The sequence below is a fragment of the Mauremys reevesii genome, linkage group 8, assembly GCF_016161935.1.
Source record: "Mauremys reevesii isolate NIE-2019 linkage group 8, ASM1616193v1, whole genome shotgun sequence".
NCBI classification, from domain to species: Eukaryota; Metazoa; Chordata; order Testudines; family Geoemydidae; genus Mauremys; species Mauremys reevesii.
Window position 1 is genome coordinate 80,806,598 of NC_052630.1, and position 144,179 is coordinate 80,950,776.

At 43.2% G+C, this 144,179-nt stretch overlaps 3 protein-coding genes across 6 annotated transcripts in view; all 3 read left to right on the forward strand.

The window, feature by feature from the left end:
• MCOLN3 (mucolipin TRP cation channel 3) overlaps positions 1-6,218 on the forward strand; it is a 26,212-nt gene extending 19,994 nt beyond the window's left edge. Inside the window, exons 10-14 of one of the 3 annotated variants that reach the window (XM_039486319.1) lie at positions 1,969-2,097; positions 2,182-2,304; positions 3,205-3,411; positions 4,072-4,202; positions 4,897-6,218. In XM_039486319.1, the coding sequence (XP_039342253.1) occupies positions 1,969-2,097; positions 2,182-2,304; positions 3,205-3,411; positions 4,072-4,202; positions 4,897-4,903 (597 nt within the window). In that variant the 3' untranslated portion in view covers positions 4,904-6,218. Of the gene's footprint in view, positions 1-1,968; positions 2,102-2,181; positions 2,305-3,204; positions 3,412-4,071; positions 4,203-4,896 lie in introns of those variants that run through there. The other 2 variants (XM_039486320.1, XR_005584081.1) reach the window with 2 other exon arrangements.
• Positions 6,219-13,644: 7,426 nt separating this feature from the next.
• On the forward strand, positions 13,645-54,521 carry MCOLN2 (mucolipin TRP cation channel 2). Its single transcript, XM_039485798.1, has 14 exons — positions 13,645-13,960; positions 19,194-19,353; positions 25,742-25,915; positions 35,580-35,733; positions 36,297-36,390; positions 36,479-36,575; positions 36,983-37,082; positions 41,350-41,465; positions 42,799-42,948; positions 46,110-46,211; positions 46,330-46,452; positions 49,873-50,079; positions 51,709-51,827; positions 53,897-54,521. Exons 1-14 carry the CDS (start codon positions 13,833-13,835, stop codon positions 53,931-53,933), a joined length of 1,761 nt encoding a protein of 586 aa, XP_039341732.1. The 5' UTR covers positions 13,645-13,832; the 3' UTR covers positions 53,934-54,521.
• A 14,563-nt stretch (positions 54,522-69,084) lies between these two features.
• On the forward strand, positions 69,085-113,837 carry LPAR3 (lysophosphatidic acid receptor 3). 2 transcript variants are annotated; one of them, XM_039486668.1, is made up of 4 exons: positions 69,085-69,321; positions 75,630-75,748; positions 85,522-86,278; positions 112,005-113,837. In XM_039486668.1, the coding sequence occupies exons 3-4, from the start codon at positions 85,543-85,545 to the stop codon at positions 112,334-112,336; spliced, it is 1,068 nt and encodes a 355-aa protein (XP_039342602.1). In that variant the 5' UTR covers positions 69,085-69,321; positions 75,630-75,748; positions 85,522-85,542; the 3' UTR covers positions 112,337-113,837. The 2 variants fall into 2 exon arrangements, with proteins under 2 accessions (XP_039342602.1, XP_039342599.1); XM_039486665.1 differs by lacking the exon at positions 75,630-75,748.
• Positions 113,838-144,179: the final 30,342 nt, after the last annotated feature.

Here is a 144,179-nt window from a genome sequence, read left to right on the forward strand (position 1 = left end):
CCAGCTCCCAATCTCCAGCAACTGCCAGGCCGATGCCTGCTTAACTTTCAGTCTGCAAGAGTTCTGAATATTTCCAGTAATGGGAACATCTCTGCTACAGTACATGACAAAATAGACTTGCACCCTCTCACATTCGGAGTTAGATGTGTACAGTCTCTGCTACCTTGATACCTTCTCTAACCAGTTCTGGTGCTACCACTTAAGCTTTTGGACCATGGTATTGCTATTTATATCTGAAACTACTTGCTTCCATATTAAAAATAATTGTAACAGAAGTTAGAGAGACCAGGTGGGTGAGGTTAATCTTAATGGACTAGTCAAAGTTGATATTTACTTGTTAATATTTCTTTTGCTCTTATAGAAGTGCCTATCCCAGAGTCTAGGTGCTCAATTTCTAAAATAATTATACAAAAATGCAGTGATTTTTTTAATAACCCATGTCCAATAAGAATCAACCAAGAACTGCAAAAATATTCCCTCCTGAAATACCCTAACCTTAACCTAATGCTACTTGCCCCCAAAACTCTAGCAGATTAGCTTTGCAGCATGCCTGTAAGCTTTAATCCAAGTTGACCAAAGAATAATTCTGAAGAACCAGTTGGTGGTGCTGATTACTGTTTTTAAATTATCCTTGCAAAGTACCCAACTACCAATTATAGGAGCTATATGCTCCATTATTAGAAATAAAAGGAAGGTAAGAAGTAAATACAAAAATGAATAATTCATTTATGGTCTGGGGAAATCCAGGTATATGAGCAAGAAGGAATATATCTGATTGCAAGATTTCATCCACTGTGCTGTTTTCTTATTAAACAGTTTTGGTAAAAACTGGGATTGTGGGGTTCATCTTTCTAAGACTCGATATCCTATGTAATCGGCTCAGAAGTAAAGCAGAGGTATCTCATTGCAAGTCCTGCAAATTTAACCTGGGATCTGAATAAACATCTCTTCCTTCTTGTAAACTGTCTGAAAGTTCTGCCAGCCAAATTACACCTTGTGCAACCCTTAGCTACATTTATGCAAACTTGCTGAAGATGAGTGCAGCTTAACAAATGACGTAGCTGATAGATAACACAAGAAGGAATGGAGTCCACCCAACTGTTTGCTCTACTGGTTCTGCAGGTTTAACAGGAATTAAAAAAAAAATACTGAAAACCTTCTGTCACTAAAGTGAGCTGTTGTGTTCTTACTCAGATCTGATGCTTAAATATAGAATCATAGAATATCAGGGTTGGAAGGGACCTTAGGAGGTCATCTAGTCCAACCCCCTGCTCAATGCAGGACCAATTCACAGACAGATTTTTGCCCCAGATCCCTAAATGGCCCCCTCAAGGATTGAACTCACAACCCTGGGTTTAGCAGGCCAATGCTCAAACCACTGAACTATCTGTCCCCCATATTTTTTTGCATTGTTGCCTTTCAAAGTAGAACTGCAGTTAAAAACAGGCTGATGGATGAAAGTAGACCAAAGTGCGTAGGTAGTGCTGACAGAATGGAAAAACTGGTGGAACACAAACGAAATCTAGTTCTGTGATCATTTAGCTTCTAAAAACTGAAGTATCTTTCTCCTTGGTAACTTCCTAGAACTGTGGCACTTGTCTGAGCTACTTGTTGGTTAGACCTGATTCTTCCTCTTACATAAAGATCTATATTGCTTACGCAGGAAAATACGTTTCTCGGACATGATGGCTATATTGTCTATTAATCACATGTGAGATGCACTACATTATTTAAATACTTTCTCATTTCTTGCTTTCATCTATATAATCTAGTAGGGTTTTGCCCACTAAACAGAATTGGTTTTGGTCAGTATTGGAATGGGAGATGGAGGCTTTCAAGGAAAATTAAGTGTTTCTTGGCAAATTGTTGTAGCAATGACTAAATCATAGGCTAGCACAAAAAGGGAGACTTCTAGTCCACTGTATGGTTTTAACACTTTGTTCTTTCCTGTTCGTTTTATATATACAGAGTCTGACAAGTTATGATGTCTGTAGTATCCTCCTAGGAACTTCCACCATGCTTGTGTGGCTTGGAGTTATTCGATACCTAGGTTTCTTTCAGAAGTATAATGTAAGGATCTCCTGGGATCTCCATGCTGTTGGTATTTATTTTATTTGTTGTTACCACACAACTGTAACAAATATCTGGCAGGATTCTAACTGTTAATATTGGTTTCTGCAGCTGCTTATTCTGACACTACGGTCAGCATTGCCCAATGTCATTAGATTCTGCTGTTGTGCTGTTATGATCTATCTGGGCTATTGTTTCTGTGGATGGATTGTACTGGGGCCATATCATGTTAAGGTAATATAATATTTGAGGTTTTTAAACCAGGGTTGTAATGTGGTTACATGGGGGTTGCAAGCTGGCAGCTCTGTGGGGCTGACAACCCAAGCCCCCAACAAATTACCCCCCCTTTTAATTTATTGGGGGGGGTCATACTCAGTGTGTGAGAAAGGGATCATGAATACAAAAAATTTGAAAGCCACTTATTAAACTGAATGAATAGAATTAATTCCAAATATTTTTCTAAATTATAAATTACCGCTAAGCATCACAATTTCAAGGCTTTCTCCAAGATGAAAGTCTTTAATAATGTAAAGCCTTACTTATCATAGTTTTGAAGGTTGACCAAGTACAATGTTGTCTTGATCACTTTTCTCTTCACTATTATGAGAGTCCTGAGTCAGAAGTATGGCCAGATTGATTCCTAATCACAAGCTGGGGCTGTCTATGCAATGTTTTGAGAAATAACTTAGTCTTGTGCAAGACTAACTTCCATTTTCAAATTTTTCAGATTTTTTTTCTTAAAGGGATAAGAACTAAGGCACCAAAGTCAGCATGTCTTGCTATTAGTTCACAGCTGAACCAATCTGAATCTGTGAAGACAACTAAACATCTATCTAGAGAGATTCTACCAGTGCATGTTGTCGTATCTGTTTGCAATGCTATATCCTGTATTCTCTCCCTGCTATGCCAGGACCTGCCTGTAGCTACCTTTTGGTCTACAGGTCTCTACACAAGGAAGGGTTGATTGGGTTACAGGATTGGTTGGGTACAGTGCCTCATGCTTCTTGTAAAGAGTCTAGGACAGCTGAGGCATCAACATTCAACAGCTCTTCACTTATTTTAAAATCAAGACTGAAGCAAACAGTAACTCGGTACTAAATGTTTGGTTTGGTTTGGTTTCCCCTTCTCTTCTAGTTCCGGTCTCTGAACATGGTTTCAGAATGCCTTTTCTCACTGATAAATGGAGACGACATGTTTGCCACATTTGCAAAAATGCAGCAGAAAAGTTACTTGGTTTGGTTATTTAGTCGGCTTTACCTCTACTCCTTCATCAGCCTGTTCATCTATATGGTGCTAAGTCTCTTCATTGCACTGATCACAGATACATATGAAACAATTAAGGTAGGCATGGTCTCTTTTTTCTTCTCTATTTCAGAAGAAAAATGCAAGAATGGTTTGCATGTTCAATTGTGATATTAATACAAAACCCATAGAATTCAGTGCTGTTGCCAGTACATGTACCTATCTGGTAATTAAAGTTGAAATATGAATAAAAATTTACAGAAACTTTTCTACTGGAAGCGCTAACTTTCAGCAGCTACAGTATTGCTAGTTGATCTCACTGGCTAGGGAACAAGCATAATGGTTTGGTCGTGCATCCAGACTTTACAATGTATTGCAAAGCACTGAGGTAGATGAGGTAATATGCTCTAAATTCATGTACAAATTTAGAACTTTCTCTCCTAAAATGTTAGTTTCCAGACATCTTTGATCACTAACTTAAGGAAGAGTGACTAAAATATTAATGAGAATTGTTTAACAGATTCTCTTCCCACCTTGCCCTAGTTTTGACAAAACCAATCTGCCTTCCTATCCCCAACTTTCACTTTAAAGGATTAAAATCTATCAGAATATTTCTGTACAGTGTCTACTGCACTTCAGAATGTCCAGTCTTCTAAATCCCGTTTTTACACAATTGTGTGTTTAGTGTTGAGGGGAAGGATTTAAATCTTAGCAAGACTATATACAACAATTCAGCTTTGTATTGTGACTAATCTTCAGCATTACCAGCAAGACGGCTTTCCAGAGACGGAACTCCATGACTTTATATCGCAATGTAAAGACCTACCAAACTCAGGCAGATACAAATTAGAAGAGGAGAGTCCTGTGTCTATCTTCTGTTGCTGTAAACGGTAGGCATCTGGCTTAATTTGCCTGCCTCTTACTAAGGAGCTATATAACATGAAATCTTGGTGAGCTATGGTATATCAGAAATAGTTCTTAACTGAGAGGCTGTGGATTTCTAATGCTTTAGGAGTCCTGCACTATCATACAAATCAGCTATCCTCTTCAACTGGATTATGTTATGAAATACTGCCAAAGATATGTCTAACTTAAATTATTCCAGGCCTCAAATATTGGAATCAAAGCAGCTATTCAAGCTTCTGCAATAGATTACTGTCCTGCACTAGTGGCCAGACCAGACTTTCGAGTCTGCTATTGCCTCTAACTAATGGCCCTGGCTCTTTAGTTTTAATAGGGGTTCTTGCAGTTTGGATCCAGAGATTACATGTTCCCCACAGATGCCCTATCCAATGGAGGTGTTAAAGTTAGGGGCCCATCTGAGGATTTGGACTGTAAAATCTGTAGCTTCAACTCAGGAATATTCATAGACTCTTACCTGTTTTGTGCCAAGGACTTCATATTTGTCTGTACCACCTTACTGAGTAGTTTAGTCACCTTGTACTGTGTGATCTTTCTGTTCCCAGTAGTAGTATCATCGGCCATTAAGGACTGGGTCTGAGTTATTTTGAAGACTCCAAATTAACTACATCAAGTTAAAATTGTTACTTTCCTGCAACTAGCTCACAACTTTCTTTCTTGAAGGTCCTAATGAAGATATTTACAAGAATGTGGGAATGAATTCTGGAGACTTTTTTTTAAAAAACAGCACACTAATCACAAGAACCGGATAGAAAAAGTGCTTGGAAAATTCCTGAACTTAAAGCTCAAACTTTCTTTTCTTTTAAAATAGTACAAACTTGTTACAAAAGTTTGTGAAACTTGAACCTCTAACTTATCTCTAGTTTAGGTTGTATTTTTCTAAGCATATGGCTCTAATTGTCTCCTAGTTAGAATTGATGCAAAGGGCATTATGAAACTGGCTATGCATAGTGATCTGGCTAGACTATCCAACAATATTTCTCCAATAGATCCAAAAGTTAAACAGTTGAACAATGGTAACATCAAACAAACTGGTCCTCAACACTACAGGCATAATGAATGCTAATCCATACATATACTGAGTTACAGTACTACTTACCAAAGGCCTTTGGTTTCTTCAGATTTTCTATTTACCTGCAGTAATATTAAAATCAACCCAAACTGAGTTTCAGTAAAACACATTAGATAAACTGCCCCTGGAGATAGTGTAGTGGATTAACATAAATGTTCAAATCTGGCTCAGGGCATAAACTAGCAGGCATTTGTGTGAATAAGCCATACCACCTGACATGACTGGTAGTCTCTTCTCTGAGAGGCCAGAGTACATGGACAGGGCAGATTGGGCTGAGGTGTGGTGGCAGAGCTGAATGGGGGAACTTTACATAGCTTATTAAACACACCACTGGGTAGGACCAGGCATGTAGCCTTTCACTTCTCTTAACAGAATGCTGACTTACCTCACCTTTATTCTTTAAAAATGTAAGGGAGAAAATAAACATAAGAGCAACAACAGTACTTCCAAAATATCCATTTTTATTTAAATGTTCCCCTAGTACACAAGACCTTAGACTATTTTTGGAATCTGGAGTCTAAATTAGATGTATGGAGGCTTTGATGCCCAAATATTGGAAAGTGGGTATTTGATGGAGCTATTATCTGCTGCAGTCAGAAAGGTGGTCTGTGGAATTTTATGATACAGTACTTCAAATATTATAATTCTGAGCTCTTAAGCAGTCAGTCCTCTTGCTTTGGAACCATATTTTTATGGAAGCTTTTTTCTCCATAATCTGTTCACTTGGGAAGCAGAATAAAAACGGAGGAGCATATTTTAGATTGCACACGTAAGAGCAAAAATCCTATAGGTGTAGTAAAATGTACAGTGAAATGTTTATGTACTATGTACAAACTTGGAAGACATTAAACATGTTCTGTCTGTTTATATTTTGTAGGAAAGTGCTGAAATAAACATTTGCAATTGAAGTAAATCTTGAGTGAACTAGGAGTAACTTTTAGATCAGCTTTTTCCATGACCAGTACCCTTATACTTTGGGCAAGGATTAAATATTGGACTGATTTGAGATGAATACCTAAACTTTAGCTTGATGCTAGCTCTAGATCTGTACTAAATTAGCTCTTGCATTTATTGGTTTTTTATTGAATTATTGCATCTTAATCTTTCGTTGGTTTTCTTGTGTAAAACAGTCATGCAGAAGTGGTAGGCCTATCATAATAGGATCTAACTCTGCATTTGGTTGGCCTCTGTGCTATAAGTAGTAGAGCTGGGACAGACTGAACAAATTCCCCCTAAAAAACTAAATTTCTAGCAAGTCATTTCAATAAGGCTTATTTCACCAGCATTTTGGTTATCTTGAAAATGCCATTCAGGGAGAAAAGTTCATTAGCATCTAAGCACTGATTGCAATTCTTTGCCTACCAAAAGGGGCTAAGCATAACGTACACACCACTTAAAAAGTACTATCGCAGCTGCAAGGAAATCTGAAAGAAAGGGCATCTGCCATTATAAACCATTGAAAGGGCATCACCTCTCCCACCTGATTATCTCCTAACTATTTCATCATAAACCTAGATAACATTATAAACTTTCTCTTGATTTTTAAACTAGTCTGACTTACACAATTCAGCAAAAAACAAATCTGATTACAATGCAGAGTAGTGTTACTACCCTAATACAGATGGAACACCTGTAAATAATTAGGAATACATAAAGACTAAAGGAGAGCTAGTGCCCATTACACAACTTAGCCCCTCCCATGCAATCGTCTCACAATTTCTAATACCTTCATATTGCCATATGAGGCAGAACAGGCTTATCTCAGCCACAAGCCAGTGGCACGATACTCTCCACCTTAGACTTGTTTTTATAGCCATACTTCTCAGTTCTTGGAGCCAGTGATCCCATATTTGATGTGCTGTTGGAAATAACCTGTATTGACAATCCTGAATTTTAATCAATACATTTTCTCCTTGTCCTTGTCTAATGCTGAAGCCAAACTTCCTCAAACACTATTCTGGCTAGTTAGAGAATGAAGGTTGAAGATGACTTATTTTGAGCAACAACCATGTAGGTTAAGTACAAGTAACACTGGGCTCCAAAGCTAGCATTGGATGATATGCATACTAAGAGACCAAATGTAGAAACAACTCAAACACCTTCCTGTGCCTTACATAAAACTTAATTCTAGTTAGAAAATATTAACTATAATGTTTGTCAGGTCTAAACCAGGAAAGAATATAGACATTGCCATATGCATCACTGCTTTGATGCTATCTATGACAACTTCCTGTCTCAGGCAGTGGTCAATACCATATGCTTCACTGGAAGGCTTGAACCTTTTGTTGTGGCAGAGCTGGCCCCTCGCTGAGGCTTCTTCCTAACTCCTGTTAGTTAGTGGTTGGCCTATGCCCTGATGCATAAAGATTTGTACCTTGTCTATTTTGTTAATGAAGTTATGGGTGTCTATACATATATACATTTTATTTTCTGGGATCTTATTAGGCTGTTTGGTCTCGATGGTGTCCTGCAATAACAAATTCACCAGGTTCACTACCCACTGTGAGGAAATGTTTCCTTCAATCAGTAGTAACTGCCTTTTACTTTCACTACTGAATTCTCCTTTTATTAGGAGAACCCGATTGCTATACCTTTGCTATACCACTATTTGTATAACTATCACTTCCCTTATTCATCTCTCCTCCAAATAGTCCCAATCTTTTCTTCAGTCACATACACACACCCCTTTTATGTTGAAGCCTTTTTATGTCTTATCAGTTTAGGCCCTTGTCTCTGGACACTTTTTTTTAAATGTCATCCCTTCTGAGAGAGGGTGAATTGAAAACCCTCAGGTGAGGGCATATCAAATTACACAATGGCATAACTCAATATTCTCTATCCTGTTCTTTCTACATGTTAACATTGTTGCCTTGCTCCCCTTACACCTAGGACAGAACTTCTAACATCTCGACTCTGTAAGAAGAGGCTTAATCAAACTCTGTAAAGCTATTCAGAATGAGCTAGTTGAATCCTATTCTCTTCCACCCTCCAGCTTGCTGGAGTAATCAGACACTATCTCACAGCTCCTAGCTCCCATATGAAAATTGGGGAACAGCTCTGTGGGATAAACTGCAAAGGGGAGCCCTCTAGGTTGTGGTATGGAGGTGCTCTGTAGGTGTCTTTAAAATTCTGTAGCAGCTGCCTCAACCTCTTCTGTAAAATACTCCACTTAAAAGTTATGAACACTTTATTCTAAAATAAAATAAATCCTGATGATCAATGTTGCCTTTAAAGGAGGCACGGTTTATTAATCCTTACCCAAAGCCTTTAATGAAGCAGAGGTTGTAGGAGGAGTGAGATGGATGTTTTGGTTTACTTTGTAACCTTTTTAAGAGTTTTACCTATCACGCTCTTTGCCTTTATTCACCACTCAACTCTGTTTAAAATATGGAGGAGATAATAACCATAATCCCATGCCTCTGGAAGAAATGTGAAAATATTAAAAATTGAAGGGTTAGAGGCCAGAACCTTAGACGTATTTAAGTGTCAAATCTTGTTGATTTTTTTCAGTGCAAGTTAGGGACCTAAGTAGGTTTGAAGATCTGGGCCTGTATGTGCACTTTAAAATGTTCCCCTTTAAAAAGCTGAGGTGTAAGCTCATAGCCCTGCTGAAGTGGTTTAAAAACTGAATTGAAAAGGAATGGGGGGCAGTAGGGCTGCTCCTGGCCCCATCAGAAAGGCCCATCTAGCCCCAAATTTCTGTTTTCTACTCCTTCCCCGACCCTCGGCCTAAGTTTGTGTAATCAATATTTACTTATTTCTTGGTGGCTGGTCAACTTCAACCTGGACAAACTGAACTGGACACTTTTTTTCCTTTTGAGTTATTTGTATAAGTTGTTGTGTTTAATTTTCTATTACAGTACTCTAATCAAATAAAAATGAATGGAGCTTGTACTTTTCCAGCTGCTGGAATCATTAAATATATTGTGAAATACTGTCTGCACTTTTTTCCTTTAAATTTTTTCCCCAGATTTATCAAAAAACAACTTTAGGGTAAGTAGTGTTTAGATGTTCAAAAAGCTTGTGCCTGAACTTTGCCCACTGCAAGCATTTGGGACTTTGATGTCCAGGGAGGAACATGGTCAGAACAATATCCAGAGTATTTTAATTGTACTCATCTCAACCAGAAAAAGTTTTTGCAGGCAGAAGAGCTAAGCTTGATTAAAACCCCCATTGTTTTGTGGACACAACATGTAGCATCTGCCTAAATCCAGCTTTAATCTGATAAACCATTTTATGATTTAAATTTACCTCTGAATTTTCTCTTTGCTATAATAAAGAGTTGGCCTTGGAATTCACAACTGTCCCTAAGAAAAATGTCAAACCACGTTCCAGAAATTGTGGTCCTGTTTTTTTATTAGTTAAAGAATGAGCCGTTATACATTCAGTCTAATAGAGGAAAGAGTTTTTAATATGGAAGCTAATTTTTGAGCTATCATACTTTGAGCTTGCCAAGCCTAAACATTTAGATGATGGCAGAAAAGAGATTAGACCTGAACTACAATCCTGCTACTAACTATATTAAATAAGCACAATGATTGGCTGTAACATATCAACAAAATGATGATGGCACCACAGAGTTATCCACAACTACCTGACAAAATTAACTAAGACATATCACCACCTCCATTGACTGCAAAACTGTTAACAGGACTCCTCAAAGTCATGTTTTAATGCACACTTTATTCAGCCGTTGTAGTAGAGTTTGGGACCCCCATTCAGGGATGAGCACCCCCTAGTGCTAGGCACTACACGACTCATGGGCTGCATTCAGCCTGCCTGCCATTTTAATCCAGCCCTTGAACTCCCGTTGGAGAGTGAGGTCTGGAGCTTGCCCCGCTCCAGCTGGGGCATAGGGGTGGGAGCTGCTTTATGTGGCTCCCAGAAGCAGTGGCGTGGCATGTCCTGGCTCCGGTTCCTAGGCATAGGGGAAGCCAGGGCCTCCACTCACTGCTGCCACCCTCATAGCTCCCATCAGCCATGAATCATGGCCAGTGGGAACTGCAGGGCCTCTGCCTGTGGACTGGGCAGCATACAGCAGCGCCAGCTGGCCACGCCTCTGCATAGGAGCCATAGAGTGGACATGTCCCTGCTTCTGGGAGCTGCTTGATGTAAGCGCTGGCCAGAGCCTGCACCCCTGAGACACCCCACCCTTGCCCCAGCTCTGATGCCCCTCCCACTTTCCAAACTTCTCAGTCCCAGCCTGGAGCACTAATCTGAACCCCAAACTCCTCATCCCCAGAGCCTGCACCCTCAGCTGGAGCTCAACCCCAATTTCATGAGCATGCATGGCCCGCCATACAATTTCCATACCCAGATGTAGCCCTCAGGCCAAAATGTTTGCCCACCCCTTCACTACACCAAGACAGAACAAAACACCACCCCTGCCCCAAAGAGATCGCAGTCCAGCTATTTGTCTTTGTTGAAGTATTAGCTCGTGGTTTTCCCAGAAACCTGACTCCTATCCACACACAAATTTCTAGCTCAAAGTAAGTTAGTCTTTAAACTGGAGCTAGTTAGCTCAGCTTGACACTAAAAAATTAGGTTGACCTCGGGTTGCCAACTTTCTAATCACACAAAACCGAACACCCTTACCCTGCCCCTTCTCTGAGGCCCCACCCCCACCCTATCCATCGCTTGCTCTCCCCCACACTCACTTTCACCAGGCTGGGGCAAGGTATTGGGGCATGGCAGGGGGTGAGGGCTCCAGGGTGGGGCAAGAAATGAAGAGTTTGGCATGCAGGAGGGGGTTCAGGGTACCGGCTCTGGGAGAGAATTTGGGTGCAGGAGGGGGCTCAGGGCTGGGGTATAGGAGGGGTGAGGGATGTGGGTTCCAAGAGGGGGCTGAGGAGCAGAAGGCACTTACCTTGGGTGGCTCCCAGAAGCAACCAGCATGTCCCTCTGGCTCCTAGGCTCAGGGGCAGCTAAGTGGCTTCATGTGCTGCCCCTGTAACTTTGACAGACCTCAGTCATCAGCGGGCGGGATCAAACCTGGGGCCGCTGGAGCTTAGTGCATGAGCTAAAAGCCAGGTGGCCCTTAACTAAGGCTGTAGAGCAGTAGTTCTCAAACTGTGGGTCAGGACCCCATTTTAATGGTGTCGCCAGGGCTGAAGATAAAGACTGAGCACCACTGTCTGGGGCCAAAGCCCAAGGGCTTCAGCCCTGGGTGGCAGGGCTCAGGCCTTGGCTTCAGCCCTGGGGAGCAGGGCTCAGGTTAGTCCCACTTCCCCAGGGCTGAAGCCCTTGGGTTTGTCTTTGGCCCCCTGGCCCGGGGCGGTGGGGCTCAGGCAAACTCAGGCTTCGGTCCCCCCTCCTGGGGTCTTGTAGTAATTTTTGTTGTCAGAAGGGGGTCGCGGTGCAATTAAGTTTGAGAACCCCTGCTGTAGCGCAAACTCATTAATCTCTTTCTCTAATTCAGGCGTGGGCAAACTTTTTGGCCCGAGGGCCACATCTGGGTGGGGAAATTGTATGCAGGGCCATGAATATAGGGCTGGGGCAGAGGGTTAGGGTGAAGTAGGGGTGCAGGGTGTGGCAAGGGGCTCAGGGCAGGGGGTTGGGGTGCAGGGTACCTCGAGCAGCTCCGGAGTGGCAGCCGTGCACAGCGGGGCAAGGCAGGCTCCCTGCCTGCCCTGGCCCCGCTCTGCTCCCAGAAGTGGCCAGCGTGTCCAGCTGTGGCTCCTGGGTACCCCCCTGGAAGCTCCCATTGGCCGCGGTTCCCTTTTCCTGGCCAATGGGATCTGTGGGGGGGTGCAGGGCCAGAGTAGGCAGGGAGCCTGCCTTAGCCCCACTGTGCCGCGGAGCTGGCAATCCCGCAGGCCAGATTGAAAGCCCTGACAGGCTGGATCTGGCCCATGGACTGTAGTTTGCCCTCCCTTGCTCTAACTGGTCATGGTGCCACTAGATGGGATAGAACACCACCCCTAGGTGTGTGGGTTAACCCCTGCTTGCAGGCACCGCCCCTGCTGCTCCGGTTCCTGGCCAATGGGAGCTGCAGAGTCAGTGCTTGTGGCAGGGGGAATGTGCGGAGTCCCCCTAGCCGCCCCTGCACCTAGGAGCTGCATATGCCGGCTGCTTCCGGGAGCCAAGTGGAGACAGGGCAGGTAGGAAGCCTGCCTTATCCCTGCTGTACCACTGACTGGACTTTTAGTGACCTATTAAAATCTCCTGGATTGCTTTCAATAGTCATCAGGAGATCAATGCCAATTCCGGTAGACTCCTGGTCAATCCGGAAGAGTTGGCAACCCTAGGCTGACCCAGCTACAGGGCCGGCGCTTCTATTAGGCGACCCTAGGCAGTCACCTGGGGTGCCAGGATTCGGGGGGCGGAATTTTGTGCGCTCCCCACGGGGCGCACGGGAGCTTCCGGTTCTGCTCCCATCGCGCCGCTGAAGAAGGACCTTCTGCTGACGTGCCGCGGAAAACAGCGGCAGGCAATTGAGCAGCTCAATGACTGCCGCTGTCGCCTGTGGCATTTCGGCGGAGGGTCCTTCTTCAGCGGTGCGATGGGAGTGGAACTGGAAGCTCCCGCGCACCCCATGGGGAGCGCACAAAATGCCGCCCCCGAATTCTGCCTAGGGCGCCAGAAACTCTGGCGCTGCTCCTGCCCAGCTATGTCGCTCAGGAGGGTGAAAAATCCACACCCCTGAGAGAGGTATTTAAGACCACCTACGCCTGGTCATCACAATGCTAGGACAACAGAAAAAAGCTTCCCTCAATGTAGCTACCGCTTCTTGGGGAGGTGCTATAGCAGAACAGCTGCAACATTTGCTAGTGAAGACATAATCTTAGCCAGCTAGTGCTGCCCGGGGGGACAGAGCCAGTCTCCAGCTGCAGCCTGAGTTACCAATTGCTAATCCAATCGCTCTGCGTAGGCTGTAGCGGGAGTGTTGGTTGGAGGTGTGGTTACTCCCTGTGCTCTCCCAGGGCACCTACTGAGCTTGGCTGCTGGGCCCAGGTTTGCCACGTGCCAATGTTGTGACTGGAAGTTGGCGGCCCCAGGCTAGCGGGACAGGAACACTCTGGGTCCCGCCTGCTGCAGGGGAGCCAAGCCCCAGTAGCTCTGACTGACTGATGTGCTAGCGCAGACCAGCCCCTAGCACTGCTAACAACGCGGATTTGCGCCTGTTGAAGGTGCAGCGCGGGGGGGCTGGGGATCGGAAATGAACCCCCAGGCCTGGGCGCTGAGCGAGGCTGCCGCTCGCGGCGCAGGCAGCAGGTCTGCGGGGCCAGCAGCACGTGGGAAACAAGGGCCCCCGGCAGCCGCACACCGCGTCCCAGCGCTGCGAGCCCCAGCTCAAGGCTCCTGCTTTAAAACCCAGCGCGGGGGGTGGGGCCTGGGGGATTCTCCGGCTCCGCGGAGGCCCCGAGCGCCGCCGGCCGCCCCGCCAATGCCCAGGGCTGCAGGCGCCAGGCGCCTCCGCCCCGTCACTCTCCGTTCCGGACTCGCCCGGGGCGCCACGTGACCGCGGATCCGGCAGCGGTGGCTTAGCTCGGCTGCTTCCCTCCCGCCCGCCCGGCCCGGGAGGTGCATGGGTCCCGCGCCCCGCTGCGAGCGCGCCGCTCCGGGCGGCAGTGGCCACGGCGGGGCCCCGCGGCCGGCGTGCGCCATGGACCTGTCGGTGGGGTACGTGGCCAGGGGCCGGACGCTGCTGACCAGGTGAGCGGGCGGCTGGGGGCTGCCTGGGAGCGTGGCGCTTCGGTGGCCACGGGTGGGCGGGGATCAGGGTACCTGGCGCGAGCGAGGGAGGGAGCACCCCAGTTCTTCGGAGGGCTGGGGACCCGTCACCCCCATGGCTGTCACTGAGGGGCCCTCGCGGAGCCTCCCCGTCGCGCTTCCCACTGAAGCTGCCTGACCTGACTCTTACATCAGGGAGAGTTCAGAGGTTTGGGTTTTAAAATCCCGCCTGCCCCCCACCAGTGCCTGGGACTTGGGGAGCAAACCTGAGCAGCTGATGCTATTTATCATAACGCTGCTCTCCAGTGCATGGGCAGGAGGGTCCCCTGCAGTGTCCTAAGCTCTGCTGTCCCCAGCTGAGCATGATGCACCTAGTAAATGAAACCCAAAAGGAGGAGAAACAAGACTTTTAAATGCGCCTTAAAACTTGTGCGGCTTTTAGAACGGAAAGTATTGCTAGTAATAGGGGTAAGGACATTTTTTTAAGTGGATTTTTTCGGGGGGTGGCGGTGGTGGTAGATATATTTTAATTGGCACTTTGAAGGACTCAGCACTTGACTTTTCTCTCACTTGCGCTGATACAAGGCAGGAGTAATTCCACTGAAGTCCATGGAGTTGGAACCAGCATAAGAACTGTGTAAGAGAGATCAGAATCAAGCCCTCACTGTGCAGATGCCAAGGTTGCCCTGCAACTGGTTAGATGCTCTGACATTTCTCTGGGCAGCCCAAGGCATTTGAAATTTGCCGAAGTGACAGAAAGTTAGAGGCAATGCAAAGGGCTTTTAATCGTCTCTAGGAATTGCATCTGAACAGCGGCAGCAACCACAACAACAAAAGCTTTCAGCCAATGTATTTTTAACCTTCCTGAAACAATTTATTGTTTCTACTAGAGCAGCTCTGCCCATTGGGTCTGTTTCCTTCCACATACTGCATCCATCCAGGCTCATCCCCGTGCCCCTCACCCATGGCTGTATTGCTGCAGGCTTCAGTTCAAAGCAGCTTCTTGTGTGGGGCTGAGGAGACGAGCCAGTGCTGTGTTAACACTTATTTGAGGGTTGGCGGAAACCACTGTTTTCTCTAACACCAGAGAACAGAGTTGTCTCTTTCAGTGTAATATTTTCAGTCATGAGATAGGTGGCCACCTCTGTTTGTGTTGCTAATACACACCCCTGGAGACCTTTGGATCCAGTAATTTCTCTTCCAGGAGGATGTTCATAGTAGTTCAGTTTATTGACTATTTATAGTCAAATGTACTGTGAGAGAGGATTAAAGCAAACTAATTAAAGAGTGACAATAATATCTCGAAGCATTTCTGTTTTGTACTGCAGACATTAAGATTGCAGTAAGCTTAGGCCCCATCCCCTTTAGGATTTGTCGGACTGTGTTTAAAACTTACGGTTAACATAAAAAAAAATTAGAACATTCCTTATGTTCATGCAACACCATTACAAACCCTATTACAATTGTGTCTGAAAACCAGGCTTGAATCCTGCCAAAGGTGGTCTCGGACTGCCACGGTTGATGCTGAAACAGCTCTATCCACACTGACCTCGTCTGCCCTGTAAAAGTTGAATTATTTGATACAACAGTGACTATGACTGAGTGGCTTTCATAGATCAGGGCAAATAGTGACTAGCTGCATTTAATCACAATTAGCTGACATTGAATGTGATATACCTTGGGCTATGCTAACCTGTCAGTCATGGACACTTCACCTCTGTGTGTGTCAATTTTTCTGTATAGCGCTTTGAGATCTTGGGATGAAAAGTGCAGTATAAGAGTTAGGTGTCATCACTATTATTATGGTTAGGATTCTGTAAGCTTGTCTAAATTCTTCATAATTGTGTTTGAACATGATAAAATTTTGTAATGTAAACAAATCCATTTGTGCTAGGTTGGTGTGTGTGGGGGGGAGGGAGTATATGTTATTTAAAATCATTAAGCACAGAACTTCTTATCATGGCAGTATTTATTAATGAGGACAGTCATGTTGATGCATAAGACTAGAAAAGAGCAGACATGCATTTTATTCCTGACTGACACAGCATTACCTGTGAGACTTTGGGCAAAATCTCTTTGTATCTAGATATAGTATAAGACCTTGATTTCTGGTTGTATTAAAATGCATGTTGCTCAAATGAGACCATCTTAGCAAGCGATTGAGGCCAGTCTATATATCTGAGCAGTCCCCATCATTATTTACTACTCTGTCAAGTTTTGTGTCATATACAGACTTCACCAGCAATGATTTAATGTTCTCTCCAAAATAATTGATAAAGATATTGGATAACATTGGGCCAAGAATAGGGATCCCTCTGGAACCCCACTAGAAGCACCCTCTTCACTGATTTTTCAGTGCTAATTTTTTTTAATCAGTCATCATGCAGGACTAAGTCAGATGCCTTACAGAAATCTGTTATGTCAACATGGCTACCTGTGTCAACCAAATTTGTGATCTTAAAAAAATTATGTAATTCTTTATTAATTGTGTTCTGTATCTGTCTTTCCAATATTTTGCCTTTGTAATGTTCCCTTTTTAAATATTGGTATGAGATTAGTTTTTTTCAGTTCTCTGGAATTTCCTTACTCCTTCAATACGTATTTAAAAAAATAATGGTTCAGCGAGCTCCTTGACCAATTCTTATAATTCTCTTGGATGCTAGTTATCCAGTAGTGAAAATTTAAAATATGCAATTATAACAGCTGCTGCGTAACATCCTCCCTAGTAAGTATTTCACTAATACTGTAAAATATGAATACTGCATCCTGCTTCTTTCAAAATATAGAATAGAAATGTGTATTGAATAGGTCTGCCTTTTCTTCATCATGATAGACAATTTTACCGTCTTTATCTAGTATTGGACCAGTGCCATTGGTAGGATTTCATATGTTCCATAGGTTTCATATGTTTCAAAGACTTCCTTGTTATTTTCCTTAACCTTACAAACCAGCAGTTAGAAAATGCAGACAATTGATAAGGGAAGCTGATGGTATCAGTAAAACATCTGTGGTGGTTAGGGCTAAGGATTATTGGATGGAAAGAGCTACAAAAGAATGAAAGTGCTGCTGCTGCTATTTATTTATTTATTAATCAACTTGATTTCTTTTTTTTAGATAGGTGAACATAAAACAAAACAAAAAGAACCTCTCTCCAAATAGTATGTCTTGAGGTTTTAAAGAAATATTCATTTTAAAAGACCTTGTTGATGTTTATAAAGCTCTTTTCAGTTTCTTACTAGACACCAGGGGTGAAAGTAACTTGCAGGACTTAGCGGTACTGCCGGAATCCTGGGAGCGGGGGGGCGGCGCCCAACCGGAGGAGGGGTGGCCTCTCAAGATTTAAAGGCCCTGGGGCATCGGCTGTGGCTGCGAGCCCCAGGGCCTTTAAATCAACGCAGGGCTCAGGGGCAAATTAAAGGGCCTGGGGCTCCAGCCGCTGCAGAGCCCGAGCCCTTTAAATCCTGGCTCCAGCCCAGCTGCTGGAACTGGGGGGGTGGGGGTTAAAGGGCTCTGGGCTCCCTGCAGCCGTGGAAGCTCTGAGCCCTTTAAAGCCCAGCCGAGGAAGCCGGTGCGGCCCGGCACGGCGTGCTGGCTCTTGCCGGTACATTGTACCGGACTGTACTGGCTTACTTTCACCTCTGCTAGACACAGAGTGCTGTCAAATGCTGAAAGGATGCAAACTGAAAAAACAATTTTTTGTTTTGCTATTTATGATGTCTAAAAGCAATCTTTTTAAGTGTTTCTGGTAACTACACTAAGTATTCATTTTCCAGGCACAAATGTGTGTTTTCATGTTGATATCCCTTCAACCACTTTCCTAACATGGTTAAAACTAGCCCAGCTTGGTGCCTTGTTTTTCTTAGTGAAACTTTAAAAATATTTTTTCTGATTTCGCTGCCCCCCCCCCCGCCCCCCGATGTTTCTGAAGCTCTCTTAGCATCTTTGTAATTCTGGACTGAACTCCTCCCCCCTCCTTTTTTTAATTGAACCATAAAATCAGTCACTATGTAATAAACCTAACCTTTGGGCTTCAGTGCGTAAAATCTGTTTTTACTTGCTTACCTGGGAGTGGTACTGTACTGCTCTTCTAGACTTGAAAATTACTTCTGCACTCTTGCTGTTTGAGAAGAGGGTTGGTTCTGCAAATCACATGAGTTTTGTGGGGGTATACTTCATGCAACATACAGTACGTTATAGAATTCAGAACTGTAAGTACACTATACATTGCATATAGACCAGATCAAAGAAGATCAGATATGAATGAATGCATGTTTGAAAACTTTAAATATGTATTTTCAAGTGTCAACCAAGACTGGGAAATTGCTATCCTAATATATAACTTTGGATATTGAAAATACTTTTCTGAAAGTCTAATGGGAGCAAGAGAACATGTTACTTTTTTTGTACTTACAAATGAAATTGTCTTTAATTAGAAAAAAAATGTACAAGTTAAGTCCAGATCTTTAAGACTTGAACAGGAAGTCAGCACTTGCTGCATTTGAAATAAAGGTGAGGAAGTGTGAGAAGAGAAGGGGAAAGAAAAGTTCCTCATTTTTTTTCACTCTCCATCAGTTTCTACAAGTGAATTGAATGTGCTACTATATATGACACCAAATAATGTGTACATCTCGTTTATACTTAAAACATGATGTTTTGGTGTGTTTGGAGATGTTTGGTTTTACAGTGAATTTAGTGCTTGTAAAAAGTGCCCAACTGATGGGCCCATAAACTAAAAATATACTTATGCACAGGAAGTGAAAGTGCAGGTTTTCTCACGCTGCTTTGTCATTATGCTTCAAAGCATAGACCTTTGGTCTTTGAGTATTTTTCTATAGGGGTTTAAAGGTTAAAGGAAGATTGTGGTTTATATAAACAAAATGGTTCAATATGTTTAGATTTAATAAATAGATATTTAAAAAAAATTGCTAATCTCTATAATGAATACAAAATCACTTTATTGGGCGGAGGTATTTTGGAGAATAGTCGTTTAAATGCTGTGTTGAGATGTGCAGTTGGGATAGCATAGTGTGATGAAATAGGTTTGGAAACTACACTGTAATAGGAGAATGTCTCTTCAATTTTACTATTAAAAACTTCATTCCAGTTTGTATAGACCTCTAAGTCAAACAGAGATCTGTGAGATGAATCTGTAATATATGTAAAGTGTCTGCCAAGACATTCTGTGGGTTTCTAATTAACATATTATTTATGGCAGACGTATGATGGCTCAACCAGATTCAGATCTAGAAGAGGATGCTCTAAAGGAGGATTTGAAGTTTTACTTCATGAACCCATGTGAAAAATACAGAGCCAGACGCCAAATCCCATGGAAACTGGGTTTGCAGATTCTAAAGATAGTTATGGTTACCACACAGGTATGTTCTTACAAAAAATAACACATGTAGGCGGAGCAGCAAATCAATGATCTTGGAGTGTTGCTTCCCTTGGTTACTCTTTAACGATCTAAACTTCCTTCCTGGAAAAAAAATCCAAGATCAGAGGTGAGGAAAGAACATTCTTAAAGGAGTAGGAGTGCATGTGGTGGGAGGAAACAATAATATAAACTAAACAGGGTGACCAGACAGCAAGAGTGAAAAATTGGGACATGGGGTGGGGGGTAATAGGAGCCTATATAAGAAAAAGCCCCAAATATCGGGACTGTCCCTATAAAATTGGGTCATCTGGTCACCCTAACTAAACTCCTAAATGTTCTTTGGTCACCACCTTGGTGCTAACTGGAGCGATTTCAGTGAGGGATTAAGAGTGAAATAGTAGGTCACATACTGCCAAAGACATTTGTTTCAAAACAATTTTTTCCCCCTAAATCAAGCACCTCATTGTGGATCACATGGTTCTGAATTGTTTGGCTTCATTGGCAGTGCTGTGGCATGCTCTTTGCGCCTTCTGCTCTTCACTGCACATAACCCCCACATCCCCTGAGGCCAATGTATTGGTATTGTCACCAGAGTGCCAATCCAGCAACTGCAAAGCCTGCATTATGAATGTAGCCAGCAACTCTGAATGTTTGGTTTGTATTTGCAAATGCTCTTCTGATTGGCAAGAGCGGATTGTTGACTAGGCAGTTAAAATCCTGAGCCACTCTCTCTCCCCAAGTGATTGATTACAGACAGTGCATTATTTTGGATACATAGTCAAATCAGCAATTTGTTTTGATCTCTAAAATGCAGGAATCTCAAGTGTGAGATTTAACAAAGTGGCATTAAATATATAGCTCTGAAATACAGTAACTCCTCACTTAACTGTCCTCCCGCGTAATCTTGTTTCAAACTTACGTTGCTGCTCAATTAGGGAACATGCTCATTTAAAGTTGTGCAATGCTCCCTTTATAATGTTGTTTGGCTGCCTGCTCTGTCCACTGCTTGTAAGATTCTTTGGAAGATCAGTGACTTTACAAGGGAGCATTGCACAAGTTCCTCCTCTCCCTCCCTCCCAGCGCTTCCCAGGTGCTTAAGACTTTCTGGAAGGGAAGGAGAGGAGCTCGGAAGCGCTGCGTCTCCACTCCCCCCTTGCCCGCCAGAGAAAGTCCTAAGCACGAAGTGCTGGGAGGGAGGAGGAGGAGCGGGGAAGCATGGCATCTCTGCTCCTGCCCCTCCCTCCCAGAAAGTCCTAAGCGCCGCCAAACAGCTGTTTGGCAACACTTAGAACTTTCTGGGGCGGGGGGGTGGGGGAGGAAGGACCAGGGATGCGGCATACTCCGGAGAGGAGGTGAAGTGGGGGTGGGAAGAGGTGGGCCTGGAGTGGAGCGGAGATGGGAAGAGGCGGGCCTGGAGCATCCCCCGATGCCTGTTCTTCTCTGGGGAAGCTGCTGCTGCAACAGGGCTTTCTAGCGTCCTTGCCTACAGTGGGCTGTGCCTGTGTGGGGTAAGCCAGGGGACTTCCCAACCTCAGTACAGTATGTAATGCCTTTTGTCTGTCCCCCAAACATTTCCTTGGCACCTAACCCCCAGCAAATACATTAAATCTTAGGGGAAAATTGGATTCACTTAAAGTTGCATTTTTCAGGAACATAACTACAATGTTAAGCAAGGAGTTACCGTATACACTGAGCTGCAGGGGTCAATGTCTGAAATTAACAGACTTGCCGGAATCAAGCAATTACCTATGGATAATATCCTCCAGAGCCCTTCTAGCCAGAGAGGGTGATCTCAGCCTTTCTTTAAAAAAAAAAAAAAAAAAATTCTCCATCAATGCAAACATCAGTGCAGGAGTAGCAGTGGAGGAAGTACTACTGTAGACAGAGCTCCAGGCAATGGTTGGTATTCTAACTATGCTGTCTAGACAAGACAGGCTAAAATGACACCAGTAACTGAAGTCCTGTATACACTAGTGCTCCTGCAATTGCTAGTGGAGCTTTGCTGCTGTTGAGAACGGTGGGTGAGGTGGCACGGGGGAGACTAGTATGGGCACAGCCATGATGCACCAATTCCACCAAGGTTTTTTCAGAATATTATCACAAGCTAAGAGGTAATATTGTCTTGATTCTACTGAGCTGTTAGTCAAAGCCTTTTCCCATCGTCCAGGTCAGGGAGACACCGGTTATTACACTACCTTCTAGCTCTTATACACAGGGGCTTAATCATGAGTGGGATGAGGCAACGCACAGCTTCAAAGCCCATCCCCTAATCCATCCTATACCCTTCACCACCACTCAAAGTCCATCCTAACCCACAAGCATTAGTGCCTGTGCTGGTGATTAAACTTCTGGATTGCCATGTTTACTGTCCCAGTCTCTCCTCTGCTTGGTCTCTGTGTTGGACCTGACTCTCCTGGGGCAGAAGAGATGCAGTGCTGATTTGCTTTCTGAGGCCACCGCCAGTTCAGGTACTGGGGCTTTTTTGGCACCTTTCAGCAGTGAAGTGGCTGTCACTTCTGGTCCATGTTCAGCAGCTGATTGGGTAGCCAGGGTGAGGAAGCAAAAGAATCACTGAAGGGAAGTACATTGCTACTTAAAGGGGGCAGTCTTGCACACTTGTAGCAGGCATATGGGCAGGCCCTAATGAGCATCCTTGAGTTTTGGAATGAGGCCAAGCTCCTTAGGGGTGACGTTGGTGTACTTTATGCTTATTCTTACAAGAGTGTCCCTGTCACTAGCTGTCTGACACTGAGCATCCACTGAATTTCAGTATGTTAAGCCTGTTAATTGGAGTGGCTCCTTCCATATGGTAAGGTGAAGGCAATTTGTCCTTTCTCTGCTGGATTGCAGAAGTGACTTCTGTCCAAGTATCAGTATATTTTAGTGCAAAGTTGTTTTAGAGCCCCCTAAGGATTTCACATGCCCCCCAAATCAAGACTGACAGCCTTTTTTTTTCTTCTTTCTTTTTCCCTTACAGTTCTCAGGGGAAAGGCTTTAATTTACTGATATTAGAATCATAGCTAGAAATTGCCATGAATTCATTCATAGGACTTATGTTAACAGCTTTGCAATCCAAAGAGCATCTAAGTAGAACTCCTGCTAAATCCCCTGAAGAATCTTGCAAACTTTTTGGCCAGAATTCAACACTAGTTCTAAAGGCTGTGTGGATATAATCAGACACTGATGACCTGGAAACCCCTGTTCTGGTCATCCTGGCTGCAACCTGCCACATTACATAAATAGTTCACTGTGAATAGCATTGCTTTGTGTACTTGTTTAGCCCAGAGATAACTAGTTACCATCTAGGAGAGACAAGAAAGTACTCATTGGAGGAAAAAAAATAGATTTTATTTTTATATTTAAAGAGAGCCTGTCAGACAGTAAATTCAGATTTCATATACTGTTAATGCTGGGAACAAGAGTAGGGGCTTGCTTACCTTTTAGTGGGGATTTCTTTGTACTCTCCCTCTCCTCCCTCGTTCGGTTGGTTTCTTGCAGATCTTGAAAAGTTATACATGGCCTAGCCTAAGAACTAAACCTTCATCACCTTGAAATGAAAACTAGGGAGGAAGAGACAATGCTCTGGTGGGACCCTGGGTCCCTTACACCCTTGCTGTGGGGTTTAGGGAGAGTGCTAGGATTCCTATCACTGGGGATCTCTGTTCAGAGGGTCCATTTCTGTATTGGCCTTTGACTTACAGAAGGGATATGGGGAATCTCTGCTAGTTTACATAAATCTCCATGAACAACTTCAGCCCCTGCCTCTGCTGCTAATTATAGCTTCCCCAAGCAGCACCTTTATGCAATTAACTTCATTTTTGTCACTTTCAGTGGTGCCCATGGGCTTCTGAATAGTTTTTGTTTCATTCTGGTGCAGTGCTTAGCAGCAGACAAATGAGAGAAGTCTGCAGGCTCAGGAAGACAGCCTCCTTAATGCAGTTCTGTCTTGAGGCTAGTACTCTTTTTCTTCAGTGAAAGGTTAGATTATGCAGAAACAGATGGGCCCAAACACTTCATATTTGTCACTAACAAGTAAGAGAGTTTATTTTTCAAGCTCTGGGTTTCTTCCTTTGCTCTCTCCTTTTTCTGCTCCTCCACTGTGAGATTCCAATTACCGTACTTCTTTCATGCCAAAATATATGTGGAGTAAACACTTACATTTTTCTTATGAAAATTGTTTTTAAAAGGGGTGTTAGTGTGATGATAGGAAACTGGCTCAGTAAAAATAGCAAGTTTTTGATCAATAGCTCTGTCCCTATGTGTATTCAGATTCTTATCTTCTTGCATTACAGACAAAAAACATTTTTTAAATATTGTTATCTATAAAGGCTCTGCATTGCTATGGATTAGCTGACTGGATTCTGTTCTGTCTCCTGCATCATCAACAAAATTGTCAGCTAAATTCTAATTATAGAAACCTTATTACTGGTGATGTAAGTGACAAAACACAGCTTGACATTCAGATCTCAGGGTGAGTTAGAAAAAACCAAGCAGATTTCATAAGGAAGTGTTTGTGTGATAAACTTGAAACGACATTATGTTGTTTATCAACTTGATTTACTATAATTGTACTTTTAATCATCAAAGCTCTTCAAATTCAAAGTGATTTTTTTAGATTTGAATGACATCTCCTACTCAGGGAAGGCATGAGGTGAATGAATTGCTTTTGCATTTTCCACACAAAACTCTTAGCTTTGCCGATTTAAAATAGTTTCAAGCGCTTGCACTATGAATACAGTTACTGTGCATGTAGTTAAAATAAGTGAAAATGCATCTCCTGGGCTGTACTCAATAATGATTATGCGCTAAGAGGCTAAGCTCCAAAATAAAGTAGTAGGAGTTTCAGTATTTCATGGCATGCATGTCAGTGAAGTAAACGGTATTTTTCATTTCCTTGTTTTCAGCTTGCATCAGCTTATGCAAAGTGGGATTTTGTTTTCCAGGCTTTGGCAAAAGAGACCCTTTACTATTCTTTTGTGATCTTATATTGTAATTAGGGCTGTCAATTAATCACAGTTAACTCATTAGCAGTATTTTATGTTGTAATTGAACTCAAAGTATATATAATTTTTTTTATTACAAATTATAATTGCACTGTAAAAATGATAAAAGAAATAGTATTTTTCAGTTCACCTCATACAAGTACTGTAGTGCAGTCTCTTTGTCATGAAAGTGCAACTTACAAATGTAGTTTTTTTTGTTTGTTTGTTTTTTTACATAACTGCACTCAAAAACAAAACAATGTAAAACTTCAGAGCCTGCAAGTCCACTCAGTCCTACTTCTTGTTCTGCCAATCCATAAGGCAAACAAGTCTGTTTACATTTACAGGAGATAATTCCACCCTCTTCTTATTTACAATGTCAACAGAAAGTGAGAACAGGTATTTGCATGGCACTTTTGTAGCCGGCATTGCAAGGTATTTATGTGCCAGATACACTAAACATTCATATGCCCCTTCGTGTGTCAGCCACTATTCCAGCAGACATGCTTCCATGCTGCTGATGCTTGTTAAAAATTAGTGCGTTAATTAAATTTGTGACTGAACTTCTTGGGGGAGAATTGTATGTCCCCTGCTCTGTTTTACCTGCATTCTGCCATATATTTCATGTTATAGTAGTCTTGGATGATGACCCAGCACATGTTCATTTTAAGAACACTTTCACTCAGATTTCACAAAACGCAAAGAAGGTACCAATGTGAGATTTCTAAAGATAGCTACAGCACTTGACCCAAGGTTTAAGAATCTGAAGTGCCTTCCAAAATCTAAGAGGGATGAGGTGTGGAGCATGCCTTCAGAAGTCTTAAAAGAACAACACTCCAATGCAGAAACTACAGAACCCGAACCACCAAAAAAGAAAATCAACATTCTGCTGGTGGCTTTTGACTCAAATGATTAAAATGAACATGCGTTGGTCTTCACTGCTTTGGATTGTTATCGAGCAGAACCCGTCATCAGCATGGACACGTTCTATGGAATTTTGGTTGAAGCATGAAGGGACATATGAATCTTTAGTGCATCCGGCAGATAAATATCTTGCAACACCCGCTACAATAGTGCCACGAGAATGCCTGCCTGTTCTCACTTTCATGTGACATTTGTAAACCAGAAGTGAGCAGCATTATCTCCTGCAAATGTAAATAAACTTGTTTGAGCGATTGGCAGAACAAGAAGTAGGAATGAGTGGATTTGCAGGCTCTAAAATTGTAATTATTTTATTTTTGAATGAATGCAGGCTTCTTTTTGGTCTGGTACTGACACAATACAGAAACTTTTTACTTTGCAATTTGTGCTAATTATAACTTGAAGATGTTAATTGCTGTGTTTACTATCATTAGTATGTTAATGATGGAATTGTATTCTAACTTGAATTTTTAAAATTTTTTTTAGCTTATTCTTTTTGGTTTGAGTAACCAGTTGGTGGTTTCCTTCAAAGAGGAGAACACTGTTGCCTTTAAGCATCTGTTTCTGAAAGGCTACTCAGGGGTTGATGAAGATGATTACAGTTGCAGTGTATACACACAGCAGGATGTTTATGACAGCATTTTTTTTGCAATTAATCAGGTAAGTGTTTTGTGTGTTTCTATATATAATAAACAGCATGAGTACTGCTTAAAAGTCACAGCCAATAAGATGTTGTTCAGTTTCCATTTTCTGTTCTGGTTAGTTTCATTCAGATTGCAAATGTCCTAACTGGTCATCTGATTAAAGTAAACAGTCAAAGTTAATGTTTCTCTTCTTAGCCAGAAGGCCTGGTGTTGATTTTCATGTATATGCTTAATCTTCATTTTTTGACTTAGTCACAACACAAACAAGAAAGTTGTTCTTATAAGATTATTAATTTCCAAACTTGCTGTGACAGATGAATTGAGTTTTACTCTACGTAGAAATGAACCTGAATATAGATACATTCCAAAAATTCATGCTTACAGCTATAGTGAATCACAGCTTTGTAGCATCATTACCAGAAGTCTCAACATGGGAATGTAGTACTTCCAGGAATAAAAGGACAGAGCCTTAAGTTTAGTATGGTATTTTAAAAGGAATTTGGATGATATGATAAACAACTCCCTTAAATAATTGTTTAAAAATATAAAATTCCAGCAAACAGTTTGTGTTAACATGCACATAAAATAGAAAATGATGGGAAAACAAAAGGTTATGCTTCTGTAGAAAATAAAAACATGGAAGTCCTTTCTTGTTTTAAAAAAATAAATAAATAAAAATCACATGAGGGCCAGGTCTTTTCTGTGGTCCACTACAGTTCAGAAGTGTGGAGCTTTAAGTCACCCTTACTTGAGCCTGCCCAGTTTGAAGACCTATGGGCACTTGTCCAATTGAGGCTCAATTTAGAGCAGCTTTAGGGCTGCTCAGCATTTTGCAGAGGGTATGTCTACACTACGGGATTAGTCCGATTTTACAGAAACCGCTTAGTCCCCAATGCAGCCAATATAGCAGTCAGGAATTGGTGGAAAGCGAAGGCCATACCCCTTCTCCTTTGGCCATGCCCCCACTTCAGGGCTCTTTGCCTCCTGGCAACCCCCAAAACAATGGGAAATCTTCAGCAGAGCAAATCCACTGTTTCTGTTCAAATAGGCAGAATAAGCAGTGGGTCTGGCCTGTGTTGTGTAAAATAGTGACTGAATTTTCTTCTATTGTGTTGCTTTTAATCTGTTGTTTCTTTGCTTTTTATCTCTCCTTCTTGGTTTACTACTTCCTTCCTTTCTTCCTTCTTTTGTAGACACTAAGGCTGATTTGAAGCCCCAGCTAGAAGACTAGTGAAAGGATAGATTTATTTCATCGAGCAGGAGTCAAGTATGCGATACAGGCATCAGATATAAAGGTCTCTTTGTATGACGTCTATATTCTATAAATGTAGACATTTGTAGAGGAGTTTTTTTTTCCAGTCACTGTGGCTTAGGTTTGTTAGGGCTTTGCAGGTTTTCGGGCTTTAACCCCTTTGGTTGAGTGACTTCAACTTGTTGTTTGGCACATATATGTGGCTGAGATTATCCAAAAAGAGGCCAGTTATTGTGGGTACCCAAACTGAGACTTTGAAAGGGCTTGGCTTGGCTTTTTTTTTTTAAATTCCCAGAGGTTGTGTTCTGCACTTCCTGAAAATCAGGCCCCTTGTAGATGTCTCAATTTGGGCACCCAAAATCACTAGCTTCTTCTTAAAAACCTTGGCCATGTGTATCCAGTAACTCCAAGGCAACAGCATGCAGCCTTCCTATAGTTGAAAAGTAATAATTAAGTCTTGCATAACTGTGGAGGACTAAATGCGTAACGGACAGTCCCCATGATATCTGAATGTTTTTTGCAATGAAAAAAATGAAAACGCCTGCGGGAGGTCCACCGAAGCTGCGGGACCAGCGGACCCTCCACAGGCATGCCGCCAAAGGTTGCTGGCCTGCCGCCCTCCCGGCGACTGGCAGAGTGCCCCCCGCGGCATGCCGCCCCAAGCACGCGCTTGGCGTGCTGGGGCCTGGAGCCGCCCCTGACTAGATCATTGGTTCTCTCCACATTTCTGAGAATAAGTATTAGACAGAACATACCCTCTCTGCTGATTTTTCTTACATTTTCTGTCTAATATGGGTATTTTTATTATAGGGAAATTATGTCAAAAAGATGTTCTGTTATCAGATGTAACAAGTGTAGTTTCGTGGAGCACCAAGATGATATGTTTGCCTTCAAAGCAACACAGGGTTCTGCAGACTGCTCATTCTCAACATGCTGGCATTTTTTTTTATTATTTTTTTTTAGGGACCTTCCTTTAATTTCCTGTTCTAGTGATCCAGTCTGTAGGTGATGAATTCATGGATCACCATGGCTGGGTAATTCATTCATAAGGAGGATAGCTAACTGTAGGTGTGTGTGCCGGGGGAGGGGGGGGAACCACTGCTAGAGATGGTATCTAGGTACAGTGAGGAGTTCAGAGGACCCCTAATTTGCATACCATCTTAACAATTGGAGGACTGATTCCTTCGATAGATGGAGACGTAATGGTGTTGATTGATTTCTCATATTTTTCTCTTCCACTAACTTGGTTTTGTTACCTAGACTTACCTTCATTCATCATCTTTTAATCCAGGCATTGTTCTCACATGGGTACTGAGACGGCTGCAAATGGTACTGTCTGCATTTGACCTAAAGAAGATGTGGCGCTGAGTAGTGTTGGCATGTTACTGGGTTTGAGTCCATGACCTCTTCTGGTGGCTTTAGTGGGCATTGAATAGCAGGATGGAAAGAGCCTTGTGGAGCACATTTAAAGGAGAGCCCTGCATGTAAATATGCAGTTTCCATAACCATTTGAGGACTGATTTATGCTGCAGCTGACACTTACCAGACCTTCCAAGTGTGCCAGCAGTGTTCCATGATGACCTGTGTGGAATGTTGTCCATGGGAAGTAGGAGAATTGTTCTAACACCAGGTTGGGATGTGTCTGGGGTGTTGTCAAAAGTAAGCTGATATCTAAGGGTATGTCTATACTGGCAGAGTTGCAGCACTGCTCAGAGAGTGCTGAAGGGAAACCGCTGTTGTGTGTTCACACTGTCAGGTGCCTGTGCAATAGTGTGTTCACACTTGCGGCATTTGCAGCGGTATTCAGAGTGGTGCATTCTGGGAAGCTATCCCACAGAGCATCTCTTTCTCTTCTGCCGCTAAGAGTTGTGGGAAGACAGAGGAGGTCGGGGGTATCTTGGGTCTGTCCCAATGCCTTGTGATGCATTGCTTCGCATCCCAGCAATCCCTGTGCTTCTGTCCACATTTGGTGTCATCTTTCAACAGTTTGCGTACTGCGCGCTCTGCCTCTTCGGTCTGCAGGAATGGATCCCAAACTGTTGACCAGTATGCTGCTTGCTCTGACCAACACGTCACAAGTGGCAGTGGAGTTGTACCTTAAACTACAAAGGCAAGAGGAGTGCAGCATTGATCTCAGCTGGCTACTCCAGACTGCTACCGATTGGTCGCTAACCAGTTCAGAGTGGGAAAGTCTACCGTTGGACTCCTGTTGATTGGAAGTATACAGGGCCATTAATCGCATCCTGCTCTGAAAGACCGTGACTCTGGCCAACGTGCATGACATTGTGGATGGCTTTGCACAAATGGGCTTCTCTAACTACAGAGGGGCGATAGATGGCATGGATATAACCACTGAGTACATTAATTGGAAGGGGTATTTCTCAATGGTTCTCCAGGTGCTTGTGGATCACCGTGGGTGTTTCACGGACATTAACGCAAGCTGATCTGGAAAGGTGCATGATGCACGCATCTTTCGGAACACTGGCCTGTTCAGGAAGCTGCAAACAGGGACTTTCTTCCTGGACCAGAAGATTGTAGGGGAAGTCAAAATGCCCATTGTGATCCTGGGAGACCCCACCTACCCTTAATTACATGGCTTATGAAGCCATACACAGGGCAACTTGACAGCAGCAAGGAGCGGTTCAACAGGCTAAGTAAGTGCAGAATGACTGTGTGCACCTTTGGCCGTTTAAAGGCCCACTGGTGCTGCCTCTATGGGAAGTTGGACTTGGCCGATGACAGTATTCCAATGCTTATAGCCACACGTTGTATGCTGTAATATTTGTGAAGGGAAGGGTGAAAGCTTCACTCAGGGCTGGACTGCTGAAACTCAGCGCCTGGAGGCTGAGTTTGAACAGCCAGAGACCAGGGCTATTAGAGGGGTGCAGCGTGGGGCATAAGGATCAGGGATGCCCTGAGGCAGCAATTTGAAGTTGAAGGCCACTAATATTTGTTGCTATGCTTGAGAGTGCAGTGCTTGTAATGCTAGGAGGTGATTGTGATTGGGGCAGACGATGCAATATAAAGGTTTAACATAACTGTCTGTTGCTTTGCAGGACTCTGTTTGCTTTCAGTTAATAGAATAAAGATGGCTTTCAAACTAACACAACACTTTTATTAAAAAAAACAACAACCGGAGGAGAGAGTCAAACAAACACATCAGCATTGAGGGAGATGGCGGCGGGGGAGGAAAGGGAAGGAAAGGTCCCAGGAGGAGGTGGTGTCCCAGGACGGCTAAAGATTTGTGTATATCCAGGGATCATATCCAGCCTTCTCTTTTGGAGTACAATGCAGCGGGTACTGTACTTCAGCAGGGCCAAACTGCAGAGGGATGGGTGTTGAGTGCAGTGGGTACTGGGAGTCTGCAGTGCTAGACTGTGACAGGGGAGGAGTGGAATGCTGTGGTTATAGACTGGAGCCAGGAGGTTGATAAGGTGGAGGGGGGTGTCTGGGGGGAGCATGGGAAAGAGCGGCTTCTTCTTGCTGTCCCGCCACTCCTTCAGTTCTTCTTTTTCAGCTGCAGAGTGCATCATAACGTCACACAGAAAGTCCTCCTTAGTTCGTCGTGGACGCTTTCTAATTCTGCGCAGCCGTTCAGCTGGCGATAACAAAGAGGGAGGCTATGCTCCCAAAGTCATCTCCGTGAAGTTTAAAGGCAACATTTTACAGAAGCAATATTGTTTGCAACATACAGAACAGTGATTTAAAACATAGCCAGTACTCTCATACCTGTCACTAACTGGCTGACCCCAGGCAAGCACACATGAGCCACAAGACCCCCAGAATGGTGAGTAACTGCAGGGGCAGGGGAAATCAGTGTTCTAGGACACATGGCTCTTGGGGAGAGCCAGCACTGCCAGGGGGGCCTGATAATCATTCCTGTCCCCATGTTTTGAAAAGAATGTGTTCATTATGGAAGATATCTCACTGCTGAGGGTGAGCAGAGAATCAAGGGAGGGTCTTCTCCAAGACTGCGGCTTCCACCCTGGCCCTTATGTGGCTCACCTGTGTGCAGCAATGGTTCTTCTCCGCCCTCCCCCTTCCCCTCCCCATGACGGCACAGTGGCACGGGAAAGTTACCGTTAATGGGGCAAGAAACAAAGCAGCTCTGATGAAGAACCTGCAGCAGCGGATTGCCCAGTATCTCTGAGAGTTTCCTGGAGATCGGAGGCAGATTCCCGTGAAGTGAGGGAGTCAATCAACACCCTGTTCCGCCACTCAGACTAGGCATGTGGTGGTATGCGCAACATACAGACACAAGCCTGCTTTCTGCAACCCTCCTGCCCCCAACAACTCGCTTCAGCGATTCCCCAAATCAAATCCACGTACCAGGGGCCTCCTCTCCTGTTTGCGCTTTACCAACATCCGACAGCTGTGACTGGCTAGCCTCCTCCAGGGTAGAGAAGAGCTCCTGGCTGCATGCATCTCTGACCTCAGAGTCATCCTCTGCCTCTGGGTCCCTCTCCCGCTCCAGATCTTCATCCAAGACTTCCTCCGCCTGGCGGGTCCACTCTCGACTGGCACATGAGCCACCGAAGTATCACAGTGGCCTTCGCAGTGGAGGTGGGGTCGCCACCCAGTATCATGCCCAGCTCTTTATAGAACCAGCAGCTCATGGGCACAGCACCAGAGCGGCGTTTTGCCTCCTGCATCTTGTGGTAGGCGTTCCGCAGCTCCTTCAGTTTGACCCTGCACTGCAGTGTGTCCCGGTCATGTCCGCTTTCTGTCATGCATCGTAAAATCTGTCCATAGGTATCATAATTCCTATTGCTGGAGTGCAGCTGGGACTGGACAGCCTCCTCTTCCCAAATGCTGATGAGGTCCAGCAGCTCGGCATTGCTCCAAGTGGGGGATCGCCTGGTGCATGGAGCAGGCATGGCCACCTGGAAAGATGCCCTGAGACCACTGCACGCATCACCAAGCAAACAGGAAGGGGACTTTCAAAATTCCAAAGAAATTTATGGGGTAGGGATGACGGTTGGTCATCTGAGGGCAGGACAGTAGAGTTCAAACCGATGACCAGAGAGGCAGGAACAGGCATTGTGGGACACCTCCCGGAGGCCAATCGCAGCGCTGTAATTGACCATGGTGTCTGCACTAGCACCACGGTGCTGTACTACTGGCACAGAAAGTTGTACACCTCTTGTCGGGGTGGTTTTTTTACAGCGCTACAACTGCACGGTTTCTGCACACTAAGTGACTCAGCAGTGTGTACACCTCCAGAGTTACAATGCAGAAAGCTGCTTTACTGTGCAGAAACTTGCCAGTGTAGACAGGGCTTAAGTTGGTTATTTAGCTTCTCAATTATCTTGTTCAGGAAGGGGAGGTTAGATAGTGATGAAAATTATTAGATAGGGAGGGGTTGTTTGTTTTATTTTAGCTTTGGTTTGACCACTGCGTGTTTACAGGAAGAAAGACTTTTCAAAGGATGTTGGCTATTGTATTGGCTTATTGGCCAGGGGCTCAGGAGTTCTTCATTGTGTTTTGCCATCCCTGATGGACATGAGTCAGTGTTCTTTGGGGGCTTGGGTTTCCTCTGCCATTTAAGGGACTTCTTGTCCATTGGGAGTCTCTCAAGCAATGACTATTGACATTTTAGTTGAGTTGGCAAACAGCTGCTTTCATAGGTTCAATAGTCAGTTCAGCTGTATGGATATTAAAGAAATGTATGAAGTGCTGTGTCCCCAGTTACTCATCTCACCAATGTTCTAGCTCCCTTACCAGCCTAGAAAGCATGACTCCAGACTTCATTATTGTTGAACTCAACAACAGCAATACTTAGCTCTTCCATAGCACTTTTTATCAGTAGGTCTCAAAGGAGCTCAGTATTGTTACCCCCATTTTACAGATAGGGGAGATTGAGGCACAGAGAGGTGAAGTGACTTGCGCAAGGTTACTCAGCAAGCCAACGGTACAGCCAGAAATAGAACCCAGATCTTCTGAGTCTCAGTCCCATGGTCCATTAGGCTGTACTCCTCTGTATTTCATCTCCTCTACCAGTATAGGTCTCTTTGTGTTAGTATTGAAAATTAAGGTGAACATAAAGACAAGGAAACTAAGGACCTTGATATTGCAATGAAGGATATCTTAAAGGGACTAAATTCTACTTGAACTTACTTCCTATGCAACTCTCTTGATGGTAATGGGTGTATGTGAGGTAAGTCAGAACAAAATGCGATCCCGAGAGTGGGGTTTTCAATCATGCTCTGTCGTGGCCTAAAAGTTTATTAGGGAGAGCTTGTCTTTTATCGTAGCCTAGTAAACGAATCTTAAATTCTAAATGAGAGATTTTTAGTTTTAAAAAATAGTATTGGAACTCACCAGTGGCTGAATACAAGTCAAAAGCTGTTTTCCCTCTTAATGTACAATTTTCCAATTCCATCTCTGAGTGCCTGAAGAGATCAGCTCCCCTGCACTTGGTTTCTTTGTGACGGGAATCTTCCGAAGCTTTGTGTGTGCTCCTGGATGCATATGGTCTAGTATATATGTGGTTTTGTTAACTTACAGTCAAAGCAGCAACTCCTCTCCACCTTGTCCAGCGAATGGGCAGTAAAGCTATTTGCCCTAGGTCTTGTGGGGGCATGGGAAAAATCTTAAAAGTTGCTAAAATTTCTATTTTTTTTCAGGATTTAAAATCTTATTAAAATAAAAATGTAAAGGCCTTACAAATTCTGTTTAGTATCCTGCCTTTTTTTTTTTAAACTGGTCACCCTATGAAAGTTCTTAAAAGTATGGGATGGTAAGAGTGGTTGTACTATCTTTCTTTTAAGTTTATGTTTATAATCTTTTAAATTCCCCTTTTTTTCTGTAGTTGCATCTTTCCATCAAAGTATCTTGAAGCTCTTCTCTGAATACTCCTTTAAGGCAGGCACATAATATGCACCTGGGGAGAGTGTTGTTTAAGTAGCTGGAGCACAGGGAACTGTGAGCCTGGGCTCCTGGAATATGTTCCAGGCCCTGTTACTGACTACCTGTGTGACCTTTGACATGTCTGTGACATTGCACTTCATATGATTTTTATGAAAATGTGCTAATGAGTGTGAGTATAATGTCACTGGAATATGCTTCATGCAAAAGGTCTCTTGTAAGGTATCATTACAAAGCTTATAATCTACTGAGTGTGTTAATTCTATATGTATGCATGTATCATTCTTGTATATGAAACTAGAAATATGAAATATAACTCTGAGGTCCTATTGTAATTATGCAAAGTGTGGGCCATCAATGGTGGTTTGGAATCTTGATGGCCCCCATCAACTAGGACAGTTGGTTGTAAATGGCTCTATTTACTTGCAAGCTTTCCTGTGAGTCAGGCCAGGAAGAATGAAGACTTGGGGTCTCCCAGGACATATGACAATGTCACCTGGTACTGGAATCCATCTTAAACCTGGTGATTTTCCATTTAGAAGGAGGGGTGGGGACCCAAAGAGACAAAAGATTCCTGCCTTGTGACAAAGCTGTGTAAGGGGGTGGAACAGAACAAAAGGGCTGCAGTCATGAGAAATCCCCTAGCTACCACCTGAGCTGGAACAAGGACTGTGCCAGGGGAAAGGATTGGGCCCAGATTAGAAAGGAGTCTAGTCTGTGAAAGAAGCTTATTGGAACATCTCTGAGGATGAGATTTATTTGTATTCAGTTTCTTAATGTATTAGGCTTAGATTTGCGTGTTTTTGTTTTATTTTGCTTGGTAACTTACTTTGTTCTGTCTGTTATTACTTGGAACCACTTAAATCCTACTTTTTATTTTTAATAAAATCACTTTTGCTTATTAATTAACCAGAGTAAGTAATTAACACCTGGGAGAGCAAACAACTGTGCATATCTCTCTATCAGTGTTATAGAGGGCAGACAATTTAAGTTTTACCTTGTATAAGCTTTATGCAGAGTAAAACAGATTTATTTGGGGTTTGGATCCCATTGGGAACTGTGTATTTGGGTGCTGGAGATAGGAGCACTTCTTAAGCCATTTTCAGTTAAGTCTGCAGCTTTGAGGGACATGGTTCAGACCTGGGTCTTTGTTTGCAGCAGACTGGCGTGTCTAGCTCAACAAGACAGGGTTCTGAAATCCCAAGCTGGCAGGGAAAACGGGCTCAGAGGTAGTCTCAGCACATCAGGTGGCAGTCCCAAAGGGGTGTCTGTGACCAAACCTGTCACAATGTCCTTGTAGAGTATAATTATATTCACCTGCCTTGTTGAGGCTTGACTAATTTTGAGATCCTCGAATCAAACTTGTCATGCAAATACAAAGTGTGTATGAAAAGCTGATACTGTGGACCATGAAATTTGTTAATGGGGGGGGGGAAAGCAAATTTGAATGAGTGTGGGCAAAGAAAACATATTTATGGGCATCAGTAATTTTTTGTGAATAGGCTGATGTGAGGATAATTCAGTTAACTGAAAAAGTGTGTGTTTTTATTTTTAAATTTAGTACTGCCAATTAAAGAATGTATCCCTGGGCACACTTGGTTATGAACAAGATGAAGACGATGTGACAGGCTTACAGATCTGTAAACAACAGTACAAGAAAGACACAATGCTTCCTTCCAATGATACGCTGAACATAGATGTTACCATTGAAACAGGTACAGTACTGCTGTAAATTTAAAAAAAAAAAAGTGTTGCCATGGACATTTTATGTATTGTAATGGCAAATCATCAACAGTAAGTTAGTATTCTATTTGTGTGGCAATCATACTTTAACCCACGTCTCCCTTATTTTATTCTTTAATGTCCACCTAGAAATTACTACTTTACAGCATAAGCATTGTAGGTCACCATAGTAAGACTTTTTTTTTCTCTGAAGACTTTTTTCAGCTGTTGACCTTCTGTATGAGAGAAGCTGCTGATCAGAGGCCAGATATTGAGTGTTATTGAATGCTGTCAACCACCATTAACTTCAGCGGGAACATTTAGCACCTTTCAGTATTGGGGGCCCTACGGAAGATGCCTGCACTTTCTCATGGCCCCATTAACTTGAGTGGGGCTCCACACAGATACAGGGAGTTGCCCACAATGAGCAGCTTGCAAGATCAGGACCTATGTCAGTGTCCACCAGTATCCAGTTTCCTCAGTTTTCTCCCTTACTTTATTTGTAAAATAATCATTTCGAATGAAACTTGTAAAAATCTTTTTCCCCCCATCATAGACTGTATTCAGCTAGAGCCACAGATGCTAGCCACTAAGAGGTCTGGTGATTTGAAGATGATAAATTCATCATTTTTCAACTTCGAATTTTATAGGTAAAGTGAGTTTTGAAGACCCATCCATTCATATGAAAATAATGGAATCTATTGTATGCAATTCACTGCATTTATTTTTACTCTTCAGGCTTATACAGGTTGAAATCTCCTTTCAACTTAAAGGCATTGATCTACAAACTGTTCATGCCAGAGAATTGCCTGACTGCTACGCCTTTCAGAATACTGTAAGTGCATTTCAGATGTATACACGTGGAAACAAGTGTTCCAGAGTCCAGCACATTTCCTTCTGGTGTCCTGACTGCAAAATGGAAAAAATTCAGTGGGCACTCTCCATTGACACCCGTGCAAAATGATGTGATTGCTTGGGTGTCAATGGGACAGACCTCTTATAACAACAAGTAACTATTTTCCTCAAACATGGTTCTCCTCTTCAAATTTTTTAAATGTTTTGTTCTTCATGAGAAGTAAAATCATTGATTGCTTTTGCTCTTGCATATTGTTTCAGATGTATATTAATCTATGATGATCGCTTTGGGTATCGGTCTAGTCTTTGCCTCTGCATTTTTGGACAATGTTAATTCTGCTAGTTTTGCTTTCATCAAATGATAAATCTTTACACTTGTGTTTGCAGATTACTTTCAACAACAGAGCCCACAGTGGTAAAGTAAAAATTTATTTTGATAGTGATGCTGATATTCAAGAATGCAAAGACTGGCATATATCTGGATCTAGTAAGTATGGTGCATGTGTGTTCTGCATGGTGAAAATCTGATGGTTTCCAGTAAATCTATATCATTGTTCCACTTCTGAATATATGTGATAACTACAGACAAATATAAATGTAAACTGTGGCTATATTCAGAAATAAATGGCTAACATGTCAACATTTTTAGAAACGTTACTGAAATGCATGGACGCTAGGGCAGCTTTAACCAGTGGATAATACGAGCTACAGCTGGAAATGATGCATAGGAGTACTCCTTGCAGCACACTGTCTAGTGTGTTATCTAATGTGCTTTTTAAATGGTTCAGGCTTGGGGCCTGCCTGTGTATTACCGCCTTTTGCATTACTTTTTCTGACCCCGCTAGTGTTCGCACCATGTCCCAATTCACTCTCTGGTTTCTACTTGTGATATTGGTGTTTGCTCTTTTTGCCCTCTCCAATGTCAGTAACAAAATGTTAGACCCACTTTTATTTAACATCAGTATAGGGAGAAGTAGAAGCCTAATAACCACAGACCAGATCCTCCCATCTAGCTGAGCTTTAAGTCATTTTTATGGGCCATTTATCCTAAGGGTGATCTGAACAAGTCCACAGCTCTAGGAAATAGAGCACCTGGCCTATGACCCAAGATGCTGTTCCTGCATGTGGGCATCACGGGTGTAGGAACACCGAGGCCACCCCCCTGCACTCCGAGGACATTAGTCTGACAGTATAGTGAAAATCCTTAAGGGACGGGTTTATGCTATTTTAGAGATGGATTGCACCATCAGAGTGAGCCTGAGGAACTGTTTCAGAACAGAAGTAAAGAATCATAGGACTGGAAGGGATCTTGAGAGGTCATCTAGTCTAGTCCCCCTGCACTCACGGCAGGACTAAGTATTATCTAGACCATCCCTGACAGCTGTTTGTCTAACCTGCACTTAAAAATCTCCAGTGATGGAGATTCTACAACCTCTCTAGGCAATTTATTCCAGTGCTTAATCACCCTGACAATTAGGAAGTTTTTCCTAATGTACAGCCTAAACCATCCTTGATGCAATTTAAGCCCATTGCTTCTTGTCCTGTCATCAGAGGTTAAGGAGAACAGTTTTTCTCCCTCCGCCTTGGAATGACCTTTTGCATACTTGAACACTGTTATCATGTTCCCTCTGTCTTCTCTTCTCCAGACTAAACAAATCCAGTTTTTTTTCATTCTTCCTTCATAGGTCATGTTTTCTAGACCTTTTAATAATTTTTGTTGCTCTTCTCTGGACTTTTTCCAATTCGGCCATTTCTTTCCTGAAATGTGGTGTCCAGAACTGGACACAGTACTCCATGGAGGCCTAATCAGTGTAGAGTAGAGCGTAAGAATTACTTCGTGTGTCTTGCTTACAACTGTCCTGCTAATACATCCCAGAATGATGTGGGTTTTTTTGTTTTGTTTTGGTTTTTTTTGCAACAGTGTTGCATTGTTGACTCACATTTAGCTTGCAGTCCACTACGAACTCAGTCCCTTTTTGCAGTACTCCTTCCTAGGCAGTCATTTGCCACTTCATACGGGTGCAACTGATTGTTCCTTCATAAGTGGAGTACTGTGCATTTGTGTACTTTAGAACATTTCTCTAGTTTGTCCAAATCATTTTGAACTTTAATCCTATCCTCCAAAGCACTTGTAATCCTTCCCAGCCTGGTATTGTCTGCAAACTTTATAAGTGTACTCTCTCTATGCCATTGTCTAAATTGTTGATGAAGATACTGAAAAGAACTGGACCCAGAACTGATCCGTGCAGGACCCCACTCGATATGCTCTTCTAACTTGATTGTGAACCACTGATGACTACTCTCTGGGAACGGTTTTCCAACCAGTTATGCACCCACCTTTATAGTAGCTCCATTTATGTTGTATTTCCCTAGGTTGTTTATGAGTGGGTCATGCGAGACAGTATCAGAAACCTTACTAAAGTCAAGATATACCACATCTACCAGTTCCCTCCTATCCACAGGGCTTGTTACCCTGTCAAAGAAAGCTATTAGATTTGTTTGACATGATTTGTTTTTTGATACATCCATGCTGACTGTTACTTATCAGAACTATATTTAGAAATATATCAAGTCAAGTAAAGACATTTAAATAAGTATGTGATTCTGTCTTAGATATTTCTAAGGTCTAGGTTGATGGACTTGGGATCTTGTATAAGATTTTTATTCCATCAGTTATTTTTGTCATTTCACTACCTCAGACGAGTAGTTGGGACATGTAGGTTAACCGTTATTAATCTACCCTGTTTGTCCTGCTGTGTCCACATGATGCAATAAGCAATTGGCCCTGCTTGCTGATGTAGTGATCTTGAGACACATGCAGACGCATTGCATAAAAGGGGTTATGCCACCGTCTGTTGCTTCTCTGACAATAACAGACATGTTGGTGACTGCTTACTCATTTTAACCAGTGTGTCGTGTCATGTCACTGGGTTCAGGAAATCTTCTACATAGCAACGTACATATTTTTCAAACAGTCAGTAAACATTACTGTCTTGAGATCCTAAGATCTTGAGAATCTGTTTTTGTTCATATTTTTCTGAAGCTCATCAACTTCCTATCTGGAGAGGTGAAAAGAGTTTAGAGGAGGAAGGCACAGATGTTTGCTAATATCTAGTGGATACCAAGACTTGCAACTTGTGTGCTTTTATTATTAATGTCTAAGCAAATCATTGCTGCCTTCTAATGAAGAAACAGATCTGCTTAACTCCCTTCTGTAAAAGTATCAAGATGATATAAATATCCCTTGCTATAACCTACCTAGTGATGGATTTACCAAGACTCTGTCTGCAAGGGAAATTCAGATTTTTTAAATAGGTTTTGACCATTCTGTTGCTCTGAATGAGCTTAATACATTAAATTTCAAATTCTAGCCTGGTCTTTTAACCAATAATAAATACCCAAACTCAAACACCTATGACACCTTTATTCCTATACTTCAGAATAATTCCTCTTTGACTAGTTGAAGCCTGTTATGTCTTTAAAGACTTTATTAGAACCAGTGAGTGGTCCCTGCTTGTTCTTTTGATGATCCTTACAAATAAAGAATGGCATCCACATTATATTTCTATCATTAAGCTTTTGTCTGATCACTTCATAAAGTGACAATAGTACTGAAGGTTCCACTTCAGAGCGAGATTCAGTATGACAAAATAACATAAACACCTTAATTAATGGTTAAGAAACAGGGCCATCACAATTACTATATAGGGCTCTGGTATAGTTGGTAAAACTTTGTGGGGATCCTGGTTAAGGAACAATGTGTTCTCCTCCTAGCCAAATCTTTGCTATATTTGTGTACCATTATATTGGAACCCAGATGTATGTGTGTGAGTGTGATCACTTCTTACAATGGTGTCTCAATTGGCCACTTTTTGTACTCTACCTGCATATTAAGTAGTTGATCAAAGAACACCGAGTTAAAATATTCCTGCATTATAAATAACTGTCTTGTTTTGCTCTGAACTAATATCTATCTATCTTATTATTTTTATTTTTTTTAACAAAAGCTGTTTAAGATCCTGGATCTACCAGAATACATAGATTTTTTTTTTTTTACAAAATCTATTTTAAATTCTATATATGTGTACAGAAATTGAAAAATCCATCCCTCCTTTGCTTACCTGTAAAGAACTAAGTTCAAAGAGCTGCATATCCCCTTGGATAAGATATAGTTTGTCACTTACTTTTATAAGTGCTGTGTGTGGAATACTGTTTGCTTACCACTAACTGCTACAGCAGCTCTCAGTGGCAACTGGTGAAATGGAGGCTTCTAATTGCAGGTCTTCATTGGTGAAAAGCCTTTTGGTAAACAGTGTCAACGGACCAAATTCTGCCCTTGCTTATGCAACTTCAGTGAAGTCAATAAGATAGCGAGATTTCTCTTGGTCTGTTAGCAGAATTTGGCCTGTACACGAATTATTAATTTCAAATAGTTTAAAAAGAACAAAAAATCATCTCACTTTTGGGGCACAGTCCCACAAACCCTCTGCATGTAATACCCCAGTGATTTGAATTACAGACCTACATGCAGGAGGCGTCTAATGTACTCAGTTTATATTGACTGTATTTTATATACCTTATTTCTATAGTGATATGACAGTATACCAAGTGTTACCAAATTTGTCATCATAAATTTGCAGAGAGCTTTTATTATATAGTTAGTTCTCAAATGCTTATGAAAAGGATTCTGTGCCAGAAGAAATATGTAAAGATCTAACTGTTTCCTATTGTTCTTTCTCCCCCCCCCCCAATAGCAGTTCAGAAAAACACTCAATATATTTTGGTTTTTGATGGATTTGTCATTGTAAGCTGTTTTGCTTCCCTTATACTCTGCACACGATCCATTATTCTTGCTCTGAAATTGCAAAAAGTAAGTATAACCTCATCTGCCTTTTCTCTCTGCTTATGTTTCCATTTGCTTTCCATATTTTAGTTGCACTAAGCAGTGCTATGTTTTGGATTATTAAGGTATATCAAGTGACTCTGTTCTTGGAGAGAGATTTTCCTAGAGTATATTGCATCTGTATTATATCCAACCTGACGTTTAGGAAAGAGCTTAAGTTTACTGTATGCTTGTACAGTACACAATGAAGTCTCAGTCCTGATTGGAGTATCTGCATGATACTGTAATACAGATATGTTCATTTCAGATCCATAGGTTAAAATTCTGGCCCCACTGAAGTCAATGTAGTTTTGCCATTGATTTCACCCCAAATCTTCAAGTCCTTGTTTGTTTGAAGTTGGCAAATCATACACCCTCAAAATCCAAATATGACTAACTTTTTTTCTATAAGGCTAAAAAAGCCAGATACCTAAATGTTCACTGGGTAAATTCCTGAGCGCAAAGGGCCTCATGCTTTTTGTGTCATGTTGTTGCCCCACCCTCCCCGACACACATGTGAGGCACTGATATGTTCCGTACATCAGGGAATCTCTTCCTAAGTGTGTACACGGGAGGGGAGAAGAGAGCACAGGATACATGATATCCAGTTATCTTAATCAACCGTCAAAAGGGTAATGGGACCTAGTTCAGCAAAGGGTTTGTCACACCTTGAGGGATTGAGAGAGCAGTGCTGACCCATCAGTAGGGGGACAGGAGAGAGTCTGCGGATTGGCACGCAGGATGCAGAAAGTGAAGTTAGTAATAATGCAGTAATGATAGCAGTCACCCTTTACAGCAGGGGTAGGCAACCTATAGCACGTGTGCCGAAGACGGCACAAGAGCTGATTTTCAGTGGCACTCACGCTGTCTGGGTCCTGGCCACCGGTCCGGGGGTCTCTGCATTTTAATTTAATTTTAAATGAAGCTTCTTAAACATTTTTAAAACCTTATTTAATTTACATACACCAATAGTTTAGTTATATATAATAGACTTATAGAAAGAGACCTTCTAAAAACATTAAAATGTATTACTGGCACATGAAACCTTAAATCAGAGTGAATAAATGAAGACTCGGCACAGCACTTCCGAAAGGTTGCCGACCCCTGCTTTACAGAGTTGTATATGATTGTTCCATAATTCTTTTCTGTTGATATTGCTAATACTGCTCACACATTATTTCTACAGTATTTGCTAGGGCATATTCTTCCAACAGACCCAACTTAAGTACTCTACTTGAGCAGTACTCAAGCACCTGTATGAGCTTCCTTTTTTCTGGAGAAAAGTAGGTTCTGTAACCAAATCTCTAAATGTTTACTACAGAGATTTGTGAATTTCTTCCTGGAAAAGTACAAACGTCATGTCTGTCATGCTGATCGTCTGGAGTTTATAAATGGATGGTATGTCCTGGTGATTATCAGTGATGTGATGACAATCATTGGATCTATAATGAAAATGGAAATAAAAGCCAAGGTGAGAGTTAACACATCTTAATATTTTCTTCACTCTGTTTAAGCATGCTTTTAATTAGACTAATGCAAGGAAAACCAAAGTTGCGACCAATTAACTCTTTTTGCCACCGATTTGGTTTGGTCTCTCTTCTTCTCTTACCGGTCTTTTGTTGTCTGTTATCACTGGAATATGAGTTTTCTCTCTGTCAGTGGCACCAACTCAGTTCAGTCAAACGCTGGAGGGTCTTCTTACAGCAACAGTTTCAGGAACAGAAGCCAAATGAATGGAATGAACTTCCTGATTCTACTGTAGCAAGAATTTTATGGAGAGGCAAACTGAGACCGGAGAGAGTCTGGGATCAGTTCTTCTCAAGAGATCCTGGGATCTTTTGGGTGAATGCTATTGGAGCCAAACTGGCAGGAAGGCACCTACTGTACGTTATGTTTAAGGCCCTACGAAATTCACAGTTGATTTTTGGTCTTTTTCATGGTCATAGGATTTTTAAAATAGTCAATTTCACAGTGTTAGATATTTGCATCTGAAATTTCACACTGTTGTAATGGTGAGGGTCCCGACCTAAAAGGGAGTCATAGGGGGTTGTGGGATTGTCACCTGTACTTCTGCGATGCCTTCAGAGCTGGACTCCTAGCCAACAGGCACAGAGCTTCCTGCAGCTGGAGGAGGTTCCTGGAGGTGGTCTGCCGCTACAGGGGAAGAGGAAGTCCTGTCCCTCCCCAACCCGACTAGGGCTAGCAGCTGCAGCCAGGCTCACGGTAGAAGCCCCCTTTCCCCTACAATAGCTAGATTTCACTGGGGAGATCAGATTTCATGGTCTGTGACCCAATTTTCATAGCCATCAATTTGGTAGGGTGCTAGTTATGTTGAGTGGCCATCATAGACATACCCCCCCCCCCCCCAAGTGCACAGTACTGACACTGAGCACTTCTTTCAAAAAGTTTTTCTTCTGTAATTCCTATTTCTGTAAAACAGTTTTCAAATTAAAACAAAAACCCATAGTATTTTTCTTACATTATTTACATCCTCAGCGTTAACAGGAAACAAAATGTCTTTTATAATGAATACAAATAGGTCATACTCTTCTAAAAGGACATCCCTATGTAATTTTAAAGAAAGCGAATTTACAAAACGCATATGTATATATTGCATCTGTAAAACTACATTAAAAAATGCAGAAGCTATAATATTTATAAATGGTTTGGGGGGGGGCAAGCTATGCTATCTATAATATAAGTACACAAAAAAGAATCTGTCATTAAATTGTAGAGTCATGGACAAACAAAACTTGCCATATAACATAGGATGGCAATGCAGAACACCCCTAAGTGCAAGACGCAGCAACTTAGGCCATGTAATGGTAAGTACCAAACGGACACAACAGACCTTGATACCAAAGCTGAAGGAAAGAGCTATATGAATGCAGGAGTGGGAGGAAACAGCAGTCACTTGTGTTCTTTAAAAAGTGCTTAATCCAACCACGATGCTATAGTAGCCATAGAATAGAGTCTAGTCAGTAATCTTACACACATGGAATTAAGGCATGTGGAATTTGTTCACGTAGATAAGAGAGACACTTTAAAGCTGCAGTTCAGCAGCCGCCTTCAGATAGGGAGGAAGAAGAAATGGAGAGACCTGGCTCTGCTCCAGGAGAGTCCTAAGCTGAGGCTTGAGGGAAACAGGAAGGGTAAATGTGAGTGGAGGAGATTCTCAAAAGGGTCGCGCTGCTTTTTCAGGGAGAAGGATGGTTCAGCATCTCTCGTTTGGGGTGAGAGAAGTGTTGCTCTTTGAGCAGAGAGTGGGGCTCCAATAGCATTCACCCAAAAGATCCCGGGATCTCTTGAGAAGAACTGATCCCAGTTTGCCTCTCCATAAAATTCTTGCTACAGTAGAATCTGGAAGCTCATTCCATTCCATCTCATTTATTTGGCTTCTGTTCCTGAAACTGTTGCTGTAAATGGCATTTTTTTTTTTTTGCAGTCACATCTACAGGTCCGGATCATGGCCTGCATGTGATAGGAACTGTACGTGCACCACGCGCATAATAAAAAGGTGGCTCCTGCCCGAGAGGGCTTAGCTAATGAATGCTGCCCATAATTCTTTCCTTTAAAAACTAATGGTAACACACTGCCCAGATTGTGCCCTGAAGAAGAAAATCAAGAAACATTCAACAAACAGGAGTCTCCTCTAAACTGTCCCCAAGCAGCAGCTTGTGGGAATGGGAACTTCACTTTCTTAATGGACTGTTAAATCTACAAGTATAGCAGTGTCTGTCGCCACACACTGGTCAATCTGACTTGGTTACAATAAATATGGTTTTATGTTCCCAGCAGTTTTTTTTTTCCCCAGAGCCCAACCATATTTCGACAAAATTTGTGTAATCGTGTGTGTGTGTGTGTGTGTGTGTGTCAGGGCATTCTGGAAAAACGTGGGCCAATAGATCATGCCTCCCACACTCTAGAATGTCCTATTGCACAAGTAGCTGGGAGGAGTAAGCATTGGCCAGATCAGTTACTCAGGCACAGTAAGGCAAATACAGCAGAATAAGTTTCACAAACTTGCTACCAACATGTGTCAGCCTCAGCTTGAAGAAAGGGCAATGAGCTACTAGCTGTTGTGATTATGAACAGTATTAACCAAGTGTGTGGCCAGAAAGCCCATGAGAGTTGACCATGCCAGCAGCTGGTTACACATTCTGTTTAAGGTTGTAGTATAAACAGGGCCTTAGTCATGAAGTCTCCCTGTTATTAGTTGTGAACCAATGCTTAAGTAGTGAATGAAAATTAGTTTGCCATATTATTAAAAATGGGAAACAATGAACTTCCTTGAGAACTTAATTTTGAAACTGTCTATTGTAACCAAAGTGAAATCCACACAGCGCTTACAGGCTTCATGCAAATTTCTTTATATCATTGTGCACCTTTGCCTATCTCCACAATACCACTGCCTCTCTGTATAAGGCACCTCTCCCGAGCAACCATATTGGCTTGGTGTTATGTGGCGATGTCCGTTTGGCACTAGAATTCAGTTGAAGCCACTGAAATTTTAAAATCTGACCTAAAAAATTTCCATGTACCATCCTTTTACCTGCATAGTCTTAAACTGCGATACCTATCAACAGGTGTTACTTCACTCACTGCTTTTTTTTTTTTTTTTGCATTCCTCAGAACCTCACAAGTTATGATGTTTGCAGCATCTTACTTGGAACATCGACTTTGTTTGTTTGGGTTGGAGTCATCAGATACTTAGGATATTTCCAGACATACAATGTAAGCCTACAATCAAATATTCAGTAGTTGAAACTTATTTTAGTTCTGTTGTTTTTATTCTAATTTCTTTAATGTGTATATTGTCCTCTTTCTCCTCCTCTCCCCTGATCTTTTGCAGGTGCTCATTTTAACAATGCAAGCATCATTGCCCAAAGTTCTAAGATTTTGTTGTTGTGCTGGGATGATATATCTTGGCTATACATTCTGTGGCTGGATTGTATTAGGGCCTTATCATGAAAAGGTATGTAAGGTCTTCTAAATGTGCATATATAATCATTCCATACTCAGAGTAAGTGCTATCATTTAGGGGAGGAAATTCCTGCTTCTTAAGTTTAAAACATAACTCAGCCTTCGTTATGAAGCCATAACAACAGCTTTAAGTTTTATATGTTAAACTCTCACTGCCTTTCCAAACGCTACACTGAGGATTTTCAGAAATTCCCCTACTATTGTTCTAGTGCTGGTGTCGCTCCAGCTCTGCTGTCAATGGTGGGTGCTCTAACACTGATACTTTTCACCTCTATGTTGCCTCAGCAGGGTTTTGTATTACTCATAGCTTTCTCCAAACCTTCCCCTCTGGGTGAAACTTGGCACAGTTGATCTTGACCCAAATGTAGGGTGATTTGGAAAGTTTTTAATCCAAATCATTTGTATTTTTTTTTCTTATTCAATGTAGATGCAAAATATTACATATACAGTAAAAAAGTATTCCAAACCAAATTTTTGTGCCTGCATAACTCAAAAATATGGGAAGCTAAAGGCTTTAGCATGTTTTAGAAAGCCCTCTCAAAGGAAAGAACAACAGTTCAAGTTTAGAGAAGAGAGACTGCTGTTATGAACATTTAGAATTTGCATAGTTACTAATGCTCATTAGTAATAAGATACATTTATTTATCCTTTGCCCTTAATGCATTTTAATTGATGACCAAATACTTCCTAAAAATTTCCAGAATTTTCTGCAGAAATCCCGTAATACCCTACACATCCCTCAGATTATACCCTGGGGACCTGTCCCTTTTAGCTGACACGTTGTAAATATCACTTTTACCCGAACTGTCAAGTAGCAGGCATCTAATGAGCTGAGTGAGTGAAAGAATAGTCAATGAGATGGTTGACTGTGTTGTCAAAACTTGGTCTTGTATGATTTTCTTGTCATTAAATGTTATGGCTCAGCTCATTTTGTTTAAGGCTAGCAACTTGCCCCATATCTCACTAGATGGCAGTATTGTACTGCATAGAACAGCCTATTCTAGGCACTTGCTTTACCATGTGTTTTTTGTGGCAGCTGACTGGCTGCACGCTCAGTCTGCTGTACAGAATTGAAAGGAGGATATTCTCATTCTGTTCTGAATGCTCCAAACTGCAGCCTAAAGTAGGAGTGACTTGATTCTTGTACATACTAACTAACCAAGAGGGCCACTGCAAGCTTTGTGCACAAAATCCCTTAATGCTATCTAGTGGTTGTACTAGTTTGATGTCCCACCAACTTGACACTCCCAGAAGCAGCACTCCCTGCTTGTCAGTGAAATTTGCTGTCTCCTCAAGTGTAGTGCAAAGGTAGGACATGAAGGCAAGCAACTTCATGTGAAGCAGTGAGTAGTAGAAGATTATTTTTAAAATAAGGGAGGATTGATAAGTGGTAAAGAAGTAAGAGAAACAGGACAGTCCTCCCACATGTCATCTTGAATCAGCTACAGACCTTGCCACTTGGAATCGGGTGGGGAAAAGTACTCTAGATTCCCTCTTAATTTTTTTCATGACGAGTTTCAAAATCCCAAGGGTTACGCTTATATTTCCACCCAGCCTCTCTCAGGCCTCATGTAGTAGAGAATCTCTGCTAATCAGAGAAGAGCTGGATTCTGCTCTTTCCATGTGACAAGTACAAGGAGTGACAGTGAGCAAGGTGAAGCCTTCCTAGCTGTTTCTTTTGCTAGATGGCTCACTGAGCGGCCCTGTCAGCTCAGAATCAAGAGACCTGAATTTGGATCTCTAGATGGCACTTGTGGACCACTCCATGTTCTAAAATCACCCTTTCCTAATGGCCCTTAGAGCACATTTGTATTACTCCTTCCCCACACTTCATAGAATACATAATCATAGATATGTAGGACTGGAAGAGACCTCAAGAGGTTATCTAGTCTTCCTCCTGCCCCCACTGCGCAGAGGCAGGACCAGATATACTTAGATCATTCCTGGCACATGTTTGTCTAACTTGTTCTTAAAAACCTCCAGTGACCAGGATTTCACAATCTCCCTAGATAACTTGTTCAAGTGATTAACTATCCTTCATAGTTAGAAAGATTTTTCCTAATATCCAACCTAAATATCCCCTGCTGCAAACTAACCAGATTATTTCTTGTCTTACCTTCGGTGGACCTGGAGAACAATTGCTCACTGTATAACAACATTTTATATATTTGAAGACAGTTACGTCCCTTCAGCCTTCTTTTTTCTATACTAAACACGCTCAATTCTTTCAACCATTGCTCAGAGGTCATTTAATTGGGAATTGCCCATATATAGCATTTGATCTTCTTTGAAGACATGTTTGACATGGCATCAGCCAGCTACTCTGAATGCCTGACATAAATGCTATTTACTTTGGGTTTCTGGACTATCCAGCATTCTTTTTGGACCCAGAAAATGTAAAACTGTGGGGAGGTTTTGAGAGTAAGTAGAGTTGGTTAAGGCAAAGTGAAAAGGCAAAATAGGAGATTGCCTAGTGGTGCTTGATATAAGGCCTGAACCTGCTCGTACTGTCCCTTGGTCTTTAGCTATTGCTGTGGAGGGCTGTTGGCACCCAACCTTCTGAATAAAATCTTTAAAATTTGCCATACCTATTTTTCTTGCTGCTATATTGGGATTTAGAAAACCTTTTATTGTTCAAATGTACCTGATCATTTGCAAGATAACCTCCAACCCCTTCACCAAATAACGGAATGAGAAAATATAGCTGGAAAATATTATTTCAAATCTCAGTATTTTTGTTAAAGAAAAGTATAGTCTATAATTTCGCCACAGAAAGGCTTTCGCCACAGAACTGTAGTGGCTTTACTTGTGTCCTATTTCCCCCAAGTGCAGAAAAAATTAAACAGATGCTTACCAATGTGCTGCTGGAAGGGGATTTTAAATTTTTTTATTGAAAGAATAATAAGAGACTGGGGGATCAGAAGATCTGGATTCTGTTCCCAGCTCTGTCACCTACTCATTGTGTGACCTTGGTCACTTAATCTCTCTGTGCCTTAATTTTCTTATCTCTAAATTGGGGATACTTTCCTACATGCATAAAGCAATTTGAGACCCTCTAATGAAAGTGTTAAACATTAGTGGTGGTTGTTTGTTAGATGCTTTAACCCCTTGGCACCTTTCCTACAACTGATGCCAATACAAAACACTCAGGTACATAGGGAAAAGGAATTATCTCTGCCTCCCAAGCCAAATGATCATGCCAGTCTTAAATGTATGAAATACGCAAAAGAGAGAGATTGTGGTTGTGAGAGGTTTTTATGGGGGGTAGAGGGGCGCAGGAGAGTAGTGGCTCTGTGTTTTTTTAAAAAAAATGGTGGGAAAACTGTTAGTGAAAACATCTGTCTTTATCTCCTTTAACCTGATTGTATGTGGTGTTCAGATTCTAATGTTAGTCTCTTTCAATATTGTCTAGTTTGAAGATCTGAACACAGTTGCTGAATGTCTGTTTTCTTTGGTCAATGGTGATGACATGTTTGCAACATTTGCTCAAATCCAGCAGAAGAGCACCTTGGTGTGGCTGTTCAGTCGATTATATCTGTATTCCTTCATTAGTCTATTTATATACATGATCCTCAGCCTTTTTATTGCACTCATTACAGACTCTTACGACACCATAAAGGTAAATCATTTTGTCTTTAGCAGAATTTTTTCTTCTAATCAATTATTTAGCATTCTTTCATGTTAGTTAAACCATAAAGGTGGACAAATGGAAGTTCTCTTGAGATGTTGACTGATTATGATGTATGGTAAAGATATTCAAAGCTTTTAGCTTAAGATCTGGTAAAAAATGGAAGAGAGGATTTCCCTTAAGTGATTTCCACCCAGGCATTAGTTTGGAAAACTTATGTAAGGTATCACACCTCCCTCCCCCTGACCCCCAATTTCCCCCAATTTATTCTACTGGCTGTATTACATTTGGGTCAGAATAGTGACTTGAGTGGGAAGTGGGGAGATATATTAAGCTTAAAATCACTGAATGCAGTTGCTTACAGCTAGAGAATTCTTTCATGGAGTGCAAGAGTGTAACTGCAGTATCAAAAAATCTTTCTGAGGCTGGGGGAGAGTGATGTTTGAAAGATGTCTGTTAACACTGCTGGGGGAGAAGGAGCCAAGGGGGTAACCCATTCAGTTAAAATTGCTTAGCAGTACAGATTTGAATACCTCTGCTCCCTGTGCTTCACAGAAATTACTGGCTCAATAATTAGTAGGGTGCGTGGTATGAAAGAGACCCACTGAGTCTAGTACTAATGAACTGCTAGCTAGAATCATTTCATCCAGTTCTGGTGAAAAATGGAGTGGAATTAAAAACATCCCCTTCTCTAGATCTCTTCCCTGCATTCTTGCCCCCCATCAGTATTTTCTTTACATTTCTAGTCACTTATATTTCTCCATACTTAAGTCCTGGTGGTTAGAGTGACCAGTGAGAAGGCTGCATCCAGTAACTGGCCTTTGGCTGTTGTCTTTGTTTTAGTTCTTGTAAATACGTGTGCAGCATACTGGCAGTATGTGGACCACAACTTCCTAGGACTCTGCAAATGTCTCTGTATAGGTTTGCAGTAATTTTGTTGATATTCAAAGTGAGATGGGAGCACTTCTGTTTTTCTCTCTCTCCTCTGGCCTCTAATCATCTCATGTGGATCCAATGTTTTAAAGGAGAAGCCGCTCTGTATTCAAAGATTCCAAGGCCAGAAGGGACCATTGTGATCATCTAGTCTGACTGCTTATCTAACACAGGCCATGGAACTTCCCCAAAATTCCCAGAGAAGAATCGGTTGATTTTTCTGTTTTATATAGCACTTCCTCTGAATGAAGAGGTTGACTAAACTTCTAAGTGGCTGCCGTCTATCTCTGCTTCAAAGCTGTTGGTCTTTAGAGCTTGGGATTTTTAATTTATGGAGAACTCACTTATTTATGGTGAATGTGTAGGAGAAAAAAATCAACATAAAAACAGTGAAATAGAACCGCACAGGTATGAACTGGATGGTTATGCAAGTAACATGCGAAAAGGAATAACTGAATAGTGTCTTTTTTCAATATATGTTTCTTTTAGCTCATTCTTCTGTTCCCACGGCCACACTCTCCTGGCCTTGCTTTGTTTGCTGTAGTAGTGACAGTTTGATTCATCTATTAATCTAGATGTTAGAGCTGATAAAAGTGTGGGAGAGCAGTGTAGAATGGAGACAGGTTTAGAGCAATGACACAAGGAATGATTTCTCATGCACTGTAAATGAGGTGTCCTGTTTTTCAGAAATACCAGCAAAACGGCTTTCCAGTAACAGATCTTCATGAATTCCTTAAAGAATGCAGTAGCACAGACTATAGCAAAGAACCACAGGCTTCCATGCCTTTCATCTGCTGTTGTAGGAGGTCAGTATGGCAGTGCGATTCCATGAGCTATGTAATTCTCATAAGTACCCATGAGGTTAGCTGTCTGTTGGAAAGTATGGGTTTCACTATGGTAGGCACGCCCAGAAATCTAACTATAGCATATTCAGACTCTTAAATATATTTATCCCTTTCTGTTGTATTTAGCATTAGAAAATAGCTAATTTGTTAAAGGGAGAGGGCAGGGAAAGATACCTTTTTGAGTTTGGCTGTCATATTTGTAAAGCCCTCGGAGACCTACAGTTGAAAAAAAAGATTTTATATATGTGTGTGTGTATATATATGTGTGTGTGTGTGTGTGTATATATATATATGTGTGTGTGTGTGTATAAAGAGAGAGCATCATTAATATTTCTAAAGGAATGAGTTGTGCTGATCAGATCACGGAAGCACAGAGCACTGAAAACTGTTAGGAGCAAAGCTAGGCTCCAAGACCATCTTGACTTCCAGGTAGGAGATCTGTTGGCAGGTAGCAGTAGAAGGGAGCAAGAGAGAACTTGTTCTTTCATTTTAAGTAACCCATCCCTCATCCCAAACCTTGAGATTTGTCTGATTAAACTATTCCCAGCAATCTCCCCTCTAGTTGTAATGGGAGCATTTCCCTGAGAACCTTGGTCATTTCCACTGAGCTGCCTGGAAGTGCCCATCATTATGAGCAGGGCCTGTATTTGGACCATGTGGATGGGACTGGAAGGCATTTCATCTGGTTCAGACCCCTGTAGGGGTTAAGGGGCCAGTAGCAGGCTGTCATGTTCTTTCTACTGGTGGGAAGAAGAGGAGTAGGGACCATTCGTCCTATAGTACCAAGATCACTCCCACCTCTTAATCCCTGCTAAAGTGGTAGGTAGATGGCTGTGGATTGCTGCCTGCTGGCATTGACAACTGTAGCAAGGCCCTGGTGGCAATGGAATTGAGGTTTATGCATAGCAGGGTTGGAGGCAGATGGAGCCTGAGGGAGTGATGTCATGTGAGGAGTGTAGCAGAACTGGGTAATCAACTGACCCGAACTAGTGTGGCAAATCTTGTGTTCCTAAATGATCTATAACAATGGATCTTACACAGTAAGGTTCTTGTGAACCACAGCTTTCTGCTTTTGATGTGCCCCGGCTGAGGCTGAAGTGTCTTTTAGACACTTGAGAGAAACTGCTGGCTTGAGGGGGGAGAATAGCTGCTGTGGACACTTCAAAGGTAGGAGGTACAGTGAACTTAATTGCAGCTATTTTCTAAGGCTGCAAGCAGACTTATAGATCTTTTTCTCCTTAACTGACTTCACTGAAAGAAGGAAACAAGTTCAGCTTCCACAGCAGGGGACCTGCATCTGGCTTGAAACCTGGAACTTCTTTTGGGCTCAGGGACTTGGGTTCCTTGGCTTCCCAGCATTTCCAGTGCACTTGTTTGCTATTGGTTAACAGAAACTAGTCAGAGCTTGACGTTGAGGCACTGAAGTAGGAAATTACAAAACACAGCAGGGAACGAGGGGGATTATCTCCTGCCCCGGAGGTAGGGAGCAAGGCATGTTGCTGCATTTACCAGGATAGGCAGGCTTGAGTACTGCTGCCCAGTGAAAAGCATATTTTCTTAAACTACATGCCGCCACATGTCTTTAGTTGAGCATGTCAGTCAGGGGAGCCCTAAATGGTATAACAAGTTCTGGCTGGTGGATCTGTTGTCTCAGTTGTGTGGCTTAGTCATTTTTACCTCTTTCTGTCTTCCTGAACATCCATCTGGCTGATAGATGAAAAAATAAGTTGCTTTGACTTCAGTCTAATCAGAGATTGCTAGTGACCATGGTAAATTACAGGAACCTAATTGATTTAATGATTACTTAGCATATTAGGTTTTCTTGCAAAAGGTCAATCCATAAAAAACCCGTTTGCTTTTTCTGAGAGCATAATTAAAGGCAAGGGGTATAGGTAGATCCTTCTTAATTATCTGAGATATATAGGAAATTCAGCATAGTTAACTTTAAATATACCAAGGATTTTATGTTGTCCTTATTAAGTACAAAATTTAAAAATACCAACTTTTTTTTCTCTGACCTCTTTTTACAGACGAGGAAGTGATGACAACTTGATACTTATTAACTGACAACCTACTGCTGAAAGTCACTGCTCAAGAATGTTCAGAAAGAACAAACTGTTGTGGAAAAACAACCCCCCAAATTTCAAGAAGATCTGTCATTTGGGGCTATTTCCTTGTAAACATTATGACCCTATTTAATTAGGTAGTTTGGGGAGGCGAGCAGGGCAAAAAGCTGCTAATGGCTGGTGTCCACTGACTGACCATGTTGGAAACTCAAGAGCTACCTTTATTTGGACTAGAATTATGAAGAACTGATGACGATTCCCACTCTGTGTTCTACTGTCTTAGTCCTGAACCTGAGAGACGCTGTCTGTGGGAGCTCAGCACCTTCTTCAGATCAGGCCCCAAACTAACCATCTGATTCTTAAATATTTATATTAAGGAACATATTTAAAAAGAATTAAACACACTTGTTTTTAAGTAGAATGTTGAATATTGCAATTATTGGTAAGGAGTGTTTCAGGTCATTCATTTAAAGTGATGTATTGGAAATGGAGATTGTAATTCCTATTTGCTATAAAACATGATTCAGTTGCTTGAAATAAATTTTGTGTAATGCAGAGCTGCACAAAAATACAAAATAATTGATGTCTTCGTGTGCATTAAATTGATTTAAAACTGTTAAGCCATTTATATATCACTAAGCTTACTTACCAGATCTTGTACGAAACAAAAGCAATTTGTAGTTGCTCACTTCCTTTTGTCTTCTGTCTTACTCCATTATATCAAAAATCTTCAGTGTGTATGATAGGCACATAGTATATTCTTTTGGGCACTTCATCACATTATTTATTGGTAAAAAAGTCACATATGGTGTGAATGGAAGCTTTAACCACAGATATCACACAAGAGAGAACTTTTTAATGAAAACCCAGCTAAGTTCTGCCTGGTTTACCCTTCAGGTTTGACATGGTAGTTCCATACTGAATAAATCCCTTTTAAAAGTACATTACTTGGGGCACTGACTTACTGATGTTTCTGTTCCAATCACATGTTGAAAGAAGGAGAATATATAGTGGCAGATTCAAAGATGGTTTATACAGGCCAAGATTTTTCAAGTGGTTAGTGATTTTGTGTTTATATGAGTGCCCAACCTGAGACACCTTAAAGCAGCCTGATTTTTCTGAGGGGAGTGTTCTCAGCACTTTCTGCAAATCAGGTTTCTTAAGGTGTTTCAAGTTTGGTACCCAAAAATTGAGGCATTCAGAATCACTACTTACTTCTGAAAATCTTGGCTGTAACAGCTGTCCCTGGATGAGATGGATTACTGCTTCAAGCATCTTGATTAATCTGAGCAAGCATACACTGCCTAATGGCAAAGGTGGTTAGTCACCAGTTAGGAAGACAGTATGTTCTGATGATCAGAGCAACAAACTGGGACTTGGGTTTTCTGCATTCTGTTCTTGGCTCTGCTATTGAGCTTAGGTCCTCTTTCCCAGTGGGAAGGAAAGTGCTTACATCTGATGTAATGGGAGTATTGAGACCTGCAAAAGCATTTGTAAAACATTCTTTGACCGCCTTGGATAAAAGCTGCTATAAAAAATGAAATGTTTTATAGGCAATGGGCACTTTACTATGAAGCTGTCTCCCCCCAGTTAGACATACCATCCTCTTTGCATTAAAAAGGTTTGTTACTAAAATAGCTTCATAAAGAAGTGCTAAAATCAGTATTCAGTGTATGGAACTTCTAGTTACTGTTAAAGTTCTCAAAAACAATGTTTATCCATATTTTGTTTGATTATAACTCAGGTCTTGGTGAGAGCCTTTAAATATGGTCTAGTGAGTTAAGAGGAAATTTTGGCTGTGATTTATTTACAAATAGTTGTCAGACGATGGGTGAAACTCTGCTGAGACTGTTAAATGATGAATACATTAATTCTGGAGCTGGGCAGCCTAGACACCATATTTTCCAACAGAAGCACCTTGATTAAATAATCCCTGAAAATATGTGTTCCTTTGTACAAAGATGTTGTTACTGCAGGATGTGTTGCCAAAAAATCAAACCAAACCTGGTTATTTTTTTTGGTGTGTGTTTGAATTACTGGTAACTTGCACAGCACTTTATGAACATACCACGTGAGGTGGTACAGGAAAAATTCTGTGCTCAGTTATGCAGTGTAACTGGAGTGAACTCCCTTGATGTCAGTGGAGTTGCACTGGATTTACTCCTGTAAACTGGATTTGAGCTACTGCCCCTCCTAGAAATAGCTTACAATCTAATGTTGGTAGAAAGTGAATGGTAGCCGTGATGGTCTGAACCCAGGTCCTAACCGACGGATGCTCTCACGGCAAACCCACTACGGGAGTTCGGAAAATAGATTGATTTATTAACTTTACTCCTCACTCTGCAAAGCACCTTATGGAAATGGTGACTATGGAATAAGCTACATAAAGCTAAGTTCTGTTCCTCCTAAACTGTAGGCTGGCACTCTGATCACAGCCCCGAAAGAATTCCTCTCACGCTGTGGGAGCTGACCCTGTTGCTACAGCATTTGCAGCTGGACCTGCCACTGAGCTATATTATCCATAAGTGCTGTGGATGCTGAGCATCCCTGGGCTCTTGGTTGTGGGGAGGAAGGAGAGAGAGAGAGAGGCAAGGAAGGTTTGAAAATGAGCATAACCAAAATCCTGAATGCTTTGCTGGCCTCTTCCCTATAGGCTCTTATACCATGCTCATCACCATAGAACAGAGAACTCCATTGCACCCGGCCCCTTTTCGATGATAAAAAATTACTACGTGGCCCCAGGAAGGGGGGCCTAAGCCTGCCTCCACCCTGCCGTTCTGGGCAGGGGGGCCAAAGCCCAAGCCCAAGGGCTTCAGCCCCAAGTGGGAGGCCTGTAACCTGAGCCCCACCACCCCGGGCCGAAGCCCTGCTGCCCGGGGCTGAAGCCCTTGGGCTTCAGCAAGTCTAACACCAGCCCTGGCGACCCCATTAGAACTGGGTTGCAACCCACTTTGGAGTCCTGACCCACAGTTTGAGAACCACTGCCATAGAATGAGGGCATTGCAGTAGAGCAGTAAGTAACATGCCAAATGTCTGTCATGTGATGGTGGTGGTGGTTGGTGGTTTTCTCATCCTTTCCCAATGGGGAGCAGAATGTGTGGTGGAGTTTTTTGTTTTGGTAGGTTTTTAAATATATATGTTGCTATGAATTTGTTAGAGAAGGCAAGGTCAAATTATATACAACTTTCTAATATGTCTTCGGCATTTAAAGACTGAATTTAAAAAAAAATGATCCATTTGTTGTGCTACTGATGACAGTTGTTGCCATATAAAGTGGGTGAAATGATCCTAATATGTGATAGTTCTGGCCTCCAAGCCCCATCTTATCACGCCTGCTACTTATCTGCCTGTGATCCTCAACTCATCTGCCACAACAGACCCTTCTCATACTCCTGACTCTAGACCTTTTCCCACCATGCTCCTGATACTTGGATTGCCCTGGATGATTGACTGCCTTCTGTGCAGCTCTTGTAAGTACAGAAATATACAAACAAAGGTGGGTTTTTTGGCTCTGTCATGCTGGACTAGGGAGACACGTAGGTTGGTTCTGGACATATTCTTGCCTTTGAGAGATAAATTATCCAAATTAATAGTATTTCATACCTTACTTTTAAAGTGTCCTGAAAAGGAACAAAAAAACCTGGGCTTGTGCCTGATTGCTAACAGTCTTAAGGCATCAAGAAGTAGCAAAAGGGTGAGTTTCTAAAAAATAAATACCTTTTTTCTGCTTGCTTTTTATATTAGAAATTCAGATCCTGTCTTTGGCAGACTCTGATGGCTACAACAGTAGTGCAAGAGTTGCAGCACAAGAGCCACGAGAGTGTAAACTAAACTATTTGGTGGGGGAAGGGATTATTAGCCATACCGTGTCAAACTTCATTTTAACACCTATTTGCCATGAGTAGCACATTAAATATAGGAAGCGTTACACTTGCAGCCCTTCAATGACAGTGTTCAGAGCCCTCAATAAACATTGTTTCCACCTTCCAGTGATCTGCCAGCAAAGACCAGACTTCACATTCCTGAGTTTAAGGTAAGAGAGCCACACAGAATCATAATTTTGTTGTTTCGTTACTGGGCCTTCTTTATACATCAGAAAGAACCAACCGCCACAAGACCAATATTTAAAGCAGTCCTTTACTCTGTGTGTGTGTGTGTGTGTGTGTGTGTGTTACACCACCACCATTAATTGCAGGACAGTAGCCCTCACGATAATCTTACCAAGGCCAGCCCTATGCTTAGAAGGCTTTGCCTGGATACGAATATTGATGTACTATGCCAGCAAAGTGCTTCCAGTATAGACCTGGCCTAAAGGTGTCAACAGAGGGTTATACCAGAATAACTGTCCATTTAAATTCAAACCTTTAGATTATACTGAAAAATTTTCCTTTGCAGACAAGGTCTTATTCTCCAGCAATGGTGGGGTAAATATTGAAGAGGTGTTAATAGTAACTTCTGCAGTCTCCAGTGGCCTTGGCTGGCAGGTGAGTACAATGATGGTTGCGAAGCAGGATGAAGTGATGGGTTTCTCTAGATGTCTGTGGGTGGGGTGACAAGGTGTAGGTATCAATATTTAATTGTTCCAGGTTCGGGGAGGGGAGTGCAGGGCAGCGTGTAGCTAAGAAGAATGGCAACTTTCTAAATTCCTGGTTTAGTAAGAGTCTGCATTTAACATTTGATGATGTGGTTTATCATTATTGGTATTTTTTTAAGTGTACTTATAGGAATAAAATATAATGGATGAAGTCATCCTAATGTAGAAGTAAAATGCTGCTGATCCTGAAACAGCAAGAAAGTTACTCTCATCCATTACCACACAAGGTAACATTATCCCAAAGCTACTTGGGATATTACTTAGAAAAACAATAAATAATTAAAGAAATATATAGGGTTTGACACACACTCCAAAGCAAGGAAGGGCAGTGGTAGGACTGAAAGCTAGCACTTAGATACCACGGTGATTGGTGATCTACAAATATCAGCAAGAGAGAATAAACTTTTTAGCTCACTGCATCATGCCCAGGTATTACACTATCTACAATGAAATGTTATATTGACCTGATGGACAAGGAATCTACGTGCCCAGATTTAAAGTCTTTGTGGTGTTTGCTGTATTACTTCATGTTCTATGCTGATGGCACAGGTGTAAATGGGACCTTTTATTTTGAATTAACCTATATTCATGCCTCAGTGGTGGTTGGTCATGAATCATGACATTTTTGGAAGCAGAGCACAATTTACATGGTCTGTAAACAATCTTTTTTCATGAAAATCTCCCTATTCCTCACCTTTCTGGGAAGGAAGATGCCTTCATGCTGCAAATGAATGCTCTGCTCTTTTGTTTTGGCTTCAGCAGGGTGGACTATTGAACTGGCAGCTTTTGTGTAAACTTCCCCATTCATCTTATGTCTTGCATTAGCAAACTCCCAGATTTCTTTGGCCCCCAAGCCCTGCTTTTTAAATTTTAATTTAGACTCCTTACTTTGCTGATTCTGGAAAGAGAGACAGATGCATTGGCGTAACACAGTTGGGATGGGGTGGTGGGAACTTATTTGGATTGTAAAGTCTCTGGAGTAGGGACCATCTCTTCATTCTGTTGTACAGCCCTTAGCACAATGGGGTCCTGCTCCATGGTTGGGGCTCTTAGGTGCTACCACAATACAAACAATAGATCATAATAAAGCCCCAAACTACTGAGAGAACTAATAACCAGGGCTTTGTGTTTTCAGAAATTATATTCTTTAAAAAAAAAAAAGTGTGTGTGTGTGTGTGGCATTTTTCATCAAACACATATTAAAAGCCCAGTTTTCTACATATTGCTTAATCTGGGTGAGTGATTATTGCTCGTGCTGCCCTTCAAAAAAATTCTATCAAATTTTACAGATGTAATTTCTCATAATATTGAAGTAAACTTTACCACATGGAAATTGCCAGGATCACCCTTCTTCTCTCTTCTTGCACATCTGTATTGTATTTGCCCAGTCTTCCGAAAGGCTTCAGAAATAATTAATATTAATAACAGTACTTGGTGGTTTTGTTAGAGCCCTTTAGCCTATGCTGCATGAAATCTTGACCTATTTCTTAATATATTCAATTTTTTCATGTTCCCTTAACTACTTTTTATCAATAGCTAGTTTTACAGGGTCTTTGCCCTTCTTAATTGCCCAAACTTGTCTCTACTAACAAAAATCATCCTCCTCTGTCTCTCTCACTGCATCCCTACTAATTTCTTTACTTTCTTTCTCTATTTGGATTTATTTATTTTCTTTTATATTCTTAATATCATCTGAAAAGTCTAATTTAAATCTTAATTTGTTATTAATTAATTGGTATTATATGTTTATACAGTTAATAATTCATCAAATATTATATCAAATCCAAATCACCATTTCACAACACAATCCAACTGTCCCAAACAACTCACAATCCAACCACCCTGACTGTCATTTTAAAGTCAGTGAGGCCCCATATGGACTCAGCAATCCTCATCAGCAATCCTCTGATTCAGAATGTAGCAGAAAAAAGACACAAAAAAATAGAGAAAATGTGATGTCAGATGCAGTGGGAGATGTGGGGAGTGTGTTTGAGCATGACCTCTTAACCCCAGGTTTGGAGTTCAGTCCCTGAACCAGGGATGGGAGGGGGGGGGGGGGGGGGGGGGTTCTGGGTCTGGGGATTGGTGGATTGGGGTTGGGGGTTGAGGTCCTGACCCCCCTGGACCCTTCACCAACTGATTCTTCCTTCCTACTCTAAAGAGACTCTTAACATACATATTGTTGATTTAATTGTTGTTCAAACATTAAACAAAAAAAGTCATCAACAAACTAATAACAAACATTACTTGGCAGCCTTGTTTTTTATACTTGTCTAGAGCAGAGCAAGCCCAGCTAGCATAGAAGGAGGTGAGCATTGAAGCCAGCTAGTGAGGAGGGCTCCTGTAGCAGAGTGTCAGCCAGCAGGCAGCAGGCTGTCAGGTGTCAGCTGTCCCTCCCCCCACTGCCTGCTGCCTGCCCTGCCCTGGCTGCTGCTCTGGGAGCTGCCTGCTTACTGTGGGGGGGGGGGGGTGCTAATGTCAGGTGCCCCCTCCCCCCCTCCCCTACCACTTACCCCATCGCCACAGAGGGGACACATACAACACAACACAACAGGAAGGGCGCGCTGGCAGGCAGGCTGCTGCTGCTGTCTCAACTTGCTGATGTACTTAAAAAGTCAGTGTACTTAGGCTATGTCTACACTACCCGCCGGATCGGTGGGTAGTAATTGATCTATCGGGGATCAATTTATCACGTCTCGTCTAGACGCGATAAATCGATCCCCAAATCGATGCCCGTACTCCACCTTAGCAGGAGGAGTAAGCGAAGTCGACGGGGGAACCGCGGCTGTTGACTTGCTGCCCTGAGGACAGCCAGGTAAGTTGAAATAAGATACTTCGACTTCAGCTATGCTATTCGCATAGCTGAAGTTGTGTATCTTAGATCAATCCCCCACCCAGTGTAGACCAGCCCTTAGAGTGGGGTCAGCATACTTAAAGGAGCAATGCACATCTCTCTCTCACACACACAGGGTGTGTGTGTGTGTTGCACGCGCGCACACACACACACACACACACACACACAAACATGGTTTGTATGTCTGTCACACACACGCACCACTCCCCCGGACACTTTGGAAAGTGGAGAGATTGGTGTGTGCCAGTGGGGTGGCATGGATACATCATCCTGTTCAGTTTCCACAGGGAATGTTTGCAGCCACTGCCTTGCTGTGCAGGGCCGGCTCCAGACCCCAGCACGCCAAGCGCGCGCTTGGGGCGGCCGGCAGGGCAGCAGTCGGCTCCGGTGGACCTTCCACAGTCATGCCTGCGGGAGGTCCACCGGAGCCGCGGCTTCAGGGGACTTCCCGCAGGCATGACTGCGGAGGGTTCGCTGGTCCCGCGGCTCGGGTGGACCTCCCGCAGACGTGCCTGTGGAAGCTCCACCAGAGCCGCGGGACCAGCGGAACCTCCGCAGGCACGTCTGCCAGAGGTCCCCTGGAGCCGCGGGACCAGCACCGCCAGAGCGCACCCCGCGGCGCACCGCCCTACTTGGGGTGGCGGGATTCTTAGAGCCGCCCCTGATGCTGTGTCTCCTCCCGAATTTGTCTGGCCTCAGCTTCCACCCGTTGGTATTTGTTAGCCTTTAACTGATAGTACTAAAGGCTTGGTATTTTCTTCCCCTGAAGGCACTTGTACATGATGATCTAGTCACCTCTCAATTTTCTGTTTGATAAACTAAGCAGACCGAGCTCTTTATGTCTATTACTGTAAGACATTTTTCTCCAGCCCTTGAAATGTTTTTGTGGCTTCCTACCGCACCCTCTCCAATTTTTTCAACATCCTTTTTAGTGTGTGGACATGAGCACTGTGTGTAGTACTCTGGCATCAGTCTCACCAGTGCCCATATATGGAGGGCAGTTCTACACTTAAAATCCTGTAGCTGCGCCAATGCTCTTCTTGCCCATTTTATTGCCAAAAGCCAACAGCTAGTGTCTGGCATCAGATCTGCTGCCAGGATGATAATTTATCAGTTATGCCGGACTATGGTGTGACTAAATGAATTGGGCAGAAAGAGGGAGGATAACTCTGAGAGAAAGCAGTTTGTTGCTGCGAGTGGGGTCAGGAATTAGATTTTCCCAATTTTCTATCTTGTGTGTGGATTTGAAAACTTATTCTTTGTCAAGTCTCTTTTTAATATATTCTTTTGCTCATTAAAAATAAAACTCTGGAGAAACAATGGCAAAAATGGGGATGAGAAACAAAGTTTGTGGTTCCCAGTGTAAATTTAGTCAGTGAGAAAAGAGAGACTAGGAACTTATAAAACAAATACCCTTCCCAGTGTCAACCAACATGCTTATTATTTTATGGCATTTGATCTGCCAGCTGTGTACCAGGGAGGAGGTTTTATACCCGTGGCATGAGCATACAAAACCCTTTGCAAACAGATAATTGGCCAAGGTGGTTCAAGGTGGACTGAAATAGTCATGCTCACGGTTCTATGAAAATGTGAAGATGTGGTTTTCAAAGCTAACAACTAATGGAGGTTTTGGTTTCTCATAACTGTAGCTGATAGCCTTGTGAAAAATGTCTGCATCATGGAGTTTTTTGGGAACCAGAGTGATGCTTCTGTGTATTTCATATTGCCACCGCTTCCTGTATGGGTTTCTGCTGCTTCCTCTTCTGTGTTGTGCAGATATCTTTCTCTTGCTGGAGTTATTTTCTTCTGCATCCTTCCTGTGTACTGCTTTGGCGAACCCCTCTGCTTATTACTGGTAAGTTTAACATTCACCATCTTTAGTGTTCCTGATAAGTTTGGCTTGATGCATTGTCACTAACTGCCATATGGAATCAGACCAGTGGTTTGGTAACTTGTCGTTGACAAAGATCAGTACCAGATGGCCTCAGTAGTGTATTGTGGCAATGAGTTCCACAGGTTAATTATAAGCCAGGTCTAAGTAATAATGACTTCTTAATCTTGAAGTACCCACATCCAAAGTGTCTCAGGGCTCAAAACTTAAAGAAGGCAGCATTTTTTAAAGTATTCCTGCAATTCAGCCGCTACCCCACACTTAACAATTCATAAACCAAGCTGCCTCCTCTGAGCAGGCAGAGCTGCCTCCTGTTTTGAATCAAATACGTTCTGATCATTACCTGCTGCTGTAAACTGGCTCAGAGTGCACACCTAAGTGTCAGTTTCACCGAACAATTCAGATCACTTTAGCCTCCACTGCACATACACAATAGCAAATGGAATAGAAAAGAAACTCAGTAAAATAGAAACCTACCTCCTCATGCCCCAATGTGCCTCCATTTGGGGAATTACACAACATTTTAGGGAAAAAAGCCATGTACTTCGTTGCCAGAGTGAAGCCAATGTTTATCAGATGTTTGAGAAATTGGGCAGGGAGAGGGACAATCAAGCTTTTCACATTTTTTTTTTATTCTGTATTATTTTGAAATTACAAGTATAGGCAGAAAGGGTTGAAGTTCTAACAAAGAGCTCCCCTGCGCATACTCCACCAGGATGTACTATTACATTGGGTGATGCACAGGGAATTCATTCAGACAGGAGCCCTTTAATAACAATATTTTGAAAAAAAATATAAGATGCCCTTATGTCCACATTCAGAATGGTCATCTGATGTCACTAGAAAGTCACTTACACTTCTAAATGCAAACACTTAACAACAGTTAGGTGCATCACAGATCCTTTGGCTGGATTAATTTTTGTCTTGTCTTCTGAAAGCATGAAAACAGCACAGTTTTAAACATACCATTTAGCTGCTGCCTTCCTTAGTCAAGTCAGTTTATGCCTGAAGTGTTTGTTTAAGTCAAGGAGAAATGATTAGAGAACAATGCATTACCTAATATTGTGGGTAAAGTTAAGTAGATAACATGATAAATGTGATTCAACAACTACAATAAGTGGCTACTTAAAGGTTTACTTTCCCACTTACACATATTGCCACTGTGTTCTGGGAGATAGGCAATGGCACCACCATTTATCAGCAGTCCCTTAATTTGGGCTCGGTGATTCTGACCTCTCTTGTACTCAATCCCATTGATATTAATGGCTGTTCCAAGCAAATGTCCAAAAGCAGAATGCGGCCCTCAGTGTTGTTTTCCATAGGCCAAATCCTGGAGTCTTTACTGAGGCAAATGCCAATTGACTTCAGTGGGATTTTGCTTGAGAAAAGTCCTGGGACATTGACTCCTTTTGCATTCTGGCCAGAGTTAGTAGCTGTAGAATCAATTGCTGTTTTTGCGGAGAGTCTATTTAAAGGGACACGTTGAGGTCAATTTCAGGTTTGTACACACATGTGCATTCTTTTTTGCAAAACCTAGGGACAAGTGAAATGTTTCCATTAAATTGTATGTACGTATTTTCGTTAGAGACGCTGCCAGCTCCATCTGGTTTTAAACAGACTGATGATCTGAGGCCACTTGGAAAACCAGCCTATCGTGCTCGTACACATGGAACATGGTCCACTGGAATGCTCCAGACTTGGACTGTTGCTCCTGCTGGATTTCCCACTGTGAACAAGAGAAGCAGCTCCGGCAGAAGCCAAGGAGGATTAGGACACCTTCTGATCTGAAGTAACCCCAAGGGTAACTTCTGTGTCTGTGGCATCTTTGCTACTTTGACTTTTGGACCTGAGTGAAGGGAGAAATTCAAGGTTTAGATTTGGAAGAGTGTCTTGAGCTGACTTTTTTTCCCCCCAAATGGCCACCATCTAGAGTTTAGATGATTACTCAAACATTGGGTACAAATAGGCAGTTGTAGGATTTTCATCTTCCTCTTGTATTGTATGAGTAGACACTTTTTTTTTTGTGTGCATATACTCACTCTGTGTGCTTTAGCAGCAGCCACCACACCACTCATCAACATTTGAGGCCTAGAAAGGTGATAGCATCTGATTCTGTAGTCAACAGAAGACACACAATGAAAAACTGTAACCCAGTATGTTGTGTGCCATGGGGAGAGAACCTGAGGTCTGCCTCAATCTCCATTTTCCATGTTGTTGTAGTACATTGATTGCTACCTGCCAAATCTTTGGCCTAGATAAATATTTATTTCCTTTCTAAAGGTCAAGAAATATGGGACTGGACTGACCTAAGGAATGCAGAACATTCTAATGGTTCTTTTCAGAACTTGATTTCTATAATGTGGTAATAAAGCTTTTTCCTCCAGTATTGATTTTTTTTATTGTATTTGTTACTGGCTAGATTACTGTTTGACCCATAACACATTAGAGCAGGTCACTAATGTATTGCGGAAACCAATTTGTGCCTTTTACCACCTGCCCTTTTTTGTTTTAAGGAAAAGATGGAATAGTCCTTTATCAATTGAGCTACATTACTGAAGCTCATCAGCTTTTTCATTTTGTGAAGTTAGAAACTGAACTCTGAACTTGGCATATGCCAGCTCTTAATTCTATACTTTAATATTAAAACTTTAAATGAGAAGCTCTACTATAAGTGAGTGCTCCGGCTGAGTGCTGGGAGGTGATGCACAGTATTGGTGAAGGGTGGGCGGGGCGACATTAATATAAACATTATAAGGGCCTGGGAATGAGCTTTCATTTCCAGTTGTCTTTGTATGCTCTGGAAATAATGGATTTTGTTTATCACAGGTAGGAACTGGACAGAAGTGGGGAGGGAGAAAAATGGAAAGGAAGTGAGAAGATGGGCAAAGTGTAGAGAAGTGGAAAGGGGGGGAGATTGAGGAAGGTGAGAGAGAGGCAGAGAAGAAGAGATGAGCATGGGAAAGTGAGGAAAAAAAGACATGGGAAGTGTAAGTGTGTGTGTGTGTGTGTGGATAATGAGGGACGATGAAGAGTCTGATGGATTAGCTCTTGATTTCCTCTAATGATGGGTAGAACTTGAAACAGGCTGCTTAAGGTTCAAGCATGATAGCTTTCATTGTGACAATCTGCCCTTAAGCTTCCGCCAGATCTTTAACAAACTCTAGGTTTTTATAGTGTGCCCATCACCATCATGTCTGAGCACCTGCATTCAGAAAAGATATTCTACAAGACTTCCTTCTCTTCCCATGGTTGCTGAATAACTGAGAATTAAGGTCCCGATCCTGCAAACGTGCATGTAAGTAGCCCCATTGAGCTCACTGGGACTGTTCATGTATGAAGTTATTCACATGCATAAATGTTTGCAGGATGGGGGCTTATGTCGTTAACCTCTTAGTTAAATCAGATCTCCTTTCACCATTATGTCTCTGACTTATCCTGTTGGTAGATGCTTCCATTTTAGAATGCCAAAGCTTGTTTCTGTATTCATTTTAGCTGCATGACTACTGCGATTTGGATCTGATGGCTTCTCTAATTAGATTTCTATGGTATAATTTTCTCTTGCTTTCCTTCAATGTAATGGTGTTACAGAGGGAAGGAAGCTATAAATCCAGCCCTTGGTATTCTAGCTTAGCTGCTCACAAGGTTTTCTTTTAAGTTAGCTGTAACTTCTGTTTCCATGGATCTGATGATGTTTTCTGGAGATGAACCTGTGGATTCCAGCTCTGGTGTCGGGTTAGGTTCCTTGTTTAAATACAAGGTCTTGCTTATTTTTTTAATATTCTGAGTCCTGAGCAATAGCAAAGAGTAAAAACAAGAACATTGAACAAAGTTTCTTTCTTATGCAGACTTCAGTCATAGTTTCTTGTGGCTATATTGTTAGTGTTTTGATTTTTACAAGGTGGTATAAGCCTATGCTATGCTACTGCATTCCTCCTGCTGTCCTAGCCTGATGCTCAGAAAGGATTCCCAAGAGAGACAACTTCAGTTATGTTGGGACGGGTGTGGGGGTAGAAGGACTCTATCACGGTGCCCTGAAAAACAGTTTATTTCCTAGATGCCAATGCAGGACCCACCCCTGAATTCTTATTGCCTTAGAATCAATAGTCTCAGAAAAACTTGGTTTATTACTGGATTGTTCTCTATTGATGAAATTGAACCCAGGGCAGTAAACTTGTGTAAGAACCTTCCACCCTTTGAGCCCTTAACCTGGGGTTTGAGTGATGGATAGGGCCTTGCATGCCCCCCTTGTCGTCTTCACTCAAATTAAATGCAGAGTAGTATCTACATGGTAGTTTTATATTGCACAATAAGGTGACAATTCTTAGCCCTTCATCTCTGCCAAGTGCTTTGTTGTATTTGTAATCACTAACTAAGCAAAAACAATACAAGTATCTTTTACAGCAGGGGATCCCACATCTTTTCATAGGGTGTGCCACACCTTGATAGCGAGGTTGTTGTGCAGGCACCTCCCCTCCTACTGGAGATCACATAACATCCCTGTGACAACTACAGCCATTGCTGACAGGGAAAGTAATATTAGCAGTGTTGAATGTAAGTGTAGCATCTTTAAATGCAATTTAGCAGCGGGAAACAAGGAGCAGGGACCATGTGAGCAGCCACCTCACTGCAGGCCACCACTTACTGTTTCAAAGGATAAATAACAGATCTCAAAGTAAGCCAGAACATTTTTTTATGTATAGTTTTTATTTTCTAGTTGTTTAATTTCCAGGGAGTATGCATTTTCTCAGTCACCCCCCTCTCCCCCACCCCCATGTCAGGGCAGTAATCCTGCCCCATCCATTTTAGACATGGACTGGACAATATAATGAAGGGAACAATCCTATAGGAGCTGGGGGGGCAATAGACTCTTCCATCTCTGCCCTGTTCTCTCTGGGTCAGGGCTAAAGCTTACATATTAGTAGATCGCTTTGGAAAACATAGGCTTTTAGCCCATTCGTAAAATGAGTGTGCTGCTAGGTACCCACCTTAAAGAGCTACACAGGACTGTTCTGGAGGGGAAAGTATCTTCTTCCCTCCTCCTAGGTCCATAGGTGGAGACCAATTGTTCAGTATTTCAGTGAGGAGTCTTAGGCTGCCTTTACACACTGGGGAGACAAGGTGGGTGAGGTAAGGTCTTTTATTGAACCAAGTTCTGGTGGCGAAAGAGACAAGCTGTGGTGTTTTACCCAGGTCTCTTTCTTTACATACCGTCCCTTTGTGGTTCATCTCCCTGCAAGGGGAGACCACCTTCGCCACAGGCTCTTGCTGTCTTGTATTTTAGCAAAAAGTAAATTCCCTCTCAACCTAACTATGGCGAACAGCGATGGCTTTGAGTTTCTGGAGCCAGCACCCGCCACCTTACACCTCTCACAGGACAGGGCTAGGAGAGAGCTAGACCTGTCCCACTTTCCTGCTCTGCTCTGGCTGGCCCCGGCAAAGCCTGATGTCCCTCACGCTTCACCACCCCCCTGCAGGGCTTTGGCTACTCCTCTAGGTTTGGGAGTTGCTGCTGGAGAATTGGGCAGGGCCTGAGGAGCATCCCAGAAGGGGGCTGTTGGGGGTGTCAGGGACCCTGCTGCTGGGAAAGGAGCTGGGGGCGGCCCATTCAACCCAGGGGCGCCAGGCTTGGCTTGGAACACCCTGGCGAGGGGGCATCTGCCCCGTGCAAGGCCCTTGGCCACTAGAGACGGCGCAGCGTTTCCCGCCCTCTCCGAGCGGTGTCGCACACCCAGCGCTCCCAGCCCACGGGCTCCTGCAGGCAGCCCCAGCTCCCCGAGCGCAGGCGTGGGCGGCGCCGCGAGGGTTAACTCCCCGCCTGGGCAGGCAGGGCCGGGCTGCGAGGGGTGAGCGCAGCCAGCTCACGCCCCCGGCCGCCGGAGCCGGGCGCCGCTGCCAAACGCGCCGGGCTCTGCAAAGGCAGGCGGCCCCCGCCCGTCCTGCCCCCGCCCCCTTCGCGGGATGCCCGGGCCGGCAAGGGGCGGGCAGATGCCGGGCGGGCTCCCACCAGCGGGGCACGCGGGACGGCGACTGAACCCAGCAGGTGGCCGGCGGTGAGTAGCGGCGGGGCCGGGGCCGGGCTGGGCTGCGGGGTCCGCTAGCCCAGCGGCGGAGAGTCCAGCTGGGGCGTTGCCTGGCCCGGGGGCTGCAGCCGGCCGGGGGGCGCTGCTCCGCGGGGACCTGCCCCACCGCGGGTCTCGGAGGGTGGGATGTGCTGTGCACCTCTCCGGGGCAGGTCACAGCGCTCCGGGTAGAAAGGTGTAAGGGGGGGGGGTCGTGCCCCCAGGGAAGTCACTGGCAAAACACCCATTGGCGTCAGTGGGGCCAGCATTTCACCCAATTCCTCTATCCCCGTGGCTGAAACTTTCAAATCCAGGCAGGGGGGGCTAACCCTCCTCTGGCATTACACTGGCACGGAGCTGTGAACCTAGATCCCCCGGCACTGCTTTGGAAAGCCCAACCTTTGACTATTGTGCCTTGGCTGTCAAACACAGGTAGTGGCTGATCTGTCCGCGGAAAATTGACCCCCAAAAATCTCTGTGCCGCAAAATGCTGTTTGTTGTTAGCTATTGCAGTCCAGTTGTGATACCACAGTGATGGGTGCAGTATAAGAACCGGGATAGCTAGAACAAATAGCTCAAGCAATGCAATGCGTAATCAATACCTGCTCTCAGATCACTTTAATATCTGTGCTCAGATATCTAATCACCTGTAATTCTAGACACATTGTTCTGCAGTGTTTTGCCTATTGTCACGGTAGATAAGCATTATCTCACTAGGAGGAGCAAGTATTTTGCACCTTATGTCAAACCTATCTTTCTGAAAAGCCTGTCCTGATACTGGCAGCAGGGGTGGCACATTACAAGAGTACCTTTGTGATAAACTTATTAATGCTATGACTATGAAATAAACTACTTAGTGTAAGCACTCGATTAAGCCATATTAGCAAAATGCGTGCTTCCTGTGTTGACCTGTTAAGAATAAATTAATAATTTAAAAAGATGATGTGAACTAATGTACTGTGAAATCTATACCACTTACTGGTGAATGGAAGGGCAAGTCTCTTATGGGACTCATTGTTTGTTTTAAAGACTTATACTCACTAGCATCAGTGTGAAATTACAGTTCTTTGTTTACAAATTATTGCATGATTTGTCACAAATAACTGTTGCAACACTCTTACCATCGCTGGTGACAGTGATTAGTTTCCACAACGTAACGTAAATATGACCATATATTTTTCGGTTGTCTATTATGCAAATATTTGAATTTACAGGTATCACATTTCCACAACTCGTGCATCAACAGACTAGTCACTACAATATTATGTTAATTAAAAATGTTATTTTACTCCAGATAAAATGTGTTAGCTGTTTTAAATAAATTGCTGCTTCAGGTTTGGGCTTCATAAAAGAATGTGGCAAGTTTCCACAAATGAAAAGTAAATAGAAAAAAAGCAATGACATTAATTTACTATATGTGTTTGTCAAGGGTGTACTTGAGAAAACATTGCTTATTCGTATTTTATTTTTCCCTGCAATGGAGGGTCAGGCAGGTAGGCATAATATCCATCCTGCTGCAATGAAAATTTAGAAGAGAACATTGTATGGGCTTTAATACATTGCTCCTCACACTTGGAGCGCTGTTTAATCCAGAATGGCCATTTGTAGCCAGACGTGTAACTTTTGTGCTGTAGCATTGAGAACTGGCCTGCATTTTGGTTTTTGTCCTCCTTTGTGCAGTTCTCCGAAGTATGACAGAAAATACAGCAAAACAAACGCTGTGATATGGTGCAAAAATTAGAGTTGGCTAGGTCACCCTCAATGTTTATTTTAATTTCAGTGCAATTTAATCAGGAGCATTCAGCAACAATGAGGCAGCTACTATCAGCATGAAGGGATCATATTTATTGTTCCCCCCCCCCCCCCCGTAATGTGAGAAGGGGTGTTGGACTAATTTGTACAGTAGGGGTGCTGAGAGCCACTGAACCAAACTGTAAACACTGTATCTGATGGACACCACTTCAAGTTAGGGGGTGCGGTAGCACCCCTAGTTCTAGCATCTATGAATGTGAGAGACCTGTGTTTAAAAACCAGACTGTGCATGCCTGCCCTCTTGATGCTATCGTGAAGTCCAGTCATTTCTGTGCCCCCACGTGCACACAATTGTACATTATCAGCTATGCAAATGCAGCTTCTGAGTTCAATAGATCAGTGCTGCACAGGACACAAATCTTTTCCCTTGCATGTATATGATGTAGCAGAAGATAAACACAGTAAGACCAAATCTACTGGGAGTTGTTTTGGAAAATGGTTTGCATATTTTATCGTCCTTTTGTTTTTTGTTTGTTTGTCTTTTGGCATGTAAAGAAAAGTTATCTATTCCTCCCTGAGCTATAGTTATTCTCATAATAAGTCAGATTCATGGCCATATATCTTCTGATTTCAAATGACATGATTCTGAGCAAAAGCCAGAGCTGAGGAGACATGCACGTTATGTCACCTACAATTATGTACCTACCATAGATCAGAGTCAGCTCCTTGAGGGATGATAAAAAGCAACCCTATCCAAAGAATCACGTTCGCTTAATTGTACTGATTACATTTTCTTTTAAGGGAGGCTTTGTTTCTGGCTGGGGTGGGTGTTCATTGTACATTAGTTATGCACAAAACAGTAAATAATTAATTTAAAAAGTAGAATTGTTGATCATCAGTAAGCTGGGCAGAAAGTTCTGAAGAACAGAATGGTATGTGGGCTCTTTAGCTTGAAAGCAAGAGGACAGGTATTTGTAAAACATGCCTGAAGAAATGTAACAAAATACAAAAGCTGTCTGATTGGCTTTTAAATATTTAAAATGCTGTGATTGTTTCCACATTTAAAGAAGAGCCTGCCAGCTCCTTTCAAAGCCCCATTCGGGAAGACTTTAAATGAAAGCTTTGCTATGAAGTTTTTATTTTGGACTCCATATGGAGACTTCCTAAACCATAATTTCAGAAGATCTTAAATTACCAAAGCCTGGAACCTAATCTTGTGGTAACTAGTGAGTTACTGGGTATCTGTCCTTAACAGCTTTCCGTAGTGGATCAGGGCATTGCAAATGACTCTGATAAGATAGCTTTAAACTAGACCGTAATAAAGTTTAAAGGCTCAAAGAGCCTAAACTTCAGACTAGCTGTGCCTTGGTAACAAACACTATTTTAAATGTGCCTTGCAGCTCTAGACCTTCCATCGTCTGCAACTTCCTATAAAGGAACAGAAGTATCATTCACACAGAATAGACTTTCCACTTGAGTTCCAATAATGTTGCTACCTGAATTAATGATTTATATCCATCAGTCTTCTGTACAAGTTTCTGTGGGTGGCTGGTAGCATTGCTCAGACGGCCCATGCAATTACATATTTAGTTTTAGATCTCGAATCTCTCTTGGGAGAGAATAGGGTATAGAAACCTAGTAGTCTTTTCTTAAGGCCCTTTGTTGACTCGACATATCTTGGGTACAATACAAGGCTGTTGGTAAATAATAAAACCTCAGATGTTAGGCACCAAAGGCAATAACTCAAGGACAAGTGACTTATGCTGCTCATACATACAAATCCATATGGCATCACAATTTGAACTAAAAAAAAAAAAGTATCCTTTTTAAAAAAAACTGCATTACCCCAGAAATGCATAGGGCTGTCACAGGAATCTAGGGCTCTCTAATTAGAGAATAATTCCGAATGAATATTACATAGGTGAAACATTTTAATGGAAACAGCAATAAAGCTATTCAAAATTGGACATAAAAAGGTTAGCTGCTCATGCAGTAAGAGCTTAAAATATTATCTGGTTACACTTTTTACAGCCCTTTTTGTTTTCCAATTTGTGCAAGCTGGGTTTTTTTAAATAATGCTTTTTAAAATGTATATTCCCAGTTGCATGAAAAATGGACTAAGTCTCACAAAATCTCAACCACAGGGAATTCTAAGGGCATCAACTTAGGTGCTAAAAATGAATCTTCTGAGATCCTGTGCTTCTCTCTAGATTCTTCCATACAAAGGTTTTGTCAACTCCCAAGGATAGTAACATAGAAAAGCCATTATCGAAGCTTCTGAGACATTCCTGGACAAGCTTACATGTTTTTTTTAGTTCAAAATAGATAGGTCATGATTTTTGTAAACTGAAACTTGTGTTTCAAGACTTTCTCTCTCAGTTGTACTTGTAATCTATCGATTTGTTTTTAAAATTAACTTGACCTTTTAAAAATAACCAAACAAACCCCAAAGTGTGTTTACCTCTTTAAATTCCCTGTTATGGTTACATATTAACATTTTTGGCTTCTGCTGCATTACACACCCCTCCTTGTTCTTTTTGAGATGAATGCATTTCTTGGGTTATTGGTGCAATCATAATGCTGGGTTATTTCATATGCAATTTCAGATGTGTGCAGGTGGAGTTTAGAAAACTCATTAGCTCACACTTGGGTAAATGGATATTGTTTTTATATGTAGATTGAACAGTGTGGTTCATTTCCAGTCTTCATTTTTCCAAACTTCAGTTTTTGAAACCAGTCTCAGGAGGGGGGCATTCTATAATGTATTTACAACATTGGAAAGTAAAGGAGCTATGACATCAATTTTCTAACCAGAAAAATGAAGGGCAGCTTACAGACTGAAAGCACATTATATCTTTGTGAAGTAGAAGAGGCAGAAAGCTCCTTTTTTCTGGGAATGACTATGCAAGCAAGATCTTTCATTGAGGAAGCACTCCCTAAGGCATAACCTGAAGTTCTGACAATAACAGTTTGGGCAATGATTGCCTAGGCAATCTCTTCAGTAATAATGTTCTGAGCTCCATCTGCATCACCCTGTTAACATTTTTCTCAGTTTTACCTTTACCCACATATGTGGCTGGATATCACTGGTGCTCAGCACTGCTTTGCAAGCTCCAATGACAGCTTAATTAGAAGAACCATGAGGTATGAGAGTTCAGGAGACTTATCTCAACTATTGGGCCAAAATAAAGAGACAACTCGTGCCATAAATAATAGTTTCTATTTGTGAAGCACATTTCTTTATTGGATTTCAAGGTGCTTTATATATGTCTCTATTTTATATAGATATCCCCATTTCACTGGTGGTGAAACAGAGGCACAGAGAGGTTAAGGATTTGAGGGAGGACACATAGGGAGTCTGTCACAATTGGGAATAAAACACTGTCTCCGAGCTCCTACTCTGGTCTTCTAACCACTTAACCACACTGAAGCCTTACAACAGCTCTTAAACATACTGGGACACTTTCCCCCCACATATATTCTGGTGATTTTAAATGGGATTGCGCTGATGCAAATGGAATGAGAATTTGGCTAAATGTGCTTGAGAAGCTGATTTGGGCACTCTGTGTTTATCCAAACTATTATTGCAATGAGATTATCCAGAGTTACATTACATAGGTAAAAGAAAAGGGCTAGAAAACCCTCATGCTTCTGCTCATAAACCAAGGTCCAGCAGATGGGGGTTTAGGAAGAAACCACCTCAAGGGGCTGGTTATTACATGACTGTGTCCTGTGAGGTTTCTTGCACTTTCCTCCGAAGCATCTGGTATTAGTCTCCATCAGAAACAGGATTCCTCTTCCTTAATCTGGTATAGCAATTCCTGTGTTCCTGTTAGATAATTGCAAGTGCATAGTTCTTTTTTTTTTCTTGCTGTGTTATGGTCCTTCCAATATGGAAAAAAATCCTATTGAGCAACATGTACTACTGCTGAAGGTAATGCTCAATCCGGAAAAAAAAACACTGAAGGTATTGAGCTCTAGAAATTGGTGGTTTGACCTAAAAATATGATCTGCTGTAATAATCTTCCTGTTTCCAACTTTTTTCTGAGCTAGCTGCCATGGAACGAGGGAATAGGGATGACATAATTTTCAACTCATGACTGCGGTGTAGACCTAGTGCAGGCTTCCTCTTGCCAGAAATTGAGAACATCCTCAAATTAAGAGCTGTAGGAAGGAGACCCTTTATTTTGAGAAGTTGTGTGAGAGAGAGAGAGAGACTGATTCAGAACTAGCATAAGGCGGCAGATTTCTAGGCACAAAAATGACCTTTTGCACTTTTTTGTGTGTTATGGCGGAAAGAAAATGCTCCATCCTTCTTGAGATTTCTTTTTAAAAAGCCGTAAAATATCAAATGCTCGGGGGGACAGGAACAGACTGGCAGTGTTACAGTAGCATGCATATGGCTCCTGTGACCATGGCAATAATAGGCAGAGAGGAAGGGGGGTAAGAGGAGGTATAAAAGCATAAAGGTGTGTTTTGGTGAAAGGGGCAATGGCAGGCCTTAGTTTGATATATTTTTTTTTTTTTTATTTGGGTAGTCTGGAAAGTGGTAATCTAGCCTATTCCACTAGTTTACAGCCTGGGCGTATGACACCTTTACTTACAAGCTGTTGAATAAACCACAAAGTGGCGAGTGCTATGGAGTGACAGTCTGCACCGTGCCTTGGTGAGCTCTGCAAAGTTCTATTCCCCTCAGACTCTTCATGCCTGACTTCTCTGGAGGTTTTAACCTGAGTCCAGTCTGGAGCATTGGTCTCCAGCTCTGCTGCATGGCAGTGAATTATTGCATTGGTATTTAGTTTAGGGCAGTGTTATGGTGATCAGAAGAGGTGGGCAGCTGGGCCTTGCGGGAAGGGGTGGGGTGGAGTGGGGGCGGAGCCTAGGTCTGAGCGAGGTGGCTTGGGGGTCCATGAAAAAATTTAAATGTGGGTCCTCGGGTTGCTAAAGTTTTGAGAAACATTATCTAGTTTGACCTGCACATCACAGGCCACAGACCATCACCCACCCACTCATGTAATAGGTCCATACCTCTGGCTGGGTTACTGAAGTCCTCAAATCTTGATTTTAAAGGCTTCAAGGACAGCGAATCCATCATTTACTGTAGTTCAAATCAACAAGTGACCCATGCCTTGTGCTGCAGAGGAAGGTGAAAAAGCTCCAGGGTCTCTGCCTATATGACCTGGGGGGAAATTCTTTCCCAAGCCCAAATGTGGTAATCAGTTAGGTCCTGACCATATGAGTGAGATCCACTAGCCAGACACCTGGGAAAGAATTCTCTATAGTAAATCAGACCCCTCCCCTCTAGTGTCCCATCTCCGGCCGTTAGCAATATTTGTCAATAGCAGTCACAGAGGAGCCATAGGCAATTGTAGGCAATCTCATCATACCATCCCCTCCATAAATTTTCCAAACTCAATCTTGAAAGAAGTTCAATTTTTTTTGTCCCCACTACTCCCGTTGTAAGGATGTTCCAGATTTCACTCCTCCAATAGTTAGATATCTTTGTCAAATTTCATACCTAAACTTATTGATGACCAGCTTATATCCATTTATTCTTCTTTGAGTGATTCCTCATATCGATTCCATTTAGGTTTGCGCGCACTGTGTGCACAGTCATTGGAAAGCTTTTCCCCTAGCAGCACCCGTTGGATCGGCTGTGGAGCCCTCTGGAGTGGCGCCTCCATAGTGCTCTATATATTACCCTGCCGACCCGGTGCCTCCTCAGTTCCTTCTTACCTCCAGTGACAGTTGTTGGAACTTTGGTGTCATGCTCAGCAAGTTCTCCACGTTTCTCTAGCTCTATTTACTTTAGTGTTTGTTTCCTTAGTTATTTTAGTTAGTTATTAGTTAGTGTAGTGTTAATAGTTCACTGTTGGGAGTTTGGGGGGGGTTCCCTTTCACCCCAACCACACTCTCCCTGGGGACTCAGCATGCCTAAGTCCTAGGGGTTCAAGCCCTGCAAGTCCTGCAACAAGCCTATGCCAATGGGTGACCCCCACAATGCTTGCTTAAAATGTCTGGGGGTAAACCCATCAGGTAGATAAGTGCAGGATTTGCAAAGGGTTTCACCCAAGAACAAAGGAGGAGCAGGACTTTAGACTGAAGCAGCTCCTCATGGAGGTGGCACTTAGACTGCAACCAGCATCGGTGCGGCAGGGCCCAGCACCGAGTGCATCAGTGCGTAGTACCCCACCAGTAACAGAGACGGCACCACAGAAGCACTCTGGTCGAGACCCGCAGCACCTCCACTCTCTGGTGCAGAAGCAGTTGGAGACGACTCAGCACCGGTCCCATTCCCCGAGTCAGAAACGGCACTGGAAACAAGTGAGGAGTGGTTCCCCAACTTCAGGACCCAACCCCTCGGAACTGGCCAGTGGGACATGTGCCAGGGAAGAGCCCCCAGTGCAGAAAACTTTGGAGCCAGCACCATCGACTTTGGTCCCGCAAGGGGGGGCCATTGAGTTCGGTGCAATTGGACTCACCGTGTTAGGTGGTGGAGAAGGTACAACTGCCTTCCATCCCAGACACATTTGAGGCCACGAGAGACCTCATAGACATGATGGCACCACGGTTCCCTGCCCTTTGCACCAAGATCCCAATGCCACAGCATGCGGCACCATCCTGCGGAAAGCCTGCAATGCTCTTCCCCTCAGCGCCATCGGGGACAAGATACTGCTTGGACTCATGGCGCCGATCAGACTTGTGGCACTAGTTGCACTCATGGTGCCAATGTGACTCGCGGCACTGCTCCAGGTCCCGCCAGTGCTCCCATTCGTGGTGTCGATTGCTGTTATGCAGCAGTTCCTGGTCCCGACACAGTCTGTCTCGGGACCGTTCCAGGTCATCGCGCACCACTCCCTGGCCAACAGCATTCAGCATCGCCCTGGCCCTCATGGTCTCGGTCCACATCTTCATGCTCAGAGACAGGATCTAAAGTCTTGGAGCAGGCCCAATGCAAGCTAGCAAAGGGCAGACCAGACAGGCATGTGGCACCATGGCCCATGCGACATCAGGGGCCAGCAGAGTGGCCATTTTGAACCCCTTGGGTGTACCACCAGGCCCAGGGCACCCAGTCCAGGGGCTCCCGTTCGGCGGCGTCTGAGGCAAGGGTCCTGGAGGCAGCAGCCAGCCATCCCACCCCGAGGGATGCGGAGGAGCTACCAGCCCTACCACCTCCCCTGGAACCCATCTCTGTTCCTCACCCTAACCCTAGGGTGGTTGATCCTGGATTAGAGGCAGGACAGGAGGTACCAGAGGACCAGGAAGGTCAGGAGGACCCAGTTCCTCCTCTGGCCTCCTCGTCTTCCTCCCTGGATGAGGCTGTGGTGGGCACCTCGACCTCCGGGCCTCCCCCTATAGATAGCTGTGCTACTGGGAACTCCTATGGAGGGTGGCACGGACTATGAACCTGCAGGCCGAGGAGGTGGTAGAGTCTGAGGATCCTATGGTGGATATCCTGGCACCAGAGGGACCATCTAGGGTCGCTCTACCACTCATCAAAACTATCCAGGCAAATGCAAAGACCATTTATCAGACACCGGCCTCCATCCCTCCCACCGCAAAGAGGCTGGAGAGGAAATATTTCATTCCCTCTAAAGGGTACCAGTACCTATTCACACACCCGCAGCCCTGTTCCTGGTGGTGGCTACAGTGAATGAGAAGGAGAGGCAGGGGCAGCAAGCCCCAGCGCCTGAATCCAAGGATGTCAAGCGCCTGGATTTATTCGGGCGCAAAGTATACTCCACAGGGGGCTTGCAACTCAGGATTGCCAATCAGCAGGCAATCCTGAGCAGATACAACTTCCAACTCCTGGAACTCTATGCTGAAGTTTAAGAAATTCATACCAGTAGAGTCCAAAGAGGAGTTCGGGGCTATTGTCAAGGAGGGCAAGGCAATTGCACAGACCTCTTTACACGCCTCACTGGATGCTGTGGACTTGGGGGCGCGCATCTTGTCCTCAGGCATTGCCATGAGGCATAGCTCATGGCTGCAGGCCTCGGGGCTTCCGCCCAAGGTTCAACAAACTATGCAGGACCTGCCTTTCGATGGGGTGGGTCTGTTTGCTGAACAGACAGACTCCAGGCTGCATAGCCTAAAGCAGGGGTTGGCAACCTTTCAGAAGTGGTGTGCCGAGTCTTCATTTAATCACTCTAATTTAAGGTTTCATGTGCCAGTAATACATTTTAACTTTTTTATATAACTAAACTATTGCATGTAAAGTAAATAAGGTTTTTTAAATGTTTAAGAAGCTTAGTTTAAAATAAAATTAAATTAAAATGTAGAGCCCGCCAGACCAGTGGCCAGGACCCAGGCAGTGTGAGTGCCACTGAAAATCAGCTTGCATGCCACCTTCAGCACACGTGCCATAGGTTACCTACCCCTGGCCTAAAGGATTCCAGGGCTACAATGAAATCCTTGGATATGCACACCCCGGCAACCCAAAGAAAGCCCTTTAAGCCCCAACCGCAGCAACAGCGGTCATATCCTCCTCGACAATGGCAGGATCCCTACAGACACAGGGGCAGGAAAGGCAGGCGCAAGCCCTCCCATCCTCAGTCTGGGCACTAAGGCCTGACTTTACTTTCATCGGGCTCAAAGCAGTCATTTTCAAGGTGCACCCGAGGATGGAGCACCAATCTCAGCACCGGATCCTTCCCTGTGTTTTCTGAATAATCTATCCCTCTTCTACCGTGCTTGGTCCCAAATAACATCGGACCGCTGGGTTCTTCGCATGGTAGAAGTGGGATATTCTCTCCAAATTTGCTCCTCCCTCTCTTCCCTCCTACCCCCCTCTTCAGGGACCCCTCTCATGAGCAGCTCCTTATCCAGAAGTGTAATCGCTCCTTGCCATAGGGGCAGCAGATGAGGTTCCTCAGGAGCTAAGGGGAAAGGGATCTACTCCTGCTATTTCCTAATCCCCAAGGCAAAGGGGGGTCTCCAACCCATTCTAGACTTGAGGACTCAACAAATTCCTGGTGAAGTTGAAGTTCCATATGATCTCCCTGAGCACGATTATCCCTTCCCTGGATCCAGGAGACTGGTATGCCACCCTTGACATGAAAGTCACGTACTTTCACATAGCCATTCGCCCCGTGCACAGGCGATTTCTAAGGTTCGTGGTCAAACACTGTCAGTTCATGGTCCTCCCATTTGGTTTGTTGACAGCCCCCTGAGTTTTCACCAAGGGGATGTCCGTTGTAGTAGCCTTCCTTCGCAAGAGACAGGCATACCCCTATCTTGATGACTGGCTGCTCAAGGGGTGCATCAGGGAGCAGGTGGAATCTCAGGTCCGGTTCGTCAGATCTACTGTCGAGAGACTGGGCCTCGTCCTCAGCGTGAACAAGTCAACCTTGTCTCCGACCCAGAGAACAGAGTTCATCAGAGCAGTGCTGGACTCTGTGCAGGCCCAAGCATTTCTGCCGGAGACATGATTCCAAGCCATGTCAAACATCATTCATGGCCTCAGGAAATTCCCGACCACTACTGCAAGGGGTTGCCTACATCTCCTTGGCCACATGGCAGCCTGCACTTATGTGGTTCGGCATGCCCAACTGAGGCTCAGACCCCTGCAAGCGTGGCTTGCATTGGCCTATCGCCCGGGACATGACAACCTGGACTTAGTAGTGACAGTACCAGAGCACATACTCAAGTGCCTCCAGTGGTGGCTCGACCCTCGGATAGTGTGTGAAGGAGTCCCCTTCAACAGCCCCCAGCCCTTCTTGTCCCTAATAATGGATGCATCAGCTCTGGGTTGAGGTGCGCATTTGGGAAATCTACAAATGCAGGACATATGGTCTTGGGACAAGCTCTCCCTTCATATCAGCATCAAGGAGCTCAGGGCGGTACATCTAGCATGCCAAGATTTTTGGGCCTGGCTGCAAGGCCAGTGTGTGGCAGTGAGGACAGACAACACCACTGCCCTGTTCTACATCAACAAGCAGGGTGGACCTCGTTCCTCCTCCTGTGTTGAGAAGTCCTCAGGCTCTGTGAGTTCTGCATTGCCCACTCCATTCACCTGGAAGCATCCTAGCTCCCAGGGGCTCAGAATGACCTGGCAGACCACCTCAGCAGATCGTTCCACAATCACGAGTCGTCCGTCTGTCCGGACATCATACACTCCATCTTCCAAAGGTGGGGGTTTCCCCAGGTCGACCTGCTTGCCACCCACAACAACAGGAAGTGCCCAATGTTGTGCTTCTCGGTCACGGACGTGTTTCTGCTACCCTGGGGAGGCTGCCTGTTGTACGCCTTTCCCCCATTCCCTCTGGCGCACAAGGTTCTTCTCAAGGTCTTCAGGGACAGAACGGAGGTAATCCTGGTGGCCTTGACAATGCTGGTACACCACTCTCTTGGAACTGTCAGTGGACACCTCGATTGTGTTGCCACTGCTCCCCGAACTGCTCACTCAGAACCACGGTCGCCTGCTCCACCCAGACCTCAAGTCTCTCCATCTCATGGCTTGGAAACTTCATGGTTAAACTCCATGGAACGTCTCTGCTTGGAACCTGTAAGGGAGGTCCTACTTGGCAGGAGGAAACCATCCACCAGGGCCACTTATCTATACCACTCATCCTAGAGTACCTTCTGCACCTGAAACAACAAGGCCTGGGAATGTCATCCATCAAGATACACCTCGCTGCTATCTCGGCCTTCCACCCAGGAGTATTTGCCAACCCCATGGTGGGATGTTTTCTCAAGGGCCTGGAACGCCTCCACCCCCAGATTAGACAGCCAGTCCCTGCATGGAACCTTAACTTGGTCCTCTCCAAACTAATGGGGCCCCTGTTTGAACTGCTAATTACTTGCTCCCTCCTCTATCTATCATACAAGGTAGCTTTTCTGGTCGCCGTGACCTCAGTCCGCTGGGTGTCTGAGTTGAAGGCCCTCACCTCTGACCCACCTTATACGGTCTTCCACAAGGATAAGATGCAACTTAGGCCTTACACTGCCTTTCTTCCTAAGGTTGTCTCACATTTTCACATGAGTCCAGGCATATACCTGTCTGTTTTCTTCCCTAAGCCTCATGCCAGTAATTGTGAGCAGAGGTTGCACTCTCTGGATGTTAGGCAGGCACTAGCCTTCTACATTGAATGCACTAAGCCATTCAGAAAGTCGAACTAGCTATTCATAGCGGTGGCAGACCGGATGAAAAGGCTCCTGGTATCATCGCAAAGAATATCTTCCTGGATCACGTCCTTCATCTGCACATGCTACGAGTTAGCCAAAATCCCAGTGTCTGCATTAACGGCACACTCCACACGGGCACAGGTCTCATAAGCAGCATTCCTGGCCCAAGTCCCAGTCCAAGAAATCTTCAGGGCAGCAACTTGGCCCTCGGTGCGTACATTCACCTCTCATTATGCCATCATCCAGCAAGCCAGAGATGATGCAACTTTCGGCAGAACGGTGCTCCAATCAGCAATTCCGTAATTCCGACCCCACCACCTAGGTAAGGCTTGAGTCACCTAATTGGAATCGCTATGAGCAATTACTCGAAGAGAGAATAGTTATTCACCTTCTTGTAACTGTTGTTCTTCAAGATGTGTTGCTCATATCCATTCCAATACCCACCCGCCTTCCCCTCTGTTGGAGTAGCCGGCAAGAAGGAGCTAAGGAGGCACCGGGTCTGCAGGGTCATATATAGTGCGCTATGGAGGCGCCACTCCAGGGGGCTCCACAGCTGACCCGACAGGTGCTGCTAGGGGAAAAACTTCCTGACGACTGTGCACGTGTCGTGCGCACACCTAATTGGAATCAATGTGAGCAACAAATCTTGAAGAACAGCAGTTATGAGAAGGTGAGTAACTGTTCTTTCTTAGGCCATCATTGGTCCTTACCTTAAATAACTCCCGTCCCTCCCCAGTTTTTATCCCTCTGATGTATTTATAGAAAGAATCATATCTTCCTTCAGTCTTTTTTTTTTTGGTTAGGCTAAGCAAGCAAAGGTCTGTGAGTCTCCTCTCATAAGGGAGGCTCTCCATTCCTCTGTTCATCCTAGTAGCCCTCCTCTGCACCTGTTCCAGTTTGAATTAATCTTTCTTAAATCTGGGAGACCAGAATGGCACACAGTATTCCAGATGAGATCTCTCCAGTGCCTTGTATAATGGAAATACCACTTCCCTATACCTACTGGAAATACCTCACCTGATGCATCCTAGGGGTGCATTAACTTTTTTCATGACTATGAGCATCATGTTGGTGACTCAGTCATCCTGTGATAGACCTGGGTGTATTGGTCATTCTCCTTCTCCGTCGCTTCCAACTGATACGTTCCCAGCGTATAGCATGAATTCTTGTTGTTAGACCCTAGATCAGGGGTGGACAAACTTTTTGGCCTGAGGGTATTTAAATTGTATGGTGGGCCATGAATGTTCACAAAATTGGGGGTTGGGATGCGGGAGGGGGTGAGGGCTCTGGTTGGCGGTTCGGGCTCTGGGGTGGGGCCAGGGATGACGGGTTTGGTGTGCAGAAGGGGGCTGCGGGCTTGGGGTGGAGCAGAGGGGTTTGGAGTATAGGAGGGGGCTCCGGGATGAGGGGTATGGGCTCCGGACTGGGGGTGCGGGTTCCAAGGTGGGGCCAGAAATGAGGGGTTCAGGATGGGTGCAGGAGGGGTCTGAGGGTAGGGGTTGGGGTGCAGAGGAGGGGCTCTGGACTGGGGCAGGCGGTTGGGTTGGGGGGGTGAGGGCTCTGGATGGGGTTGCAGGCTCTGATGTGGGGCTGGGGATGAGGGGTTTGGGGTGCAAGAGGGTGCTCTGGGCTGGGACCCAGGGGTTCAGAGGGTGAGAGGGAGATCAGGGCTGGGGCAGGTGGTTGGGGCATGGGAGGAGGTCAAGGGTGTGCAGGCTTTGGGTGGGGCTTACCACAGGCAGCTCCCGGAAGCAGTGGCATGCCCTCCTCTGGCTCCTATGCAGAGATGTGGCCAGGCGGCTCTGTGCACCATGCCACCCCTGCAGCTCCCATTGGCCACGGTTCCTGGCCAATGGGAGCTGCAGAGCTGGCATTTGGGGCGGGGGCAGCATGTGGAGCTCCCTAGCTGCCCCAACATGTAGGAGCCGAAGGGGGGACATGCCAGCTGCTTCCTGGGAGCTGTGCGGAGCCACGGCACGTGCGGAGTGGGACAAGACCCCGCTCCCCAGTGAGAGCTCAAGGGCTGGATTAAAAGGTCTGACGCAGCCCACGGGCCATAGTTACCCCTGCCCTAGGTGCCCTTTGCACTATTAAATTTCATCCCATTTCTGTTGTTCTAGTTTTCAAGGTCATCCAAATCTTATGAAATTCCACTTCTCCTCTGTATTGGCAATACCTTCTAACTCTGTGTCCTCTGAATTTTATTAGCACACTTCCACTTTTTGTGCCAAGACTATTGAAAGTCAGTGCCATCTGATGGCTGTATAATCTTCTGCATTAAATCCGTTGGAGCTCAGTACAGTTCCTAGTGAACATATCACAATAACACTATCCTGGCTGATGTTGATAGTCAACCCAGACAGGTCCAAGTGAGAAGTAATAGGGAGAATGAACTATCCCTCTCTTCATCTTTAGTAGTGATCAGTCCAAAACAGTGTTGACACAGTGTATGAAAGCTCATGCCACTGCTGCTACCTATGCTTCGCCTTCCTTGTGGATGAATAGGAGACTTTATTCTACAGGGCTATCAGTCCAGAAGCCATGGCCAACACTTTACTTTTATTTTCACAAACCAAAGCCCCCTCCCCCACCAGTTTTCTGTCTTCTGCACCCTTGGACCTAGTTATTCTAAAATGTAATACAACATATTTTCACCTTTAAATCCATTCATATAAACTAATTTACTGCTGATAGGAGTTTTGTGCATGCATTGAGAATATATGCCTTAAATAGTGTATATTTATATATATCTATTAACATGCTTCAGAAACAGGAAAATACTTCACAAGTAAAAGTTTTATGTTGCTAGGTTAGTAAACTGGAAAAGATGTAGGATTTCTGTGTTTTGCTGTCTTAGCTGGGTATTGGGAGAAATGATGGGCTTGTGGTTCAAACATAGGACTGGGAGTAAGAAGATCAGGGTTCTGTTTTTGGCTCTCCATGTATTTTCAAGCAAATCACTAAAACTCTGAGCTTCAGCTTCATCATCTGCAAAAGAGTTAACTAGTTAATGTTTAAGTCCCTGATTCAGCAAAGCAGTTTAGCACTTGCTTAACTTTAAGCTTCTGCTTAAGTCACATTTGACATCAAGATCAAGTTCAGCATGTGATTTATTTATTTTTTTAATTGGGGCCTAATCAAAGTGACTATATTAGAGCAGTTTTTCCTTCAGGCTGCATTTCCTTTTGCACTAATTCTACCTGATATGAAAATTATTCTCTGGGAACATTTATACTCAAAGTATTTGTAGCACAGTGCTTCAAGCAAAGACAAGGTATGAAATTTAATTCATGTTTTCTTTTCCCCTCCTAGGATGTAAGGCCCTGATCCAGGATGAACGAATGCCACTATGATAAACGTATGGACTTTTTTTATAACATGAGCAACACTGACACAGTAGATGAGTGGTCAGGGACAAACCTTGTTATTGTTTTATGTTTTGGGACCTTCTTCTGCCTGTTTATTTTTATTTCAAATTCACTGGTCATAGCAGCCGTGGTCAAAAACAAAAGATTTCATTTCCCCTTCTACTATCTGCTGGCCAATCTAGCTGCTGCAGACTTTTTTGCTGGCATTGCCTATGTATACTTGATGTTCAACACTGGCCCTGTGTCGAAAACGCTAACTGTTAATCGGTGGTTTTTGCGTCAGGGGCTTCTGGACACCAGCCTGACAGCTTCTCTGGCTAATTTATTTGTGATAGCTGTTGAGCGACACATGTCAGTAGTGCGGATGAGGGTTCACAGTAACCTCACAAAGAAAAGAGTCACTTTTTTAATTTTATTGATCTGGGCCGTTGCTATTTTTATGGGGGCTGTGCCTACTTTGGGTTGGAACTGCCTTTGCAATATCTCAACCTGTTCTTCCCTGGCTCCTATTTATAGCAGAAGTTATCTGATATTCTGGACTGTCTCCAATCTAGTTGTTTTCTTCATTATGGTGGTGGTTTACCTAAGAATCTACATGTACGTCCAGAGGAAAACTAATGTCTTATCTCCACACACTAGTGGATCCATCAGCCGTAGGAGGACACCAATGAAGCTTATGAAGACAGTCATGACCGTCTTAGGTAAGACGATATTGAAAATTATGTATAAGGATTCGTGTGCCTGTCAAAAATAACTTAAAATCTCTTGGATATTGACATGCCAGTGCTTGCTTAGGCGATAGAAGATGTCACACCGTGAAAAATTACGAAGCATAGGGCCAATCAAGTTGTAGACCAAATGTCTCCTCATCTGGTAGCTGGTTAGACAGTTTGGTTGTAGGCAAAATGATACAAAATGTGTTTTTTCTGTAGTTAAAAAAAATTTAGAAAAGTCTCTGGAAGGAGAAGGTTTGACAAAATTCACTGCAACATTACCAACATATTTGTCTGGATTAAAATAATAAAAACTGGGAGTTGCAAAGGAGTCTAAGGGAGTTAGGTGCCTAAATCACATTGAATTTGAAAATCCCAGCCAGAGAGTGAGTTTTGTGGGTATTTAACCTGTAGGTATAGGATTTGACCAATGAACTCTAAAACTGCTTGAGACCTGCCTATCTCACTGTGCCATATTGCTACAGCTATAGCCCACAGAGAGTTGACAGCTCTCTCTCCGTATCAGAGAGAGAGCTATCAATGTGGGGCGTTCAACCTTAGATTAATTTCTCCACTGTTAATCTGTAAAAGCTCAGTTTTGCTGACTTTCCGGACACACAATTTGGCCCATCTTCTTGCCCAAGCTTTCGGAGAGGGGGAGTTGTGATAAGGGCTCGTACTGGAGTGCATGTTGAGGGAATGTTTGTGGATTGGTTCCCTTTTTGGAAAAACTGCTGGGTTTATGTTGTATTTTAATGATACTGTTATAGTCATCTAGAGTCCTGGATGGGCACTTTATTTTCTTTCTCTTAACACTTTTTAAATAGAGAGAGAAAGTTTTCACCATTGAACAGGGCACCAAATATTACAATACTCCTATTATGGGTATATTGTTCTATTGTCTGTAACTTTGAAATGGTCTGGAACTCTGAATAAGACGTTACAGACTTCAGCCATGGAGGTGTTGGGGCTGCTGGACTCTGGGCGGGGGGGCTACTGATCCTAGGGGCCGCCAGGGCTAGCCCTGTGGAAGAACTGGGGCTCGGCACTTTAGACCTGCGGGGGAGCACTGGGGCTCCAACCCTGTGGCTCCACTCCCAGCTTCTGCCCCATGTAGGGCACCAGGGATTGGGGCTTCAGCCCTGTGGCTCCTCTCCTGGTTTCAACTGGGGGTGAAGCTTGGGGCTTCAGTTACGGAGAGAGCACTGGGGCTGAAACCAGTGCTCCCCTTGTAGCTAAAGCCCCAAGCCCCGGCACTCCCCGTCGGGCTGAAGCCAGGAACAGAGCCACAGGACTGAAACCCCAAGCCCCAGTGCTGCCCCCTAGTCTAAACCCTTGAGCCCTGGTACTCATGAGGGTCAGAAGACCTGAGCTGCCCTTCCGCCCAGAGCCCTGACCCCCACCCCTTCCTACCCTGTGGCTGTAGCCCGAACCCCCCTGTGGCTGAAGCCCTGAGGCAATACAGTATTTGCTTTTTTTATTTTTTTGGTGGTTGCACTGCTGCCTGATTGAGGACTTCTGATTTCACAGGGTGTCTGGTTAACCGGTAAGTCCGTAACTCTGGTGTTCGTATCTTTAAGGTTCTACTGTATGTGTGTTTGCCTGTCATCTGATTTTTGAACTCCTCTTGCCCATCCCCAGTGTGTGTGAGATAGTTAGGGTTGCCAAATCTTGCTGGGTAAAGTGATTTTAGCCTCAGCTGCAGGTGCTTTCACTCTCTACATCTGCCAGTCCACCTCCCACCTGGCTCCACATTTGCCCAGTTCCCATGCCAGTTCTTCTCCTGAAACTTCTGAGGTTGGAAGCTTCTGAAGGTGGTGGTGGTGCTGCACCGCCTTCTCCCCCTTCCCAAGCTGGGTGTTGCGGGGAGGGAGGAACAGAGCTGACTGACCCACTGTTCGCAGGGAGGGAGGATGGAGCAGGGCTGCCCTGAGCTGCTCGGCTCTTTCTGCTTCCCCTTCCCCTCCTGTGAGACTGGTGTCTCCCTTCTTCTATCCCAGAACTCCATTCAGTTCTTGAGCAGTAGGAGAGGAGAACTCTGCATACCTCCAACAGCAGCCCTCATTGGTTGCTCGTCCCCGGGCAAGTGGTGAAGGCAGCCAATCAGAGTGGGTTTCTCCCCATAGGCAGGGTTGAAATTCACAGGAGTGCTGGAGCTGTTGGCATCCTGGCAAGACGACTCCAGCTTTAGCTGGACACATGGAGAAATCAGGAGAGTTGGTGACACTGCATCCACTTGGCCACAAGGGACTGACAGAGGGTGCCGGTATAATCAGCCTCCACCATCCCACCAATGTATCTGAGACCTGTTCCATTTCTGGGAATGAGAAAAAGAGACTCTGCCCATTGAGATCTCTGCCTCTGTAATTTCACTATTCAGGGGCCAAACAGCTTCAGTGGCGATGGTGCTTTAACAGTGTAATTAGGAAGTAGTAGGAGAAGTTGTGTATGGAGGGAGTGAAGGGGTCTGGGGGCATTGTAGGGAGCCAGTTGCAGTTCTCTGAGTCAGGGCTGCCCATCCCATCACAGTCTGAGTTGCACAGGTGCTGTGCTGAGGTGATCTTGTACCCCGTGGAGGATACAGCTCAGCTCTCCCGCCCCTAATGCAACCCTTTTTCCACTGGGGAAGGAAGATTGCAGTTGGTGCAGGAAGTAGAATCACTTTCTGCAGCTTTCCACTGGCTGAGATTGCCAGTTATCTCCTTACACAATGCAAAGTGGCCTTCACAGAGTGGGGAATCCAGTCTGAGATCTCTAACTCATTTCAAATACGCCACTAACTCCATCAATTTTTAACAACTTTTAGTTCCTACAGACTGGGGCCAGATTTTATCTAGTGACCCAGAAACAAAAAGCCTCAGAATTTCATTATGAATCCCCTGTATCATCCAGTTTCTGTGTCACTTAATCAACAATTGTTTTTTCTAAAAGGATATTGAAAATATCCATTCTGCTTTAATAGCTCAGTCATCTTATATTCACCAGTAATTAAATCATAGCCAGCTGATAAGAAGCTGTCAGTTAAAGCCAGATAAATTCAAATGAGAAATAAGGCACAATTTTTTTTAGCAGTGTGGGTGATTAACCATTAGAAGAAACTATGGAGGGAAGTGGTAGATTCTTTATCTTCTTGAAGACTTCAGATTCAGACTGGATGCCTCCTGGAAGATATGCTTTAGTCAAATGAAAGTTATGGGGATCGATGCAGGAGTAACTGGAGGAAATTCTGTGGCCTGTATTATATAGGAGGTCGGAGTAGGTGATCTAATGGTCTCTTCTAGACTTAAAAATCTATGAATAGGGCTTTCCGTTTCTTTGGGGCTGACTTAGTAAAGACTTTGTCCAGCTCTGATGCCATAAAAGACAGCACAGAAACATTTGTTTTTGAGGCTTGAGGGGCGTGGGAGGTGGTTCTGTGATTCTTCAGTGGCTGTAGCAGTGCAAAAGCCAGGTTTATGTTTTGTTTAACTGGGCTCCTCAGTTTTCAAATATAAATCGGCTCCTAGGATTTTAAAAGTTGCAGATACAAGCTCTGCAGTAAGCGCTTAAGAATGCTAAGGAAAACAAGATGACCCTGAGCATCCTGCTTTAGTAACTGGTAGAGATATATCTTATCTGTCCAACAATGAATAGCTTCTTTCATAACCATCCTGCACATATAATGGTATTTAGTGCATTTGTCTTGTAGCAGCTATTAAGAAGGAATAGCTTTGTTGTAAAGAAGACAGTTTCTGTCTGTACTATATAATTCTCAGATAGCAATGCTATGGAGGAGGCCTGTGTCTCCAGCACAAGAAGTTTACAAACTAAGAACAAAAAAAACAGGAGTACTTGTGGCACCTTAGAGACTAACAAATTTATTTCAGCATGAGCTTTCGTGAGCTAAAGCTCACTTCTTCGGATGCATAGAATGGAACACACAGACAGGAGATATTTATACATACAGAGAACATGAAAAGGTGGAAGTATGCATACCAGCAGGCAGAGTCTAATCAATTGAGATGAGCTATCGTTAGCAGGAGGAAAAAAACTTTTTGAAGTGATAATTAAGATGGCCCATAGAAGGTGTGAGGAGAACTTAACATAGGGAAATAGATTCAATTGGTGTAATGACCCAACCATTCCCAGTCTTTGTTTAAACCACAGTTAATTGTATCTAGTTTGCATATTAATTCAAGTTCAGCAGTCTCTCTTTGGAGTCTGTTTTTGAAGTTTTTTTGTTGCAAAATTGCCACCTTCAAGTCTGTCACTGAGTGGTTAGAAAGGTTGAAGTGTTCTCCCACTGGTTTTTGAATGTTATGATTCCTGATGTCAGATTTGTGTCCATTTATTCTTTTGCGTAGAGACTGTCCGGTTTGGCCAATGTACATGGCAGAGGGGCATTGCTGGCACATGATGGCATATATCACGTTGGTAGATGTGCAGGTGTACGAGCCCCTGATGGTGTGTCTGATGTGATTAGGTCCTGTGATGGTGTCACTTGAATGAATATGTGGACAGAGCTGGCATCGGGCTTTATTGCAAGGATAGGTTCCTGGGTTAGTGTTTATGTTGTATGGTGTGCGGTTGCTGGTGAGTATTTGCTTCAGGTTGGGAGGCTGTCTATAAGCGAGGACTGGCCTGTCTCCCAAGATCTGTGAGAGTGAGGATCATCTTTAAGGATAGGTTGTAAATCTTTGATGATGCGCTGGAGAGGTTTTAGTTGGGGCTGTAGGTGATGGCTAGTGGTGTTCTGTTATTTTCTTTTAGGCCTGTCCTGTAGTAGGTGGCTTCTGGGTACTCTTCTGGCTCTGTCAATCTGTTTTTCACTTCAGCAGGTGGGTATTGTAGGTTTAAGAATGCTTGATAGAGATCTTGTAGGTGTTTATCTCTGTCCGAGGGATTGGAGCAAATACGGTTGTATCTTAGAGCTTGGCTGTAGACAATGGATCGTGTGGTGTGTCCGGGATGGAAGCTGGAGGCATGTAAGTAAGTATAGCGGTCAGTGGGTTTCCGGTATAGGGTGGTATTTATGTGACCATCGTTTATTAGCACAGTAGTGTCTAGGAAATGGACCGCTTGTGTGGATTGGTCTAGGCTGAGGTTGATGGTGGGATGGAAATTGTTAAAATCTCGGTGGAATTCCTCGAGGGCTTCTTTTCCATGAGTCCAGATGATGAAGATGTCATCAATGTAGCGCAAGTAGAGTAGGGGTGTTAGGGAACGAGAGTTAAGGAAGCGTTGTTCTAAGTCAGCCATAAAGATGTTGGCATACTGAGGGGCCATGCGGTACCCATAGCAGTGCCACTGACTTGAAGATATATATTGTCCCCAAATGTGAAATAGTTGTGGGTGAGGACAAAGTCACAAAGTTCAGCCACCAGGTTAGCCGTGATATTATCGGGGATACTGTTCCTGATGGCTTGTAGTCCATCTTCGTGTGGAATGTTAGTGTAGAGGGCTTCCACATCCATAGTGGCCAGAATGGTGTTTTCTGGAAGATCACTGATGGATTGTAGTTTCCTCAGGAAGTCAGTGGTGTCTCGAAGATAGCTGGGAGTGCTGGTGGCATAGGGCCTGAGGAGAGAGTCCACATAGCCAGACAGTCCTGCTGTTAAAGTACCAATGCTTGAGATGATGGGGCGTCCAGGATTTCCAGGTTTATGGATCTTGGGTAGCAAATAGAATACACCTGGTCGGGGTTCCAGGCATGTGTCTGTATAGATCTGTTCCTGTGATTTCTCAGGAGTTTTTGAGCAGATGGTGTAGTTTCTTTTGGTAATCATCAGTGGGATCAGAGGGTAATGGCTTGTAGAATGTGGAGTTAGAGAGTTGCCTGGCAGCCTGTTGTTCATATTCCGACCTATTCATGATGACGACAGCACCTCCTTTGTCAGCCTGTTTGATTATGATGTTAGAGTTGTTCTTGAGGCTGTTGATGGCATTGTGTTCAGCACGGCTTAGGTTATGGGGCAAGTGATGTTGCTTTTCCACAATTTCAGCCGAAGCAATCTATGTAGAAGTCTAGTCTGTTGTTTCGACCCTCTGGAGGAGTCCATGCAGAATCCTTTTTATTATAGCGGTGGTAGGAAGGATTCTGTGGGTTAGTATGTAGTTCAGAGGTGTGTTGGAAGTATTCTTTGAGTAAGTAGGATTCTAGGTCAAAAACTGTATCATATTCGTGGATCTGGAAGGACAAAAGGAGAGTCCCGAGATAGGATAGATTCTTCTGCTGGGCTAAGAGAATAGCTGGAAAGATTAACAATATTGTTGGGTGGGTTAAGGAGCTATTGTTGTGGCTCCTTGTGCCATGTAGCAGTTTAGACAGTTTAGTGTCCTTTTTCTTTTGTAGAGAAGCAAAGTTTTTGTTGTAAATGGCTAGTCTAGTTTTTGTAAAGTTTGTCCATGAGGAAGTTTGTGTAGAAGGTTGGTTTTCATCAGAATATCTAGTTTAGAGAGTTCAGTCTTAATCTTCCCCTGTTTGCTGTATAGGATGTTGATCAGGTGGTTTCGCAGTTTCTTTGAGAGTGTGTGGCACAATCTGTCAGCATAGTCTGTGTGGTATGTAGATTGTAATGGATTTTTTACCTTTAGTCCTTTTGGTATGATGTCCATCTGTTTGCATTTGGAAAGGAAGATGATGTCAGTCTGTATCTGTACGAGTTTTTTCATGAAGTTGATGGATTTCCACTCCATACGGCTAAATGCAGTGCCTTGCATAATGACAGGTTTCAGAGTAGCAGCCGTGTTAGTCTGTATCCGCAAAAAAAACAGGAGTACTTGTGGCACCTTAGAGACTAACAAATTTATTTCAGCATGAGCTTTCGTGAGCTAAAGCTCACTTCTTCGGATGCATAGAATGGAACACACAGACAGGAGATATTTATACATACAGAGAACATGAAAAGGTGGAAGTATGCATACCAGCAGGCAGAGTCTAATCAATTGAGATGAGCTATCGTTAGCAGGAGGAAAAAAAACTTTTTGAAGTGATAATTAAGATGGCCCATAGAAGGTGTGAGGAGAACTTAACATAGGGAAATAGATTCAATTGGTGTAATGACCCAACCATTCCCAGTCTTTGTTTAAACCACAGTTAATTGTATCTAGTTTGCATATTAATTCAAGTTCAGCAGTCTCTCTTTGGAGTCTGTTTTTGAAGTTTTTTTGTTGCAAAATTGCCACCTTCAAGTCTGTCACTGAGTGGTTAGAAAGGTTGAAGTGTTCTCCCACTGGTTTTGAATGTTATGATTCCTGATGTCAGATTTGTGTCCATTTATTCTTTGAGACTGTCCGGTTTGGCCAATGTACATGGCAGAGGGCATTGCTGGCACATGATGGCATATATCACGTTGGTAGATGTGCAGGTGTACGAGCCCCTGATGGTGTGTCTGATGTGATTAGGTCCTGTGATGGTGTCACTTGAATGAATATGTGGACAGAGCTGGCATCGGGCTTTATTGCAAGGATAGGTTCCTGGGTTAGTGTTTATGTTGTATGGTGTGCGGTTGCTGGTGAGTATTTGCTTCAGGTTGGGAGGCTGTCTATAAGCGAGGACTGGCCTGTCTCCCAAGATCTGTGAGAGTGAGTGATCATCTTTAAGGATAGGTTGTAAATCTTTGATGATGCGCTGGAGAGGTTTTAGTTGGGGGCTGTAGGTGATGGCTAGTGGTGTTCTGTTATTTTCTTTTTTAGGCCTGTCCTGTAGTAGGTGGCTTCTGGGTACTCTTCTGGCTCTGTCAATCTGTTTTCACTTCAGCAGGTGGGTATTGTAGGTTTAAGAATGCTTGATAGAGATCTTGTAGGTGTTTATCTCTGTCCGAGGGATTGGAGCAAATACGGTTGTATCTTAGAGCTTGGCTGTAGACAATGGATCGTGTGGTGTGTCCGGGATGGAAGCTGGAGGCATGTAAGTAAGTATAGCGGTCAGTGGGTTTCGGTATAGGGTGGTATTTATGTGACCATCGTTTATTAGCACAGTAGTGTCTAGGAAATGGACCGCTTGTGTGGATTGGTCTAGGCTGAGGTTGATGGTGGGATGGAAATTGTTAAAATCTCGGTGGAATTCCTCGAGGGCTTCTTTCCATGAGTCCAGATGATGAAGATGTCATCAATGTAGCGCAAGTAGAGTAGGGGTGTTAGGGAACGAGAGTTAAGGAAGCGTTGTTCTAAGTCAGCCATAAAGATGTTGGCATACTGAGGGGCCATGCGGGTACCCATAGCAGTGCCACTGACTTGAAGATATATATTGTCCCCAAATGTGAAATAGTTGTGGGTGAGGACAAAGTCACAAAGTTCAGCCACCAGGTTAGCCGTGATATTATCGGGGATACTGTTCCTGATGGCTTGTAGTCCATCTTCGTGTGGAATGTTAGTGTAGAGGGCTTCCACATCCATAGTGGCCAGAATGGTGTTTTCTGGAAGATCACTGATGGATTGTAGTTTCCTCAGGAAGTCAGTGGTGTCTCGAAGATAGCTGGGAGTGCTGGTGGCATAGGGCCTGAGGAGAGAGTCCACATAGCCAGACAGTCCTGCTGTTAAAGTACCAATGCTTGAGATGATGGGGCGTCCAGGATTTCCAGGTTTGAAGGTTCACTTCACTGCTGAAGTGAAAAAACAGATTGACAGAGCCAGAAGAGTACCCAGAAGCCACCTACTACAGGACAGGCCTAAAAAAGAAAATAACAGAACACCACTAGCCATCACCTACAGCCCCCAACTAAAACCTCTCCAGCGCATCATCAAAGATTTACAACCTATCCTTAAAGATGATCCCTCACTCTCACAGATCTTGGGAGACAGGCCAGTCCTCGCTTATAGACAGCCTCCCAACCTGAAGCAAATACTCACCAGCAACCCATACAACATAAACACTAACCCAGGAACCTATCCTTGCAATAAAGCCCGATGCCAGCTCTGTCCACATATTCATTCAAGTGACACCATCACAGGACCTAATCACATCAGACACACCATCAGGGGCTCGTACACCTGCACATCTACCAACGTGATATATGCCATCATGTGCCAGCAATGCCCTCTGCCATGTACATTGGCCAAACCGGACAGTCTCAAAAGAATAAATGGACACAAATCTGACATCAGGAATCATAACATTCAAAAACCAGTGGGAGAACACTTCAACCTTTCTAACCACTCAGTGACAGACTTGAAGGTGGCAATTTTGCAACAAAAAACTTCAAAACAGACTCCAAATAGAGACTGCTGAACTTGAATTAATATGCAAACTAGATACAATTAACTGTGGTTTAAACAAAGACTGGGAATGGTTGGGTCATTACACCAATTGAATCTATTTCCTATGTTAAGTTCTCCTCACACCTTCTATGGGCCATCTTAATTATCACTTCAAAAGTTTTTTCCTCCTGCTAACGATAGCTCATCTCAATTGATTAGACTCTGCCTGCTGGTATGCATACTTCCACCTTTTCATGTTCTCTGTATGTATAAATATCTCCTGTCTGTGTGTTCCATTCTATGCATCCAAGAAGTGAGCTTTAGCTCACGAAAGCTCATGCTGAAATAAATTTGTTAGTCTCTAAGGTGCCACAAGTCCTCCTGCTTTTTTGGCGGATACAGACTAACACGGCTGCTACTCTGAAACCTGTCATTAGGCAAGGCACTGCATTTAGCCGTATGGAGTGGAAATCCATCAACTTCATGAAAAACTCGTACAGATACAGACTGACATCATCTTCCTTTCCAAATGCAAACAGATGGACATCATACCAAAAGGACTAAAGGTAAAAAATCCATTACAATCTACATACCACACAGACTATGCTGACAGATTGTGCCACACACTCTCAAAGAAACTGCGAAACCACCTGATCAACATCCTATACAGCAAACAGGGGAAGATTAAGACTGAACTCTCTAAACTAGATATTCTGATGAAAAACCAACCTTCTACACAAACTTCCTCATGGACAAACTTTACAAAAACTAGACAAGCCATTTACAACAAAAACTTTGCTTCTCTACAAAAGAAAAAGGACACTAAACTGTCTAAACTGCTACATGGCACAAGGAGCCACAACAATAGCTCCCTTAACCCACCCAACAATATTGTTAATCTTTCCAGCTATTCTCTTAGCCCAGCAGAAGAATCTATCCTATCTCGGGGACTCTCCTTTTGTCCTTCCAGATCCACGAATATGATACAGTTTTGCGGTGACCTAGAATCCTACTGTCTCCGACTCAAAGAATACTTCCAACACACCTCTGAACTACATACTAACCCACAGAATCCTTCCTACCACCGCTATAATAAAAAGGATTCTGCATGGACTCCTCCAGAGGGTCGAAACAACAGACTAGACTTCTACATAGATTGCTTCCGTCACCGTGCACGGGCTGAAATTGTGGAAAAGCAACATCACTTGCCCCATAACCTAAGCCGTGCTGAACACAATGCCATCAACAGCCTCAAGAACAACTCTAACATCATAATCAAACAGGCTGACAAAGGAGGTGCTGTCGTCATCATGAATAGGTCGGAATATGAACAACAGGCTGCCAGGCAACTCTCTAACTCCACATTCTACAAGCCATTACCCTCTGATCCCACTGATGATTACCAAAAGAAACTACACCATCTGCTCAAAAAACTCCCTGAGAAAGCACAGGAACAGATCTATACAGACACATGCCTGGAACCCCGACCAGGTGTATTCTATTTGCTACCCAAGATCCATAAACCTGGAAATCCTGGACGCCCCATCATCTCAAGCATTGGTACTTTAACAGCAGGACTGTCTGGCTATGTGGACTCTCTCCTCAGGCCCTATGCCACCAGCACTCCCAGCTATCTTCGAGACACCACTGACTTCCTGAGGAAACTACAATCCATCAGTGATCTTCCAGAAAACACCATTCTGGCCACTATGGATGTGGAAGCCCTCTACACTAACATTCCACACGAAGATGGACTACAAGCCATCAGGAACAGTATCCCCGATAATATCACGGCTAACCTGGTGGCTGAACTTTGTGACTTTGTCCTCACCCACAACTATTTCACATTTGGGGACAATATATATCTTCAAGTCAGTGGCACTGCTATGGGTACCCGCATGGCCCCTCAGTATGCCAACATCTTTATGGCTGACTTAGAACAACGCTTCCTTAACTCTCGTTCCCTAACACCCCTACTCTACTTGCGCTACATTGATGACATCTTCATCATCTGGACTCATGGAAAAGAAGCCCTCGAGGAATTCCACCGAGATTTTAACAATTTCCATCCCACCATCAACCTCAGCCTAGACCAATCCACACAAGCGGTCCATTTCCTAGACACTACTGTGCTAATAAACGATGGTCACATAAATACCACCCTATACCGGAAACCCACTGACCGCTATACTTACTTACATGCCTCCAGCTTCCATCCCGGACACACCACACGATCCATTGTCTACAGCCAAGCTCTAAGATACAACCGTATTTGCTCCAATCCCTCGGACAGAGATAAACACCTACAAGATCTCTATCAAGCATTCTTAAACCTACAATACCCACCTGCTGAAGTGAAAAAACAGATTGACAGAGCCAGAAGAGTACCCAGAAGCCACCTACTACAGGACAGGCCTAAAAAAGAAAATAACAGAACACCACTAGCCATCACCTACAGCCCCAACTAAAACCTCTCCAGCGCATCATCAAAGATTTACAACCTATCCTTAAAGATGATCCTCACTCTCACAGATCTTGGGAGACAGGCCAGTCCTCGCTTATAGACAGCCTCCCAACCTGAAGCAAATACTCACCAGCAACCGCACACCATACAACATAAACACTAACCCAGGAACCTATCCTTGCAATAAAGCCCGATGCCAGCTCTGTCCACATATTCATTCAAGTGACACCATCACAGGACCTAATCACATCAGACACACCATCAGGGGCTCGTACACCTGCACATCTACCAACGTGATATATGCCATCATGTGCCAGCAATGCCCTCTGCCATGTACATTGGCCAAACCGGACAGTCTCTACGCAAAAGAATAAATGGACACAAATCTGACATCAGGAATCATAACATTCAAAAACCAGTGGGAGAACACTTCAACCTTTCTAACCACTCAGTGACAGACTTGAAGGTGGCAATTTTGCAACAAAAAAACTTCAAAAACAGACTCCAAAGAGAGACTGCTGAACTTGAATTAATATGCAAACTAGATACAATTAACTGTGGTTTAAACAAAGACTGGGAATGGTTGGGTCATTACACCAATTGAATCTATTTCCCTATGTTAAGTTCTCCTCACACCTTCTATGGGCCATCTTAATTATCACTTCAAAAAGTTTTTTTTCCTCCTGCTAACGATAGCTCATCTCAATTGATTAGACTCTGCCTGCTGGTATGCATACTTCCACCTTTTCATGTTCTCTGTATGTATAAATATCTCCTGTCTGTGTGTTCCATTCTATGCATCCGAAGAAGTGAGCTTTAGCTCACGAAAGCTCATGCTGAAATAAATTTGTTAGTCTCTAAGGTGCCACAAGTACTCCTGTTTTTTTTGCGGATACAGACTAACACGGCTGCTACTCTGAAACTAAGAACAGTTATCTTCCTTAGGCTGTGCCCAAGGGCATTGTTTACAGAGTCTGGCAGTCTGATTTGCACTAGCATCTCTGGTCCTAGTGGAAGCACCAAGTGGAAGGTTGTAGTGTTAAAAGACCATTTGTGGTAAATATCATGGATTATGCATATACGGAAATATACCTAAATAACACCTGATTTTCAGATCTATCACTAGTCCTTCAAGGGAATTTCGAGAATACAGTGTTTTTGTCATCTGTGGCCAATATTATATTGCTCCAAACCAGTTGTTAAAATTAATTCATCCCTTTCTAGTTTAGGTTAATCAGTAATTAATACACTGTTGCTGTCCTAATAATGTATTGATGATTTGTGTTTGGGCTTTGAAAAATCATAACACTGGGTTATAAATGGCATGGGGAAAAAGCTTTCAACCTCTTAATGTTATGCACACACATAGTAACTCTTCAGAGGGAGATCTTTTTCAACAGAAACTACTCAGCATCTGTTCACAGTCACCTTTAATATATTTTCCCCACTTACTCAGATGGGTAACATCAGTTCCTTCCGGCCTGCGAGAGATTGCATGCGACACGAAGGTATTGCATTTAGCTTAAACACCCTGTGTTGCAAGCAGCTGGCTCTTTTTATTATCATCTCCTTGGCTGGGTAGAAAACAGCATCACTTTAAGCTGCAGATACAAACTGCTGTCCTTTCTAGGGGATAGACATGCAGATGGGGTTAGCCAGCCTTTAAGATAAATAGAGGGGAAGAATTTAGATATTTGAGAATGAATGACTGCAAAATAAAGAATCCTCTGATTCTTATGCCCTGCAGCTCACTTTATCTGTTTAATGTTTAACCAAAAATCAAGCAATATTTATCTATAAAACCATGTCAGATTAGAAAAGAAGTTAAGATTTAAATGTTTAACTTCCCTTGTATCCATCGGAAAATTCCTAAACCATTGTAATCTTTTGTCATCCTTGTAATCCAAGTCTTCTCTATATATGTTGGGGTAAAAACCATCAGGAATGCTGCTGCTTTCTTTACGCACTGAACTCCCAAAGTAACACCCTAACACTCTGATCCAGCACTAAGAACCACAAGGATGTAGGGATCACACTGTGCAGCTCACAGTACCTGCAGGAGTCACTTGGCTACTGATTTGTCTTGGCATTTTAAGACAAATTCACCTGCTAGCATTTGGGGGGCGGCATTTCAGGTCTGGCGGCGGTGACCGCGGCGGCCGGATCTTCAGCCACCCCGGTCGTCGTCAGCATTTAGGCAGAGGGACCTGGAGCAGGGGGGCGTGGGGAGGGCTGCCTGCAGCAAGTAAGGGTGTGTGTGGCATGCAGAGGAACCATTCCCTGCCCCAGCTCACCTCTGCTCCACCTCCTCCCCTGAGCATGCTGCCCCGCTCTGCTTCTCTCCCTCCCAGGCTTGTGACGCCAAACAGCTGATTGGCGCCGCAAGCCTGGGAGGCGGGAGAAGTGGAGCAGCAACGGCGTGCTCATGGAGGAGGTGGAGCACAGGTGAGCTGGGGTGGGGAGCTGCCGCATGGGTCCCTGGGCTGGGGGGAGCTGCCACGGGTGGGGGGGGCGCCTCAGGGCAGAGGGAGGGTGGAGAGCTGCCACAGGGGTTGGGGGTGCAAGGTGGAAGTTTCGCCTAGGGCGTGAAACATCCTTGCACCCGCCCTGTTCACCTGGTGATCATGGCGAAAATGACAAAATAATATTTAGCACTTCTGTGTATAGCACCCTCCATGAAAGGACATCAATGTGCTGTAAGCCAGCCTAACAACACAGGGCTTTGTCAGGACATGCATGGACTAGTGGTTAAAGCAAAGAATAATGGTTTATTGATGTGAAAGTTCATGTTTTTTTCAAAGACTCCATTGTTAGACCATTTTTTCCTCTGTTACTTTCCCATGTTTCTTTCACGTTACAACATGTTGGGAGTGATGGCATGAAATGCTGGATCCAATCCTGCTCTGATGAAAGTCCATGGGACTCTTTTTGAGGGAGCAGCGTGAAGTCTTTTCTCTCTTGTTTTCTGTGGGACGTTTATGAAATGAAGCTCAACTTAGAAAACCCTCCCATTTGGAAGGAGAAAATTGCCATTGCAAGGTTCTCAAACATGTGCCAAACATGATCTTGACTAGATGCTTAACTGTGCAGTAGACTGTAAATAAGTGCTGCTTTTAAAAAACACTCATAATAAGCAATTATCCGAACCTTTCTGCCCAAGCCATAGTTGCACATTTCGTTCTGGGAAGCCACACACAAATAAACACACACTGAAAAGGCTTCTCATTTATATTAGTATTCTCTTGACATCACAAAAACAAAATAAGTCAGCGTGTGCTTAATCCTGAAATTATGACTCTTAGGTTTTGATGCTTCCTGTCTTCTGTGTAGTACACAGCAAAAAATATAGGACCAGATTCTTCACAGCTCAGACTGATTGCTTGGTACAAGACTTGGCAGAAGGGGCACAGTTGTCCTCCCACCACTAGTCCTCAGCTGGCGCTGGGCAGGGGTCCCGGTACAGATTACTGCCAAAGGCGATCATAATTTGAAGTGGATAAGGGACTGGACTGGCATTCAGGAGATTGGGTTCAATAACTGTCTCTACCATGTGCTTTCTGTGTGACACTGGGTAAATCACTTCATCTGCTCGGTACCTCAGTTCCACCTCCGTAGTGTTAACAAACCTTGGGGGTTTTATGAGGATAAAAATCCATTAACGGTTGTGAGATGCTCATATACTGTGGTGACGAGAACCATATAAAATAGGTAATTAGGTAGACACATGCACAAGTGCACCATGTAGGATCAGGCCCAAGGCCCAGAAAAAAGGGACATATAAAATGTGTTTAAATTTCTGGTTTTTTGTGTCAGGATGAATCTTCTCCTGTTTCTGTCTAGTCCCACTGATTGTTTTAGCATCTCACCTTTTCTTTAAAACACACAGCAAATTGTACTGCACAGTGAAACACTCCTTCGCATCAGCAATTAACGAATAACTTGATAAGTTAAAATTTTATGGACTGGCTTGGAAATAATTTTTTAGGATGCTTTTAAATGTGCACTGTCTGGTAGTGGGGAAAGCACCAGCCACTTTGTTTCTAGCCAGGGCCGGCTCCAGCTTTTTTGCGTCCCCAAGTGGAGAAGTGGGGTTGGGGCGGAAGAGAAATCCTATCGGCAGTACTTCAGTGGCAGCTCAATCGTGCTGCTTCATTCTTTGGCAGCAATTTGGCGGCGGGTCTTTTGCTCCCTCTCTTCCTCTTCGGCAGCACTTCGGCGGCAGCTCAAAGAGGAAGAGAGGGACTGAGGGACCCGCCGCCGAAGACCTGGACGTGCCATCCCTTTCCATTGGCTGCCCCAAGCACCTGCTTCCTTCGCTGTTGCCTGGAGCCGGCCCTGTTTCTAGCACAAAAAAGCATTGGGGTGGGGGAGGGAAGGCAGTGAGTATATGGCCTTAATTTTCTGTAGCTAAGATCACTCATAAGATATGGTCCTACTGCTGTCCATTTGAACTGTAACGATGACACAACTGTGGATCATATTTTTCTGATCCAGCACAAAACTATTCCTGAAATTTCAGAAAGGCTACACAATAATTGTAAAGAGTATCATTTCACAGTTTGCTTCACTAATCGCTTAAGTAAAACAGATCCTGCTCTCATTGAAATCGACAACAAGTTGGGCATTAACTTCATTGGGTGCACCATGAGTCCCAACTGATGTCATAGGAAATATACATCAGCACGTTGTAGTGAGCATATCGTACTGCATGGTGAACACCCCTTCAAATCAGCAATTAAAATTTGACCTCACAACAAATAGCTTTTAAAGCTATCTTGGAAAGAATTTTTTAGGATGCTCTAAAACATGCAGTCATGACCAGGCAGACTATTTTTTAAACGTGCCATGCAAAAAGTAGTGGAAACTAAATCACTAACTTCTTTCCTGTTGTTTTTCAGGTGCAAAATAATCTACCCAACTAATAGTTTAAATATTGCTATTTTGTACATTGTGGAACCAACACGTCACCATGCTTAGTGCTGATTTTAGCCCATGGGAGTTATTTTTAATGCCATGTGCTTAAATCCTTGAAGATATTCTGAAAGAGAGAGTGCCTGACACAGCCTTAACTAGAAGTGGTTCTAGCAAGCACTGTTTATAATAATTACATTGTATGTATCATCTCCATAAAACTAATTGTTCTGGCTAAGGCTCTACTGCACGTCTTTGCATTCTTTACAGAGTATTGTGTTACCTAACAAAAAGAGATAATTCCTAGCATGCTGCGTTTTGTGTTTTGCTGGTACAAATTACTTGAACTAGATGCAGTATAATGGCTTGGTCCAGCTCAGCCTGAAGCCAATGGCAGAACTGCCATTGATTTGAGTGTGAGCAGGATCAAGGAGACTGGATTTCTTATTAATTAAGGACTCTTCTGCTGGAGAAACTTCAGGCATATTTGACTTAGATATAAAAAACCACTCTGAACGTTCATGTTTTCTGATTTCGTTGCTTACTCTGCTTGCCATTTACAAAGCTGCTCGTGTTTTTAAACACTGATTTGCACTCACAGGTCCCCTGCTCTATTTGACCTCTCAGCGAAACCATAGTACTGCACATGTGACATCACAATGATGCTAGCTGTGATATCTCAGATACGCTTTGCTGTAGGAGGAAGCATAATAAGCAGCTGTCAGTATCAGCTGGGAGGCTGCAGTGAAATCCTACTGGTCAGCTCAGCTCTTCTGCGTAGAAGAGTACCAGAGAGCAGAAGATATGCAAAGGGAAGATGGCTTGTAGTTGTGTTACTCCTGGGGGCATTCTGTGCCAAAAAATAAATTCTGTGCACAGTATTTTAAAATTCTGCAAATTTTAGTTGTCAAAATAACACCGCATAGTCACACCACTTTCAATTATTTTGGTAATTTATTTCAAAATACCTGTCAGCAAGTATGTCTGTCTGTAACAATACAGACACACCAAAAATACCCCCCAGGAGCAGAGAATTAAAGACAACCCAGTTCCTGTTCTCTGCCCTTTCCCTGAGCCCTGCTGGGGGGGAGGGGGCAGACACTCACTGTTTTTTTGTTTTTGTTTTTTGTTTTTTGTTTTTTTGTTTTGTTGGCAATTGATCCTGTCTCTTGTGAAAGAAGAATATTACTGGGTATAATTTGAGGTGACCAGGTCCGGCTCCAGCTTTTTTGCCACCCCCCCCCCCCCCAACCCCGATTGAACTACCGCCAAAGAGGAAGACAGGGAGTGAAGGATCCGCCGCCAAATTGCCGCAGACGACTGAAGTGGGCTGACTGAGCTGCCGCCGAAGTGCTGCCACCGCCGACCTGGACGTGCCGCCCCAACAACGGACGGAGTGCCTTCCCTTTCTATTGCCCGCCCCAGGCACCTGCTTCCTTCACTGGTGCCTGGAGCCGGCCCTGGAGGTGACTGAGGCCGATCTGTTCAGTGGTGATGTACGGTACGGGGAGTTTGATAGGAGCAGCTGACATGATTCCTTCTCAGACCTACTGAGCTTTGAAGAGTGTCTGGTTTATGTAGACTGGAAGATGGAAGGTCTGAAAAAGGCTTAATCTCGCACTGATTCATTTTGTGGCATCATCCCAGCTAAACATACATATGTTGAAAGGAAAGGGCATGACTGCCATGCAAGTCTATACATGATTTTCAGTTCGTTCAGGCAAACTTCATTCGAGCTTACCAGTATTTCAGCAGAAACATTCATTACTTTGAGGTTCAGGGGTTTTAGTCTAATGCATTTAGAATTTAAATTTATAACTTCTACCATTTTAACCAAAAGTGCACATCTGGTTAAGGCAGTTGTTTAAAAAGCTTTTTCCTTGCCCTAAACATAGGTCCTGAAAGGCAGTGCTAGTATATGGAGAGCTTTATGGCAGGGCACAGCAGAAGCATAAAAAATGCAGATCTTCCAGATGTATAGGAATTCGGTGCAACTGAAGTGATGCAATATACAGGAAACTCACTGTAGGCTTAGTGGAAAATCCCCATATTGATCTGGTAGCACAATTAATGGCACAATATACAGGAAACTCACTGTAGGCTTAGTGGAAAATCCCCAAATTGACCTGGGAGCACAGTTAATGGCACATTGAGACCAGGTGTTTGGCCTTGTCTACACTACCGGGCTAAGTCAACCTAAAATATGCTACTCCAGCCATGTGAATAATGTATCTGGAGTCGATATAACTTAGGTCGATGTACTGCAGTGTCTATACTGTGCTGCATCGACGGGAGACACTCTCTCGTTGACTTACCTTAATCTTCTAGTTTTGGTGGAGTTCCAGAGTTGACCGGAGAGCTAGACCCACTAAATTGACCCCACTGCATCGATCACAGCAATGTCGATTCCCAGTAAGTGTAGACATGTCCCTAGTCTTGCATATCCTATGTGAGATGCAGAGCTATTCTTCTGACTTACCCTGCCATCCAGATCAGCTGGCTCTCTTAAGTCCTACTAAAAGGTATGAAAAGCTGAAAGTTTCTCTGAGGCATGTTAGACTTTGTAATAAATGAAGCGGGGAGTAGCTCCCTTTTATGGACACCCAACCTGCCAGTTAGCTGTAAAATCCTTCTTGATAGCTGTTCTCTGCTTGCTTTACCTGTAAAGGGTTAAAAGTCCCCCAGGTAAAGAAAAGGAAGTGGGCATCTGACCAAAAGAGCCAATGGGAAGGCTAGAACTTTAAAAAAAAGGGGGAAGAAACTTTCCCTTTGTCTGTTGTGCTCTGGGCTGCAGGGACACAGAGCAGCAATGCTATAGGCAAAAATACTGTGTAAGGTTTGCTGTGTAAGTATTTTCCATACCTAGAAGAAATAATTTGTATAGGGAATGTTTAGCTAGACGCTATCAGGTTTATTTCTTATTTGGCTTGTGGATCTCCTCTTTGTTAACCACAGATGCTTTTGTTTGCTTGTAACCTTTAAGCTGAACCCCCAAGAAAGCTATTTTGGGTGCTTAATTTTTGTAATTATTTCTTTTAAGATCTAGCAAAAAGTCTAAGTTCCAGATGTATTTTTTTCCCTTTTTGTTTTTAATAAAATTTACCTTTTTTAAGAACAGGATTGGATTTTTGGTGTCCTAAGAGGTTTGTGCATGTTGTTTGATTAGCTGATAGCCACAGCTAATCTCCTTTGTTTTCTTTCTCAGCTCTTCCCCTGAGGGTGGGTGAAAGGGCTTGAGGGTACTTCACAGGGAAGAATTCCAAAGTGCTCCTTCCTGGGTTCAAGGGTTTTTTTGCATTTGGTGGTGGAAGCATTTACCAAGGCAAGGTTAGAGAGAAGCTGTAACCTTGTGAGTTTAATACAATCCTGGAGTGACAAGTATTAATTTTTAAAATCCTTGTGGGCCCCCACTTTCTGCACTCAAAGTGACAGAGTGGGGATTCTGCCTTGGCAGACCTAGAGTGAATAACAAGAGATACTGTAGGGTGAAAATCCTAGGAACAGACAAATTAATAGGGAGCCACGGCTGCAGTTTAAGTACAGTCTGCCTGAAAGCTTTGTTGCATAAGGTAAAAATAGAGGCAGATCCTAGAAAGGAAACAAGTTTGGACCATAACCCATTGTGTGTGCAATGTTAAGGATAGGGTGTGACACTAACCTTGTTTGTACACATGATTAAATGTATTTTGGTGGCAGTGGATCCAAAGTAAGACAATCCCTTGAAAGAGCTGCCCAGTAATTGTAATGGTGTTCCTTACCGTGTACTGCACTACAGCCTTTATTTCATTAGCTGTGTAAGGCTATATCTACACTATGAGCTGGGGGTGTGATTCCCCTTCTTGCATGCACATGCCTGTCATCAAGCTAGTACAAGTATAAACAGCAGCGTGGCTGTGGTCATATGGGCAGCAGCAGCAGAGACACTGGCTTAGGCATGCCGAGTACGAACCTGGCTGAAACTTGGCACAGCTGCTGCAGCTACGCTGCTATTTATACTCATGCTATGAGAGCTAGCATGAATGTGGACAGGGTAATCACACCCCTAGCTCACAGTGTAGACCTTGCCTAAATGTCTGGAGTTCCAACTTTCCATCGGGGAAGTGAGGGGATGTTGTGCATCACACAGATACTAGAGAAATTTCTGCAAAGAACATTTTTTTTGATGTCCAGTGGTTGCCATTACACTCTTTACAATGTTGTTTGTGCAAGTAGATGTATTTCCTAGAGTTTGTCATATGTTTAGTCTGCAAAATATTACTAGCTGACACTTTTTAAAAAAACACATTTATACACTAATTTGGGGCCTGCTCCTGCTCTCATTGATGTCAGTGGAAGCAGGATGGGGTCCTGCAATATGGTAAAGAATAAGTAATGTGGTAAACTGCTTCCCCCTTTTTTACTTGGATGCAGAGATGGTTCACATGCTAAACTATTTCTTTGCAAGGAGCTGGAGAGTTGGCATCCTCCCTTAGCCCCTGATGTTTCATAAACATTTGCACTGAGACCCCAGAGGCCCAGAAACATTCAATGACAGTTGATGTCAATGTAGAGTGTGGTCTCTTGCTAATTGGGGCCTATTCTAATGCCCACTGAAGTCAAAGGGGGCTTTCCATTGACATTAGTGGGCTTTGGGCAAGACTCAGTGCAATAAACCTCTATTTATGCAATGTTCTGGTTCTGAACCATAATCCATGCTGCAAAGTTGATTACCAGAACTGATGTTTTGAGCTACAGCTCTGAACACCCTGCTTAGAGATCTACTCATAACCCTCTAGCATCAGAATTCACAAATAACTGCTACTGACCACTAATTCAAAATTAACCTATAAAATTGGTATTTAGGGCCACAAAAAGCCAGACTCAAGCTACAGCAGAGTTAAATGCATCTTTTATGAAAGCTCCAGCCTTTAATCTTTCCATTCCATGGTATGTTATCCAAAAAAGAATATAAATCTGGTGGGTGAATTTTCTTTCCTTACTTTAGGAAGTTGTTTCTAGTGGCAGGACAGTCTAGAAAGTATTTTGCAGTCTCCTAACAACTATTACAACATTTTTACCTCGTGCATGGTTTTTCATAAATTGTAACACTTATTAAAGCTTTTGAATTCATTTCTTCTGGCCTGCTCTTGAGAGGTGCTGAGCAATCTGTTTCCCTTAAAAACAATGGGAGTGATGGCTGCTCAACATTTCAGAAATCAGGCCATGTACTTCTTTGTGTAGCTTGGTGTGTGTGTGTGTGTGTGTGTGTGTATTGTATGTACAATGCAGTATTTTGATGTTACTGTTAGAATCATAACTCTTGCATTTCCCAGTTCTTTGATATGAACTGTGTACTACATCCTCAGTGTTGTATTTACACAGTGTAACGGGAGTGGCACCCACCTCTCATGAGTGCCCCCTGCTGGTTGGGTGTGTCTGCATTCTTTAGGTCTGGAGACCCCTTTCGGTGGTTCTCAGGCGGGTTTTCAGTGACTCAGCCCTCTGACTGAGCCACACACACACTATCTGCATGTGAACCAGAACAAACCCCTTCTGGGGTATACAGTCCACTAAGGTTTATCTCAGTACCCCTCTGGTGGTGGTTGTCTAGCCCTCTCTGAGCTGAGTCTTTAAGTAGTCCTGGCCCTGGTATGGGGTCGTATCCCCAGGGCTTCCTCCATGGAGACACTATCTTCCTGTGGCCCTTCCCGGGCTCACTCCCTTCTCAGTTAGTAGCCAGCCGAGAGCTACTTCATTGCTCCCTTGGTCTCTGCTTGCAAACTGTCTTTGGCTTAGTCCTAGCAGCCAGCCAGAAACCTCTTGCTCCCTGGTCCCTGCCAGACGACTGCCCGTGGTCCTCCTGCTCTTCCAGCCAGGCATGCAGTCCTTTCTTCTCCAGCTCCAAGTAGCAACTAACTACTGCTCTGTTCTGCAGCTCCTGTTATATGGCCATGCTGGGCCCTGATTGGCTGCTTTTCCTGCAGCAGGAGTCAGTACCACCATGTTGCATGATGGACATTTGGCAAAATTACTGGACTTAGTGAAAGACATTGGCGTGGAGCAGGAGGGGGCTCTGGGGTGAGGCAGGGGGTTGGGCTGCGGGAGGTGGTTGGGGCTCTCGGGTGGGGATGCAGGTTATGGGGTGAGGCCAGAAATGAGGGGTTCAGGGTGAGGGAGGGGGCTCCAGACTGGAGCAGGGGGTTGGGGTGTGGGGGTGTGTGAGGGCTTCAGCTAGGGGTGCAGGCTCTGAGGTGGGGCTGGGGATGAGGGGTTTGGGGTGTAGGAGGTTGCGCCGGCCTGGGACCAAGGGGTTGGAGGGTGGGAGGGAGATCAGGGCTGAGGCAGGAGGGTGGGGTGTAGGGTGTATGCGTTTGCAGGCTCCGTCCAGCGCTTACCTCAAGCAGCTCCTGGAAGCAGCAGCAAGTTACAGCTCCTATGCGGAAGCACGGCCAGACGGATCTGCACACTGCCCTGTCTGCAGGCACTGCCCCTGCAGCTCCATTGACTGTGGACACTTGTGTCCGTGTATGGACACGTTGCTGACGCCTGCCCTGCAGCCACTGTAGCCTGCTTGGAGGACCTCTCTACTGCTCCTTTCCTGGGATGGTGTGGCAGAACCCTGAGGTGTGCCAGAACCCTGAGGCGTCCAGCAGGGGGCCTTTGGGCTTAGTCCACCCCATCACCCACAGTTTATATCTAGGAAAACTAGCAGTATTATGAAAATGAAGGTGATTCCTTTTTAATGTCAAAGCTGTTGAATGGATACCAAGACCATCTGGAGAGCATTTCAACAGGGACGTGCATAAATGCTAAAAGTGTTCTTATTTGTTTGCTGATTTTTAAAGCCCAAAAAAGGGAAACTATATCTTTATACATAAGCAGAGTTTCCTTACTGTGTCATCCACAAAGTGACTTGTGCAGAGTTGTAATTTTCTATTTTTGCAAGTCAGGCAGCAATTGTGGCTTGTGCTAGGTTAGTATTATGGTACACATGGCTGCTTTTTCTTGGGCTTGAAAGCAAAGAATGACAAGCTGGCAGTGTACATGTTGGGGTGAAGAGAGATCACTGGTTTGATGCCACAATCGCTCTGAAGATTCTCCTCCTCTTGCACCTTCTCCTGTAGAAGTGTGATTTTTTTCCTGCCCCTTCTGACAAGGATAGCAGTAACATGTAGAGATGTAAATAAGTCTTACATCTTAATTTCTCTTTCTCTCCCATTTTCATCCTTCCTGGATGTTTCCACTTTTCTTCTTTTCTCCTCCTTTCTGTGTAGTGTCTCCCCCCTGAACTGGCTTTGCATATTTGTGTAGAGGATGGGTGGCCGTTGCATTGGGTGTGGGTGTGTGGTTTCTTCACTCCTCGCTCAGTCCCATCACTTTGGCTGCCGAGGAGATGCCTGGCATGAGCTCTTTGTCATTCACTTCCTTTTGTTGCCTTTTTCTCTTCAGTAAAGTAACTCCTCATCCTCCCCCCTTTTTCTCATATAGTTTCCCATTCCCAGTTCTCTTGTCCTTCCTCTCTCTCTCTCTCCCCTCCTCAATGTTGGGGTCTATCTGCATTTCTTCCTCTGCTATTCCTGATTTGTCCTCTTTCTGGTGACCTTTGTCTCCTGGCCAGCCCATTTCTCACTTCCCTTTATCTCTTCTATCTCTTCTGTTTTTTTCCCCTTCCCCGGTTTTAGATCTTAATTCCTCCCCTCACAACCCTCCTCTCTACACTATACCCCTAGGAGCCCTTTCTCAAAATCTTCTCCCTAACTCCCTCTTGGCTCAGTTGCTCCCTGTGGAGAAAGATAGGTAGGGAGATGAGGGAGGTACTTGGCATGCACTTCATCCTGCAGGGAAATATGCCCGTAGCCTTGGCACTCATAGCACAAGATCATAGAGTGGGCTGTGAGGAGAGACAGTTCGCAGTATGGAATGGTGTGGCAGCAGTGGCGGATTATCAAATTTTCCGCCCCTAGGCCCACAAAAAATTGCTGCCTACCCCCTACCCCCGTGCCAGCTCACCTCCGCTCCCTTGCGACAAGCCTGGGAGGGAGCGGGGACAAGGGGAGTTGTGGCATGCTCGGGGGATGGCGGAGGTGGAGTGATAGTGAGCTGGGGCAGGGAACAGTTCCCTGCCCCCCCGCCCCGAAGAGTTACTCCCTGCGTCCGCCGGCCCCAGGTAACCTCCGCTATCCCCCGAGCATGCCGATACTCGCTTCTCCCTCCCTCCCTCTCAGCGCTTTTGCGCGGTAAGCCTGGGAAGGAAGGGGGAGAAGGGGAGATGTGGCATGTTCGGGGGATGGCAGTGGTGGAGTGGAGGTGAGCTGGGCAGGGAGCGGTTCCCGGCCCCCCCGGGTTACTCCCCACGCCCGTGGACCCCAGCTCTACTCTGCTCTGCCTCCTCCGATTGTGCCGCTACTCGCTTCTCCCTCCCTCCCAGCGCTTTCGCATGGCAAGCCTGGGAGGAAGGAGGGAAGCGCGGCGCGCCTAGGGGAGGAGGCGGGCCAGGGATTTGGGGAAGGAGCAGAGTTGGGGAGGGGGCATGAGAAAATTTGCCGCCCTAGGCCTAGGCCTTGTTGGCCTAGGTGATAATACGCTGCTCTGTGGCAGGGTATCCAAAAAGTTCTGGGGTTCAATACTGCTTATACCACAGTGAGCACTGCAGCCTGGGGTAGCTGGGCCATTTCCCTGTGCATATTTAAAGTATGTGCTTTCCTATTGAATGAAATTAGCAGCATACTTTGCAAACACAATCAGTTGTAGTCTAACAGGCAGTAGATTTGCTGTCTCTTTGGGGTGTAGCATGGCGGTCTCTTTCCCTCCAGCATACAGAGTAGAGATGTGATTAACAGAGGAGTTCCTTCTACCTGTCAAAGCACCAGTTGCATCAGCTCAGTTATATTTGTGCCAAAGAATTCTTTGTGTCTTCTAGTCAGAGTGGCCAAATTAGTGTTATAAGGGCCGTTCACTGCCTGCTGTAAGAGGCAATGGACTCTTAGCATCCCATTTGCTAAGCTCTTACATTTTAAGTGCTTTCCGTGGAAATTAATAGACGTAATTTTTGTTGTTGTTTTTCCCTGTACAATTTGGTGTATATTGTTCTTAATTAATCGGATGCTCATGGAGGGGAAAAAATACTTGTGTGCCCAAAGCCAGGATTTATTTAAGTCTGAACTCTTTTTTTTCTTTCTCTAGGTGCATTTGTTGTCTGTTGGACCCCTGGGTTGGTGGTTCTGCTGCTTGATGGTCTGAACTGCACTCATTGTGGGGTTCAGCATGTGAAAAGATGGTTCCTTCTCCTGGCCTTGCTCAACTCTGTCATGAATCCAGTCATTTACTCTTACAAAGATGATGAAATGTCCAACACCATGAGACGGATCATGTGCTGCTCTTCTGATGATAAAAGCCAGGAGAGACGATCTTCAAGGATTCCTTCAACGGTGCTCAGCAGGAGCACAGATACTACCGGTCAATATATTGAAGACAGCATTATTCAAGGGACTATCAGTGGCAAAGGAAACTCATGAGCTAACCTGGGATATACTTTTCCTAAGAGATATGGGGTAGGAGGGGAGTGGCTTGTAACAGGAGATCGTTGAATATGTTCACTCTGTTCCAAAGCCCAAACTCCACAGTGTTACGTGAAGTCCTTGTAAATAATTACCCAAAGGGAAAATACATTGTATTGAAGAAAAAAACTTTCTGTGCTGTTTTTTTTAAGTACATGAGATTGTTTTCTCTATAAGAGGAATAAACTTGTTGAGAGAGACTTTCTATGCATGGAAACAAAATACAAACAATATAATGGAACTCTCCTTGCTAGACACCTGCAGGAAGAATTAATTGCTAAACAATGCATGTGTGGCTGTCTGAAGTTATGTATTTGATCAGTTTTTATGTATCTCAAGGGGACACTTTTGGGGCTGGTAGGCCAGAAATGTGCCCTGTTTGCTGCCTCTGTTTACAAAATGTATATACTAGTTCATACATACCCCTCCCCCCACTTCAGCACAAATAATTTTATACTCCCTTAAAACAAGTTAATGCCAGCAACTTGGCAGTCAAGGGCAAGTCTATAATAGCAACCCATGGTGTGCATGTGCAACTACCCCCACCATGGGTTGTCGGCAGGGGTAGAACACTACCAAAAGCACAAGCCACTGCTACTTGAGTAGCAGGAGTGATTGCACTAGCTGGAAGTAATAAGTCCTCCCCCCCCCCCCCCCCAGTCTGGCCAATGGGCAAGATCACATGCACATGTGAATTCTGGACATTATTGGGTGGGAAATGTGGCTGAAAATAGATTTCACTTTCAAATTTTTACAAAAACACCATGAACAAAGCCTGTTTAATATGAATGTAAAGCCAAGTGTGTTGGAACGATACAAGCCAGAATATGAATGGATCTCTCATACACTATATAAAAATCAGACTGGACCAGATTTAATCCTCTGATTTAGAGCTGAAGATCTTGTGGGAGAGGCCAGGAGACTGCAGACAATGAAGACTTAGATTAAAAATAAGAATTTATTAGTGACTAATCAAATTTAATGTGTGGAATAACTTCCATTCTTTGTGTTCTTAAAAGTGGCTGGATTACCTGTGGATTGCGTTTAGATCAGGGACATATTTCAAGTTCTAGGGCAACTATTTCAGAAATGGTCCCTAATTTTTGCATGTCTCAGTGTTTGGGAGCCCAACTTTTGAAGCCCCTTCGGCCTGAGTTTCAGAAATACTGAGCCCTGCAATTCCTTTTAAAGTCAACAGAGCTGTGGGTGCTCAGCACTACAGAAAATCAGGCCCAAAGAATCTTAAGCTGATCAATCAAGATCAGAGTGCCTTTGCCTTCAGAGAACAAACTCAATAGCAGATGATGTAATGTTGAAAGATAATGTAACTTATTAATCGTGGAACTGGAAGGGACCTCGAGAGGTCATCTAGTCCAGTCCCCTGCACTCAAGATAGGACTAAGTATTATCTAGACCATTCCTGACAGGTGTTTGTCCAATCTGCTCTTAAAAATCCCCAATGATGGAGATTCCACAACCTCCCTAGGCAATTTATTCCAGTGCTTTAACAGTTAAGAAGGTTTTCCTAAACCGCCCTTGCTGCAATTTAAGCCCATTGCTTTTTGTCCTATTGTCAGAGGTTAAAAGAACAATTTTTCTCCCTCCTCCTTGTAACAGCCTTTTAGGTACTTGAAAACGGTTATCATGTCCCCTCTCAGCCTTCTCTTCTCCAGACTAAACATACCCAATTTTTTAAATCTTCTCTCATAGGTCATGTTTTCTAGACCTTTAATCATTTTTGTTGCTCTTTTCTGGACTTTCTCCAATTTGGCCACATCTTTTCTGAAATGTAGGGCCCAGAACTGGACATAATATTCCAGTTGAGGCCTAAGCAGGCCGGAGTAGAGTGGAAAAATTACTTCTCGTGTCTTGCTTACAGTATTCTTGCTAATATATCCCAGAATGATGTTTGCTTTTTTTGCAACAGCATTACACTGTTGGCTTATATTTATCTTGTGATCCACTATGCCCCCCAGATGCCTTTCCACAGTACTTCTGTGGTCAGGATGTGGTCAGATTCTGCTTTTGATTCCACCCATGCATTGACATCAGTGGGTTGTATTGGTGGAAGTGAGACTAGAATTTGGATCAGAGGATATAGTAACAATGCTATGTAAGCTATTAAAGTTCTTTATGTTAAATAAGGACCAGATTCCAAAAACCCTGTGTAGTATGGGCAGTTCTTAGTCACTTAGGTAGTCCTATTACTGGGTTGTAGGTGTGGCCCCTAACATTTCAAAGTAAATATTGTATTTATATAACTTGCTGAAAAGGTTTACACTTGTATTTTTGCCATTGTAATGAAAGTTTTTGTGCAAAGACTACTTCTGATGTTTGGTAGATTGGAAGGTTTGAAAAGTGGTTGTGGGTTTTTTAGAGGTGACAGCACTATAAAGACATGAGATGCAAATATTAACGCCTATAGACTTACTTTCTACAAACTGTTTATAATACTAGGCTGAAGCTCATACACAAAGCTACCAAAAAATAAAATGCTTCTTTAAAATAAAGTATGCATTTTGTTTCATGTTTGGTTAGCTTTCCTATTACAGCAAAAATGAATACTCTTGATATTTTATATTCCTGTAGGTCTTCAGAGTGAAGACTAGTCAAAGCTTGACATAAGAGTGGAAAATGGAAATTCCTACCCCTGAATAACCATAAGAAATATTTATATGTTTTATTTCAGTGGAATTATCATACTTATTAACAGAAGTGTCTACAATCATAGCTGGGTCAGCCCTAAAAAGGATTCCATTTAAATCCCAGAAAATCCCTGTGTGTTGATCAGGGCCATATTTAAAGCTCTAGGCTAGGATTTTCAAAAATAGTCTAACTTTGGGTGACTCATTTCTTGCAAACCCAACTTTTGAAGCATCTTGAGGAAAAATCCACGTAAGGGACTAAAATAGCCTTGCAGAGTTTCCTCTCTCTTCCATTGGGAACATGGGAATTGGCCTTCAAAACCTCCATATTTGGACACTTTCTAGGTAAGCAGGACTAGATTGCAAGCTCTTTGGGGAAGGAACTGGATTATTTTATATTTGTACAGCATCTTGCAAAATGCACTCCCAAGAAGGATCAAGCTCTGAGAGCTATCATAATGCAAATAATACCCTCAGTGGAAGGAGTGCAAAGGTTGTATTTCCACTCTCCCAACCAAGAAAAAAGTGGCTTGAAAACTGTAATATCAACGGTCCTCTTAGCTGTATGGTGTACCCTCCATTTTAGCATTACATTTCCCATACAGAGCTGCTGTTATTCTGTTACTCTTCTTTACTTTAAAAAAATATTTACATTAGATTTCCTGGAACAGTAAACTAACATTATACAAACCTTCTAGTTCCATTTGAAGACTTGTCCTCCATGCCCTTTTGCTTTCCTTCTTTCTGGGCTTTACCATACTCCAAGCTCTGAGGTTATTCCATATTCATGGAATCATAGAAATATAGGGCTAGGAGGTGACCTTGAGAGGTCAAGTCCATCCCCCTGCATCGAAGCTGGACCAGGTAAACCACCTAGACTATCACTGACAACTGATCTTTGATTATCAGCAAGTAAGTATGCTCAGTGGTTTGTGATGTGGTGGGATCTGAGTTACTACAGAGAATTCTTTCCTGGATGTCTGGCTGGTGAGTCTTGCCCACATGCCCTGGGTCTAACTGATCGCCTTATTTGGGGTCGGGAAGGAATTTTCCTCCAGGGCAGATTGGCAGAGGCCCTGGAGGTTTTTCACCTTCCTCTGCAGCATGGGGCATGGGTCACTTGCTGGAGGATTCTCTGCAGCTTGAGGTCATCAAACCACAATTTGAGGTCTTCAATAACTCAGACATAGGTTAGGGGTTTGCTACAGGAGTGGGTGAGATACTGTGGCCTGCATTGTGCAGGAGGTCAGACTGGATGATCATAATGGTCCCTTCTGACCTTAAAGTCAATGAGTCTATGAGGTGTGTCCAACTCCAACCTATTCTTAAAAACCTCCAATGGTGGAGATTCCACAGCCTCCCTTGGAAGCCTATTCCACAGCTTAACTAACTTTATAGTTAGAAAGTTTTTCCTAGTATGTAACCTAAATCTCTCTTGTTGCAGATTAATCTGATTACTTCATGTCCTGCCTTCAGGGGACGTGGCAAACAACTAAATAACTCCTCATTATGACAGCCCTTAAGATATTTGAAGACTATTATTAGGCCCGCCCCACAGTTGTCTATTCTCAAGCCTAAACAGGCCAACTTTTTTTTAACCTGTTTTATATGTCAGGTTTTCTAAACCTTTTATCATTTTTGTTGCTCTCCAGTTGGGTGCTCTACAGTTTGTCTACATTTTTCATGAAGTGTGGTGCCCAGAATTGGATACAGTGCTCCAGCTGAGGCCTCACCACTGCTGAGTAGAGTGAGACAGTTACCTCCCATGTCTTTTATATATGACTGTGATGGTCCCCTGGTGTTATCTGGACCAGTGATCGGCCAGCTCACTTTCAATCCTCGGCTCTGGGAGCCAGTCTTACCCTGCTCTGCTGTGAGAACCCCCACTCCCGGGTTGTTCATGCCCAGCCTCTAGCATGTAAGCTGCTCCCAGCTACGTGAATGAGCACTTTTGGCCAGCTGCTGTTGGGATTGTGCAACTGAATGACACTAGCCAATATCTCCAGTCCCAGACACAACCCTACGAACCTCTATCTTGCAATGTCTAGTTATACCTGCTGGACGCTGCAAGCTTATGAGAGTTTGTCAATTTAATAAAGGAATTGATATGTACCAAGCTTGTTATCCCAAGGGGAGCCTCTGACATGCTTCAAACCAAATGCGCTGCTTCAGGTAGAATAAACAAACAGATTTATTAACTACAAAGATAGATTTTAAGTGATTATAAGTCAAAGCACAACAAGTGAGATTTGGTCAAATGAAATAAAAGGAAAACACATTCTAAGCTGATCTTAACACTTTCAGTGCCCTTACAAACTTAGATGCTTCTCCCCACAGGCTGGCTGGTTGCCCTTCAGCCAGGCTCTCCCCTTTGATCAGCGTTTCAGTCGCTTGGTGGTGATGTCTGTAGATGGAGGTGGAAGAGAGAGGAAGAGCATGGCAAACGTCTCTCCCTTTTATCATGTTCTTTCTTCCCTCTTGGCTTTGGCCCCCCACCCCTTCAGGGTCAGGAGAGCATTACCTCATCGTAGTCCCAAACTGACCAAGAGAAGGGGGGTGACTCACTCCAGAGTCCAACTGATCCTTTGTTGCTGCCTAGGCCAATGTCTTTCGTTCCTGTGAGGCTGGGCTGGGTTTGCCCCATACGTGCCCTGATGAGGTGTGAACTGCCCCTCTGGTCCTGGAGAGTTTTGCCTGGGCTTGTTTTAAGCCATGAGGACACATTTTCAGCTTCATAACTATATATGTGAAATTACAACCTATAACATTACTATAACAACAATGCTCAGTGCATCACGAGCCTTCTGAAGACATCCGACTTGACAAACTTTGCATTGGATACCACACAATCATATTATAAGGATGAACATGGGGGTGCAGGGTGTTCCTCCAAGATACAGAGTGTCACAATGACACTCCTGTTAATACACCCCAGAACGTTAGCCTTTTTCACAGCTGCATTACATTGGTGAGAGACAAGGTGGGTGAGGTGTAATATCTTTTAATTTACCAAATTCTGTTTGTGAGAGAGAGCAGGTTTTGAGCTACACAGAGGAAGAGCTCTGCATTACATTGAGGACTCATATTCAATGTGTGATCCACTATAATCTCCAGATCCTTTTCAGCAGTACTACCACCTAGACAGTTAGTCCCTATTTTGTAGTTATGTATTTGAGTTTTCCTTCCTAAGTAATATATTTTGCACTTGAAATTCAATAAAACATCTTGTTGATTTCAGACCAAGTCTCTAAGTTGTCGGATCCTGTCCTCCAAAGTGCTAGCAACCTCTTCCATCTTGGTGTCATCCACAGATGTTATAAGGATACTCTCCACTCCATTGTACAAATCATTAATGAAACTATTTATTAGTACTGGACCCAGGAAAGAGCCCCTTAGGACCCAGGAGATATACACTCCCATTTTGACAGCAAGCCATTGATAACTATTAACATTTACTTTAAAAATCAAACAAACAGTAGTGTTTCTGATACACTAAGATGCTGACCTCTGGTGGAAAGGATATTTCTGAGCCTTTCAGATGAGAATTGATCTGAAGTCTGATTTTATCTTTTTTTTTTTTAATATAAGGTTGAAATGCAAGGAAAGCAATTCAGAGAAGTCAGGGATCAAATACTAATTTATTGGTATTACTTGTGGGTTCCTCCCTACAAATTGTAAATATTTTCTACACGCTAATATTTAACATTGAGGTTGTTCATTCAGAAGCTGCCTTATTCCATTTAGCACCACAAATACTGCAGCAGGTCAGTAAAATTTGCCCCAAGGACCATGTATTAAAGCAGTCTCTGTATTCGAGTAAGAGGAACCTTTGAATGATAACTTCTGCAAATGTTTTCCCACAGGGTCCTAGCAACATTAAGTGTGTGCCCCGAAATGTGTATGTCAGCAGTGTTCTACCTCCTTACAGGGTGAAATTCACCCTGTTGGGGAAGGCCCTTGGATGAACCTCCATGCCATGGAAGCCCCATGATACACATTCATGTGGTTTGGGGAAGGCACAGGCAGAGTGACAATGCACGGGTGGCCCTATACATTTCCTGTGCCTCAGGAGGGCCAATCTGGGAAACTACTGGAGGAGCAGCTATAAAATCCCATTTACGCAGACCCAGTGGCTAGGAGAAGGAGCAGAATGCTATATGAAATTTCTCACTCGATATTTATTTGTCATTAGATGTTGGCTATAAAAGATAAAGGCTATGTAGCAAGAGATAGGATAGGCCAGTGGATAGGGACAAATTTGGAAGACCTAGGTTTGATTCCCTGCTTTGCCACAGACTTCCTGTGTGATCTTGGCACTGTAGCTCTGCAGCCTGCTTGAGGGTGGGAGCCGTATATTCTGGCTAGTTCCCATATAAAGTCTATATGGCCATGATTTTCACCGATGTCATTTAAAAAATCCAAGATTATTACTAAAATCTAGAGAGGAATTTTTGCTTCTCTCAAACTAAAAGAAGAGTTACTGCCTTCTGTGAGTTGGAAAAATTCATGCAAATGGTTTGCTTTCTGGGATTTTTGTAACATAAAAGCCCTGAAAATGTTAGGAAACCTTGCAATGAAAATACATGCCTCCCTCAGAAAAAATAATTCCTGAAACAGGGAACTGGGCCAAGCTGGGTTTTTCCCCCCCAAGATCTTTTTGGAAGATGAATGTGAATACTATTATACTTTGATCCATTTTTCAAATCATCCTGCTTATCTCTGAAATAATGGTTCCTGAGCTTTTTTGGCCCTTTTTTTTTTTTATAGTTCTTTACAATATAGAGATTTTTTTTCCACTGCATCAGGTGAAATATCATCTTCTATTTTTTTTAAACTTATTCAGACTTTCCAGTTCCCAATCTCCTGCCCACTCCCTTTAATTGTGTCCTGTACCCCTCTATATACTTCAGTGCATTCTTTAGTAGTGTATCTTATATCGAAGCTGCTTTTATGTACTGGCATAAATGAATACTAAGACCCAACGTCTGATATATTTACCTGAGAAGAATGTGTAGGAACTTGCTTCTTTGAATTAGCTTTCTACCACCAACTTCCACAATTGTGCATGTTCTCCTGCTCTCCCTCATGACCTGATAGGAAAATCATCACATATAATACACATACTCAACAAAATAAACCCATGTTAATTTGTTATTGCCATCGTCTGTCATTGCTACTCACTATTTTTTATGTCTAATTTAACTTATAATCTCCTTTGAGGGTCTGGGCCTTGGACTTATATTGCTGCAAAGGTTCTCTACACATCTATGGGACTGACTGAATAATCATATCATCCCTGAAATAGCCCTTTGTTTAACTGTGTTTGCCTTTTCTTTAACATTTATATTCATATATGTATATTTATCAAAATGCATAAGGGAGATCAACCATCATGCTTTGGGGCATAAAACAGCTACTGATTGCTTGGGGTTAAGAAACATGGGCTCTCTGGGCTGATTATTCTATAATTGTCCATTACAGGGTTTATTTTACCTTCTGAAGTATATTGTACTGGTAAATGTAAGAAACAGGATATTGGACGAGGTAGCTGACTGGTCTGATCAAATATAGTAATTCTTATGTTGTATTTTTGCTGCTTAAAATTAAGTCTTTTAGCTTGTGTTCATTGTGTTCAGAATCATTAAGATTCTCCAAAATATTATAAACTCTTACAGTAATGTGAAGCTTGTTTTACCTCCAGCTTCTGGTTATATTTGTAAAAAAGTATTATTGATTGTAGGCTTTAGTCAGCTCTGTCCCTTGACAAGCCTCTGCAACCGTGGTACATTCATTTGAATGGATGGCGTCAGAATATACAGGCGTGGAAGGGACTGACCGCCATTAATGAATGCTGAGTGATTCTATTCAAATTCTGATTAACACATCAGTTGTTATGAATGGTAATTTGCAATGCACTCTGTGATGTTAGCTCATCATTATTCCACAAGATATAAATGAATTAATTTAATCACAAATATTCAGCTTTTGTCCTCAGTAGGGTAAAGGGCACATAAGCCTTCATCTTGTGAATGTTTAGACACTTTATTTTATTCTTGTGAGTTGTCCCATTGAGTTCAGTAAGCCAACTCATGTCAATAAACTTGCAGGGGTGTAAAGGTTTGTAAGTTCAGGGCTTTGGGAATCAGTTAGTTTCAGAATGTTTCAGGTGGCCATGGAAACCTACTTTAAATAGTTGACTAACTGAGGACACAGAGAAACAATCATGTAGGGTTCAATTTTGCTCCCATTGAAATCTGTCTCAGAACCCTTGCACTGACTTTAGTAGGAGCAGCATTGGGCCCATAAATGGAAACTCACACGATTCGGTAATGCCCAAATTTTGACCTACTTTGCTTTGTTTTTCCCTCTCTTTATAATCTTTTTGTACAATCCAGGTAATTCTTTGTGTTTTGTTTTGCTCTTCAAAACACAGTTTAAACTTTGCTTTTCTTTAAACAAAAAAATGTCAGCAGTACAGGTCTTGACAGCAACCCTACTATTTTACAAACCACAAAGGGAAATGAAAATGGGTAAGCAAACATTTCAGTCTCAGGCTTTCCCAAGGTAAGAATAATTACAATAATAGTGGGCAGTGGCGTTGGACAATTTGTATAGCGGGGGTGCAGAAAGCCAGTGAACAAAACCATAAACCCTGTAAATGATGGAAAGCACTTCAAGCCAGGGCATGCTGCCAGACTTCCAGCACCCTTGAGAGCGGGGGATTTTTTTTAGTTCTTTTCAAAATATAGGCCTCCGATCCTGCACATTGATCTGTGCAGTCAAACTGTAGGTCCAGGGCCTCAGAATGTTCAAAAAAGGTTTCAGGTTCAGCCTATATAAATAATTTGTGTTGGGTGTTTTTTTGTTTTGGTTTTACAAGTGCTACCAAAGTAGGCAAGGACGTCATGGAAAAGGAGAGAAAACTGTCTCCAAGCTTGGTTCATCTTCGATCCCTGTACTCTAACTCTTTCCCTCTGCATATGGCCTGAATGGAGAGGAAAAGAGAAATACCAGTGTCTTAGTAACATCCATGTTCATCTCACATTATTGCAAATAGAATTTAAAAAAGAATCCAAGAGGTTGAGCTTTATACTTCAGTTACTTCTGTTTGCTTTCATATGAACATCATCATCATCATCATATTATTATTATTATTATTTTATTATTTGGTGGTGCTTAAAAGGGCATTAGGCTCTTTACAGAACAAGCAGAAGGCAAGTGTCAGAACTCATGATCTAAGTTTAGCTCTGCTATGATGATTGAGTACAACCAAAAAACCAAAGGGGAAAGAATGGGTTAAGCAGGACAAGGGTTATGAAAATAAGCTCATGTGGTGGCTTGTAGGTTTATGCACATCTTGGGTGGGTGGGTGGGGGGTTGTGTATGTGTTCCTAGGAACTCGTGTGTGTGCGTGCACATGCCTGTTAACTCACCTATAGGTGATGTGACGTAGCAGAAGGGATTTGAATAAGCGGAGGGCGGTGATTTGGCTAAGATGAACAAACCCTACAAAGATATAATGAATCACAGAACAGGTTTTAGATTCATTGTATTACTTTTGTTACCAGCACATTCTGGCTATATTTGCCTTTCAAGCACATTTTGCTAGTAAGTTTATTGTATGAATGATGGCTTGATTTTTAAACCCACTTAATTTTAATGGGAATTGGGCATTCAAACCTCTTGGTCGTGGCCGCTTTCAGCTGCTGGGCTTAGAAACAGCAGTGCCACTTCAATTAAATGCAGGTTCTTTAATAAAAATGCTTGGATACTATGGTGATGGGCGCTATAGAAATCTTTAAGACAGAGAGCTAGATAAATATCTATATTAAGATGAACATCTATATAACATGCTTCTGTGGCCCCCTGTTATTGCAGTATCTGAGTACCTCACAATCTGCACAATGCCCCTGTGAGGCAGTGCTTAATCTGTAATGAAAGAGGTGCCAGGACTCATACAATATTTTTTACTTTCATAACTGATACGGAAAGCCCAGAGGTGTCACGGCTAGGAACTGCAAAGGCTAGAGGTGCTGGGGCTCAGCTCTGGCAAATGAAGCCCTGCTGCGAGATAGGGAAATAGTGATCTCTCAGTTGTTTTAATCTGATGGGGGAAGTGAGTCAGCCAGACTATGTGACTCAGCCACGGCCACAGAGAAAGTCTATAGCAGAACAGGAAATTGAACCCCAATCTCCAGCACCCTAATCACTGGGCCATCTTCCCTCCTGTCAACTTGCACTTCGTATTCTAACATGAAAGCAATTTTCAGCAAACCAGACCAGAATAGCAAAAAGGTTTGGGGAAGAGGAAGACAGTTCTTTGTCTAGAAGAGGATGTCACAGAAGAAACAACATTGTGTGTTCTATGTGAACAGTCAGTCATTCGCCTCAGCATTCATGGTTAGTATTACTATGATTTGCTAGAATAATTTTGTGTGGGCTGCTGTCCATTGATTTGGTACAATTGGCAGCAGTAGTCTGAATCAGGAATTGCCCTGAAGGCCTGTTGATTCATTATTTTCACAAAGAAGATTGAATGAGCTGTTATTTTAAAAAGCAGACAGGATCCAGCATGTATTTGTATCAACATGCTAAAAAATGACAGAAGCAATGCTAATTCAATAAGTGATTCAGGTTATGTGAGCTTTGCATTTGGCTGGAAGAATACACTTTTCTTGTTATTTGTTCTCTTATTAATATTGAATGGTAAACTCAAAAAACACCCTGCAAGAAGAGGTGGTATAAGTGGACAGGGGTGTGCATTTATCTGTCAACTCCAGTTAGCCTGAAGAGGGCGAGGTGAAACGATGTAGCAAAATGGTGTAATCTCAAACACATTATACGTGAGATGCCAGTGAAATCTCAGGAAATTTGTCAGCCTACAAACTGCAAGATCTGACCTAGAATCTAGAGCAACTGAATGTACCTGCTCAACTATGAGTTAACTTATCATATTGCAATACAAAGACTAAATTACCAGGGCTATTAGATAAGGCTGGGCTATATGTCCACTCCACATTTCTTTCCATCCTACGTACTATAGATATTGGCCAATCTTTATTTATCTGATTCCTTTAAATGCTTTTGCTGTGGTTAGTGATCACACGCAGTATTTCTAAAAGTGTATATTTTGGCTATATTATGCATTATTTAAGCACCCAGATCTTCAGTTTTGGGTACTCATGGAATACAGCAGCAGGCAAGTTATTGGATTGTGGTATGTTGTTTTCCTCCCTACTGCTGTAAACCTTATCTTACTAACTTCTTTCAGGTTGTCTTAGTTCACATGGGGTGATGCAGATTTCAGGAGGTGTAAATGATTGTCTTCAACATCAAAGGTATTTTTAAATTCAATTTCTGTCACGCATGCCTAGTTACTTGAAAACCTCAAGGATTTTTCAACAGGCCATTGAGAAAAATGTTTTCGAGAGGGATATATTTCAATTGTTTTGCCATGTGATAGGACTTCTGCAGGAAAATGTTTCATCTGATGGAATGATTATGTCCCAGTAAACGAGCTGGAAGAGATCTTTTTCATTTCATCATGAGTGTGCACTCGTACTGTGACTAAGTACAGCAGCACTAGCAAATAGGAAGGACAGTGAAATGGCTTAGGGGGCTGGTAAGGAACTTGGAAGATGCAGCTTCAATTCCATGCTTAGCCCCAGCCTTCCTGCATGACCTAGGGCAAGTCACTCGCTGTGAACCGCCCTTCTCCATTGTAAAACGAATAGAGAGAATAGCACTTCCCATCTTACAGGGGGGTTGTGAGGCTAAATTCATTACAGCAGTGCTCAGATACTGTATTGATGGGGGCCACGTACATATCATAGATCGGAGAATCCTTAAATTCAGGTCTGTTGTGAAAAACGATGATAAAAATGGCATTGTGAAGGTCTCAGGTGGATTAGATTTCAGTGGTGCTCTATCATTATTCACATGTAATTTCTAACTGCACCCACTCCCCTGTTATACATCTATGGCAGACTGAAAATTCAGCAGCAGCTTCATTTGCATCTCAAAATGTGGGGTTTAAAATGTTAAAATAAATAATGCAATCAGTGAAGTAGCCCCTGTGCTGTTTATCTATAAAAAATTAAATTTATTTTGCACTGTCTATTTTCACTGTGCTTCAGATTTTTGTATTGACAATGTCCAAGTGCATTGTAGAAGTTGTCAAGGGAAAGCAGTGGCTCTTAGTAACTGGGGAAGTTAGATTGACACAATTGTGCTTATGTCAGTCCAATTTGATTTAAAGACCAGGACTGCAACTTACGAAATGTTAATTGTGAATACTGTATTACATTCAGCTATACTGGCTGATTAATACATTTTTCCATCCACTAAATACTATGGTTCCCGCAACAAATAACGTCACTGACTGATAGCAGTAACAGCTGTGAAATGAGTCTAACTTCGTCTGACTATAGAAAACATTCAAAGTTATAAAACCTGATACCAATAAAGATAAGGCAAGTTTTTGTTACAATAAAACTTTCTTTGGATACAAGCAGAAGAATGCTGCTGTTCATGCCAGCTGTGTATTTTTACTGCTGGAGGATAAGGAAACAGTACGCACTTCTGTATTTGTAAATTCAATGATTTGCTCATTCCTCATATAAACAGTAGCATAGCTCTTGTTTAGGCACAAAACCCAAATATATATATATTCTCTGTGTAAATCTGGCCTGAGATTTTTGTCCAAATCTCAGCAAATGCATCACCTATGAAGGGCCTGTTTCATAAGGAATAAAAAGTACAGATTGTGCCAAATCCATCCTTGATGTAATTCCCTTGGCTTCAATAGAATTACACCCAGGAAAAATATAACCCAGTCTCCGTACATTTTATAGTAATAGCAGATACATTATTTTTATATAATGTCATAATCTTATATTCATAATTGGTTATTTCTGGTTTCTTAGATTCTGCGAACAATTTATATCTTATAAAAACCTTCAGAACTTTGGTGAAACTGTATATTTTTTCAAAAATTAAATGGTAAGTATAACTAATGAACCAGGAAATGTTCACAGCATTGTTTGTAGTAATTTTATGGCAAAAACTATCATTTCTTAATTATACTACTAATAATACACATTGAAATGAGAAAATTAAATAAAACCCTGTTTATACTAATTGGGTCATTATGAAAATTTTCTTGGGGCTGGATGTTTAATTAATAAAGATAGTTATTTAATGAATTGTATTTCACTAGTGATCATTTGAGGTTTGGTATGACATTATAGAACAAATGAAGAGATACAGTACACAGATATACCGTGCATTTCTAGGGAGTATATTATTGATATAACTTCACTAACTCCTTCCAGCTCAGTTTCAGGCTGATTGCATAGGCTTGGGCACATATTATCCTTTAAACCAGGGGTCGGCAACCTTTCAGAAGTGGTGCGCCGAGTCTTCATTTATTCACTCTAGTTTAAGGTTTCACGTGCCAGTAATACATTTTAATGTTTTTAGAAGGTCTCTTTCTATAAGTGTATAATATATAACTGAACTATTGTTGTATGTAAAGTAAATAAGGTTTTTAAAATGTTTAAGAAGCTTCGTTTAAAATTAAATTAAAATGCAGAGCTTTCCGGACTGGTGGCCAGGACCCAGGCAGTGTGAGTGCCACTGAAAATCAGCTCATGTGCCGCCTTTGGCACGCGTGCCATAGGTCGCCTACCCCTGCTTTAAACCCATTATGAACATTATTGGTGAGAGGAATTTACCTAAATTCAGCCCTGGCAGAACTGATGCAACTCCATTGCCTTCAGTTATGCTGGGCTTGCTTCCATCAGGGCTATATTTGATCTACATTGAGCTCCGGAGATGAGATAACTGTCGATTGGGTCCTAAAGGACTATACTGAGGGCAGCTCCTCAGCTGGTGTAAATTGTCATAGCTTCTATGTCTACACTGCAGATCTTACAGCCACACAGCTGTACCGCTGTAGCTGCGCCTCTGTAAAGTCTCCCATGTAGCCACTCTATGCTGGCGGGAGAAAGCTCTCCCGCTGGCATAATTAAACCACCCCTAACGAGCAGCAGTAGCCGTGTCTGTGGAAAAGCATCTCCTGCTGACATAGTGCTGTCCACACCAGCGCTTTTGTCGGTCAGGTGTGCGTTTTTTCACACCTCAACAGACAAAAGTTTTACCAACAAAAGCGCCGGTGTGGACATGTCCTAATTGAAGTCAATGGAGCTATGACAATTTATACGTGCTGAGGAGATGTCCTTGAATATTTAACTTCTACTTTATTGCTTTTATTCTAAGGAATAACTTGCTCATTAAACTGAAGTAAAAGATTTATCACATTGAAAAGAGACACAGATATTGTTTCTGTTCACTGCTTTTGGTCTCTTGGAAAGCACTTGTCCTTGGGGTTATGCCGTCCTAAATTTGCAATTTTTGCCAGTACTGTATATCTAAAAATGTGAGGGAAATTGCACACTAAAATATTACAACTCTGGAGAAACTTATTCTGACTAGAAGCTGATGCTTAATAGTTTAAATACGGTGATTGTTTCATAATAACAGTTATATCTGCCCCTAATATAATTCTTTTATCCCAAAGGATTCCAAATCAATTTACAAATTACAGGTCTAATTTTCAAAATGGCTTGCTGGCATACATGTTGTGGAACATATTTTTGTGCCTGAAAAAGCAGCATTTTTAGGTGCAAATGAGATAGTTACATGTGCAGTTGCCAGACTTAGTTGGGCAAACGCATGTTTCAAGAATAGGACTGAAGGTGAAAGCAGTGTGCTTATTTGAGCCTCAGCAGGGACCTCTACAGTCAATTAGAGATGGTTGAGGCCAGGGGCGGCTCTAGACGTTTCGCCGCCCCAAGCACGGTGGCATGCCGCGGGGAGGGGGGCGCTCTGCTGGTCACCGGTCCTGCGGCTCCGATGGATCTCCCGCAGGCTCCACCGAAGCCGCGGGACCAGCGGACCCTCCATAGACACGCCTGCGGGAGGTCCACTGGAGCCGCGGGATGCCGCCCTCCCGGCGACCGGCAGAGCGCCCCCGCAGCATGCCGCTCCAAGCACGTGCTTGGCGTGCTGGGGCCTGGAGCCGCCCCTGGTTGAGGGTGAGATTTAGGTGACCAGACAGCAAGTGTGAAAAATCGAGACAGAGGGTGAGGGGTAATAGCACCTCTATAACACAAAGCCTCAAATATCAGAACTGCCTCTATAAAATTGGGACATCTGGTCACCGTAGTGAGATCTGAAGGTAGCCCACCCACTCCAGTATCCCTCAGCTAGAAATCAAGCAGTTACAACATTATGGGGCTTGAAGGTGGCTGTGGAAACCTGTAGGCTCCAGGAGGGTTGCAAAGGCCCTTTGCCTCTCTAGTTTGAATAAACAAGTACAGAATACAATTGCAATTGTTAGGGGTTGGGTTTTTTTGCAGATGTTAATGACCTCAAATGGTACAAAACTTTTAATTCTCAATGGCATTGAAGGCACGTCAGAGGATCATAGAAATTAATAGCAATGGTTAATTTCTTGCCTGTTAGAAAATAAAATTTAGAGCACTTGAGGAGGTGAGAACTGTGAGGGAGCAGAGAAGTATGTGCTCACTCAGGGAAGGCCAGTGGGACTTGCCTTCCTTTGCCAATAATGCTAACACAGAATGTTCTCTTTACAGTACACTGAGTACATTATGGTTCCCACAGTCCCACTTCAGTGAGCATCTTTCAGACTGAGCCGCTGCCTTTTCTAAGGCCAAGAGCCATCATTGTTTATTCAGATACTCCGTGCAGGCCCAGCACTGAGGGTGTATGATGCCCCCTGCTGCTCTTTCATGCACATTGCAGCATTTGGGAAGGCAGCTTTCCAATGTAGAATCAATCAATCACTTTCGAGTTTTCACAAGATGGGCAGATCTTTGTCCGTCTTTATGGGCCCCTTTTCACTGCACCTCTCCTCTTTGGGAGCTGCCAAAGGAAGGGGCAACAGAAGCCTTTAATGGGGGAGGTGTGGTTGTTGATAGGCTTTCACAAACCAGTCTAAAACCTTGTGATCTGGCAAAGCAGATTAGCCATGCAAACAACACAACAGATGATAAATTGCAGGTCACAGCATTTATTCTACTAATTTAAAAATGATTAAGCTTGTTTGGGCAGCTAGTTGCAGGTTTGTGCCACTTTTGCGTTCATGACGATAGTTAATGAACCACTGATGGTCCCAAAGAGAACTTGAAAAACATTCAGTTTAAAAATGGTTCTGCCTGTTTGTCTTGCATGTTCTTTTCTTCTTTTCCTAGTGACATTTACATGGAAACAGGATTTCGGTTCTACTCTGCCATGCTTCTGTACACAAGTACAACCGATTCATTTCAGAGGGAGTTCCATATGTGATGTGAATACAAGACTTGGCCAATGTTATGAGAGCCTATAATCTGCAGCTGCTCATTTCTCCTCCTGCCTTAACATAGAACTACAGTGCAGTGGTAAGTTAAAGCCATTATAAATGAGATGTTAACTGACAGCAGGTGAAACCAGAGAGGGTAAGAGGGCATTTGTGGAGAGGAAACAGTGTAAATATTTATTTTTGCAACCCTTAATAAAGGCAGTGTACCCTGTCCTGCTCTCAGTTATACCTTGATGTAGTCACACGAGTGGAACTACAAGCAAAATTTAGCCCACTTTCTTCTGCAAACTCTTCCTACCTGCAGCTGGAACCTCTGTTTGTCATATCATGTTAATAATATCCTCAGCAGCCCTTTGTCATGTCACAAGCAGAAGTCCTACCCACTCTGCAACATGGTGTGAGTTCAGGTGTTTTTACTTACAGTATAGTGGTGGAAGAGTTTGAAATGGGTTCTGGGTACTTTCTGACAAGCTCTGGCTGTCAGTGGATGTTAGAAAAATGCAGTGTCAAAGGCAGATTTTTAATGGTATTTAGGTATTTTAGTCTTTGGTACTTGTTTTTGTAAAATAGCAGAGAAATTTAATTAAATAAAATAACTTCTGAGCTGAGCAACTGCTTGTGTGTCTTTAGTTTAAACATCCTGTAAAAGTTAAGGGGAGTAAACATCTACTTAAAACTATGTGTGTGTTTTATAGTGGCATTATTCTATCTCATTTACACACCCATCTGCAAAGTTTTAAGGTCTCAGTACCCTTGGTACCTACTTGCCAGTAGGTCATAAAACCAAAGAAACAATGCAGTAGTCACCATTAAAAAGCCAGCAGTTACCACACTGGGCTGTGAAATACCCCATCTTTTCCTATACTTAGAATAGGAAATTCTGGATTGCTTCAGATCCTAAGGGATACCTGTGCGTAGGTATTGACTTTGTAATCACCACCACTGTAAATTTTGAGTTATAGGTGCTAGTTTACCTGTCATTGTCTGGTAGGTGCTGCATTTTGTTTAGCCTGTTAACAGGTCACCTCAGAACATCAATCACAGAAGCTGGAACACATAGTCAGAATGGGAGGGTAACACTAAATTGCCTGAGTGCTGAGAGTTTGAGTGAGTCCCTTCACACTTGTAGTCAGAGACTTTCATTGATTCTTGTTGCCAAAAGTGGGACCTGGTGGCATTGTTGGTTGTAGAGAGTAATTCCTCTCCTCTTGGGGGGCTTCCAGGTGCCTCTTTAATATATGACTGAGTGCCCCGTTTATAAAACAAGGCTGTCAATCAGCATCCCCCTGCTGTGCTGCTTCCTTTAGCATAAATCAGCAGCAAAGCTTGGAGATGATCCCCTAACCCCCCTGCCCCCGTCTCATCATTTACAGCAATCAGAGATGCAATCTTACTGGTGTGGGATTTTGATGGTGGCTGTGCTGGCACCTGGGGAAAGGATCACTATGACAAGTAGAGCACTGCCTTGCTCGATGGTGAAATGATAGTGTTCAGAGTACAGGTCTCCAGTGAATAAATAGTAAATGGGGAGATGCGGGCTGGGAGGAATGGTCTTCCCAGGATCAGGGCAGGCAAAGGGCTCCGACTTCTGTGCAGTGTCCACCCCTTGAACCCGAGAGGAGGAGTGAGACAGCTGCTCAAGGCTGAGGCACACATCAACACCCTTCCCCCACCCCCAGCAACAGGTAGTGAAGTCTGCCCCAATGTTAGCACAGCCTGTGACTGCTTTGATTGGATTATATGGTGTTTCCTCTATGCCGGAGAACCACCCCCTCTGGAGAGAGGTTTGGGAACATCTGCTAGGGGGGAGCCCAGTCAGTGCTGTGACAGTGTGAGTGTGGGGGAAATGTGTGGAGCCACAGGACCACTGCACAAATGGTTCTTAGCCTCCAGCAAAACTCTGTGATTTGGAGCTGCTGAGCGTTCCATCAGGGATGGTTAAGGTTGCCAATTTGCCAGCCCTTTAGGATTATCCTGGAGTCTCCAGGAATTAAAGATTATGTAATCTGAGAAACCTCCAGGAATACATCCAATCAAAATTGGCAACCCTAGGGATGGTGGGGGTGCAAGGACAAACATTGCCTCTACCAGCCTAGGGTTCTACGGGAAACTCTGCAAAGGGAACCTCAGGGCGTTTTCATCCCTTCCTAGGCCCCGTCTCCCAGCTGCTTCCAAAGGAGGGGGCGGTTTTCTCAGTAGCTAACATCTCTGGACAGTAGCTGTGGAGTGAGAGCTCATTTGACATTGTACAAACATTTATAAAGAAGCTATTTCAAACTTAATCTCTGATGTGCAGCAGCCATAAATTGGCTGTATATCTTCTTCATGGCCAAACTGCCTCATGGGCCATCTCTCCCACTGTGTGCGAGTGGACACATACCACTTCTAAGTACTGTTGATGAGCAACTCTTCTGCACTTCAGCTCAGAAAAGTCAAGTGTGGTCCCCTTCTTAGTTTATAGGAAAAAAACAGAAACCTTTTTGAAATTTTCTTGGCCTCTCAGGTGTTTACACTGTGCAGTGTTAGTCTGGCTTGTTAGCACCCCATCAGTATCTTTTCTAAACCACTGACTGGTTACCATGTTATCTTGCTTAGAAAAACTGCTGGTATTGGCTATGGAGCCCTGATAAATTGTGATCCCTATCTGTGAATAGAAAACATTCCTGTTTTGCCTTATAGAAAGATGATTTCCTGAGGCCTTGTGCATTTTATGAACTTTATTTAATCTTGCAGATTCATTTGTTTAATACAGAAAAGTGTTCTTAGATGACTGAATTTTATCATCCAAAGGGACTGATACCTACTCTTCTGTATGACAAGGATGATCTGACTTATTATTTAAGTCTGGAAATTCAGAGTTGAGAGCGTGAAAGTTGTACCTTCCTATCTTTCTCTTCTTTTAAAGCAATGAAGACCTCTTTGGATTTGGGTCTTGATTCACAATTTGTTACTGCAGCATAGGTTTTCTTCTATCATCACTGCCTGAACATTTTCCTCAAGAGCTAATAGTTTGAGGACTAAGCCTGCTAGGCTAGGGCAAAAAATACTTAGGCTGGCATGCTGGGTCTACAAAGCCAGTCCCTACAAAAGGAGTAAAACTGCTGTGTGCTGTTGATTGGGGCTATATTTAATTGTAACACTCCATCAAGCAACTTCCTGCTGAATGTACTTTTAAAATGCAGCTTACTACCTGTCTCTTGCTTTTGTCAGACTTTCTTTCCCTTCCTGGCTTCACTCAGTATCCAAGATTATGGTGTATCTTTTCCTGCACTGTTTTCGGTGTCTCTTGTTCCTTCTTTCTTTTTCACTCTACCTCTTCTATGCTCACCCTAAGGTGTGTTTTCTTTCTCTTCTCCTATATTTTTCTATCCTTCCTTCTCCCATTTCTTCCTATGAAATCGCTCTCCTTCTCCGTCCTCTACTTCTCTTTTTAAACTAATCCTCTCAATTTCTCCCTCCCACATCCATCCGCTCATTGCTCACTATGATGGGATCCCCCGGAATGCAGCCTGGGACTGTGCCCCCTGAACTCGCTCACAATGCCTTGCTAGTGACCAGTGGCAAACCCCTCCAGGCGCTGTGATCACTCAGCACAACCGCATGTGGAGCCCCCACACCCAGCTGGATTGCATGAATGCTCCCCGAGCCACTCATAAATCACACAGAGAAAGGCAGCAGCCAAATCCCCCCAGCTCCCAGCACAGTACCCCAGGAATATACTGTTTTGCACTGCTCAAAATGGGCAGTGCAAATTTATTAATTGGTTCACCACTTCAACAACGAAAAAGTGGACATACACCAGCCTTTGTCAAACCTGAGCAGATTTGCCCCACACTTCATACAAACTCACTGGTATAGATAAACAATTAAACAAATTTATTGACTATAAAAGGTAGATTTTAAGTGATATTAAGTGATAGGCAAAAAGTCATAGTTATCAAAAGAAATAAAATATAAGCACGCGGTCTAAACTCTCAACCCTATTAGACTCAGCAGCAACTAGATTAAGCAGTTTTTCTCACCCCACTGGATATTGCAGTCTTTAATATACAGGTTTCTTCCTTAAACCTGGGCCAATCTCCTGTGTTGGAGTCTTGTCTTCTTCTCAGTGTCTTGGTTGCTTGCAGCATAGGTGGGGGCAGGAGAAGGGCCCAGTATGTGTCCACTCTGTTTTACACCCTCAGTCCATGTGCTTGGGGAGCACAAGTCCAGGCAAGTCTGGGGCACATTGCTGAGTGACTCAGCAAGGTTGAGCAATTCCCCTGGTGTGCCCTCATGCAGGTGAGTCATTGCATTGTAGCTCCCCTGCTGGACAATGGCTGTTGAAGGGTTGTTTGACACCCTGCCCAAGTGTTGGTTACTTTCCTTGCTGTTGCCTCTGGGGAGCTAATATCTGGCTGACTCCCCAATTTACAGCATGTTTTAGTGACCACCATACAACACAACTCATAACTTCATATGTATTAATGATACACATATATGGATAAAGAAATGACTTTCAGCAGATCATAACCTTTCCCCTGACACCTTACAAGGCCTGCTTTATACGTAAGATCATGATTGTATGAAAACGAGGAATATGGGGGTTATGCTCCCCCAAGGTATAGAATGTCACACTCGCCATCTCCTTCAGAGAAGGAGCCAGCAGCAACCTACCCTTCTGTTTCTCGAACAGCCCCTTGCCCTGCTCTCTTGTCTAAATGCTCCACTCATTGCCAGCTAGTGGTTACATGGGTTGTTCAAGCTCAGGTTACCATTAATAGTGAACATCACTGTGAGTGAAGTTGGGATGCCAGAATGATACACATACAAAGTTGCTTATTGAAAGATGTTCGCAGGCCGTGTAACAATTTGCAGTGTAATAAAAAGGAATTTTTTCATTAGGGGGAGTACGTGCTACAGGATCACTTGAAAGCCAGGAAGGAAATGTGCATGTATCAGGGCATAACCTAGTTGTTTTCAAAGTTAGGCCCAGATGGATCCCTCACCATTATCATGTTTTCCTTTTTGTTGGTCATATCTATTTATATGTAGTGTGTTGTCATTTTTATTTCCTGATTGTATGTGTAGTTTTATATTTACCATAATAAAACAATTTAACCCACTTTTAAAGAGAACTAGTAATGCCACCAGTAATTTACTTTACTTGGGACATCTCTGAATTCCTTGAACTATTGCTGCAGATGCCTGCATGGTGAATGAAAGTTCTCCCCATCATCACCCAGCTTCTCCTTTTCTTTCATTCTTCAGGACCTAATGGGAGAAAAAGAAGCTGGTAGTGATTTCATTGGAAATTCTTGGTTTCTGTGCCCAGCTTTGCCACTGATGTGGTTGCCTTGAGCAAGTCACTCAGCTTCAGTTTCCTTTTCTGCAAAATAGAGATTATAATACCCGCTCCTCATGAGTTAAAGGCTAAATTAACTATTTTTTTGTGCAGTGGATTGAGATCCTTTGATGGAGGGTGCTGTAGAACTGCAAAGTATTAAACATAAATATTTGTGATTAGCAGCAGGAGCAAGGATAACTCTGGAAACACACATGAAAGTGTCATGGATTTATGCTGCATTTTACAGTTTGCCCTGGTGTGACAGTATCCTTTTCAATGGTTCTAACAGCAACTGCAAAATTACAGCAAATAGCCCTTAACACAGCGATCATGACCACCATTAAAATATTCGGTGGTAATCGACTATCAAGTGTCATGGTAGCAGCTGACATTTTAATAAAAGAACAAGTCACCAGCAGTATGTTCCACATGACTTTGTCCAAAATAAAAAGCTTTCTGGAAATGAGCTCATGCAATTACTGGAACGAAATGTGGAAATGATTTATTGTGGGCTTATTCAAATTTTTGAAAAACAGCTATAAATGCCCATACAGTGCTCTGGGCCTCTAGCCCGTAAATTAAAAATCACATCAGAAACATAAGAGACTGCCCATAAATATACCTATCTCAGCCAACACCCTCCTCACAAGCCTTTATGGAGAAGGTTAATAATATAGACCAAAAATATGGTTAATGATCATCAAACCTCTTATCTCTATACATCTGAATTTGCTCATCTCCAGCCCCTCCTTGTCAGTAATGCAATAACAAGTGGCTCATTTTATAAGCCTCTCACCTCTAACGTTCACAAAGTTACCAATGCAAGTCCCGGCTAAGAGATCTGGATATATTTATAATACCAGGAGCAAATCTAGCATAAAAGTAAGGGCAGAATCCTTACATCAGAAGTACATGGTTCATCCTTTCAGGGCTGGAGAACTAATGGAATAACCTGTTGCTTGTGTTTCCCACCCCTTCTTGATGTGTGTGTGGGGTAGGGAGAAATGACAGAAAAAGTCACAGAGGGGAAGGGTGGTTATGCAGGATATTCCTCCTCCTGCATAGCCACCATCGTTCCCTCTGTAGAAAATCATGCGGCTTGGCCCTGAAGGCATAACAGGAAAGAGAGGAATCACTTTGTGCATAAAAAACAAGGATCCAGTGCTTAACACAATAGGGTCCTGGTCCGTGATTGGGGCTAGTAGGTGCTATGAGAATACAATGTAAAATAATAAATAACTCAGCATAGAAGAGCACTAACTACCCTTCTTTACTCTGACTCCCACGGGAGGGGCCAGAAATTGCAACCCGACTGGCTGTCAGGCTGCCGTTTTTTGAGGGACTGCATGGAAAGCTGCAGCTTTTCACATCTGGCCAAGGATGCCTAAGAAATTCTGGCTTTAGCTGTGCAGATCCCGATTCTGTGCTAATTTTCGTGGCCTTGACACAAAACCTCTCCCCACCAGTCTATTGGTTCAGGGATTCAAATGCAACCTTGTTAAAGAACTTGGGGCTATTTTGGTCCCCCTTGTGCATTTTTGTACAGGTCAGGGAAATTAGAGTTGGAAAAGAGGTATTAAGTCACCTAGTCTTTTACCTTCCCCTAATGCAGAAGTGTTCCCAGCAGTATATTCCTGAACACTTTGTCCAGCCTAGTTTTAAATGACTCTGTCAATGCAGTTTTTCCTGCTTCTCCTGGGAGACTTGGTTCATTAGGCCCATTAGCGCTATTAAGGATTCCACACAGCACAGTTTGAAAAACATTTGTCCAAAGAGCAGTTATCTGACAGCTGATCCAGCTTCTATGTTACCTACCAATTCCACCGGGAGAGACAGGCTAGTGAAAAATGAATCATAGAAAAAGTAGATGTTGCTCCTGGAGGAGCTTTCATGTGCCCTTTGGTAGTAAAAATGTATGTACCAAACAGGCTGCATACTTTGAAAATCACTTCCCTAAATTGGTTTTCAAGTGTTTATTTTATGCAGGAAACTTTTACCAGTCAAAGCAGAAGTCTTAAGTCAAAGACACTGTTTTATGTAAAATCAAGTTTTTGGTGTCATTTGCATTCAATTTATTGACTTCAAAAAGAGCAGAATTAGACCCTTTATTTATAAAGGGCCAGCTTGTGACTGGCCCCAACTCAGGTGCCCAGGGAAAGAAGAATACACAGCGCTCCTATCACATGGCCCATGCATGAGTCCATCACAGTTACAGACCCCGTACTTGGGTGAGTGGCAGAATGTGCACCCTAGGTTCACTGAGGGAGCAAATATAGAAAAGAAGAAGGGGGAAGAGCTAGATGGGGGCTCTGTCTGACCACTCCCTGCACTGCCAGACCAGAGGGGAGCATGTTTCTTACTGCTGAGTGGGAGGTTGCAAAAGGTTGTGGGGTTTTTGCATTACTCGTACAAGAAGAAAGACTGGTCAGAATATTCTATATTGTGGGCAAAGTGCATTTTAATTCAGGGCCTCTCAACTCAGCCAAAGCTGAAAGGATTTTGCTTAATCTTTCAAAACCAACAAAATCTTCATTCTCAAGCAAAGATAAAGCATGTAAAATACAGCCCAACACATGAAAAGTTACAAGCATGTAAAACGGGGGATTGTGGGTGAGACCCTGAACCACAGAGGTTAATGGTAGCCAGATCGGGCCAATAATTTCAAATTGTTTTGAAACCCTCACTACATGACTTGCTAATAGAGATTGCTATAATAATATTTAGTCATTTATATCTTTGATATGCTAGCCAAATTGTAACTAAAGATCTAATTCTACATGGGTGCCAGGTTTGTATGATTTTTGGTGGTGCCCAGAATGGGTCCAAGCAGAGCCATCCTATCCATAGGATGGACCGGGGCAACTGTCCTGGGCCCCGTGCTTTGGGGGGGCCCCACGCTTCAGGGGGACACGGGGTCCAGGGCAGCCGGGAGGGTTAGTGGGAGGCCTGGCACTGGCAGCAGCAAACGACCCGGTGTCGCTCGAGGGAGGGGTCAGGAACTTAGGGGTAGTGGTGGAATCGGGGTGGGAAGAGGCAGGGTGGGGATGCAGCAGGGGTGAGAAGAGGCAGGGGCTTGGGAAAGGGGTGATGTGAGGGGGAGAGTAGGGCCTGGAAGAGGCGGGGTGGGCTGGGGCCAAGTCGCTCGCTGCTGCCTGCCGCTAACCCCAGGCTGCCCTGGACCCTGCATCCTCCTGAAGCCCAGGGCCCCCCAAAGCACAGGGCACGAGGTGGTTGCCTTGGTCCGTCCTATGGACAGGACGGCTCTGAAAATATAAGCCCAGACATTGGTGGAGCCGGGCCCACGTTCCTGAATATTGGTGGAGCACGGGCATCACGGGCCCATATAACTCACTGCCTATGATTTTCTGCTACCACTACCAGGCACAGTGCTTACTACTTATTAGGATCAATGGGGCTACTGGTTAATTATCAGCTAGTATTAAATCTTCTATTTCTGAGTAAGGTTATAAAGTGGCAAGATGAATAACATGATTAGAAGTGTCCCAGATACACCAAAACGACATCACAATTGGTTTCCGGGTTTGCAGTCTCAGCAGAGAGGTCAGTGATTGAGTAGCCCTGGAAACCAAACAGCCATCTCATCTCTAGAGGGGCTACCTCCAGGATGGATTTGAGGCATATTGGCAAGGTGATATGAGGAAGCTTGCACTTCTACAGTCCAGACTGCATCTGGTCTGTAGTGACAAAGAGGAATTCAGCCTTTAGTGTGGCACCTTCCAGTAGCACTAAAAGAACCAAAATGTGTTACATAAATTCTGTATTTCTAGCAAAAATACCCAGCAGAATATTCCCGCATGCATGTGTGTGCTGTATATACAAATGAGTCACTTTGTGGGCAGCGTCACTTTATTAGAGTATCGTTTGCTGTAGTAATCCCCTGCTATGACATGTTTGGCTTTTTGTGTTGAAGTTAACATTATAATTGCTTCATTTCTTAAAATAGTTTGTCTTTTAAATTTTTGTGGGTTAGGAGTTTGTGTCTTAGGGTTTTTTTTTAGGGTTTGGTCATGGTTTTATTTTTAATTATTAAAGCCCACATTTTCAAAAGAGTTCACTAATTGTGAGTACCTCCATTTTGATGTTCAGAGGTGCTGGGAACCACGGCTCTCAACTTCAGCTGGAATTCTGGGTGCTCATCACCTTTGAAAGTCAGGCCTGAGGTGTCTCAAACTAGGCATCCAGGAAATGAAGGGACCCAAAATTACAGGCCACTTTTGAAAACGTGGGCTTGTTTCTCTAGCTCTGTTTCCAACTGACTGTTGATTCTGCTGCTGTCTCTGAAGGCACGCACATTATATAACTGATCATTTATAAGTAATGAACGAGAGATTAAAAAGAAACTTGTGATTTTTGGGCCTTTCCATTTTTGAGTGGACAACCTGACATCTTAAAGGGGTCTGATTTTCAGAAATTAAAAAGCCTCTGCCCACTGAAATACAACCCCTTTAAGATATCCCAAAAACTGAGGCACTCCAAATCACCAATCATTTTGAAACTTTTGGCTTGAATGCTGCCTTGGAAACACATGGAGTATGGTAGAGATAGGAATAGAACCTAGCTCTAAGAACCCACTCTCTACAAAACTGCTCCTTTTAAAGTGTCTGAAGTTGGATACCCAAAAATTAAGGTACCAAAAGTCATTCACTTTTGAAAATCTTGGCTATTGGTTCCATAATATGACTATATAATGTACATATTTATAAGATGGGTAGGTATTGATTTTTATATTTTAATTTAAAAAACCTTCTGAAACATGTGATGTTTGTATATTTTTCTTACAAAAAACATTAAAAAATAGAATCAATGACAAATATATCTCCCTGCTCAACCCACTAGCTAATGGCCTATTCACCTTTAATAGCCTATTTACCATCCTTTTGAGGAAAGCCTGGTAAAACATGTAACTCTTCCAGCTTAAAGTGAACATTGACAATCCTGGGCTGTGTCAGACCAAGGACGGAGGTGAGTTCTTGCTGAGGGTATAATAAGAACTTTCACTGATGGACTACATGGTTTCTCTTTATAACTGCACATGCTGGGATTTGCTGGCTAATAAAACCTTCTGAAAAGTTGCCTTATGAAATAGGTTTTTTTAAAGGCATACTCATTATTAGGGCATTTTCCTTCACAGTTTGTTCAGAATTAAAAATATTGCAGGTGAGACTGGCTTCTAAAAATCTCTGGGTTCCTTTTGTTAAAATTCCATTGGCAAGACTCAGTCCTATGCACTGAATGTTACAAGTGTTCTGACAACTTTGCCAAAGGCTGCATTTCCTGCTGCCATGGAAATGGACAGGAGATCAGTGAAAGCTGGGTGATGGGTTTTAAAACCAAGTATATTAAAAAAAAAATCAGCTGCTTTAGGTAAAAATAGATGTCCAGTACTGTTACGTTCCCTGTGATATTGTTTCGTAACCATGGCTTCTCCTCGGTCTTTGTACTCTCTATCTAATCTAATCATTTATAGTGAACTCATCACCTGGCATTGCTGTGGAGGATGGTTCCTTTTTATGTAGCTCCTGTAATGCTAAAGACAGAGAAGCACTGGTTTGGTGGTTTTGATATCTAAAAAGGCACATGGACACAACTGATCATTTTCTTTATTTAAACTGACATTCATAAAGGAATCTATTACTGCAGGCATTTTCTCTTAGTCAGGGATTTGCAGACAGCTTTTCCCAAATTTAATGCCATTCTAGGTTTGTCTGGTGGGTCATGTCCAATATATAGCTAGCAAGTTAATTATATGCTTCATCAGTGCCCCTTAATTATGCTGTATTTAGACTTCGTCTGACTGAGTCCTAGATTTCCAGGTTTGCAGATGCTTGACTACAGCACCATAGTAACATCTTACTAATCAAATCATCAGAATTGTGCTGGTGAGGCAAATTATGTTCTGCAGATAAACCAGACTGTGAGAATTAATTAATGCTTTAAAAGATAAAGCACTTGGTTGTGTTCATGGGATGAGATGCAAAGATGCAGATAAGCAAGAAGAATAAGTACTAATTGGAAACTATCCGCTTCTCCACCATCTCTTTGTAAACACATCTTTTATATTGACCTGTGATTTCTGGATAATAGTGCTCATATGCATTTCCAAGCAGTTTATTAAATTTGGAATATATAGAAAGCCTGTCCACTACATTACTTGCGCCTTCCCCAATAGCAGCGAAAGTGCACTGTAAACAAAATGATTTAGATTTTTGCACTTAATCTCAGGGATTGGGCAACAATATTGTACATATGACACTGTTTTCTGATTGCTGTAACATCTTAGGGCCTGATCCTGAAAACACATGCATATGAGTAATAAGTGGCTCCACTCATAGTGGCAGAATTACTCATATATACAAGTGCTGGTCCTTAAACAGCGTCTGGAAATGTTTTAATGTGAACTGACGCTGTAAAATTGCAATGTGTAGATAACTGTTCACCTTAATTCACAGACCATGCCACCCCCTGTGTGCTTTACACTATGCTCATTTTTAATTGCCTTTCAGCAGTTTGATTTGCGGCTAAATGAGTCCTCCAGGCTATTTCCTTAAACAAGTCTTTTATAAGTCCTGTCATTTTAAACATCTCCCCCTCAGCCTGACTCATCTCCTTATGCAGCCTTACAGTGTTATTTGGAATTGTTTCTACGTACATTCAACAGACAAATGATTCCTGCTACATTTGTTTAAAAAATCTTTTTTGTTGCCTTAGCATTTACAGAGAACAAGCTGAAACCGGCTTAGTACATTCAGATGGGGCCATGGGAAGAAAGATTGTTACTGCTCTTCTTGCTGAAGTCATTAGGTATGCAGCTAAATTCAATAACTTATAGCGTTCCTCCAGGCTGCGCTTGTGAGACTTTACTCTGATTATACTGTCTCTTTCAGGTAGGTTATACAGGTACAGCATTGTACTGTTTTCCTCTAATGCCTACTTTGCTATGCTTAGATGCCAAGTGTTAGATTACTGATGTGTAAGCAATTTCTGTATATCTTGCTGATTCCTACTAGATGTTTCCTATGGTTTTTGCACACAAGTGTTTCAGGATTATAAAGCAGAAAGCTGAGGCGCTACAAATTTTCATTTGGAGAATGGAGTTCAAATTCTCATTTACATCAGTAACTCTTGATGTAACTAATAAAGCCCCACTCATTCCAGGTCCCTTTTCACAAGCAGCATAAAACCACTACACACTTTCAGTCTCTGCTCAGGGCCGGATCTAGGTTTTTTGCCACCTCAAGCAAAAAATTTGCCATCCCAAGGTCCAAAAGCGCAACTCCCAAACAAAAAACAAACAAAAAAATGCTGCCCCTGAATTGTGCCGCCTCAAGCACATGCTTCCTTTGCTGGTGCTTAGAGCTGGTCCTGCTCTGCTCAAGAGAGGTTCAGAACTGGAATATAAAGGGACCATTGTAGGTCAAGAATGAAATTCATTAGCAGAGATATGGGACATGCACAACACCTACCTGCACTCTGAATGGTTTGAAACCATTTAATGAGTTTACAGATTCAGGGCCAAATTGAAGTCTGTGCTAAAACTGCCACTGACTTCAACAAGAGAAGGCACTTAGAGGAAACAATATTAAGAATAATGATATACTATAAATACTTTGTTATGAATGTGAAATATAAATAACACACATACTGTATATACTCGTTTATAAGCTGGATAAGCATCAAAGAGCGGGGGTCGGTTTATAAACGGGTCTACACCAAAATTTGATGATTTTAACCTCTATGGAATCATTGAATTGAATATCTAATACATTGTTGTTTTGTTTACCTGGAGCGTCTTCAGGCATGGAGCCCCTCAGCTCCCTATGGCAGCGGTTCGCCATTCCCAGCCAATGGGAGCTGCAGGAAGTGGTGATTTTTCACACTTGCTGTCTGGTCACCCTACCTTCTGGTATACACACCAAATGACTGGGGAAACAGCATCTTAGAGGGTAGAAGAGCTCTAATGATCTTCACAGAACCTGAAGAAATCTTTCCACCCACTAGTATGCCTGTTCAGGTTATCTACAAAAATTTGACTTATCCAAATATTTAAAAGTAGAGGCCCAAAGATCTAACTCACACAGATTTGAGTTCAATATTTAAAAACATTTCTCATTCACTAATCCTCTTGGTTGACTGGCAGATGTGTAATTAATGTGAAGAAATGCAACTCAAAACTATTTTTATTCCATGCCCGACTTACCAGATAAGTCTTTGAAACGTTAAGTTCATAGGGAGTGTTTGAGTGCAAGTTAGTTCATGTCCCTTCCTGCTAAATCTATGTAGTATCATTTGCTTGTCTATTTTTCTGACATTTCTCATAGCTCCTATAGAACTGAGACTGTTAAAGCTGCCTTTTTCTCTATCAAACCAAATTTAAAATTTAATAAATATAGTAGAGGATAGAAACAACTGATCAATTTGTATGGGTTCCCAGAGTAAGTACTCCTGTTCTGATTTCTTTTAAATTGGTTTCTGTTCTCCAGTTCAGCAATGGTGATGGTGCAGCAGGCAATCAGTGTCATTCTTCTCTTATTGAGGACTAGCAGCTGCCACAATAGTTTATCGATGTACATAGGGAGCTAAAATCATCAATCTGTTTGTGAATACAAACTCTAGTTGCAGACTTTAAGGGCCAGACTGACATTTTGGAGGTCAAACACAGCTTAATGTTAAAGATCAAATCTGCTTTTTTTTTTTTAAATTACATTTTGATTAGGTATGAACTGTGGATTCACTATATGCTGCATATTGAGGAATCACAAAGCAACCCACTTCAATTGCATGTTAAACGTTTCCAAGGAGTAATAGCAATCAAAACAGTAGTTTCATCAATTTACAAGCCAGCAAACAGTTCTTCAGCACAGCTACCTGCAGACTAATCAATCATAGCTGCAAATTACAATGCTAATTGCAACAATGTATAACATTTTGACTATTTTCACGCACTTCTAGCTAACAGGAACACAAAAGGATCTTAGACTAGGGGTTCTCAAACTGGGGGTGAGGACCTCTCAGGGGGTCACGAGGTTATTACGTTGGGAGTCGCGAGCTGTCAGCCTCCACCCCAAACCCCGCTTCACCTCCAGCATTTATAATAGTGTTATATATTTTAAAAAGTGTTTTTAATTTATAAGGGAGGTCGTACTCAGAGGCTTGTTGTGTGAAAGGGGGCACCAGTACAAAAGTTTGAGAACCCCTGTCTTAGATCATACCGATTTATGCCAGGGATGACTCTGCATTCGCTGTAATCTAATTAATTAATCTGAAATAGACTCAAAGATAATTAACCCTTTAGATGCTGGATTATCATACCACTGTACAAGGTATATATCTAAAATTAAAGGAAAATGAATCATTCCATAGCATAGCATGTATTTTATGCTTTTATCTCAGGATCTCAAAGGCATTTCCAAGCATTAATTAGTTTAA

Bases quoted from the DNA above. Each gene is read 5' to 3' on its own strand.
- MCOLN2 (XM_039485798.1), top strand. From the start codon at position 13,833: ATGGGTCCCGCGCCCCGCTGCGAGCGCGCCGCTCCGGGCGGCAGTGGC. The intron at 35,734-36,296 runs GTACAGTACTGC...CCCCCATCATAG, and splicing joins AGATGTTACCATTGAAACAG to ACTGTATTCAGCTAGAGCCA. The intron at 46,212-46,329 runs GTAAGCCTACAA...GATCTTTTGCAG, and splicing joins GATATTTCCAGACATACAAT to GTGCTCATTTTAACAATGCA.
- LPAR3 (XM_039486668.1), top strand. From the start codon at position 85,543: ATGAACGAATGCCACTATGATAAACGTATGGACTTTTTTTATAACATG. The intron at 86,279-112,004 runs GTAAGACGATAT...TTCTTTCTCTAG, and splicing joins GACAGTCATGACCGTCTTAG to GTGCATTTGTTGTCTGTTGG.